The following is a 144,179-nucleotide window of genomic DNA, read 5'->3' on the forward strand; positions in this document are numbered from 1 at the left end:
GAATAGTGCATTTAAACGCTTTGGCACCGAATTTTTTATGGTAAAAACAAATATTTTTGGTCTCTTTATTATCTTTACTATCATTTTTATTTCTAGAAGATGATCTAAATCTTTTTCCTTTGTATCTGAATTTAGATTTGCTACGAGGACGCCGAACTTCTAGAGCAGCAATTCGTTTTTCAAGAACCGCAAGACTAGAGACTTTGGCAGCTTCTTTATCTTCGGAAGAAGCAATTGTCGCAACTTGAAGGCAATTATCGCGTTCCAAAATTTTATCAGCTAATTCTGCAAGTTTAATCAAAGGACTTTCTTCGACAACAGCCAGAGTGGCTTGAACTTGATAAGGTAATCTTTGCAACCAAATTGAATGTAAAATGTTGTCAGAAATAGCACCGCCAGCTAATTGCTTAATCTCTCTTAGTAAATCTGATGGCTTTTTACCATTTAATTCAACTCCAGCTAATAATTGGCGTAATCGTTTTTCCTCCGAATCAGTAAATCGATTAATCAATAAGTTTTTAACATGAAAATATTTATCTTTTTCAGGAGGGCTTTCTATAATCTCAGAAACTGCAATTAAGGCTTGTTCATCAAGATGTCTAATCACGGAGTTGTATTTAATATCATCGGAACGAATCCTATATAGAGAAAATTCACTCTCTAATTGAGCGAACCATAACTTAGGTTGCTTATGCCAAAAATTCGGCAACTTGAGAAGACGGAATTCGTTGGAATGGATCTCGTGTGACTGACCTTGTAAGTGCTGATTATCACCAGTAAAACAGAGAGATTGAGACGCAGTAGCCTGATGCTGCCGAATATCCATATCCTCTTCATTAATTGGAACTGTTGCCGTTGCAGGAGTCGCAATCGGAGATCGATCCAAGGGCATCTTGAATTTCTCCTGAAGTACACGAAGTCCAGAAACTTGGAATCCTTGAAACTCGACGACTCGAAAATCTAGTCGGTTCGAAGCTCACAAGTAGAAACCGCACAAGGATCACAGCAGAAAAACTAGGAAAACTCGAAGTTCTCGTAGATCACTGATTTTAAATATGCCGTATAATCCAAAATAACGGGGTCACCAGTTGTGGGTATTTTATGTAAAATAACTAGACTTCGGATGTATTTATAAATCTTTTTATATCAAGTTAGATGTGTACAAGTGAATGGTTTTTATAAAGAATGATAATTGAATAAATGTTATAAACAAAATACAATCTGTTGTTAAGCATCATTAATATATAACTAGAAGTTAGTAACAAATTAATTGAATGAGGTTGGTAACAATAAAAGTTCCTAAAATAAGGCAGGAATCGGAACAGGAACGCCACAGACGCGTGTACTAATGCGCCCCCTGAGAAAGTGTATATAAACTACGTCGTTACACTCGGTAAAAAGCGTGGTAAATGGTTCGAATCCGTGATATGGTTCATATCCGAACTACTTGTATAAGAACCGAGTTGAGAACTAAACAGATGAGTCAGACAAGGACCAACAATTCATCGCTCTGGCTTTGTCTCACCAACGATGAGCGTCTCGTGGACTCGTGCGGCGGCAGTCACGAGATTTCGCCTTTCGCGCGTACGTTCCACGTAATTCGAGGACAAAATTTTATGACGTTAAACTTTGGGCAATATATAAAAAATTAAATATATATTAAATATAAGGTGTAAAATCAGATTATAAGTTAAATAAAAATTATATCCAGTTTCCTGAGTACATTAAAAAAATTGTTTTCTGACAGTGCACATTAAAAAAAATTGTTGAATTAATTTTGTTTTACATGAATAAATATTCTAATTTGCATAAATAATAAAAAAAAAGTGCGAGTGACGAGAATCGAACCCTACTCACAATCAGTAACGTGATAACCACGGACTTAAGTGTACGTACTACGAGTCGGGTTCAATTCCCGTCACTCGCACTTTTTTTTTATTATTTATGCAAATTAGAATATTTATTCGTCAAAACAAAAATAATTCAACAATTTTTTTAATTTGCACTATCAATAAAGCGTTTTATTATTTTTTTCATTTTATATTAAATATAACGTGTAAAATCAGGTTATAAGTTGAATAAATATTATATCCAGTTTCCTGAGTAAATTAAAAAAATAGTTTTTTGAATGCGCAAATTAAAATAATTGTTGAATTAAATTTGTTTTACATGAATAAATATTCTAATTTGCATAAATAATAAAAAAGAAAGTGCGAGTGACGGGAATTGAACCCGACTCGTAGTACGTACACTTAAGTCCGTGGTTATCACGTTACTGATTGTGAGTCGGGTTCGATTCCCGTTACTCGCACTTTTTTTTTATTATTTATGCAAATTAGAATATTTATTCATGTAAAACAAATTTAATTCAACAATTATTTTAATTTGCGCTTTCAAAAAACTATTTTTTTAATTTACTCAGGAAACTGGATATAATTTTTATTCAACTTATAACCTGATTTTACACGTTTTATTTAATATAAAATGAAAAAAAATAATAAAACGCTTTATTGATAGTGCAAATTAAAAAAATTGTTGAATTAATTTTGTTTTGACGAATAAATATTCTAATTTGCATAAATAATAAAAAAAAAGTGCGAGTGACGGGAATTGAACCCGACTCGTAGTACGTACACTTAAGTCCGTGGTTATCACGTTACTGATTGTGAGTAGGGTTCGATTCCCGTCACTCGCACTTTTTTTTTATTATTTATGCAAATTAGAATATTTATTCATGTAAAACAAAATTAATTCAACAATTTTTTTTAATATGCACTGTTAAAAAACAATTTTTTTAATGTACTCAGGAAACTGGATATAATTTTTATTTAACTTATAATCTGATTTTACACCTTATATTTAATATATTTAATTTTTTATATATTACCCAAAGTTTAACGTCATAAAATTTTGTCCTTCTCGAATTACGTGGAACGCTACGCGCGAAAGGCGAAATCTCGTGCCTGCCGCCGCACGAGTCCACGAGACGCTCATCGTTGGTGAGACAAAGCCAGAGCGATGGATTGTTGGTCCTTGTCTGACTCATCTGTTTAGTTCTCAACTCGGTTCTTATCCGAATAGTTCGGATATGAACCATATCACGGATTCGAACCATTTACCACGCTTTTTATCGAGTGTAACGACGTAGTTTATATACACGGGGCGCATTAGTACACGCGTCCGCTGAATCGCGGTGGCCGCTCTCATGTTTCTCTCTGATATAGACGAAGCATTCCTATACTTTTAGGGTCATTCTACAATAGGTTGCAAACATGGACATAGGAATAAAGGGACATAGCAATAGCTGCGGGGGGTGAAGCCGTCTGCGGGGAGCGGGGAACTACGGTCACGTGGTACTTTGGTGCCGCATTGGCGATTGGTTGTGATCGCGCAAGCGCAATCTTTCATCGAGAGTCAGAAATGTCATGGAAGTGTCAGAACAGTTTTATTGAGTTATAATTCAAAGAAAAAATATACTGTTTTTACAATGCCATAGTGCATTGTAAAAAATTGTAAAAACCGTACAAGAAGTCGTCTCGTTTTGGGACAAATAAAAGAAAAAAATATAAATAATGTCTCATATCACCGGTAAGAAAAATCATATTTTATTAGCATATATGAAAATTATATTGTATTATCAAAATAAGAGAAATGATATAATATAAAGTAACACATTTATTTTTTAATAGATTTCCAAAGAATGAAAAAGCAAAATTGCTTTGGTTGAATATACTAGAGCTAAATGCGGAATTAGTTCCTATTGGAGCAAGAATTTGTTCCGCACATTTTGCAGAAGATGCCTTTAATTTTTTATATGGTACAAATAGACTTCGACCAAATGCACTACCGTATATAGGTATCAAATAGTATTATTATTATCAGGATTGAGAAATAATACGTTATTTGTAATGCCATTATTATTATAATTTTTTTCTGTTTACAAGTTAGTAGTGGCATTATTTTTATCAAATAACTTTCCCAACTGTCTGATTTATTGTATGGCACAAGATTATGCAGTTTTATTTATATATTGCTTTGTATCTTATGTTTACTTGCTAGAACGTGTGATTGAGAATGTTCCAAATGATGGTATTATTGCATCAAGTTCTGTATGTAATACTTTAAAAATTGATAGAGCCACATCTCCTATCCCTGGATGCAGTCATTGTAAGAAATATTTCATCTTATTTAATATAATATGTGTAACAATTTTCTAAAAAATTAAAATTTGTTATACATTATATTTTTTAAATTTTTTAGTTGCGGATCAGTCAACAAATACATCACCAAAGAGAGACCATAACGCTCTTGAAAAGGAATACCTCCACAAAAAATTGCAAGACACAAAAACCTCTTTTTCAAAAAAGTTTAAACTTTTGCAACAGAAGGTTCGACGAAAGGAATCACGAATAATCTCTTTGGAGGCAATTCTTAATTCACTCAAGAAAAACAATATGTTAGGGACTGAAGAATTGCAGATATTACAAGACATAGGTGGGTCAAATTCTAAAATATTAGAAAGACAATTGCTTAAAAATAGAGGAAAACCTGTAAACAAACAATTTGATAGTCGACTTAGATCATTTGCTCTAACTTTACATTATTATTCGCCAATGAGTATGCGACATGTATTTAATAAGCTAATTTTATTTAAAGGTCAATAAATGTAATAAAATTGATAAAAAATAATTTTGTTATTAATAATACCATCCTAATCCCTTTATGCAATAAATATTGACAATTGTACAATTTATTAAAGAATGAATTATTTATCAATATTTAGGTATTTACATTAACATTTTATAATAAAATTTTTAATATTTTATTATAAAACTGTAACCAATACTTACTTCCATGGGCAAGTTATATGCTGTTGCAAAATCCGTTAAATCACATTGTTAAATGCAGAAAAGTGAAAAATAATTTTCTAATCTTAAAAATCTTAATAATCATAAATATTCTTCTAGTTATTTCTATTTATAAATAGTTTTATTTTACTGAATTCATTGCAATTAATTGCAAAATTAAATACTAAAACAAAAACAATAAAGATTTTTCATATCTATAGATTCTAACTTTTTTTATCATTTAATTCTGACATCTCGATGACATGCATTAACACCATTAACATTTCAATATGCTGATTTATAAATAAAACACTTTGTTTCTCTATTTTACTCAAAATATTCTATCAAACATTTATAATTGTAAACAAACTAAATGTCTCATTTTCAAATTTCGCGCATTTATGCTAGAACCAATTACCAATGCGGCACCAAAGTACCACGTGACCGTGTTCCCCGCTCCCCGGAAGCGGCTTCACTCCCCTCGCCTAAAGTAGAGGTTTATACTCCGTCCCTTTATTCCTATGTCCATGGTTGCAAATCTTCTCGTTGCCAGTTGACAATTGCGGATTGACCAATCAGAGCAAAGCAACTTATCAGCTGATTGATCAATCCACAATTGTCAACTGGCAACGAGAACATTTGCAACCTATTGTGGAATGACCCTAACTGTAGCAGCGAGTGAAGCCGGAAATTGGCAGAATACGACAGAGTGAGATAGTTGTTTTGACACTCTTCTTCTCACTCAATTTTCTTTCTCTTTCTCACTCTATCTTTTGGCTGACAGTATACTTGACAGCTTTGACAGCTAGAAGGCGGCCATATTCTCTTCTGTACGATAGAGTGAGAAAGAAGAGTGTCGAAACAACTATCTCACTCTGTCGTATTCTGCTAATTTCCGGCTTCACTCCACAGATGGAATATATATGGGGCATTCCACGCCAAATCAACGACTTTTTTCCCCGACCATTTTTGATTTGCTTCATTTTTTAAAATGTTTTTGTATCCATTGAAAGTAGCTTCCATGAATTTTTTTAGATTTTTATCTTTATTGATTTCCGAGTTACACATTTTTAAAAAAATTGATTTTAACACAATTTTCGAAAATTTCAAATATTTATAACTTGAAGAAAAATAAAAATATTGTCATTGATAAGGTGGTCATTTTTTTGGTCTTTAAATGTATTTTTCGAAAAAAAATATTGAAAAAATTAAAAAAAAATTTAATAGTATTTTAATCAATTTTAACCGAAATTATTTTTCTTTTCTCAACCCCTTCGATATTTTTCAAAAAAATGTATATCATTTTAGGCTTAAAAACAAAATTTTTGAGCTACTGACGAAAAGGGGATTCAAATATTTTCGACTTTTTAAGACTACTTTTCGATTTTTTTTTCAAAAATCGCACTTTTTGATGTTTTGCACAACTCTGATTTAAAAAATAAGTCTTTACAAAATTAACAGGAACTTATTTTAAAATTTTAAGGGTTTTAAGGGTAAAAAAAAATTTTTTTTTAAACATTGGAATTTTCGTTTTTCTTGACCCTTTAATACTTCGAAATAAATGCCTATTAATTTTGTATATATACCCCCATATGGATATATTTTCTAAATATATTATTCTAAATAAAATAAATATTTATTTAGATTATAAATAAGAATCTGTTATCGATATTATATCATTATTTGAATATTACTTAATTATTATTACCATGTTCTTAAAACATATTCTTTATGTTAAATTATTAAGTAATTAAAACGTTGGAAAATTGCTTTGTATTACTGTGAATTGTTCCAAACATCTCATTTAGCGTGAACAATTTTGCTCGAAATTATCAAGGAATAAATGATCAATTGAACATTGCATTCGAAGTCAGCTCTATGACCTTCATATCGCTTTTATTTGATCGATTATTCTTACTTAACTTTAATGAAGATAATGAAATAATGTAATTTGTAAAATTAACATAGAAAAAAAATGTATATGCATTAATATTATTAATATGTATATATTAATATGTTGATATAAAAGTTTGATAGAAATTTTTAAAAGATTGACTTACAGAATGTTAAGTATAAGATGAGTATATGTGTATGGTAAATCGGATCATTAAAAAAACTTACCTTTTTAAAAAAAGGTAAAAAAAGGGCGCCCCGACCCGGGCACGCCAAAGTTTTTGTTCGTCATTTTAATTGTTTCAATACCGGGTCTAAATCGTTTTGACTAGAGATCCTATAGTATAACAGAGATGCGCCAATGATCACGTGATCGTAAAATTTCGCTGATTGGTCAGAGTAAATTGTGTCAAAATAGCGGCTGCCATGTTGAATTTCACATGTGTAATGTTGTCATTGCAGTTCTTTTAAAGATTAGTACATTTTTATTTTGACGTCTTTTTATTATTTCTTTTCACATCTATTTATTATATTGGTTTATTTAATAAATTATTTTTATTTTTTCATTAAATGCTTTGCATTAATTGTCGCATTTTTGTGCACAGAATTTACACTCATCATGCCAACGAATTGTGTTGCAAATTGGTGCACCAACAACCAACAATAGCAACAAGGGTTACGCGGTATTTAATTTCCCAGTAAATGCAGACTGCCGGCAAAAATGGATAGCCGCTCTTGGGAGGAGCTCCGATTGGCGACCCACAGCTTCACAAAGAATTTGTGAGATGAATGATAGAATTAATATCTATTAGTTTATTTTTAGCTGTAAAGGGAATAGAGTCTTTATCAATAGCTAGTGTTTGTAATCTATATTTGTCCTATTTCTCAATCTTTAAATATTTTTTTTATATTTCAGGTTAATTTCAATTCAATTGATGTACAAGTTGTTGCTGGACGGAAGCAACTACGCAAAAATGCTATACGACACCATACTATTTTTGTACGTGTCCATATAATAAGGAAGCAGACAGAGAGAGAGAGAGAGAGAGAGAGAGAGAGAGAGAGAGAGAGAGAGAGAGAGAGAGAGAGAGAGAGAGAGAGAGAGAGAGAGAGAGAGAGAGAGAGAGAGAGAGAGAGAGAGAGAGAGAGAGAGAGAGAGAGGAGAAGCAGTGGTATCAACGCAGAGTACTGAGAGAGAGGGAGAGAGAGGGAGAGAGAGGGAGGAGAGAGAGAGGGAGGGAGAGGGAGAGGGAGAGGGAGAGGGAGAGGGAGAGGGAGAGGGAGAGGGAGAGGGAGAGGGAGAGGAGAGGGAGAGGGAGAGGGAGAGGGAGAGGGAGAGGAGAGGGAGAGGGAGAGGGAGAGGGAGAGGGAGAGGGAGAGGGAGAGGGAGAGAGAGAGGGAGAGGGAGAGGTAGAGGGAGAGGGAGAGGGAGAGGGAGAGGGAGAGGGAGAGGGAGAGGGAGAGGGAGAGGGAGAGGGAGAGGGAGAGGGAGAGGGAGAGAGAGGAGAGAGAGAGAGAGAGAGAGAGAGAGAGAGAGAGATATTTTGATTGATTGATTGATATTTATTAGCTTTCTCAGCTATTTGTAAAATACAAGTCTAATTTACATTAATTACAATATACTCCTTTAACTCTCGCTTAAACGCATCCAGTTCTTCGATTCGTCTTATTTCAGCTGGTAAGGCATTGTACATTTTCACTCCCTCATAAAACATATTCTTCTGTGCACTCGTTGTCCTACGAAATTGTACCACAATGTCCCCAGCTTCCCGTGTCTGTCTTTCATTCTCTTTTCCCACTATTGTTAACTTATTTCTTAATTGATCCGGTAACATATTCTTTAAAATCTTAAAGATAAATATACACACATTATAATTCAGCCTCTGTCTTATGGACATAAACTGCAGCGCTTGAAGCATACTCTCCACTTTGGTATATCTATCACATTGCAATATGACCCTCATGGCCCGGTTTTGCGCTTTTTGCAATTCATTCAGTTGTGTTTCTCCCATATCAATTAACAGCGTCGCACAATACTCAAAGTGAGGCGCTATGATTGACTTATATATAATACATCTAGTGTATGCCGATATGTAGTTACCTATTCTATTTAAAAAACTCACTTTTTTCCCTATTTTCTTTAGCATATAATCACAGTGGTCCTTAAATCTTAACCTATCGTCAATAATTATGCCTAGATATTTCATTCTTTCCACACGCTCTATCTCCGTTCCATCCAAACATTTCAGTGTAATGTTACCTCTCAGTTCTTTTCGTACACTTCGAACTATCATATATTTCGTTTTCCCTGCGTTCATTTTTAACTTATTTGTATTCATCCATCTTTCCACTGTAACAAATGCCATATTCATTTTTCTTTCTAATTCCGCACTACTCCCTCCAGTCACATACACTAGCGTATCGTCTGCAAACATTTTTATACTACATCCCTCCGGACAGACTTTAATTATATCGTTTATATATATTATAAATAACAAAGGTCCTAATACAGATCCCTGTGGTACTCCATATTCTGTGGCCAATAATGTAGACCATTCATTGTTAAATCGTACCTGCTGTGTTCTATTCTTTAAATATGATCTTAACCATTCTAAAGCTGTTCCTCTAATTCCGTATTGATATAATTTCTCTAACAGTCTTTCTCTATCTATCGTTTCAAATGCTCGCTTGAGATCCATGAAAATTACCCCCACCATTTTTGCCTCACTAACTACCAGTTTCCATTCGTCAATGACTGTTTGAATCGCTGTTTCACACGAATACTGTTTTCTAAAACCTGACTGATGTTCTGTTATAATACAGTTATCTTCTAAATACGCCTCAATTTGTTTTTTAACTACTAATTCTAATACTTTCTTGAATATTGGTAACATATTAATAGGCCTAAATTCACTTGCTTTTCTGGCTTTTTCTATTTTTGGAATCGGTATTATCGTAGACGTTTTCCAACCTTCTGGACAGCAACCTTCCCTCAAAGAGTTATTTATTATATCAATAAATTCCTCTTTTATTACATAAAATACTGCTTTAAGTATATCACTAGTTAATCCCTCCTCCGTGCCTTTCTTTTTTGGTAGTTCCATAACAATTTTTTGTAAATGCTCTATTCTAATCATCTCAAAATTTTCCATTATTCCCTCGCTTTCAATAACAAAAATAATTCTTTTACCTGGACTTCCTAACTTATCTCTACTTATAGATTTTACTATGTTCTCAATACTCTGTATATAATATAAATTAAATTTATTAGCTATATTGCACCCTTCAGTATTATCTAATATTTCAAAATCTATATTCTCTATTTTTTTTGTACCCGTTGGTTCGCCCCTTATTATTTCTTTTAAGGTTTTCCACATAGATGTCGGATTTCCCTTGTTATGATCTATCATATTTTCATAGTATTCTTTTTTCTTTAGTTTAACCACTGCATTTCTTTCGATTTTAAACTGTGACCAATTTTCATCCGTGTCATCATACAACGCTTTACTGTACGCCTCATCCCTTTTAGCCGCTGCTTCCCTTATTTCATCCGAAAACCACTTTTTCCCTTCCCATATTTTCGGAATTCTAAATTTTTTTCTAGGTGCTATAACATCCAACGCATCTACTATATTATCGACAAGTTTCTTCGCTCTCACACTGACATTCATATCTTGGCTTTTTCCTAATTTATTTTCCACTAATTTAATAAATTCATCTACATTAAACTCTTTAAAATTCCTAGCATTAAATTCTCTGTATTTATTATCAATTTTATTCGCATTAAGATCAACTTTTAACCACGCATGGTCCGTTATTTTAGGTTCATGAATTACTTGCACTTCTATTTTATTATTAGCGTAAATTAAATCTATAATTGTCTTACTATCTTTCGTAATTCTCGTCGGTTTATTTACATATTGTTTCATGCCTAAGCTCAACATTGTCGTTTGTAACTTCTTTGTATAAAACGAGTCCAACATAATATCTATATTAAAGTCTCCTATTACTATACATTCTCCCCGTATTATTAATTCTTCTATTATATCCTCCAGAAATCTCACGAACTCACCATGCGATGAACTCGGTGAATGATATATTACTGTTATCACTCCTTTATACAATTTATCTTTCACCTCAATCGCAGCACACCAACAATTCGCTTCTAACTTTTTTACTAATACTATCTCATATTTAATATCGTCCCTTACATATAAAAGAACCCCTCCTGTATTTCTGTTTTCAGCATCACATCTAATCATACTATACCCCGGTACGTTCACTTCACAGTCTTCATTTTCTTCATAATCTGATGCTGTATCTCGTCTTTATGCGCCATCAAACTTTGCGCATTTGTATATAATATTAATTCCGTTTCCTTCTGTAGTTGCTATTTATCTTTCTCCCATCCGGCCCTCCTCTTCTCCTCCTGTATCGCCCTCTTGAAAGTCGGACATTCCGGATCAAGTGCGCCATGCTCATCATTTATTTTCAAATTGTATGTTTGAATCTTAAACATACAATTTATACATCTTTTCTTTCAACATTACTTCATGAGTCTCTTCATCTGCTTCAATTATTACGATATCATATTTTCCTCTTCTTCCGGACTGATCTTTCTCATTTATTTTCTCTTTAACTATTCTCTTCACTATTCGCATATGAATTCCTTCATTTTTCACGTCAATTTTGTTCTGCTTCTTAATTGTACCTATTAAATCATCATCATTCAACTCCATTTCTTCCTCGCCAATATTGACAATTTTTATCTTAGGTTTCATCCGCGGTGACTCAGTAACGTTAAAATTCTCGCCCAGCTTGGCTTGTACTGTCGCCTTTAGCTTTTCCATTTCTTCTCCAGTCTCACTCCCTTACTTCCTTTTTTTAACTTCGTTATTCCCATAGTCATATTCTTGATATCTACCTTTTCTTTTATCAGTTTTTTAGTTGCTTCACTCTCCTGTTGCACCTTGGGTTTGACAATTATAATATTTTCTTTTTTCTTCTCTTTAACTGCTTCACTATAACATCTTTGAGCTCCTCCTGCCAGTCCACCCGCTCCTCCTTGTATAATTCTTCTCAAGTCTTCCAGTTCTTGTTTAATACTCCCAAATTCTTCTCGAACTATTTCCTTAACTATCATTTTAATTTCCTTCTTACATGCTGTTTCGTCTTTTATTTCTTTCACAGTTTTTACAAGCCAATCTATTTTTACGTCAATACTCGATGATCCACTCGCTCCTGATATTCTATTTCCACTGCTTGATGTCGTAAACGAACCCGTAGATCCTGTAGATCCTTGTCTTTCCCTGCTGCTCCCCGCTGCTGTCGGTGCCTTCTTCATATCTGCTTCACTTTCAATTGTAAATTTCTCAAATGGGCCAGGACACGACACCAGTTCGCGATTTCTATCATAAATTTTATGTTTACTTGCACATCCTGGATGGTAAAACAGTTTAATACAAGATTTGCATGCAACAACCTGATTTTTTATTGCCTTCTTACATGCCGAGCATCGATACTCGTCATATTCATCGTTCATATCGATAATTACCGGCCGAAGCTGTTAATACCAGCATAGGCGGTCAATTATCTTTGTCCAAATTCACACGTCAGCGCTTTGTGTCCACCTTTAATGTCTACCTGTCGCGTGAAATCTCGATGCCTCATACAAGAAATATAACTCTCACGCTCACAAATCAGCATATTCCTGTTAGATAACACTCATGTCTATTCCCGGTCTATGCAACTATTACTTCAATACTTTTTCGCCACTCTCCCTCACTAGATTAGAAACGTTTATTGCTGCCCCACTTGAGGATTACAAGGCGCTTTTTCACTTAAGGAGCGGTCCCAAACCTTTACACAATCTTTACTTCCACTTATACTCTATTCTTAACCTATGACTTAGCCTATACAATATACAAAAAACAAAACGCCACGCAACTCCGCCATTACTCTCGCCCTATCTCTTCGCACCATTTACCTCTCTTTCATCTCTCTCTTTACGCTCTAACTACCCCTCCACACCCACTCTCACCCTCCCCCTCCTATCTTACGCAATCTTATTACTAGCTTACTCTAATGTTGGACCTCCGCTTCCGGCTACTTCCGCCTTCCCTCCTCCACTTTCTCTCTCTCTCTCTCTCTCTCTCCCCCCCTCTCTCTCTCTCTCTCACTCTCTCCCTCTCCCCCTCTCTCCTCACCGCCTTCCCCGCCCCCTCTCGCTTCCTCCAACAGTTTCACCCACCCTTCCCCTTCCCCTTCCTCCCCCAGTACCTCCCTCACCATTTCCTGCCAGCTTTCCCCCCTTCCCCATTCCATACATTCCTCCCATACATGTTCCCATGTCTCCACCCCTCCCCCACATATCCTACACCTCCTTTCCTCCTCCTTCTCCCAATATCTGTTTCCCCTCATCCCATTCCCCAATCTGTACTTCGCCATCTTCTGCCACCTTCCTTCCGTCCATCCTTTCCTCAGATACTTCGGTACTCCCTCCCCCTTTACCTGCTTGTACCATTTATTATATACCGAATTCTCTATCTTTTCCCCTCTCTCCTCCCTCTGTCCTTTCTTTTCCCATTCCTCAACCTCCTCCCATCTAAATTCCCCTCTTTCCCTTCTTTCCTCCACCTCCCTTAAATTCATCCCTTTACCCTCAAAAAACTCTTTTCTTTCTTTCTCCCACTCTGACATTTCCCCTCCCTTTTTAGCCCTCTCCTTAATTTCCTCTAAACATACTCTCGCCAACCCCCCTCCCTTACCCTCCTCCAACCTCTTCTCATATCCCCACGCTCTTCTTCCCATCCTTGATCTTAACTTTTCCCTTTGGAGCTCCTCCCTTATCATATACCCTGGCGTTCCCCAATCCGCTCCTAACAACCATCTCATATATCTTTCCTGCACCCTTTCCAATCCCTCTCTCTCCTTCCACCCCCATATCTCAACCCCATACCCTAAAACCGTCCACACTAACGCATCGAAAAGCCATACTCTCCTCCCCCAATTACCCCCAAATCTCCTCTTTCCTATCCCCCATACTTGCCCCAATACTGCTACCCCCCTCCTCATCCTCTCCCTCACCTGCCCATCCTGCCCCCCATTCCTTTGTACTACATAGCCTAAATACTTGTACTCCTTTACCTCCTCCAACTTCTTTCTCTTCCAATACCAACTAGCTTTCTTCAGCCTCCCTCCACCCTTCCTGCACCTCATCACCTTCGACTTGCTCTCATTCAACTCCAATCCCTTCCCCTCCAAATATCTACCTAATCTTTCCATCATACACCTCATTCCCCCCTCATCCTCTGCCATCATCACCACATCATCCGCGTACGCTAGCGTGTATATCCTATCCTCTCCCAACCTCACTCCTCCCCATCTCCCTTTCCTCATCTCCTCCTCCAAGTCCGCCATCATCATATTAAACAGCAGCGGACTCAGAGGACACCCCTGTCTCACTCCCCTCCCTGTCCAGAACTTTTCTCCCCTCTCTTCCCCTATTCTAACCCTGAATCCTATCTCCCCTACTAACTCCTCACATCTCCTTACCATCCCTTCCTTCACCCCCCTCCCTCTCAACGCCGCTATTAATTTCACCCTGTCCACCGAATCAAACGCCGCCCTCAGGTCCACAAAAAATAGTACCATTTGTCTTCCTTTCCTGTTTATCTGTCTATTTATCAAATAGTTTAAAACGTAAATATTATCTACTGTCCCCATCCCTCTCCTGAACCCCGTTTGATTCGGTGGCACCATCCCTCCTTCCTCCACTTCGCCCCTTAGCCTCTCTGCTAACACCGTCGCATACACTTTGTATAACGACGGCGCCAGCGTTACTCCCCTGTAATCTGCGACCTCCCTTCCCTCTCCTCTTTTCAAAATTGGTATCACCAACCCCTCACACCATTCTCTAATCCACCCTTCCCCCTTCCATATCCTATTACATAATTCCCACACCCACTCTTCTAGCCCCTCTCCGCCATACTTCCACACTTCTCCTGGTATTCCATCCACCCCCACCGCCTTCCCATCTTTTATCCTTCCTATCGCCCTCCTAATTTCTCCCCTCTCTATCTGATCTTCCTGATCCTCCACCTTCTCCCTTATCCTCCTGCTTCCTCCCAACACCACTCTTGACTCCACCCCCCCTAATAAATCCCTAAAATAACTGTTCCATTCTTCCATCTCAATCCCTTCTCCCCCCTCCTTTCCCCCTTCTCCTCTCTTTCCTAATTACCTCCCATACCTGCCCCTCCGTCCTCGCTTCCACTGCCCTCCTAGTCCATTCTTCATTCTCCTCCTCTTTCTTCTTCCTACATAATCCCTTGTACTCCTTCTTTCTTCTCTTATATTCCTTTCCCTCCCCCCCTTTTCTCTTCCATCTTTTCAACTCCTTTGCCACCTCCCCCTTATCTTTTCTGCACTCCTCATCAAACCACCCTCCCCTTTTTCTTCTCTCCTCCCTACTTTCCCCCCCATTTCCCTTACTTAGCACTTCCTGTATTTTTCTTTCCATCCTCCCCCACTCCACCTCTACCCCTCTCTCTTCTTGTTCATCTCCCTGCCTCTCCCCTATCACTCCTAACCTCTCCCTGAATTCCTTCTTCCCCTCTCCCGACCAGTTCCACCTCTTTTCCCTCTTTTTTACCTTCTTCTCCAATCCTCCTCTTTCCCCTCTGATCCTTATCACTACCGGCATGTGGTCCGAGTCAATCCTATCTCCTATCTCTACCCTCATAATTTCCTCCCTCACCTCCTCCTTCACAATCACATAATCAATGACTGATCTCCCATTCGGCCCCATGTACGTCCAGCTCCCCTCCTCATCTCCTGCTACCCCTCCATTCACAATTGCCCACCCTATCTCCTCTAATCTTCTCACTAACAATTTCCCTTCCCCATTCACCTTTGCATCCTTCGACCTTCTTTCCTTTCCCTCCTCTTCTCCCTCCTCCCCTAACCTTACCCTTCCCCCCAATTCTCCTGTTCTAGCATTAAAATCCCCCCCTATTATCGTTCTAATCCCACCTCCCTCCTCCTCCGTCCACTCCCTCATCTCTCCTAATTTCTCTTCTAAATCCCCATTTACGTACACACCCACCAATCTCCATCTCTCCCCCTTTTTCCTTATCATCACCTCCATCATTCCTTCCTTATCCGTCCCACCCTTTTCTTCTATTCCTAACCCTTTTCTTACCCCTACTACTATTCCCCCCATTGCCCTTCCTTTCCTATTTTTCTTCCTCGCATATTGCACCTCCCACTTAAATCCCACAGGTAACCTCCCTCTTATCTTCTCCCATCCTTTTTCATCTACCCATGTTTCTAACAGGAACATTACGTCCCATTCCCTTATCGCTTCCCAGAATTCCGCATCCTTATTCTTTAGCCCCGCTACATTCCAGAATGCCACTTTCCATCCTTCCTCCCTTCCCTCTTCTTCGCTCTTACTTTCTTCCCCTACTCTCCCCCCTCTCCATCTCTCCCTACCCCTCTCTCTCTACCTTTTCCCCTTTCCACCTTCCTTCTCCTACTCATTCTTTCCCTTCCTTTTTTGCCTCCTGCACTATTTCAACCTCCCTTTCCCCCTCGTACCCTCCCCTCCTTTCTACCCCCTTCCCTTCTTCTCCCCCTTCCTCCTTCAGCTCCTCTCTCACCTCATCCCACCTCCACCACTTACCCCTCATCCATATTCTTCCATATCGTACCCACGCCCTCCCTCCCTCTCTTTCTTCCCCCCTAGCGATCTCTCCTAATCTCCACATCATCCTTCCTATATAATCACTTAAAAGTTATCACTTTTGCAGAGCGATGTTTGACACGTCTTCTCTCAGAAAAAAAAGAGAGAGAGAGAGAGAGAGAGAGAGAGAGAGAGAGAGAGAGAGAGAGAGAGAGAGAGAGAGAGAGAGAGAGAGAGAGAGGAGAGAGAGAGAGAGAGAGAGAGAGAGAGAGAGAGAGAGAGAGAGAGAGAGAGAGAGAGAGAGAGAGAGAGAGGAGAGAGAGAGAGAGAGAGAGAGAGAGAGAGAGAGAGGAGAGAGAGAGAGAGAGAGAGAGAGAGAGAGAGAGAGAGAGAGAGAGAGAGAGAGAGAGAGAGAGAGAGAGAGAGAGAGAGAGAGAGAGAGAGAGAGAGAGAGAGAGAGAGAGAGAGAGAGGAGAGAGAGAGAGAGAGAGAGAGAGAGAGAGGAGAGAGAGAGAGAGAGAGAGAGAGAGAGAGAGAGAGAGAGAGAGAGAGAGAGAGAGAGAGAGAGAGAGAGAGAAGCAGTGGTATCAACGCAGAGTACTGTTTAAAAATCTGCAAACCAACTTAAAGACCATGTATATTGCTAAAAAAATTTAGCCTTAAAGAAGTCTTTACCTCTACAACCTCTGCAGCTGCAATCGAATAATACTTTGCCACATATTTACGTGTGACTTCTTTAAGGCTGGATTTTTTTAGCAATATACATGGTCTTCAAGTTGGTTTGCAGATTTTTTTAACTTATTTTTTCTGTTTGCCTCCTTATTATATGGACACGTACAAAAATGGTATGGAATAGCATTTTTGCGTAGTTGCTTCCGTCTAGCAACAACTTGTACATCAATTGAATTGAAATGAACCTGAAATATAAAAAAAATATTTAAAGATTGAGAAATAGGACAAATATAGATCACAAACACTAGCTATTGATAAAAACTCTATTCCCTTTACAGCTAAAAATAAACCAATAGATATTAATTCTATCATTCACCTCACAAATTCTTTGTGAAGCTGTGGGTCGCCAATCGGAGCTCCTCCCAAGAGCGGCTATCCATTTTTGCCGGCAATCTGCATTTACTGGGAAATTAAATACCGCGTAACCCTTGTTGCTATTGTTGGTGCACCAATTTGCAGCACAACTCGTTGGCATGATGAGTGTAAATTCTGTGCATAAAAATGCGACAATTAATGCAAAGCATTTAATGAAAAAATAAAAATAATTTATTAAATAAACCAATATAATAAATAGATGTGAAAAGAAATAATAAAAAGACGTCAAAATAAAAATGTACTAACCTTTAAAAGAACTGCAATGACAACATTACACATGTGAAATTCAACATGGCAGCCGCTATTTTGACACAATTTACTCTGACTAATCAGCGAAATTTTACGATCACGTGATCATTGGCGCATCTCTGTTATACCATAGGGTTTCTAGTTTTGACTGTGTAGATGCATCATTCTTAAAAATACAAAGATGATTCTGTGATAAATTTTATATCAGATCAGATAATAATCTGCAAAATACACATTTATATTTGGCTGAGTAACTTTTTTTAAATATTTAAAATAATAAAACAAATTAATTTTTTATAAAACATAAATTTTTATTTATTTGGCGCAATTTTTTGATATCATTATTTTTTTTAGAAATATTAAGTTTTTTTACAATAATTTAAAAACACTGTTTTTTGTATAACACTTTTTCACATGGCGTGTGGACTTGGCGCCCTTTTTTACCTTTTTTTAAAAAGGTAAGTTTTTTTAATGATATCATTCATTTTGTAGTATATATTTATTTATACATTTTAAAACAAAGAAGCAAAAATATTTTTTAAAAAAAGGTAAAAAAAGCGCCAAGTTTACACGCCATGTGAAAAAGCGCGCGCCAATCTTCGATTTTACATTCAAAAGAATTATATTTTCAAAAAAATAATATAAAGTTTGTTGATAGAAATCAGTTGATAACTGTCAACAAAATTAACCGAGTTTAAAGTATTATAACATGTATATTATTTAAAATATATTATTTTAATTTTTATAACACATTATTTCAAAACTTTAGGAATTAACGTTTTAATCAACTGATTTCTGTCAAAAATATTAATAAAACGTTAATTTGCTAATTAAATTATAAAATAATAATACGTTAAAAATATAAAAAATGTTATATGTTGTATATAATATATGTTATAACATCTTATCTTCGATTATAATAATTTTTAACAGACATTAAGAAGGCAAATATTTTAAGACTTATAGTTTTTTACATTTTAGAATATCAATTTTGAAAGTTATTCGCGAAAATTAATCAAACTATAATCGTAAAGCAATGGGCGGGTTTTAAAGATTTTTTCAAGGTTACAAAACGAGCCCACAAAAAATGTTCTAGGCTTTATAAAGGCCTAAATTTTCGCGAAAAACGTTTAAACTTTAATTGCAAAAATTAAAACGCGCCTACAGAAAATGTTGTACGACTTACACAGGCCTTAATTTTTGAATTTAAAGTTTATACTTTTATAACAAAATAAATCAACATCTTGAAATAAGCACAATATGTTAAAAAGTAAATACTAATTTTTATTTTCACCGCGAATTCTCCAACGCCATCTAAAACTCTGGAATTGATCTATCGATCAGTTTTCTATATACCTAGATCGATACTCCTTTTTTTTGTATGAAGTAAACGAGAGAATAAAGAAGACGTATAAAAGTATTAAGAGTCGAAATCTATTCTCTGTGTACAAATTACATTTACTCAAAACCCAAATCCTGTCTCAAAATAACAGGTTATGGGCCCAGAGCGTTTACACATATCAACGAAAGTGCAGGTAGACTAAATAAGCACTGAAATAAGCAGGACCGTGTATCGTAACCTAAAAGTCGACACGTGTCCGTAAAGTGCCCTGTTAAAAGACGACAATTAATAAGGAAAACCATGTCGACGGGACTGAGCGTTCATATAGAAAAATTAAACAAGGACAATTATGACACCTGGAAGCTACAAATGGAAGCGATTTTGGTAAAAAATGACCATTGGAATTATGTGAACGGATCAAAGTCAAAACCAATCGCGACAGCGTCAAATATAACAGAAGTCGAATCCTGGGAGAAGCACGATGGAAAAGCAAAAGCCGACATAATATTAGCAATGAGTTCCAGTGAACTTTGCCACATAAGAAACTGCAAGACGTCTCATGAGGCCTGGATGAAACTAAGCGAAGTCTACGAATCGAAAGGACCGGCAAGGAAGGCAACTCTTCTCAAACAGCTATTATTTACAAAGATGGAAAATGGTGAGAGTATGACAGACCATTTAAATTCATTTTTTGTTACAGTAGATAAGCTCAATGAAATGGATATAGAAGTTGCTAACGATCTGCTAAGTATCTTACTTCTGTACAGCATACCAAACAACTATGAAAATTTTCGTTGCGCTATAGAATCCAGAGATACTCTCCCCTCACCCGAAGCGCTAAAAATAAAATTATTAGAAGAAGCAAACGCACGAAAGGATGCAAACCAAAAAGTGGAAAATCAAGAAGCCTTGTACGCCAAGCCTGCAAACTACAAAGGCAAAACTAACAACAATCGAGGACAAAAATCTCGATGGAATAAAAATAATTCTAAGGAATCCGAAAAACAAGGAAATAATGGAAGTACATCACGGGAGAGAAAACCATATCGATGTAATTTTTGCCGTAAGCTTGGACACAAAGAATCGGAATGTTAGTCAAAGCAAGGAAGGAAGAATTCATCCGCAGCCCAAGTTGAAGAGGCGATGACAGCAGTCCTAGTTAACAAAACATTCGACGAAGAAAAATGTACCGATTCTGAACTGGCCTCCATCGCCATCGCTTTACACGTAGAAGGTGTAGCTGCGCATGACTGGTGCGTTGATAGCGGAGCAACCTCCCACATGTGTAATGAAAAAGAAAAATTGACGGAATTCCAATCCGTCACCGATCAAAAGGTAAAATTAGCTGCAAATGAAGATACTCCAGTCAAAGGAAAAGGTACTGTCCATTTAAGTGTTTCTACTAGTCAAGGCGATAAAAATATTCGTTTGGAAAACACGCTTTACGTTCCTGGTTTAAAGAATAATCTGCTGTCTGTTTCTAAAGCAACTACAAACGATAGAAAAGTTATCTTTTCAAAACAAAGTGCAATAATTAAGAATAGAGATAATAACTTAATTGCAGAAGCTCCGCGCAAGGGCGATCTATACATAATTAGTCCGAAATCATCAATCGAATTTGCTTTTGCAACTACTCAAGACGACAGAGATTTCTGGAAATGGCACTGCAGATATGGCCACTTAAACGAAACGGATTTACGAAAACTTATGTCTAAAAATATGGTTCACGGTTTGACTCTAAAATTGAATGCAAAGATGCCTAATTGTGAAATTTGCATTCTAGGAAAACACACTGCTAACCCCTTCCCAACGACAGCCGACAAAAGGGATAACGATATACTCGAGTTAATTCACTCCGATATATATGGCCCAATGAGAGAAAAATCAATTGGAGGAGGAATCTATTTCGCGACATTTATCGACGATAAATCTAGATACACTCAAATATACGTATTGAAATCAAAGGATGAAGTAAAGGAAGCATTCATGAAATACAAAGCTCTAGTGGAAAATCATAAAGGACGAAAAATTAAAATACTGAGGACCGATAATGGCCTCGAATATTGCGGCAAGGACTTCACCGAAGAATTGGAGAGAAGTAGAATAAAGCGCGAGCGAACAGTCGCTTACACCTCAGCAGAACGGTGTAGCCGAACGCATGAATCGGACCTTAACTGAAATGGCCCGTTGCATGCTCATACAAGCAAATTTGCCAAAGAAACTGTGGGCGGAAGCTGTGAGCACTGCCACTTATATCCGAAACAGGTGCCCGACAAATCCGTTAAATGACCGTACGCCATATGAAATTTGGAATGGAGCAAAACCAAGCGTTCGTCATTTGAGACCTTTTGGATGTAAGGCTTACATGCTAGACAAGAAACCGACTCGAGGTAAATTTGATCCGAAATCTATTGAATGCATCTTCGTCGGGTACTCCAGTGAATCAAAAGCTTATAGAGTTTGGGACATATCGTCCAATCAGATCACTCGAAGTAGAGATGTAAAATTTATAAATAACTTTGTAAACATAGCTGGATCTCAAAGGGAATATAACCTTCTCGATTTTGATATTAACGGCTCTAAAGTACATGAAGAAGATGATGCAAAATTAATAAAAGAAGAAGAAGCACTAGAGCAAGAACCTGAAGAAATTTCTGACGAATCTGGGCGTGAATACGAGACACCAAAAGCAGATAATCTCAAAAGAGGACCAGGAAGGCCATCATTGATTCGAACGGGTGAAAGAGGTCGTCCCAAGAAACGATACAATCTGAAACCAGAAAAACTCGATTTTGCGCAACTTGCTGTATGCGATCCAATGGAACAAACCGTTGACGAAGCTTTAGAAGGTCCGGACTCAAATGAATGGAGAAAAGCAATGAAACTAGAATTTGATTCTCTTGTCGATGCTGGTGTATGGAAACTAACAAAACGTCCGCTTAACAAAACACCGATCGGTTGTCGCTGGGTTTTACGAACAAAGTATAACTCCGATGGAATCATAGAACGTCGAAAAGTCAGGTTAGTGGCAAAAGGATACGCGCAACAGTTTGGGATTGATTTTAAGGAAACGTACGCTCCGGTAGCACGTCTTCAATCCATAAGATTATTAATTGCTCTCGCAGTTAAATTAAAACTGACATTGTTTCAATTGGATATAATAATGGCATACACCTATGGAGATCTCGAAGAAGAAATTTTCATGGAACAAGCTAAAGGATTTGAAGAACCTGTCATGAAGATTATGTATACAAGTTTCAAAAATCACTATACGGTCTAAAGCAATCAGGCAGACAATGGCATTTCAAATTAGATCAAGAATTAAAGAAACAAAATTTCTTCCCAATCGATTCGGATCAATGCTTCTATTTACATGAGGGAGAAAAACTGTCAATCATCAGTGTATATGTCGACAATTTAATTATTGCAACAAACGAAATGGAATCATTTATCAAGATAAAATCAGAATTGAACAAAGTATTCAAGATAAAGGATTTGGGAAAACTCAGATACTGCTTAGGTATCGAATTTAACCAAGAAAAACAATCAAATACTATAACAATGAAGCAACACAAATACATAGAAGATATGGTACAAAAATTCGGTTTAAAAGATGCGAAGACAATGCCTACGCTGTTGGAACCCAAAATAAAACTAAGCAAAACAGACGACTCACCTGAGGTCGATAAAACCCTATATCGACAAGTAATAGGATCACTCATGTACGCTGCTGTCGGTACTAGGCCAGATATCGCGTACGCCGTGAGTTTACTTAGCTCGTTTTGTCAAAATCCAAGGCATACACACTTACAAACAGCGAGGAGAACTCTGAGATACTTGAAGGGCACAAGTAACGTTGGATTAAAATTTAACTCGAACGACGAATCACTCACTGGATTTGTGGACTCTGACTGGGCAGGTGACCCTGATGACCGTATATCTCGAACAGGATACGTATTTCTATTATCCGGAGCAGCCATTTCGTGGGAATCGAGAAAACAGAAGAGTGTGGCATTATCCAGTACTGAAGCCGAGTACATGGCTCTCGCTGAAGCCGCCAAGGAGACTGTATACCTTCGAAATTTTTTGGATGAAACCTGCTTATTACGCAATCAAGACCAAGCGACTATACTTTATTGTGATAACCAAGGAGCCGGAAAATTAGCCAAAAACCCCATATTTCACTCAAAGACTAAGCATATATCAATTAAGTATCATTTTGTTAGAAGCATTCAAGAACAAGGAATAATAAATGTAAAATATTTGCCGACATGTGAAATGTTAGCAGATATTTTGACCAAGAGCGTTAGCAAAACTAGTTATGATAAGCTGACAAAAGATCTAGGACTCATTCTTACTGGCAAGATGACTTAATATAACTCAAACGATTGTGAAGTCATTTATTAGCATAAACATTTTTTCTTTTCATTTTTTGAATTTCGCGTTGAGAGGAGGTGTTAAAAAGTAAATACTAATTTTTATTTTCACCGCGAATTCTCCAACGCCATCTAAAACTCTGGAATCGATCCATCGATCAGTTTTCTATATACCTAGATCGATACTCCTTTTTTTTGTATGAAGTAAACGAGAGAATAAAGAAGACGTATAAAAGTATTAAGAGTTGAAATCTATTCTCTGTGTACAAATTACATTTACTCAAAACCCAAATCCTGTCTCAAAATAACACAATAATTAGACAATTTCAAGGATATTAAGCAAAATTTACGGTGGACATCTTAGATTTGTGACAGCTGTCAAATAGTGCGATCGTGTTTGAGACAGCTTCGTTTTTTATAACGCGGAATAACTCGGAAATAATAAAAGTTAGTGTTTGTCAAGAGGTTTCCTCGCGCGATTATTCGACATCGGGACAATCAGTCAACATCACGGATAAAGCGGTGACACGATCTTCGATATATGCGAGTATCGACTTTACATCTTCTTTTTAATAATGGATTATTAATTTTTAATAACGTTTTCATTTTATATTATAAACAATTATTTTTTTCATATTATACACATTTACAAGAAATTTCTACTCTCTTTTAATCAATTAATTAATGAATCAATCAAACTTAATCTACATCAAAACTGAACCTATAATATGTGTCAAAATATGTCAAAATATGTCAAAACTGATAACCTAATGACATTCATGGAGCGACATCAACGCTGTCTTGCAATGAATGCTCGAACTGGACATTTTCTGGTACATGCGCATTGAGAAGGTCGATGACGACGACCAAAACTTGAGTCAATTTTTTAGAAAATCAAACTTTACATTATAATATCTGCGTTTACAAAGCACATAGAGAAAAAGTAAAGACACTTTTATTATATAATTTGAACTCAATCTATCGATTGAGCGCAATAAGAACTCGATCGCTTCAGCCGTTATTTTGCGTATCAGAAATATATGATATTCTCAACTGTCCGACTCGCGTATAATACACACGGCATGCCTTGCAGTCGCTACGCAAAGCTACGCTCAGTAGACTTGGCGCGAGACACTACCGTGTCTCTTGATAAAGAAGTATATTATTTCACTTGTTCGCTATAGCATTTTAAAAAAGTATTTGTTGAAAAGATGCGTTACACGCGAAATATGCCATAGTGTGCAAATTATCGAATTAAGAAACAAGATTCTAACGATATTCAAAGAAAGGACAAAACCTTATGTTCCAATATGTCCTGTAAGAAATTATCTCTTCGTTTTCAGAAAGAAAATGTAAACGCAGATCAAAGGAAAGTCATCGTAGAATATTTGATTTGTCTCAGAATAAATATAATTTAACTCAATTACGAATATAAATTATCTGACGTTTATACAAGTCAAGAATTAAAAGTATAATTTCGATGAATTCATATTTTGCTAAGGTTTGTTTACCTTTAAAAAGATTTGTTATAATCTATAAATAATGGGCATGTTCCGATATACACTGCCAGTACTGAAAAGCTATAGTTTACGTTACGTATATTATATATTTTCAGTACTGGCAGTAATATCGGAACATAGGGAATAAAACATAACATGATAATTAATATGCGACATTTTTTTATCACATCAACGCGGTAAAATAAAAAATTTGATTCAAATTATAATAAACTCTATTCATATAACTCTTCTTTACATATAATTATATTATAATTTTTAAGTACACTGTGCCAATAGTCGACAAATATTATTTGTCATATTGTCAAATTATTTTACATCACTATGGATAAAATTTTGACAGAAATAATATACAGTTAATAGGGCTTTAACATGTCTCTGAAACTCTCAAGTGAGCAGAAACTACTTAAAATATAATAAAATCGATAATAAAATTCTTTATTTGGAAAGACAAATTCAAAGAGAATACTATTATAATATTAAATAATTAGAATAATTGTAATTTTTTAATAATTTTTTAAATTTGTTACATATTTTATGTCTCTCTTAGGTGACTACAATAAACAATGACATTTAACATTTCTATAAGCAAGGAGAAAGATTTGTTAATGTATAAAAAAAGCAAAATAATTTTAGAAGAAAATAGAAATCAGCATGATTGTTTCAAATACATATATAAAAGTTAAATATATGTCAAAATATAATCTCTCTAATAAAATCTTTTGAGAACAATTTTTCGATAATTCTCTCTACTTTAATTTTTGTATATGTATCGAATGTAATTGGAAGAATGAATATAAAGAAAAATCTATATTTTATTTTGTTTGAATCAAATAAAAGTGATCTTTAAAATTTCAAAAACGTTTTTACCTAAAAAAATCTAACTTTTAACAATTATGAGACGTTTTAATTAACGCATGCTCTTTAGAAGTTACATGAGATTACAGATTAGAAGTTACATGAGAGAGAGAGAACATTAAGTGTGATATGATAATTTTTGTATATTAGAAAAAATAAATAATGAAATATATCATCATTTGTGTGTGTGTGTGTGTGCGTGTGTGTGTGTGTGTGTGTGTGTGCATATGCGTACTTGTAAAAAAAGTTTTTCTTATATTTTGTCTCATTTATTTTTAATTTCATATTTTTTATGTGTCTTTTTAAATTATAACTCTTATCTGTGCAATAATTATAATAATTGCAAATAAATTAAAAAAAAAAGAAAAAATATATTGTTGAAAATTTCTTTTAAACTATTAGGAATTTTTAACTATTAGGAAAATTATATATATATATATATATATATGTATATATATGTATATATATATTATTTTTATATTTATTATCTTAAATGCGCTCTATATTTTATATTATCTTTCTTTATAATCTGATTTTTATTTAAATTAATTTTTGTTAACTTTTTGCTTATATTTTATAAATCCCTCAAATTTTTTGCCATAATTTCATTTTTTTCTGCTTTTCAAACAACAAAAAATCTAGATAACAAACAATTGGTTTTGCAATTGCAATTTGCAATACACAACTACATTCTTTTTCTTAAAAACAACTATACGTTTTCTTTACCAACTAATTTGTTTAATTATTCTATGCATAAAAGTATTAAGATAAGATTATCGACAAACTAAATATTTTCTATTTTATATCAAAATATGTGTGTGTGTGCGCGCGCGCGCGCGCGCGTGTGTGTGTGTGTGTGCGTTAGACTAACAATAAGATATAAAATATTTCGTAAACTATTCAATTTTGGCTATTTTATCCTTCATAATTATATAATTATATAATTTTTCATGTAGAATGTTATAAGGAATCTATATATTAACATTACTTTTTATGATAATTAAACTTTTTAATGATAACTCTTTTAATCATTTTAATAAATATTTTTAAAGGAAATTTTTGCTTTAAATTAATAACATTTATAATTTTATTTGAAATTTATTAATTAGGAAAGTTACTTTTTCAATAAATAAGTTAAAAGAATTTTAATCATATAATGTATCAATACTCATGTATACATGTATGTATAATCCTGTCATGTTTTGACGCGCGCGATATAAATCCTGGACAAGCAAAGTGCTTCGCACGTTGCGAATATCAACAAACCAGGACATTCGTAGAGAACAAATACTTACATACCAGATTAGCTTTAAATATCGAATATATACACTTTACGATCTACTTATCGCATGTTTAATGCTTCCTTTATCACCACGTGTCTAATTCTCGCCCTTTTCCGTTTGGAATCTCGAACAGAACAGACGTGTGGGACGTGTGCGAGTATTCCAATTGTAAGTAAATTTAATTAAGACAATTTAATTATAAGACAATTATAATTTTAGTTAGGAAGAGGATTATTAGATAAATGTATCTTACGTATAAAAAATGTATTTTATTCAAATTCATCGCATTCACAATGATAATCTTATTTTTATGGTTGTTCCTGCCTTCGGAAGATTTTTACTTATTTCGTACGTGTCTAGATATATATTTTTTTATTCTCGATTACGTGATAATTTGCTAATATATTGCAACTGACAAACAGAAGTGAATTTAATTCTTGTCAGTAAATTTCTGATAATCCCGTCTCGCGAAAAGCACTAATTTCCGTTAGACAAATTGCGTGTCACCCCAAATATTTATTTGGTATTGAAGATTGATATTTAGGTAGAGCTAAGCTATCGCACACAGCTATACATTATTATTACTACTACACATTTTTAGATACATTTTCATTGTTTAATTTATAATGCAACAAACAGCAGCATGTTTGCAAGTAGAAGGTGGGCATTGTGAACAATTAATATGATTAAGAGAATCATATTTACATAAAAATTGTTAATGTCTGGTATTTTTTGTTACAATATTAATAAAAATATCTATATTTCGATAATTGATAATAAGCTGAATTGACCTATAGTATAAACTTTTTTGCTTAGAATGAACTCTTAGATTATATTAGAACTTTGTCCCTACTCGAGAAACACCTTGTATATATTGATGATATGTGTATATATACAGGGTGATTCAGAACAACCTGATGTCCTTGAAATATGATATTCTTGAGCGAATTCTGAGATTTTTCCTTTTACAAAATTTTGTCCGAAGCTTAGTTTTTGAGTTATAATTGAAAATAGTTGGCAAATTACGAGTCCGATACAACGGGCAGACAGGGACGGCGCAACGCGTCACGAGACTAATGCCTTCTCTCTCTCTCTTTCTCTAAATAGTCAATATTATTGCACAATATTTGATACTGATCTTTTAAAGTTTATTGAATCATTATTTGCCAGTTATGCAAAACTTACATTTGAATATTTTATTCTCAAGTGTTATGTTATAACCTTCCTAGACAATAAATAATATTGTATAATATTGTACAGAAAAACTTGCAATAATAATTCAATAAACTTCAAATATCAATATCAAATATTGTGCAATAATAGTGATTGACTAGAGGAGGGAGAGAGCATTAGTGTCGTGACGCCGTCCCTGCCTGCCTGTTGTACCGGACTCGTAATTCGCTAACTATTTTTAATTATAACTCAAAAACTAAGCTTCGGACAAAATTATGTAAAAGGAAAAATAGTCTCAGAATTCGCTCAAGAATATCATATTTCAAGGACATCAGGTTGTTCTGAATCACCCTGTATATGTATATATATATCATTTACATATCATATATATATACAGGGTGTCCGGTAATAGTCGCATCAACCGTCGTGTGCAGGTAGAGCTAGTTAAACCGAGTAGAAAAGTCCTCTACCATTTTGCGATATTCTCAATAATAAGAGAGATATTAATTAATAAAGATCGGCCAATTCGCGTAACGACGACGAGAAGAGACAGCCCAGTTTTATGTCGTTACTAAGCATGCGGCGAAAAGAAACAGTATAATGTTACACGGTTGCTAAGCGCGCGATGAAGCGGGGAGGAGCGCTTTACAAAAGACAGTAACTCCATACGAGTAGCGCTAACTCTGGACCCCCGAGTGGGCTGTCTCTTCTCGCCGCACGCTTATCATCGCGCGAATTGGCTGATTTTCTTTAATTTATTTCTCTCTTATTATTGAGAATATCGCAAAATGGTAGAGGACTTTTCTACTCGGTTTAACTAGCTCTACTTGCACACGACGGTTGATGCGACTATTACCGGACACCCTGTATATATATATATCATATACATATACATACATATATATATATATATATATATATATATATATATATATATATATATATCCACAATCAATATCAAACAAATTTATTAGATATCAAACTCAATATACAAATACCGAGTCCTGAAAAACAGGAATTCTCTTTTCCCTTTTATATCAAATTTACATTTAAACTGGTTCGTCTGCAGGACAATCTCGCCTAGAATGCTGGACAAGGGAACATAGAGGATTTCCTGTAACACAGAGGAACACAGAGGAGAATCCTGTAAATGTAAAACACTGATGAAAATACGTCGAAGTAATTCTTAATTGCAACTTTAATCCTCTTAATTAAACATCAAGTAAGTCATAAAAAGGCGTGCGACTAATCGATTTGTAGGCAGTTGAATCGTAAATTTATGTATAGGTAATATATATTATATATATATTTTTAAACAATACATTTATAAAAAAAATTTATATAGATAAAATTTATTTACATTGCAATAAAAGTATATATATATATACATTGCATTTTAATTTTAACTTCGATTTGAATTTTGTCTTACATACATATTTTGAAGCAATATATAGATTTTCAAGAAGACATAACTTTGTAAAAAAAAAAGAAAGAAAACAACACTTACAAAACACATAAATCAAGATATATAATAACGTTACTTATTTAATATTATATTTATTGCAAACAAATCAATTAAAAAAAACCGACAATTTATTTATATGTGTGCTTGTGTAAAAGAAAAACAAGCTTATACATTTTTACAAATATCATGCTACAATTAGCTATTTTAAAAGAAAAAATATATATAGTTATTATTTAAAACAATATAATCTTGAAACTTTATACACGTTATTATGTTATGTTCTAGTTATACTCGAAAATCAAAACATCAATTTAAAATTAACAGAAGTTATTTTAAAATATTATATTATTTTAAAATAAATCGCGAATTGTATCTTCACTGGTTTTATGATACAAATCGCTGTGTTTTTATTAAAATATAGTAAATAGTAATTAATGAATATTTAATAATTTAATAATATTAATCAATAGATTATTTCACTGTTTTACTTCATTATATTTTTGTCAGAAATACAAAAGCCTCTTGATAGTTTGCCAAAGAGTTAATAATTTTATTGAAAGATTGTTCTAGAAGTAATTGGAAATAGCCGAATTAATTTTTATATTTGCTTTTAGTGATCTAAAGCATCTATTTCTCTTTTAATCTCTTGCTGATTTGTTCTTAATATGACTATCTCAAATTTAACTTCTTTGATCATTGTAAAAATTTTAGTCAGTATTCCTGTAGAAAAAAAAGATTTGAAAAGTGTAACACTTATAATGATAAAAACACAACTTCATAAAAAAGTAGAATTTTTTTTACAAAAAAAATTTTAAATATTTTGAAATAAAAATTCTTATATAGAACTCAAAATGTAAGTAGCAGAATCTCCTTTTTCAATACGTTTGAAAGTTCTATAGCCCTGTAACTGTAGTTTCTTTATTTCTTACTACAGTGATTTTTGCTCTTTCATTTTTATAGGCTACGGTTATCTCCTATACTTTTAACAGAAGTATATGAGTATGGAAGAAGTGGTAGTACGATACAAGATGACAATAGACACCATTAATTATAACATTTGCTAGTAACATTAGGATTGTTTACAATTTGACAATCTATTTGTAAATTTTCCTAATATGTAACTTGTGTTATAACATTTTTAATGAAATTGTATTAGATTTTTGAAAAAGAACTTTTTGAAAAATAATCTTGAATAATATGTTGAATAATTTCTTAGGACGTAAAAATTAGAAAGAGAAATTGAAAAATAGCTGGAACTCATATATAAATATTAGTTTACTTAATAAATCTACTTACAAGTTTACTTAATAAATTATTGCAATAAAAATATAATGTTATATAATTATTGTTATATCTTTTCATTTAAACTTAATTAAAATATATTTTCTTTGATAACACTAATATGTCTCTTTATTTATAATAATACTATTCTTAATACAATACATATCTGTTTATCAATTGTCACGCAATACACAATCGTTCTTACTTATACATTTATATAGAAAGAGGTTTGTATTGACGACCAAAAACTGGACTAATTTGAATTCATTTATTAGATAAAATTCATACATTTATATATCTATATTAAGGCTGCTTTCTACATATTTATAGGTTTAAGGTTAACTTATACTGTTACTTAAATATGTATCATTTTTTTCTTTCCCTTTATTTAAATCTAACTTTCTAGACGGTTTTATAATCCTACTGCAACGCGTAGTATTAAAAGTTGTCGTACTAGATTTTGATATAAGACAGATGTTCTTAAACTATCTTCTGCTTGGGCTGTCATTTCCACAGATTCTTTCTCTTTATTAGATATATTTTTTCCTTTAGGTCTGAGGGTGAAAACCCATGCAGCGGAATAGCAGAACGCGGAACAAGAGCGGAACCAATCAGGAGCCATTCCGCGTTTCCTTTACGCGGAATTGAATGTTCTGATTGGTTCCGCTTTCGTTCCGCGTTCTGCTATTCCGCTGCATGAGTTCGCACCCTAACATATCTATTATTATTATTATTATTATTATTATCATTATCATTATTATTATTATTATTATTATTATTATTATTATTATTATTATTATTATCAGTAATGTTATAATTTGGTGGTGTCTTGTCATCTTATATCGTACTACCACTTCTTCCATACTGATACACTTCTGTTGAGAGTATAGGAGATAACCGTATATCATTTGCATGGACATGTTTCAATAATTCATCACTAACGTGTACTATATAAGTTACAGTACTGAAGACTTTAACAAGTTTTCCTTTTTGCCATAATGTCTGAAAATTCTTAACATAAACAAGATCTTGCTTGAATATATATTTTTACCTTTTTTGGACTGGTAAAGTCGGTACTTTTACTTATTTTTGACGGTTTAATTGAATCAAATCTTGTTCTAAGCCTAACTTTTAAAAATACATTCTGTAGGTGATATGCCAATACGCTTGAAGGTGTAGTTCTATACGTAAACAAAAAATTTGATGAAAGATTATTTATTAATTCTTTTGTTATTTCTCTTCCTCGCTCAAAAAATAAATTTCTGTCTAGTTTTTTTTTATAGTTTGTACTCCTCTTTCTGCAATCCTATTTGACTGTGAATGATATGGTGGGGATTTGATAACTTTAATACCACAGCTAACAATAAGCAAAATTTGTTAATATCTGTAAAATTAAATGGCGAACCATTATCTGATACTAGTTCTGCTGGTAAACCAATAACAGAAAAAAGTTTCTTTTAATTTTAATATTGTTTCTTTTGTATTATAACTTTTATTTATAAATTTTACATCTATCCATTTTAATTTACAGTCAACTAAAATAAAAAATGTACGTGAATATTTATAAAAGAAATCTATGTGTACTCTATAAAAATTAACTGTTGTTTTTGATCATGACATTAAAGTATTATTATTAAAAAAGTTTTGAATGTATTGGCACGCATCGCATAAACTAATAAATTGTTTATTTGTCATACCAGGCCACCAACAATAATAATTTTTCATTAACATTTTTGTGCGCATAATTCCGAAATGTTGTTCATGAAAAAGATTTAGGACCTTCTTTTCGCAAACTATTTGAAATTATAAAACTTTTGTCCCATAAGCAATTTGTTCTGTCGATATGTAATTCCGCCTTTGAAAGTATGGTTTCAGGCTAACTTCATTTATATGATTTGGCCATCCTGATAACGTAAAATCTAAAATTTTTAATAATAATAAATCCTGTTTTGTTTCTCTTTCAATGTCATTAGCGTCTAGTAATATGTCTCTAACTGCATTAAAAGAATAAACAAAATTTGTAATGCCAGTCTTGCATTGATAAACGGGAAAGATCATCTGCATTAGCTACCAATTTGCCTGTTTTTTATTCAATTTCATAATCATGTGCAGATAAAGTTAAGGCCCAGCGTGTGATTCGCGCAGCTGCCATAGCTGGAATTGCTTTATTTTTACCAAAAATGAACTGTGGTTGGTGATCTGTCACCACTAATGGTTGGTGATCTGTTACCTGTCACCAATATAAATTTGCAGCCAAAGATAAATTTATAAAATCTTTTTATTCCAAAAATTAAAACTGAAACTTCTCTTTCTAGATTTGAATACTTTTTCTCGGCCGGTGATAAAGTGCTAGATGCAAACATTATAGGTTTATCTTCTCCATTGACTTTATAGCTTAATACTGCGCCTACTCCATAACTACTCGAATCGCATGTTACAAATATAGGTAATTTGGGATTATAATGCGTTAAAACATTATTAGATATGAGAAATTTTTTACTTAAACTGAAAGACTTTTGTCCAGTGGAAATTATAATAATACCGACTATACTTTACATAAATCATATAGTGGTTTTAACATAAATGACAACATTGGGTACATATATTTACCGTAATAGTTAGGTAAACCCAAATATGATTTCAATTGCGTTATATTTTGCGGTGAAGGAGCTTTTTCAATACATTCAATTTTTTCTTTTTAGGATGGACGCTTTTTACATTAATATTATGACCTAAAAATTCTACTTTTTCCTTATAGAATTTATATTTTTTGTTATTATGACCTTTACATTATAGTCTTCTAAGCGAGATAATACTTTTTGCACATTTGGATGACATTCTTCCAAAATTGCACCATACACTAATCACTAAGATATCATCTATTATAAATAATATTTCGTGTTAGGCAAGTTTGATAAAATAGCTTCGATGATAGATTAGAAAATGTCTGGTACTCAACTAATTCCATATATTAACTTATTATAACAAAACAGATCTATATGAGTATTTATTGTAAAAAGTTCTTTGGAACATTCATTTATTTCCAATTGTCGATAAGCTTCTTGCAGATCAATAACTGTGAAAAATTTACCACTTAGTCATGCAAAAATATCATATGATAAAGGCAACACTTAGTGATCATTTTCAATGACTTTATTAAATGTTTTTTTTTAATGCACACAAATACGAATATCATTTGAATTTTTTTTTGGTTCTACAATGGAACTTGCCCATTTACTATGATTTACTTGATTTAAAATTCCTGCTTTGACTAATTTCGACAATTCTTCTTCATTAGATTTAAAGATTGAATGGTATTTCACAAGCATCATAAAATATATATATATATATATGAGCCGTTCGCTCGAAGAACGACTTAAGTCGACTTAAGTCGTTTTTTAAAATTCGCTTGCCACTGTGTTACTATTCATCTAAACAATAAATCTGTTCAGTTTCGCTAATTTCCTAACTATTTTAAGGTTTTAAAATAATATTTTGTATTGCGCGGTTTCAACGGCGTACCGCCACCAACGCGCCAATAGTGCGCTGTCGATGTCATTGCGCGTTAAATTCACAGTTAATCGCTCAGATTTCTGTATATAATGTATATGAGCCATTTGCTCAAAAAACGACTTAAGTTGACTTAAGATTTTGCACAAAAAATTGAATTAAAGATTCAACTGTGTGATTCGAATTATTAAACATTATGTTTTTCAGCTTTTATATTTTTTTAATATATAGAGGTATACTATTTAGTAATAATTTATTACCATAAAAACAAATTGTAAAGTAATATAATTGTTTTCACCATTGATTACATTAAAATCATATATAAAATTTTAAGTCGTTTTTCTGATGATCGACTACAACAACATGTAAAACATCAACTTTGTGTGTGTGATGTCCGAAAAAACTATTATTAATATACAAAAGCTGATTTTTAGCATCAATTTCAATTACACATAAAATAAAACATTAATTAATTTAAAAGAAAACTTAGTATCTCGGTGGACGAAAATTTATTTTATTCTATATTATATTAATCTACAACTGTAGTTTTCTTTTAAATTAATTAATGTTTTATTTTATGTGTAATTGAAATTGATGACAAAAAACAACTTTTATATATTAATAATAGTTTTTTCGGACGTCAAAGATGTTTTACATGTTGTTGTAGTCGATCATCAGAAAAACGGTTTAAGTCATATTTTATGTAATCCATGGTAAAAAGAATTATATTGTCTTAAAATTTGTTTTTATGGTAATAAATCATTACTATATAGTATACTTCTATGTTCAAAAATATAAAAATTGAGGTACATAATATTTAATAACTCGAACCACACAGTTGAATCTTTAATTCAATTTTTTGTGCAAAAACTTAAGTCGACTTAAGTCGTTCTTCGAGCGAACGGCTCATATATATATATATATATATATATATATATATATATATAAAAGTTTTTATGAAAATTATATTTAAATAATAAAGTCAATAATAATGAAAATTATATTTTAAATAATAATGAATTACATTGTATTTTGCATTATTTGAATGCTATAGTAAAAAAGTTCTTTTCAAAATTAAAAAAGGAAATAAAATTAGAATAGTGTACTTACAAAATAAACTACAATAAAACGCAAATATGTTTAAATAAACTTTTCCTCGCAGCGAGAGAAATGGATGTAGCGGATCTTATTTTATGTCTTTACTTGTGTACAAACAATATCTGATATCGACTAAACTCAAGGTTTCCAATATTATATTCGAAAAATAAATAAGTTTAACTAAAAGAGTAAATGTCGCGCTAAATGACACAGATATATATCTTTTCTATTATTATAAATAAATGTATTCTTTCTTCCGCTTATTTGGCATTGCATCGCTCGGTTCCTATTCAATAATAATGCGTTAACTTTTTGATCTAATAATTCATTTAAATGTAGGTTTAAATATAAAAATATTTTATTGTGTGTTGATATTTACGCGTAAAATTGTTACACCGTAATTTTATTTCTTTCTAAAAAGGCATGTTAAGTCGTTTTTAGAAAATGATTTTTTAAAAAACGTACCGATAAAGTGAGGAGAGCGTGAAGAAAATTTAAAAAATGATAGGAGAAGAAAGACAATAGTCGAAACTACATATTATAATCGCGTATGTGAGGAAATGAATATAATGCATTTGTGTGAGTAAGTAAATAGAGTTATATATAGCGATAAGAAAGTCGGCATTTCAAACATGTAATATGACTACTCAATCGAGTCGAGCTGTGTTCGCTCGATCATGCCTTTTAAATATAAAACGAGAAGGATGCGAAAAGAGAAATAGAGAGAAGAATATATAGAAAAGGCTTTCTTCTTATATCTTTATCTTATTCTCTTCGCGTCCTTCTCACTTTATCTCTACTGTCTTTTAAAAGGCACGCTAGAATAAGCATTGTTCGGCTTTACATACGCACACATTTATTTCATTCGTTTAGTAACGCACGCGATTATAATGTCATATGTATTCCGAACATTTTCTACGAGTGTGTGAATTTAGAAAATAAATGTGCATTCATCATTTATGTCCTTTTTGAATTTTCGACAATAAAATAGCATTATGATTGACATATATTAATATTAATCCGCGCGCTGATAATTTTAATTAATTTTTCATTATTTATTGCAAAGATCGCAAAACAATAGAAGGTTTCTTTCTTACTCGGTTTATCCCATTCTACTTCTGTACGATGGGTGAGCGATTATTACCGCATATCCTGTATATATGTATACAGTTTCTGTATAAATTAATTATTTTTATTATACACTAAGAACAACACAAGAGCGCACTGCGCTCGATTTTACATAAAAAAGAATAATTTTATATAAATTTTGTTTAAATGTGATTAATATTTTTTACAAAAATATTAATGAAGCGTTAATTTGCTAATTAAATTTTAAAATAATAATAGATTATAAAAATTTAAGTATTGCAATATATTGTAAATAATATGTTATAATGCCTTATCTGCGATTAATATTTTTTGACAGAAAGCAGCTGAAAACTGACAAAAATATTAACCGATTTTAAAGTAGCTAATTTTGATCAAAAAGTATTAATAAATCTTTTCGTCAAAAAAAATCGTAATTAGTCTCGATGTTGTGATTATCTCGATTATCAAAAGATTCTTGTAGAAAATTCTATTTTTTTGTTCACATTTTCTGTTTTAGATTGAAATACTAAATTTTTATGCTTTGCATAATTAATTAATATATATATTTTATTATGCATTGATTGCAATGCATGCATAAAAATACGTGAATTAATTATGCAATGCATAAAAATTCATTGTTTAAATCTTTGACAGCGAACAAAAAAATAGAATTTTCTACAAAAGTCTTCCAATTAAAATATCTGCGTTTCTATTATATTCGCGCATCTGTACATACACATCAACCACGCTGCACGTCTCGCGCGAGACTGACGATCAGTCTCGCAATCTCGCAATCGCAATGTCTCGAGAATCAGTCTCGCGCGAGACGCGCAGCGTGACAGATGTATGGGCTGCGCTTGGCGATTCCGCTGCTCAGAGTTTTGCGGTCAGTCTTGCGCGAAACGTGCAGCGTGGTGGATGTGTACAGGCGCGCGAATTTAATGGAAGCGCAGATATTTTGATCCTACGATTCTTGTAGAAAATTCTATTTTTTTTTCTCTGTTGAAGATTTAAATAAAGATTTTTTATGCATTGCATAATTAATTCACATATTATTATGTATGCATTGCAATTTATGCATAAAAAAGAATATATATTATCTAATTATACAATGCATAAAAATTCAGTATTTACGAAATACTATATATTTACGATATTAAGTAGCTAGTTTTACGATCTACATATTGCTTTTCAACATATTCGCAAGCTTTTCAACTATTTCAGAAAATATTGGAAATATCCGTTTTTTATTTTATTAATAATTAATTTAATATATAATAACTCAGTAACTGTCCATTATTTAGCTTTGAGCTATTACATCTTTTGTTCAGTAGGTCACAAGATACGACATATGAAAAAAACTCAACCAATTTCATTGAAATCCAGTTTTCATAGGGATTAGTAAACTTGTAATAGAATGAATAAATATCTGCTACAAAATTATATATACATATATAGTAAATATGAAAATTTTGCAAATAGATACGTGCTATATTCGAATTGCAGAAACAGTCAGTTGAGATATGAATTTAAATAAATATATAAATTAAATTTTGCCAAATATTATTAATAATTTTTTAATTGGAGTACATAATTACATGCAAATTTAAAGAATAAAGATTTCGATTCTCATTTAATACATATGAAATAGTAAAATAATAGTTTGTATTTCAATTATTGCAACGCCTAATTAAAATATCAGTCATTCTTTATATTATATAATTTTTACAGAGCATACTTTTTTTACAACTATAAAAAAAAGTTTAAATGAAATTGCAAGAAAATCTAAATATCTCTCATTTGTATAAAATATTAATTTATGTTTGATCTGTATTTAAGATAAATTACTTTCATAAATATAAATGTCACATTCTTAGGAAAACAATTTAATGCATTACTTTATTGCAGGTTAGTAAGTTATATAGTAAAGTTATATATAATTCCGTCGAAACTTAATTACCTTAAAACAAGCTTGTTCTATAATTTGTATATTAGAAGAATCAATCGAAAGAAAGCACATGTTTTCTTCATGTATGTTTCAGTTATCTTTGCATAAACATTGAGAACTTTGTACAAATGATGTTAATATAGTATATTTATTGTTGTCAAATGTTTGATTGTTACATAATCAAACTAATTAAACGTATCGGATTTCATAAAATCAAAGGAACATTCTTATATAACTAAATTAAAACAGAATATCATATAGTCTAAACCAAACGGTCATTTCTTTCGATTGACGTTATTGAAGAATAAAATTATCTTCAAAATCACAAAAAATTTCTATCTCTATACAAAAATGTATACATATTATAACTGTAAATAATAAAAAGAAATTATATGTAATAATCAGTTTGCGACATTACTTTTAAAATTTATTGTATATGTGTGGTTTTCAAAATTTCAGCGATATAATATATTTTTAGATTGTGTTTAGAAATTAAATTTCTACATTATAAAATGTCAAAGTTACAGTAATTTTTAAAAGAGATTATTTGTGTTATTTAGAGTCAATCAGATAATTTCAAATTTATACGTATTTGACCATAATCGCGAAATGTTCCATAATAACAAAAGTATTTTCTAATAATAATTTAATTCTCGATATGCTTTAATTTTGCATCTACATTAAGAAACTAATTGAAACAATTAATTTGTTAATATACATTTGATAGTTAATCTGTGGTAATAATAAATATGGTAATAATAAATTAACACATATTTTATTAAAAGAAATTAACATTAGGACAGCATATATGAATCTAAGCATTATAAACATCTAACTGTCAAAAATATCATATATGTGTTATCAATAAAACGATTTCTTTTAAAAAATTTACCAGAGATTTTCATCAAAATAGCCTTAAAACTTTTGCCATGTTATAATCATTTCGATTTTATAGACATGAGAACTTTACAATATTAATAATGTAGAAATCCTTTATAAATAAATATATATATATATATATATATATATATATATATACACATTGTCTGTCAAGTTTCAATTATTGATTCAGAATTATCTTTTAATAAAAATGTTTCTAAATTCATAGAATTAAAGATATCTGTCACATTCTGAGATTTTATATGGTCATATATTTAACCATACAAACAAATTAATTTATGTTCGTTGCAAAATTTCAGAACTACAAATCCATCTAATCCCAACAACAAGGCTCGAACCAGATATAAATATCATCGGTATATCGCATTTCAAATTCTTTCAACCAATTATTATCCGCACGTTTATAATCATTCCAGGACGCTGGAAATCGTCTTCTTTTACTTTGAACATACTCGTAAGCAAATTTTGATAGTTTTTCTAATGCGCAAATTTGGCAAGTACAAATTTTCCCTAATTCATCTTTACACCATTTTATCAAATCATTCAAAAGTGATTTCTCATCCTCATATGTCAATCCGCCAGATAAATGTCTTAAATAATTTATATTTCTGTCATATTTGTACTTCTCAAGCCCTACAGCACGGGCTTTCTGCATTTCATTAGTTAGCTTTTTATGTGTAATTCTATAAATGTTTGCAGCCCTGCTCTGAACCAAACGTCCTCCTAAAACTTCTCTTACCGCTGCCTCGATTTTTGATTGTTCTTTATAAAACTCGTTTTTAAATTTCATATTTATTACTTTCTTATGTAAATATGAGCAATTGACTCTATGTTTTTTTGCTGCTTCCTCTTCAGATAACTCATTTTTTAAAACTTCTTTTGCAGCTGATTCGAGTGCATCACTTAAGTCCAGATGTGCCGCAATGTCTGCTCTCATTATACATTTGTCGTATCTATCCATTTCTATAACTTTCGTTATTTCTATTATTTTTGTATACGCAGTTTAACCTACAAAAGAAAATAAAAAAACAGAAAAATAAATACTTGAATGTGTGTACTCAAATATTGGATCAACGCAAGATTGCGAAATTATATTTGCGATTTTTATCTTCTAAGTTTTAAGCTACTGTGTTTCTATTACACGTGTATACATACATACATATATACAATATATAAAAGTTTTTATAAAAATTATATTTAAATATTAAAGTCAATAATAATGAAAATTATCTCTTAAATAATAATGAATTACACTGTATTTTGCATTATTTGAACGCTATAGTAAAAGGTTCTTTTCTAAATTAAAAAAATTAATAGAATTAGAATAGTGTACTTACAAAATAAACTGCAATAAAACGCAAATATGTTTAAATTAACTTCTCTTCGCAGCGAGAGAAATAGATGTAACGGATGTCTTATTTTACGTCCTCATTTGTGTATAAACGATGAAGCACAAGATCAGATATCGACTAAATTCAAGGTTCCCAGTATTATATTCGAAAAATAAATAAGTTTAACCAAAAGAGTAAATGTCGCGCTAAATGACACAGATATATATCTCTTCTATTATTATAAAAAAATGTATTCTTTCTTCCGTTTATTTGGCATTGCATCGGCGCTCGGTGTCTATTCAATAATAATGCGTTGAACTATTGATCAAATAATTCATTTAAATGTAGATTTTATATATAAATATATTTTATTGTGATATTCACGCGGAAAATTGTCACCCTATAACTTTATAAATATCTAATATGCATAAAATTATATAACTGATGTTCTTTTCATTAATTTATATATGTGCGATAGTACCTAACGTTAAGCTTTCGAGCACAAATGGATCGACAAATATATATAGTATATATATTTATACACACACACACACACACACACAATAGTAATAAATAATTCTATATAATTTTCTTTTTAATATTTTGATAATGTTATATGATAATTAAATTTTGTATTTATATCTCATTTATTAACTTATGTTTTAGTGATGCGTAGTTTTATTAATGTGAGCAGAAACAACTTTCGGAACATCCAAAACGACGCAAAGATTCTTGAAAAAGTGTAAAATACTGTTCTAAGTTATTATCTTTTAACATTGATTTGTATTTTATCAATATATCAAGAAAGCATAAGACACACACGACATACAGTTTTCAAATTCATATTTCAAATGCCTGTAGATGGACGTATATACATATGTAAAATTATTAGAAAATAATTATAATAGTAATTATTATAGCAAAATATAGAGATACTTAATACTATAGAACTATGCTCTTACGATTAAGAATGGCTGTTTTATTGCAAGCTCGCTGTTATTCGACGCATTTTTCGACTACACTATAGTAACTCGATTGTAAAAAAAAGAATTTTTATTTTTTAAAATTAAATAATTATAATAAATTATAAAATATCATTTATATTTTACTCTGATATATAATAAAACTATTCAAATTTTGTATCACACACGTTTAACCAATTGTGTATCTCTAGAAAAAAGTTAAAGTATTAAAGAGATCTTATTAATAGTATTATAAAATAATACGTGAAAAATACGGGAAAGAGGAGGGGTCACAAAAAATTTTACGGTTATTTATGGAGGGGGAGTGGTCAAAAATTGTTACAAACAAAAGCTTTACGTAATTTAGAAATGGCTCTAAAAATGTGAGAAGACATAGAGAAAAATGGTATAAAAACTGTAACCCAATTAAATGCGAGAGTGTTTACCGTCATTAATTAATTTTAAAGATTATTGCATATATTAAATCAATAATTTTGAATGAAGACTTCTCTTTCAAAATTCGAATAGCATCTCGAAAAAAAAGTTAAGATCCTGACATTATACCTTCGACAAAGCGGAAATAAAATAAATTAGGAAGAAATTAATAAACCCTCGAATTGATTAAAACGTGAAAGAAAATGGTTAAACTATAGGAAAATTCTAATAGAATAGACTTTCATTTACTTTCAAAAATTGTGATATTCTGATAATATATATATAAATCTTGAAGTTATAACTTTATACCGGCGAAGTTAAAATTAAATAAAAATTAATTAACGTTGCTAATCATTAGAACTTTTTAACAAACGAAAGAATACAGTTTTTTCTATAGAAAAACTAATGGTATGTACTTCGGATACGAAAGGTATGATATGTTATTTTTTTATTCCGTTTTAATTATTAGAATATTTTATAGTATTCACAAAATACTGTATGTACGATATTAAGTAGTTGGTTTTCCGATCAACATGTTGCTTCTCAACATATTCTCAAGCTTTTAAATTATTTTAAAAAATATTGAAAATATCCATTTTTTTATTTTAATATAATAATTAATTTAATATATAATAATCCAGTAACTGTCCATTATTTAGCTTTGAAGCTACTACATCTTTTGTTCAGCAGGTCACAATCTACGACATATGAAAAAAACCAACCAATTTTACCGAAATCTAGTTTTGATAAGGATTAAATAGTAAACTTGTAATAGAATGAATAAATTTCTGCTTCAAAATGATATATATAGTAAATATGAAAAATCTGCAAGTAGATACGTGCTATATTCGGATTGCAGAAATCATATCAGTAGAGATATAAATTTAAATAAATATAAAATTAAATTTTGCCAAGTTTTATTAATATAACTTTTTGAATTGGAGTAGATAGTTACATGCAAATTTAAAGAATAAAGATTTCGATTCTTATTAGTACATATAAAAAAGTAAAATAATAGTTTGTATTTAAATAATTGCAACGCGTAATTAAAATATCAGTCATTCTTTATATTACATAATTTTTACAAAGCATATTTTTCTTTTACAACTATAAAAAAAAGTTTAAATAAAATTGCAAAGAATATAAACATCATTTGTATGAAATATTAATTTATGTTCGATCTCTATTTAAGATAAATTACTTCCATTATAAATATAAATGTCATTCTTAGGAGAACAATTTAATGCATTACTTTATTGCAGTTTAATAAACTAATAATTTCGTCGAACTTAATTGCCTTAATAAAACAAGCTCTCGTCGTCTTATATAATTAGTATATTAGAAATATCAATCGAAAGAAAGCACATGTTTTCGTCATGTATATTTCAGTTATCTATGCATAACCATTGAAAGTTTTGTACAAATTATGTTAATAGTATATTTATTGTTGTCAAATGTTTGATTGTTACATAATCAAACTAATTAAACATCACATTTCATCAAATCAAAGAAACGTTCTTATTTAACTTAATTAAAACAGAATATCATATAGTATATATCAAACTATCATTTCTTTTGATTGACACGTTATTGAAGAATAAAATTATCGTCAGAATCACAAAAAATTTTTATCTCAACACAAAAATATGTAGTTATTATGACTGTAAATAGTAAAAAAAATTTATATGTAATAATCAGTTTGTGACGTTACTTTTAAAACTTATTATATGTGTGTGGTTTTGTAATTTTAGCGATATTATATAATATATATTTTTAGATGTTTTGTGTGTGATATTTTTAGATATTTTTAGAAATTGAATTCCTATATTATAAAATGTCAAAATCACAGTAATTTTTAAAGAAGATTATTGGAGTAAATGAGTCAATCAGATTATCTTACGTATTCGAACATAACAGCGAAACGTCCCATAATAGCAAAAATATTTTCTAACAATAATTTAATTCTCGATATATTCTAATTTTGCATCTACATTAAAAAATTAATTGTGACAATTAATTTATTAATATACATTCGATAATTAATCTGTGGTAATAATAATGTTAACACATATTTTGTTAAAAGAAATTAACATTAGAACTGCATATAAGAATCTAAGTATTATAAGCATCTGTCAAAATATCATATATATTTCATAAATAAAACCATTTCTAAAAATGTACAAATCAGTATTATTAAATTTAATTATTGTTATAATAAAAAATTTTTTAAAAATCTTTATTAATAATTAATTAATATAATTAAACAAATAAATTAATTTATTATAAACATTTTTATATCTTGATCTTATTTTTTTTCTATGACAAATTTTATACATATAATTATTTTGACAGTTCCAGTTGTAGCGTTCGGAAAATTCTTATGTATCTTAATATCTGGTAGAATATATTGTAATGTTAAAATAAAATAATAATAATATAATAATATAATATGTAATTAAATATAAAATATATAATATATAATTATTATTATTATTATTGTTATGTTATTATTATTAATATATTTTTCTTTACAAATTAACATATACATATATGTATATACATAAATTAATTAATATTAAAAATAAATATTTTTGTTTAAAAATTTTTTTTGATATGACGTGTTAGAATGCTTAAAAAATATAATAGCAACGAAAATTTAGTATCATATTTTTGATCTGTAAATGAAATAAGTCTGACATTAAGTGATGTATAAATAATTACAATCTCTAACATTTTCTATATAAAGAGTGTTTGTGTATGTGTATGTTTGCAAATAAAAAACGTCCATAAAGTTACTTCATTTTACGTGTATTATTTTTGCTATGTTCGCTTAATCTACGATTAATTTCACGGAATAAAAATTCATCGTTAAAATTATACATTTAATAATAAAGAATAGTTTTAAAAAAGTTTCTTTTAAAAAATTAACCAAATATTTTCGTCAAAATAGTCTTAAATCTATTGTCGTATTATAATCATTTTGATCGTTCAGACATGAGAATTTTTTTATATTTATATGTAGGAGTTCTTTATAAACAAATATATATGTATATATACATTGTTTGTTAAATTTTAATTATTGATTAAGAATTATCTTCTATTCCAAAAAATGATTTCTAAACCCTTAGAATTAAAAATATTTGTTACATTCTGAGATTTTATATGGTCATTTATTTAACGATACAAGATTGAAGCAAATTAATATTTGTTCGCCGCGCAAAATCTCAGAACTACTAATTTATCTCATCCATCCAACAACAAGGTTCGAACCAGATATACATATCATCGGTGTATCTCATTTCGAAGTCTTTCAACCAATTATTATCCGCACGTTTATATTTATTCCAGGACGGTGGACGTAATATTCCTCTACTTTCAACATATTCAAAAACAAGTGTTGATAGTTTTTCTAATGCGCAAATTTGGCAAGTACAAATTTTCCCTAATTCATCTTTACACCATTTTATCAAATCATTCAAAAGTGATTTCTCATCCTCATATGTCAATCCGTTAAATGATAGACTTGAATAATTTATTTTTCTGTCATATTTGTAATCTTTAAGCCCTATAGCACGGGCTTTCTCTGTTTCCTTCGATAACCTTGGTCGTGAAATTCCATAATCATTAGCAGCGACGGTGATGTTTGAGAGAGGTTCTTCTAAAACTTCTCTTACTGCTGCCTCGATTTTTGGTTTTTCTTTATAAAATTCGTTTTTATATTTCATATTAATTACTTTTTTACGTAATTTTAAGTGATTTACTCTATGTTTTATTGCTGCTTCCTCTTCAGATAACTCATTTTCTAAAACTTCTTTTGCAGCTGTTTCGAGTGTATCACTTAAGTCGAGATGTGCCGCAATTTTTGCTCTCATTGTATGTCTTTCCATTTCTATAATTTTCGTTATTTTCGTTATTATTGTATACGTAATATAATCTACAAAGGAAAGCAAAAGACAAAGAAGTAAATACTTATGAATATGTACTGAATGAAAGTTATTGCATCATTGCAAGATTGCAAAATTACTTTTGCGATTTTCATCCTGTTAAGTTTTAAGCTACTGTGTTTCTATTATATGTAATTTATATATAAAAGTACTTATAAAAGTTATTATATGTATTTAAATATAAAAGTTTAATAATAATAAAAATTATCTATTAAATAATAATGAATTACACTGCATTTTGCATTATTTAAATGCTATGGTAAAAGGTTTTTACAAAATTTAAATAAAGGAAGAGAATTAGAATAGTGTACTTACAAAATAAACGATAATAAAAAGCAAATATGTTTAGATAAACTTTTCCTCGCAGCGAGAGAAATGGATGTAACGGATGTCTTATCTTATGTCTTTTCTTGTATACAAACGATGACTGAAGCACAATATCAGATATCGACTAAATTCAAGGTTCTCAGTATTATATTCGAAAAATAAATAAATTTAACTAAAAGAGTAAATGTCGCGCTATCTGACACATATTTTTTTTCTATTATTATAAAGAAATGTATCCCTTCTTCTGCTTATTTGGCATTGCATCGGCGCTCGGTTCCTATTCAATAATAATGCGATAAATTTTTGATCAAATATTTCATTTAAATGTAGATTTTAAAAATAAAATAATTTTATTGTTGACATTTACCCATAAACTTGTTTCACTTAACTTTATCATATGTTAAATGCGTGTAGATATAAGTATTAATAAATAGTAAAGTATATAAGTACTAATATGAACAAGTTTTTATATTTTTTATACAAATATATCAATATACTTTAACGAAATTCAATTGTTAGTTATCGAGATATATTTATATTCTTCTAGACGGATATTTTACTGCTTATTATCATGTCACTCTCAATAAAGAGCGCTATATTTAATTATGTTTATTTCTGATGCAATTGCAATATCGTATTTTTCATTCAATTAATTAAATTGGGGCGATTGACGTTGGGCAGCGACATTTATTATATTTGGCAATGATTTTCATATTAAGCACTTGTGTGCATACAGTACTTCAGAGAAACATATGGCAAGTTTTATATTCAGATGTTGTTCAAACATCACTTACGGATTACTTAAATAGATATAAATATTAAAAAATTTCAAATTAATATTCTTTTAGAAGATATAATACACAGTATTATACGTAGTAGTTACACAATATTTTATATTATTCCAATGCTAGTAAGAAGCTCTTTATAAAATGAAGAAAAGAGAATTAAAATGAATAAATAGTATACTTACAAAATAAAATATAAGAAAACGCAGATATATTTAAATTAATTTTTTCTCTCTCTTTTTTAAGTTTTTAGTATTATATTGGGAAAATAAATAAATTTAACTAGAAGAGTCGCTAAGTGACACATTAATTTTATTATTTTTATGAAAATGTATCTTTTTTTTCACTTATTTGACATTGAATCAGCGCTTACAATTAGTATATATACAATAATAATGCGTCAAAATTTCGATGAAATAATTAGTTTAAAAGTTGAATTTAAAAATAAAAAATTATATAGTTAACATTCACGCTTAGAGAATTGTTACACGTAATTTTATAAATATCTAATCAAGTTAGCTAATAATTGTATCGATAATTTATATTTAACGTGTGCTAAAATTTCATTTCAAAATATTCTAGATAATACACACACACATATATTGTATGTATACATGCGTACATATGTATGTTTAATATATTTTGAGATTTGTTGTTAATTATTTGATCAATAATATGTTATTGTCATGTATAAATATATTAACGATTTAAAATATTTTATGAGATATATTCTTGATTTACATATACATATATATATAGTATATATATTTATATATATTATATTATATATTATATATTATATTTATATGTATATTATTTCCGTATGTATAAAGTAGTATTTCAAAAGATATTATTAGCATCGACAATCGACATTTCAGATATGTGTTTAATTCGTTTTTTATATATTATACTACGTTGCATCACAATATATAAATAGGAAATAGTTGCTTTACTTTAATCGAAACTAAAAAAAGCGATTAAAATCATTGACACTCGTAAATACGACAATTTTACAAAGATAGTAAACGTTATGTTTGTTAAAAATTTCTGTTATATGTATATCGTGCATATAAAATATTTTACTTGCACTAACAAGTAAAGGTACCCAACTGTCACTCACGGATTTTAATGAAACTTTGCACACTTGTAAAACTATGCAAAATAATAGACACGTATTTTTTTTTATGTGCGGAGAAGCGATTTTAAGGGCAGAAACAACCCCTTGTATATATGGGATGGTTTTCACGTTATAAATACATTCTTGACAATTTTTTTGAAAACTGAGGTATTATGGGGTTTGCGGGGTCGCAGAATTCGAATCTGTCATTATAATTTAAAAATACAAAATGGCTGATTAAATATAACGCCCATACTTTGTGAGTACTTTGTGAGTACTTTGTACGAAAATCATATTTTTTCTTATTTGTAGTATTATTGGTCGACAATTTTTAAAGGTACATGAAGTACCTTGTTAAACAAGTTATTTAGAATTAATTTTTATTAAATTTAACAGTGCATACAATAATAGTTTCTTCAATAATAATTAGTATATTGAATTTAATTCATTAATTGTTTCTTTTGTTTTATCCCTACTACTTGTGGTATAGTCTGCCCTTAAAATCGCTTCTCCGCACATAAAAAAAAATACGTGTCTATTATTTTGCATAGTTTTACAAATGTGCAAAGTTTCATTAAAATCCGTGAGTGACAGTTGGGTACCTTTCCTTGTAAGTGTCAATGATTCAAAGAAAAACTGATCTAATCCCATTACATATCATGTTACATGTTGATCCTGTGCATATCTGTGAATAGTTAAAAAAAATTATATATAATATTCAATTTTACTTTCAATATTACTTTTGAATCTTATTATATATGTGTGGTGTTCCAAAACTTCATCGACATTATATACTTCATAGATATTTTTAAAATAAAAATTCTCATAAGTTATTAAAGTCACAGTAAATTAAAAAAAAATTATTAAAATCATATAGAATCAATCAGATTCCAAGTACAATACATCGCATAGTAGCGACAATATTTTCTCAACATCAAGTCCATTCTCGATATGCTTTAATTGTCGATTTATGGACATTAACAAATTAATTATGAAAATTATTTTACTTATATACAAATCTAATACTTAATTTATGTTAATAATAAAATAGTAATAAAAGTCTTGTTAAAGAAATTAAAACATTAGAATACTACATAAGCATCTAACTGTCAAAGTATCACATATAAATGTCACTAAGAACATCACATCTTTAAAAATGTATAAATTAGTATGTTTAAATTTGATTATTCTTATTATTAAAAAATTATTTAATATAATTTTTTAATATAATTATTTAATATAATTTTTTAATAAATTAATTACTTCATTATGAGCATTTTTATAGTTTGACTATATAATTCCTCTATGACATACTTTATACGTGTAATTATTTTGACAGTTTGATTTGTGACGTTTTAAAAATTCGAATGTTAATATCTTGCACAATATATTATTATGTTATAATAATAATAAATATAATATGTAAAATGCAAAATATGAAAAATTTTTAAACTACTTACGGGGAGTCAGACGTGCCCAACACCGATTCAAACGGCGATTTTTTTATGAGTAGTACTCAGTAAGAAACAAATTCTGTTAAAGCGAGAGAACGCGCTTCTCAAGTATTCGTCTGAAAAAAAATATTAAAGATTTCGAGCAGGTCTTAAGACGTTGCAGTGGATGATAATCGAAGCGACCGTGTGGCTCACAATCAGCAGCTAGCTGTTGTTCCATATATTTTCAAGAAAATTCGTGCAACGTGAAATTGCTTTCTGTAAAAAATATAAGGGAATGATTAATGTTTAATTCGAGAAATATATTACTATTAATAAAATAAATAAATAACAATAACCAATAATAACGCGGATATTTTACTAATATTTTTAATTTTAATGTCTTATCTCATTGTCAATAAGGATATTTCAAATTTTCTCTAGCCCTAGAAATAAGAATATTTCCTAAAAGTAAATCTTTAATATTTTTTCTCAGACGAATGCTTGAGAAGCGCGTTCTCTCGCTTTAACAGAATTTATTTCTTACTGAGTACTACTCATAAAAAAATCGCCGTTTGAATCGGCGATGGGCACGTCTGACACTCCCCTTGTTAGCAATTCAGAAGTGTCTTTTTAACATTGAACAATAGATGTAATTTACTAAATGATATTTCGATACCAACATGGCCCGAACGAGTTGGAAAATTTAATGTGTGACTATCAACCAGTTATTATCCGCTTGATTATGTTCAATCCATGCGAATGGACATGTCATATCTTCGTTAATGGTGACAACTTTGTAAACAAATGTTGATAGGTATTCCAAGGCGCAAAGTTGGCAAGTACAAAATTGTGACGATACACGTCTTTTCCAATCTTTCATAGACTGCAAAAGTAATTCCTCATCCAAGTATGTAAACGGCTCAAATAAACGATAATTTATTTTTCTGTCAAATGTGTAATTTTCAAGCCCTAAATCACGAGCTTTCGTAACTTCATATGTGAATTTAGTTCGTTTTATTTTATAATAGCGTGCAATACTGCGGCTTGAAGAGCATCTTTTAAAAACCTCTGTTACAGCCGCGTCAAATTTTGGTTTCTCTTTATAAAACTGTTTCTTATATTTTAGGTTCTTTATTTTTATACGTAAATCAAAGTAACAGATATTATTATCTGTTGCTGCTTTTTCTAAAGATGAATCACATTCAAAAAATTCTTTCGCTGCTATCTCGAGCCTGTTACTTGATGCGAGTGTTTTCTTAATTACTGCTCTTATTCCATTTCTATCGTGATCCATTTGTATAATTTCAGTTATTTCCGTTATTTTATTAGTATAACCTGTGAAAAAGACAAAAATGTAGAAAAACCTTTATATTATTTTTTTGTTGCTGTATTTAAAAGTTGCATTTACGCAAGATTGCAAAATCATTCCCGCGATATTCATTTCGCCGTGTTAATCTCTTGTGTTCGAAATTGTATGTATAATTATAAATATATATTCAATACTGTATTAAAAAGTTCTCGTAAATATTAAATAAATTACACAGTATTTTACATTATTCAAATGTTTTAATAAGAAGCTCTTTATAAAATAAAGAAAAAAGAATTACAATAATAGTGTACTTACAAAATAAATTATAATAAAACCATAGATATGTTTTATATTTAATTTATATTTAAATAAACTTTTTTTCGCAGCGAGAGAAATGAATGTAACGGATGTCTTACTCTATTTGTATACAAATGATGATTAAAGAACAATGTCAGATGTCGATTGACTTCAAAGTTCCTGATATTATATTCGGAATGTAAATAAATTTAATTCGAAAAATAAATGTCGTTAAGTGACATAATTTTTTTTCTATTTTTAAAGTAAATGTAACCCCCCTCCCCCCTCTTGTAAATTAAAAGAAACAGTTTTGCTGAATTCGTTTAAAAATTATAAATAAAGAAAAACAAACGTTAAAGAGCTTTTACTTTTTAAAAAGATTAATAAAATATCCAAAAGATTTCAAATAAATCCATTGAACTGTTTTCTCAAGAAACTGTTTTCCCCCAAAAATATCACCTTATTCTTAGCAAGTTACATGAAGATCCATCCATAAGTGTTTGTGTGGTTTAGAAAAATTAATACAATATATATTATAATCCCATTATATATCATGTTACATGCATCGATCTTGCACATATCGATTTTATAGTAATTACATATGTATATGACAAAAGTGAACATTTTTATTCGAAAAACATTCAATCAGTTGTGATATGAATTTTAAAAAATATTAATTAAATTTCGTCAAGTTTTATTAATTTCCTCAATTTAAAATACATGCAAGAATAGAGATTTAGATTTATATATATTACGAATAAGAAAGTAAGAAAAAATATTGTTTGAGAATTGCAACGCCTTATTATATATAAAATCCGTCGTTTTTTTATATTACATAATTTATACTTAAGGCGTACTTTCCTTACATTTATAAAAAAAAAGATATGTTCAATTCTCTATTTAAGATAAAAAATCACGTCCTTCACAAATATAATCGTTATTACTAAAAGAACAATTTAATGGCCATAATTTGTCGCAAGTTATTACTAATCATTTCATGGAATTGTTAGTTATCTTAGTGAAATGATATCGTTCGCTCATATAATCTGTGTACAATAAAATCAATCGAAAGAAAGTACGTGTTGTTTTCAAATATGTTTCACTTATCTCTGCATATACATTGAAAGCTTTGTATACAAATGATGTTAACAATTTGTTTATTGTTGTCAAGTTTTTAAGTGTTAAATAATAAAGCTAATTAAGCATATCGCATTTTATAAAATATAAGACATATTCTTATTTAGCGAAAAGTCATATAGTTATTTAGCGAAACTAAAATAGAAAATATTAAAAAATATATATATATATATATATATATAAAACAGCCATTTCTTTCGATTGACGTTATTGAAGAATAAGTTTTCGCCAAGTTTGCGAATATTCGAGCACAATACACATCGCATAATAGCAAAAATATTTTTGAACATCAATTTAATTCTCGATATTTTTTAATTTTGCATTTGTCTATATTAACATATTATTAATTTTGTATTTATTAATAATGACATGTTAATTGTGAAAATTAATTTACTTATATGCAGATCCGATAATTAATCTAAGTTAATAATATAATTATAATAAAAAGTCTTTTAAATGAAATTAACATTAAAACGCTATACGCATGTAACTGTCAAAATTATCACATATGTATATGGCGTAAATAGCACCTTTCCTAAAAATATTTTTAATAAAGTAATTAATTCATTATAAGCATTTTTATATTTTGATTACATAATTCCTCTATGATATACTATATATATAATTATTTTGACAGTTCAATTTGTGACGCTTTAAAAATTCTAATGTTAATATCTTGTAGAATATATTATAATGTTATAATAATAATAATAATAATAATAATAATAATAATAATAATAATAATAATAATAATAATACTATAATATTAAATTTAATACGTAACATATTATTATTATTTCAATGTTAATGTTCTGTTATTATTATTATTCGCACAATGTTCTCCACGATTTATTAGCCATGGATAAGAACAAACAATTTTAATAATAATATACATATAAACATCAATCAATATTGAAAATAAATGTTGTTATTTAAAAATATTCTTTTGCCGTGCGATGTAACGTGTTAGAGCATTCAAAAAGTATAAAAGCAACATGTTAGTTAAAAATTTGTATCTACAAATAAAATAAATATGGCATAAGGTACCGTAAAAGTAATAACAATTCCGACACTTTATATATCGCTAAAGTGTATGTGTGTGTGTGCATGTGCAAAAAAATGTTTACAAAATTTATTATTTATTTTACGTATATAATTCCTACTATGGTTAACTTAACCTACAATTAATATCATGAAATAAAAATCTGTCGTTAAAATGATACATATATAATAATAAACTAATAATTTTATTTATTTTAATAGTTTAAAAAATATATTATTTAAAAAATTAACCACAGATTTTCGTCAAACTTTGCTAGCTTTAAAACTTTTATCGTGTAATAATCATCTCGATAGACATAAGAATTTTACAATATGTATATGTTCTATAGGTATACATATATATATATATATATATATATATATATATATATAGAGAGAGAGAGAGAGAGAGAGAAAGATTTTACATTTGGTTTCAATTGAAAATTAACTTTAAAATCTTTGATACATGAATTTGTATCTGAAAAATACTTTCAAAAACTTTTTATTTCTACGATATTTTTCAATTTGCTTGAACAGCTCAGACTTACTTTCTGATATATTACCAACATTTGTGACTCAGCTTGACAAAAAACTTTTTTCGATGAGGATTTATAACAATTTAACCAATTACGATCTAACAACGGTATGAATTTTACTGTACTATCTAAAACAATTAATGGTGAAACATACTCTTTATGTTTATATCTAATATTAACTGAAATCTGACCTATAATTTTAACATTTTCACCTGTGTAACAACTTTTAATTTAAAATTTATCGGCTCTAAACTAATATTACTAATTTTTTCTCTGTAATCGTTAACATAAATTACTGACTTATATGCTCCTGAATCTACTTCCATATAAACTATTTGGTTTTCAATATACATTTCGACTTTCAAACTGCTGTTTTCTGACTCACTAATTTTATTGATATCTATTAATCCCAATTCAAGGACATCGTTATCCTTTTCTTGAGTTTTAATTTTTTCATTTCCAATATTATAAATTTTGTTTTTACACATAGAAGATTTGGCCGTATGACCCATTTGAATGCATGTATAACATCCAACTTATGGCCGGGCATCTATTATAATAATTCTTATGGACTTTTGTACATCGTTTATATACTTGTTTTGTTGGAAACACTTTACTACTTGACTGTTGATTTGCTTAAGTGTAGTTTGACTGTTTATTTAGCTTATTCTGACTGCTTTTAGTTTCCCATAACTCCTGTTTTTATGATCCAACTGATTAACTCGTACAATATTCCTTTCAGGCATCATGACTTTTGTTTGATACTCCGCTAACTCCATTCCTATACCTATTTCACATGCCCTTTCAAATGTTAAATCATCCTCCGTCAACAATCTCTGCTTAATCCGCTCTAAATTTAAACCACAGAGAAATTTGTCTCTCAAAGACTTTCTCCAAAATTCTACCAAACTCACAATATTTTGATAAGTTTTTCAGTTTAGTTTGGTATGATTTAATATCTTCACTACTATCTTGATTTGTATTATAGAATTTGTAACGTTCTGCTATTACAAGCCTATTTGGGCTATAATAATTTATTAACACTTCTTTTAATTCAGCATACGTCTTTTGACTGGAGTAATTCTGATGACAAAAAATCCTTTAAAAATCTATATGCTTCTCGCCCCCTAACAAGGTTAAGAAAAGTGACACTTGCTTTTCTCCACACCATGACAAATGAATAACTGTTCTAGTCTTTCAATATACGTTGTGATAGATTATTGTTGTGGGCTAAACGGTTCGAAATTTCCAATTAAAGCCATTGTTTTTATTTTGTATTACGTGACTTTAGTATATACATTTTATCTTAAGATTCAGGAAAAGGTGAAACAATAGGACATGTAGAAAAATTTTTTGAGTCTATAGTTTCATTTTTCTGAGAGAACTTTTGCTTTTTTGGCTGCGTGAGTAGTTCTTTTAGTGTGCTTTCTTTATCAGAAGAAAAGTGCAAAATTGAGAAGATTTGTTTGTTGTTTTAATAAAAGAAATGTCTCCGGATCTGAGTTATTGCTTAAGTGAAATGTATTTTCCTTGCTAAAAAGTTACAAATCCATGTGGAATTTTTCAAATATAGAACTCGTTTCGCACTAAAAGCACGGGGTGATGAGGGTAGACCTCGCTTTGTGTGAAAAGTTGCAAACGCGTGTGAATTTTTCCATACATATATAAACCTTTTGCGCCCATGCCTTCGACTTAGTCGCATAAATGAGTGAATTCATTACAAAACATACATAGTGTATAAAAATTGTATACAGTTTATGAAAATTCTTTTATTAATAACTTTTTAATAAACAAGAAGCGGCGGCTAAAACCTTTTGAAGGTCACTCAGGATATTGACTTTGACAACATATGTCGAGGTTGACCTCGCCTTGAGGCGATTCGAGCGGTGCAATATGTAATGGGAAGTATCAAAATTTGTTGTAAGAAATTAGATAAAGCAAATGATTTTTGTATAACTAACTTTACAGATATATACTGACCGGTCACATTGATAGGTACAATTACGTAATTTGAATCAATTTTTTTCCCGATAATCTGTTGTTCAATTACATTTACATATGATTCTGGTTCTATTAAAGTACCTTGTTCTTTAAAGTATTTAAACCGTTTAAATTCTGAATCAAGTGATTTGAATGGATTTTTAAATAAGTTGAAGACTTGCTCAATTTTATACTGGTTTGCACCATCGATGCTCTTAGCAAAATTTAAAATGTTTGGTTTAAGCTGCAAAAATATTATTTTGTTGACAAATATACGTGTAATTGTTTGCACATGCGTTCTATTCATTGACACTTCATTATAAAAACTAGACGCTTTTACATTTTTATGTAATAACTGTTTTTTTTAATTCAACAAGATTCTGTTCAGTATTGTCAAAATGATAAATAAATTGATCTTCACTTAGACCTGAGTCGGAAGTAAGAACATCGAAATCTTTGTTGTTATTATAACTTGTGGCTGATAAATCGGTAGCAAGAATGCTTTTATTTAAATATTTTTTATTATCTTCTGAATGATTAGTAATTAAATGATTTTTAAAATATTTATATTTTGAAAAATGCGGTGACAGTCATTTTACTTACATATGTAATGACTGCACGCTTCAAATATATGAAATAAAGAAAAATGACGGATAAACACATCAATACTTTTGAATTTTGTCTCACATAAATGATAATGGAACATCTTGAATGATAGAACCACAATTATAAGACTTATTTTCATCTAATCCTTAGTCTAAATTAACATTGTACTTTATATTTTGTTTTTAAATTCTCTTTAAATGATCGATTAGATTTATCACAACTCATCATATCCCACTTTGTTGTTCGCCTATAAATATATTTTTGTATAAACAGCCAAACCTGTTCACAGGCAGGTGGATACTAAACATTGAGAACTTGAAAAATCTTATATAAGATGTTAACGGCTTTTAACACATTTTCTATTTTATACATAATATCATCAATGATGATATAAAACGCCTCAATTGCAGTTAATTGTAAACCTATTGCAATTATATATGGCTGTACAGTTTCTTTTAATTTAGTAGCTCTCTCTTGTCTTCAACGTTTTATTCTTTCCAACTCTCCTAAGACCTATCTCTCCTGAAGAAATTAGAAATTAATTAGTGCGCTTATACGATATATTATTTCAAGTTAGATTAATGATAAAATTTATCACAAAATATCAATTAATTATAAACAAATATCTTATTTTAATATAGCAAATAAAAGCATCCACTGACTCCGCTAAAGTAGATTACCATATCTTATTTCCTCCTGGTACACTAATCGTACATTAGAATACAGGTATTAAAGACAGCAATTCTACGTTTTGTACAATATTAGTTAAATAATAATCTTTTCATTTATTAATTTTTTATTTTTAATTTCATACAAAGTAATATTTTTTATTACCACCTTCTTTTTCGTATAATTGGATCTCTTCTAGTTGCTTAGCAAAAGTTAATTTCTTAGACAGTTGGGGTCGTTGTAAATACATATTTGATTTTTCATCAATTGAAGCATTGTAATCAGCATTCAACTAAAACAATATAACACATTTTTAAAAAATAATAAATTTTTTATTACGTATGTAAGAAACAATATAATAAATTTTTTAAAAATAATTGATGTTTTATTACGTACAAGCACGTAACCAAATTCTTGTTTGAACACTGGATATATTCATTAAAAATATTATAAACGTTTCTTTTTTATTGTTTCATAAAACTTTGTCTCAGTTCACGAGATCCCAATGTTCCTTTACAGATGCCCAAGGTGTTGTATTACAATTTACAATATATCGTAACCACTGCAAGTGTGTTTTGTAAACACGCTTAGCTATATATATATATATATATATATAATTTATATTAAAATTAAAAAGAATTTTTTAATTTATATAAAAATTTTTCACAAGATATATTATTATAACATTGAATTTATAATTAAATTTGTAACTAAAATCTTTTGTATCTACAAAAATAATTTAAAGAACTATATTTTATTGTTACTTTCAGCATTAATGCTTGATTCAATATCTAATTCATCAATGTTCTCGCTGGTTCTCTTTCGTTTATTCTGTGTAAGTCCAATTTGTTGACATTCATCGAGTTTTCGATAAAAGTCTGGTAATTTTCTTTTTGATATTTTTTGGGAAGGTCCTTCAGTTTTTGATGGTACATAATAAAATCCCTGTTGCTCATTTGGAAACAAGTTCCTGATTTTTTGCAATAAAATGTCAAAATCAGCATTTAACAGGCGAACTCTACAAGCATTAGAACGCGTGTTTGAAATACGCACTATTGATATAAATATAAAATAAAAATATAATCTGAACATTTAGTAATTACATTTCTGTCCTATAGTTGTCATGTCTATAGTTTTTTTTTGAAACATTGATTGAGTAATAATAAGTTCAATCAATTTTTTACGTTTGGCTTCATCAAATATGTTATGCTTCTCATAAAATTTAATAATAATTTGTCCATCTATAAAAAAAGTTTAGTAACAGTTTTTTCAAATTCTATTAATATTATATAATTTGATAAAGCAAATATTAACAAAATGTTAATAAAATATTTATAAAATTTTGCATGAAAACGTATTTTGGATTGATATGATGTAAATTGACTTAAAGTGCATGAATTGTTATTAAACTCGTTCTGCTTGTTGCTACTGTCTTTTGATTTTCTTTTTTTTAATATTATCACATTCCTTTGCAGAATTTGTATTATTTTTTTCGGTACTCGATACATCTGATGAGTCGTTTATATTTCTAATGTTAAACCAAGTTTTATTATGAAAATCATCAATAGGTATTATGTTTAATATTTCATTGTGTTTAGAATATTTCTTTGTGTATATACGATGTTCATCAAAACAAAACAAAAGTATTAATAAATATATTTCTTTTGATTAATTATTTTATATTTATTGAATAACTCGATTTATACATTTTATTTATTGTTTTATTTATTGTTTTATTTATTGTTTTATTTATTGTTTCAAATTTATTTATTTATATTTTTAAGAAAACGTGTATTTAATTATACCGAAGCACCTACGAGGTACTATTACTATCTCGTCGGTGACCGAAACTTGTGCATCACTGCAAAATGATTTAGAAAACTCCTCTTCTTTTTTCTTAAAATTTAATCTTTATAGATAAGAGTTTTCATTCGTTTTCACTATAAGAGGTTCTGATAATTATTGATTTTGACATTCTAACTATATTTCAATTGATTATCATTATTGGATATATCATTCTTTGATACTTCATGCAATTTCTCCTATAAAGATGATAGCAAGATATTAATTTTTGCAAACAGATTTAAAAATACGTTCTTTTTACTGTTTATTAAAATTCTAAAAAGCATAGGAATTTTTGTCTTACCAATTTAATACTATCTATCAATAATCTTCTTTTCTCAAGAAAACAGAATCCCTCCAATCGTAGATATTATTTATGACACCTTACTTATATTCAAAAAAGCTTCCTTATCAATGTTCTCTTTTAAAATATAAGTTGAAAAATGAAGAAAGTTAATATTATTTGACGATTCAACTTTAACGTAATTTAACTTAACTTTGATTAATTTAATTTATTATTTCAATATAATAAATACGTTTAAAATCAATAAAATTACTATACTGAAATCGCACTTTTTTCTTTGTCACCGGTCGAAAATATGATAATGGAATTCCTTGTCAACAATGTTGCAGTCCGTATTATTGATAGATATATATATATCTTTATTAGTTGGATAAGGACAGTTTGACCGAATTCAATTATTTTATTCTACAGTTTTAGTTCTAGCAACAGACAAAGGCATCCTAATTTAATATTGTTCGGTATATGAAAGGCTGAAATCACGTACGGTTTCGGCGAAATTCTATGTTCGGTATAGTAAAGCTGTTAACACGTACGGCAACGGCAAAATCCTTCTAATCTTCATTAATAATTTAATCGTTATTCGTTGAGATAATGATATATCCTTTTCTTTGCTGTAAATGAATTAGAATATTGAAATAATATTTACAACTAAAAGAAACTTGAAGGAAATGTCATAGATTCGTATTTATGACTCTGTCATCATGTTATAAACATATTTAAAAATTATGAAAGATTTGGTCACCTTGCGGCATATAACAATTTGTCACCTTGCGGCATATAACATTTTAAAAATATGAAAGATTATGTTACCTTGCGGCACGTATTAATGATTAGAAAAAGAGCCACTATAGACTCTATCACCATAAGGCAAAAAGAAATAAAAATAATGTAAAAATGTCACCTTGCGGCTGTAAGAATATCACTTTGCGGCTGTAAGAATATCACTTTGCGGCTGTAAGAATATCACCTTGCGGCTAGCCTCTGTGAATTGGCTTGATGTCCCCAATTGGACTTAAGTCGACCTTTTATCCAAAGATATGTATGAATGATTTAATTATAATTAGCCTCAGTAAAGACACCAATCTGAGCGTATATATGATGCGCACCATAACCCAGATAAAGATGGAAAGACGAACAAACAAAACTCGGCAGCCAGGCAACGAGACTTTCTTCTTTTTTACGAACACTCTGAATGTTCAAGTTTATTCGAATGAATGTTTTTCTAAACAAATATACATACATAGTATATAGTTTAATGTCAAAATGTTAACAATGTACTGAATATATGACAGTCTAGAGCAAGATATCATTAATATAATCATTATTGCTACAATACATCGATAAAACCAAATACATTTATATATTTTGTATTTAATAAAAATATATATACTTATCAATCAATTATACCATTCAAATCGATCATACCATTTCAATAATTTCCATGCATTGAATGTTGTTCTGATGAATTCTCCATCGTTACTCATTATTATTTACTTCACAATTTAACAAAAATAAATGAGACGAAGCACTAATTTTCAAAAGTAAAACACTCACTAGGCTAATATTATTGACGCTGCGTATTGACTTGCACAGACAAGAGCAGAGCTATTAGGACCATCACACACAAATTGACATAGCTGCACATGCATAACATAAGACTGTCTGGACCAATGAGCATCGAAAATAAAGTCGCATAAAGTCGCCATATAGATTTACATAATATGTTCATTGGTTATTCAGACAGACTTATGTTATGCATATGCAGCTATGTATGTTAATTTGTGTGTGGTGGCCCTTGTCGGTAGCCAATATAACATAATTCGTTTGTTATGCACAATTCGATGTGCGCATGCTTTAAAGCATGATTCAATATGTCTTTAAGACATGCGTGTTGCTGGATAAAGAAATCAAACAAATCATTTGGTTGTGCTAATGTAAATAAATAAGTAAATTTTGCTTTCTCTATAATACATTTGTAAAACATAAGTATAACATTTTATACCGTCAACTAAAACGTGTGTACTAAATAGTTTGGTTGCAGTTACATAAATAATTTTTTCAGTGTAACACACATGCTATTTATTTATTCTATTTTATATTCTAACTTATTGTTAGCCTAAATGGACCTTCGCTTCCGGCTGTATTTTTAATCATTAACCCTTTCTCTTTTATCCTCACAATCTCTTTCTCACTCGCTCTCCCTTTTCTTTCTACCCTCTTCCCCATAAACTACCTCTCATTCCTTCCGCTCTCTCGCCTCTCCGCCCTCACCATTTCCTTTTCTTCTAATAACACCCCCTCTACCCTCTCTTACTTTTTCTAATTCTCTCATCCAACTCTTCCCGTCCCCATCTTTCTCTAGCACTTTCACTACCATCTTTTTCTTTTTAATACTTTCGATTGAAAGTATGTGCTTCTAGGCTATACAGTCTATCTCACACATGAAATACGGAACACAAAAAATAAGGAACTAAAAATTAAAGCTTAAAACACATTAAGTTAAATTAAATTAAATTTTTCATTGTTTGTCGTGGAATACATTTCTCTTCTCTGTATTCTTTGCAGAAATCTGTAAAAGATACATCAAGCAAATCCACGTGAACTTGGTCTCTCTCTCTCTCTCTCTCTCTCTCTCTAGCTCAGCAATTTTATTCTCATATATACCTTTATGCGCTGGAATCCAGATAAACACTACTTTCTTGCCCTCCCGTGAATATAGATAGTATTTGTACTTTTTATCATTTTATTTGATATGAATTTGTATTTTTTATCAGTTGATATGCATATGTACTTTTTATCGTTCCTTTTTTTGCTTTTAATTTTGTTCAAAGATCTTGTGTTATAAGTTCTGAACTTGCTTTGAACTCCTCTATCATATGTATGTATGAGTATTATGGGTAAAAATATACAATGAAGATGTACATATGTAGGTAATTTGCAACTCGCAGCTACATACATATTTTTTCTTAAAGACAACAATGTATTTTCTTGACACCAATTGATTTTTTTCTTATTTTGTGTATAAAAGAATTGAGATAAGATCGATGAAAAATGAATATTTCACAAGATATTTGATAGTTTATGTAAAATTATGTAACATTAAAGCAGACATGTCAAACTCGTTTTGCATTACGGACCACATGATCTATTTTATGTTAAACTGAGGGCCACATGTTTTCAATGTTCAAAAATAAATAAAATACGATTTTTAAAATTATTATATTCAATGTTTCAATATTATACCTACATAGTCTTTTTTACATCTTATGTTACTTTATAAGTTAAAAATATTTTATGACTTTTTTAATAAAAAATAAAAATAGAAACTGTAATGAAAAATAAAAAAATTACAATTTAATATATTATTTACTTAAAAATAATTAATTAATATTTTTTTCGAAAGATTTTCAAAAAGTCTCGGTGGATCGCAGTCTTTTTGTTGGCGAACTGCATGCGGCCCGCGTGTTGCGTGTTTGATATGCTTGCATTAATTTATAAAATATCTCGTAAGCTATTTCTTTTTTTGGCCATGTTGCCCTTATAACTTTTTATAGTGAATATTGCGGGGAATCGATTTATATATAAAAATTTAGATAATTTCCTTTTAAAAAAACATAAATAACCTTGAAAAACGCCACTCAAGGGCAATTCTTGATTACGATATTATGTCCCCTTCGAAACCCTACAACTTTTGTTTGAAACATTTTTGTCTAAAATCAATATTTATAAAGATATTTAAGGTGCTAATAATTATTGCCTCACCCGGTATATAAGATCCATAATCAATTATGGATCTAATAAAAAAATATAAAATAACAATGAAGTATTAACCTCCATTTTTTGCCTCTCGAGATCTTATTAATATGTTTTAGCATACTGTTAGGCCTAATAACTTGTCCCTCACCATAGAACATTTGTTTATCAAAGTTAAGTTGAAAATCAATAATAATTAGCCTAAAAATTTAGCCTGCTGTTGCAGAAAACAGTATGAGTCTCCAAAATGTAAAACATCGTTCCTATTCATATAACCAGACTTAATGAAGTCTATCGCTATGGACTTACTAGATTGAAATTCAAGTCCCAGAGAAGATAGTTGGTCAATTTATTTTACAGATTCTTGTAAAAGACTAAATCTATCAGTTTTGTTGGCAACATCACCGTAAAAAAAGCATATCAAGCAAATTGAAGATGATATACTTCGTTAAATAGATATTAGCAGAGAGAAGCCTGAGAGAGGCCATGCCGGCGATTTTCATGGGACGCTTTTACTAGGCCGTACAGTAGCGCCGTGCATCCACTTTTAGGAATTGGAACTACGTATCCACATCCACTTTTCGATACCATCGATTATTTGGTTCATGTCCGTGCTAAGTACATCCACTTTCATTTTTAGAAGTAAAATCTAAAATCATTTTTTACGCATGTGTGTCCACACATCTTATATCCATAAATTATAGATAAGAAATACATTTCGCGTATATAAATAAATTTAAAAAAAGATATATATATATATTTTATATGCGATATTTTACATTTTAACATATGCATATATGTATACACTCCGTACGCGCACGGATGAATATATATTATATATATGTGCGCATATATACAATTAAAATAGTAAAAGTAAAATTATATAATTATATAATTAAAATTAAAATTATATAATTAAAATAGTAAAAGTAAAATTATAATTTTATAATATATTTATTTACTGAATTTTTGCAATTAAAAACATCAAACACGACTTAAATCGGATAATTTTTGATTATTCATATATATTTATTAATTAAAAATTATCCGATTCATGCGTCATCGTGTGTTTGATGTCGTTCTAATAACTGTAAAAATTTTATTAATCTATTATACATTTACTTTCAAAAAGGTAAAACAAAAAATAAAGGTTTAAGTCCTTATTTCATAAGACATTTAAATTCGTAATTATATATTTGTTATTATATATATATATATATATATATATATATATAGATTAATTATATTAAAGGTCTCCGGATGTCGAAGCGAGGACGAGAACGAGATCATGTCGTCAGTTTCGCAGTCTTTTACGCGAGGCTTTCTTCATTTATAGTATTTCACGAATACATATGTATATGTATATGTCATCTTACTATAGAAAATAACATTTTTATAATTCGCATTTTGTCTGCTGAAAATAATTTTAATGGATTAAAGATTAAATCATCCGATTTATGTCGTGTTTGGTGTCATTTTAATCGCTAAAATTTCATTAATCCATTAAAATTATTTCCAAATCGATAAAATACAAATTAAAAGTTTTAATTTTTATGTATAAAATGTTTATATTCGCGTGAATTATCGTAGATAAGGGAAGGTTCCCGATGTCGTCGAAGCGAGAACGAGAACGAATAAAGAGCGAACGAGATGACGTATCATCAAAGAGTTCCGAAGTCTCCTCCCGAGGCTTTCTTTATCTAATCTTTCATATATCATATGTCATGTTACTATAGAAAATAAAATTTTGAAATTAAAATTATTTTCAGCAGACAAAATGCGAATTATAAAAATGTTATTTTCTATAGTAAGATGACATATACATATACATATGTATTCGTGAAATACTATAAACTATAAATGAAGAAAGCCTCGCGTAAAAGACTGCGAAACTGACGACATGATCTCGTTCTCGTCCTCGCTTCGACATCCGGAGACCTTTAATATAATTAAAATCTATATATACATATATATATATATATAATAACAAATATATAATTACGAATTTAAATGTCTTATGAAATATATAAGGATTTAAATCTTTATTTTTTATTTTACCTTTTTGAAAGTAAATGTATAATAGATTAATGAAATTTTTACAGTTATTAGAACGACATCAAACACACGATGACACATGAATCGGATAATTTTTAATTAATAAATATATATGAATAATCAAAAATTATCCGATTTAAGTCGTGTTGATGTCTTTTAATTGCAAAAATTCAGTAAATAAATATATTATAAAATGTATATAATTTTACTTTTACTATTTTAATTATATAATTTTAATTTTAATTATATAATTATATAATTTTACTTTTACTATTTTAATTGTATATATGCGCACATATATATAATATATATTCATCCGTGCGCGTACGTAGTGTATATATGTATATGTAAAATATCGCATATAAAATATATATATATATATATATATCTTTTTTTAAATTTATTTATATACGCGAAATGTATTTCTTATCTATAATTTATGGATATAAGATGTGTGGACACACATGCGTAAAAAATGATTGTAGATTTTACTTCTAGAAATGAAAGTGGATGTATTTAGCACGGACATGAACCAAATAATCGATGGTATCGAAAAGTGGATGTGGATACGTAGTTCCAATTCCTAAAAGTGGATGCCCGGCGCTGCTGTACGGCCTAGTAAAAGCGTCCCACGAAAATCGCCGGCATGGCCTCTCTCAGGCTTCTCTCTGATATTAGATACTTACCAGATCATTAGTATAAATGTCGTAAAGCAATGTGTTGAGAACTGCACCTTGCGGAGACCCTTGTAAGTAAGTCTCTTAATGTCTAAATTAATGATTAATTTTGTCGATCTGCAATACATCCATTTCTCAATATATTGCGTAATTCTATATTAGTATTCTTCCATGATCAATTTCTTTAACATTTCAGAATACAAAACGTTATCATAAGCAGAGGAAACGTCTAAAACAAAATCGCCGTGATGTGGATATCCTTAAGAAAATTGATTATAATCGTAGAGGTTAACTTTATTAAATTCTCATCACAAGAGCGATCCCGTCTAAAACCATTTTAATTTGGATCCAAAATCTTCCTATTTTCGGCCCACTAGTTCAGTCTTTCCACTCCGCTCCATAAGTTTTCCGAAGCATGAGGATAAAGCTATAGATCTAACCTTATCCTTATTCTTTTTGTCAATGAACAATACATGATATTCTAGTCATTCCTGTGGAATCAGACCATCAAAGAATATTCCATTAAAAATGATTGCGATAACTGATAAATATGGTGATGGTTAGGTAAATAATTTCAGCATTTTATATTCTATGCCATTTAGACCTGGTGCTGAGTTCATTCTTATTTTTTTTAGGGTTTTATAAATTTCTTTTATAGTAATTCGTTTGTGTGTGTGTGTGTTCGTTTAGATGATTGTATTTGCTGTTATAAAACGGGGTGACCGTGATCTTGTTCTCCTCAACTCAGGGTGGAAAAATCTTATCAACAGTTTTCTTTAGATCTACCTCATTTTGTCATTTGCTCCAATCGACTTTGGAAAAAGGACTTGAACTTTTTTAATGACTTTAATTTTTTTCCAGATGTATAATTAATATTGGTGAATCTATTAATTGAGGCAATAAACTGTATAAAGTGTTCTTTTTTTCTTTCTTTGATAATTTTAGTGGCTTCGGCTCTTGATTTTTTATAACTAATAAAATCATTAATTGATCCCATATGTAGAAGACCTTCAAGCTACGTGCCCTGTTTCTTGCTTGACTGCACGAAAGATTTCACCACTCTACCGGGAACTTATTACTCTTTCTATTGGTTTTCCTATAACAATTATCCAGGATGTTATAATCATTCAAGTTATGATTCAAAATTATAACGCATCTTTCCTCAAACACAACAAACCGCTGATCTCATATCCTTCCTTTATGCTTTATGGGGATCGTTCATCACGTAATACAAATGCGTCCATTTTTTTAAAGATAAGAATATTTAATCAAATTACGATTACTACTTCGTTTTTCATTCGTCTATTTCTAATTTATTTGTCACCATTTAATGTAAAAATCGCGTTTGAATATTTTAGTCTCAAGCGTTACGTTATAGCTCTCCTAGATGATGAATAATATTGTAAAATATTGTTTAGAAACTGCAATAATAATTCAATAAACTTCAAAAAATCAATATCAAATATTGTGTCAATAATATTGACTGTCTAGGGAAGTGTGGGGCCATATTAATCTCGCGACGCGTTGCGCCGTGCCTGCCTGCCTGTTGTATCGGACTCGTAATTCGCTAACTTTATTTCAATTATAACTCAAAAATTAAGCTTCGGACAAAATTTTGCAAAAGAAAAAATCGTCTCATAATTCGTTCAAGAATATGACATTTCAGGTTGTTTTGAATCATCCTGTATATGATATATGCAATCCTGATGAAGAATTGTTGTTCGGAGTATTTTTTTTCCAAACATCTCTCATAACTTAAATATATTCTTCCCAATCTGTACTTTTCGCAGACAACTTATTGAGAGTTCTTATATGGGAAAACAGTACAATTGCAAAGAATAAATTGTACTGGAAAATGATCCGAGTCTTAAAGATCCAATAATTGTTCATAATAAAGTTTGATTCGTAAGGTATCGTAGGATATCATAGGCGGTCCAAATAAGATCCAAATTCGATGAAGATTGTCTGAGAGGGGTTAATCTAGTTTAGCATGTCATTATTAGCGGCGATATAGTAATCCATATCCAAACAGATCTCTGCAAGATTATTTCTGTTGACATCAGTATTCCTACAATTCCATTGCGTATTATGAGCGTTAAAATTACCAACAATGATAGTTTTATAGTTAGAAAATTGTTGAACAAATTTCTGCCAAAGTACTCTTCTTTTAATGATACTTTATCTTCTATATAATACTATCAGTGAATAAGACCCATTAATACAATTAATATATTGACTCCAACACATTCCGAATTGATAAGTCGAACTATAGAATTGATAGGTGCATGAGAGATCGTTCTTCTGATTAGCACAGTTAGCAATTCCACCAGATCCATTCCTCCCCTCAGACAACCCATCTTGTCTATATGTTGTGAAACCGGGGAATTTGAGGTTATTATAGTGTTTCAATTTAATTTCTGTAATGCAGATGACATTGTACTCAAATATATACTTAATTTGCTCCCATTTTTTATTTCTAATTCCTCTAGCATTCCATATCAGACCTTTCATTTAAATTATTATTAACATCTCCTGTGCCAACTCCCCTCTGTCTCCCACCCAACATATTTTTTCCACACATGTTCCCATGTCTTCACTCCCGTTGATATACTCTACATAACCTTTTCTACTATTTTTTCCATTACCTGCTCCCCTTTATCCCGTTTCTCAAACTAAACCTTGCGATACTCTGCCATCTACCCTCTCCCAAGGGAGCAGTGCATTTGCACATAGTACAATTGGACACGTTGCAAATAGACACGATATTTTAAACACGGTTTAATTAGACACTGTTCACTTGCGTACCGCTCTTTTGCGCACCGTTTTTTTGCGCATCATTCTTTTGTACACCGTTCATTTGGAAACGTATTAGGGTGCATAAGTGAACGGTGTCCAATTAAACTGTAGGCAAAGTATCGTGTCCATTTGCAACGTGTGCAATTGTACTATGTCCAAATAAAGGCCACTCTCCCCCAAACTTTTTTAAGTAATCTGGCATTCCCTCTCCCTTAATTAATTATTTATATCAGTTATTATACTCCGAAATCCCTATTTTGCTCTATTTTTCCTCTCTCTATCTTATCTTGTACACACTTCCTCCATGGCTTCCTAGCGGAATGCTCCCCTCTCTCTGTTCTTTTCTACATCCTTTAAAATCATCCCTCTCTTTCTGAAAAAGTCTCTACTTTCCTCCTTCAATTCCAATAACCCTTTTCTTTTTTACAATTAGCCCTCATTCTAATTTCTTTCCAGCACTTCCTCGCTATTAATTCTTCTTTCCTCTTCTCTAGCCTTTTCTTATACCCCTATAAGCTCTTCTCTCCATTCTCTATCTCTTATCTCTCTACAGTTCTTCCCTTACTATATATCCTGGCGTCCCTCATTCTACTCCTACACCCACCTCTTTTCTGCAACCCTTCCAGTCTCTTTCTCTCCTTCTATCACCACTACCTTTCACTTTCTTTACCCTATATCCAACTGCAGTCCATATTAATGCATCAAACAACCATATGTCCTCCTAATGTCCTCCAAACTTTCTCTTTGCTATTCTTTACATCTATTCTACTAATATAGCTGTTCCCTCAACACTATCTCTCACCTGACTATCCTGCCTGAACAATGCTATTATAAAAGTATAAAAATGTTGCAAAAATATATATTATATTAAAAAAAAATATGTATAGTACATGTATCAAACGAGTGATTTCTATATGATCATATTTCATATTAATGAAAAAAATTATACATTTAAAAAACATATATATGTATACACATATTATTAGCTTATTCAGGCTATTTAGTGATTGTGCGTAAAGGAGAGTATGCAATACATATATGATTGTCCTGAAATACAATGCATTTGGCTTTTATTTGTGACAAATAAATTATTTTTACTTGTGACAAATAGATTAACTATTTTGAATGAATTGCAATTTATTAATTCTAAATATTTGTAATTTTTTAGATTTACAAAAGTAATTGAAATAATTATAATTTTTCTTGAACTGCTGATAAATTAAATTAGTATGATCTGTTATGAATTTTTGATGATGATATTAAAAATCTATACAATAGTTCCTATCTTTTAATATTACATAAAATCAATATTAGATTAATAACTTATGAATTATAAAGTGACAGATGAATTATATAAAGTGATATTTATCAAAAATTATTTCTTTATATTGATTTACACAGTTTTCTATATTAACAAAAAGCAGTCCACGTTCATGCTTACGTTTTAATTTCAACTTAAAGCTATATTTGAAAGAATTAAAATTGCTTTTCCAAAGTTGTCCTGACAATTGTTAATAATGGTTTATTTCTAGAACGAAGAGATCTTTTTCTCCAAGTAAATTTTCAAAATTAAAAGCATTATATTAGTTTGCTAAAATTTCTTACATCATTTAAAAAATGAATAAGACTGTAAATGTTGTAGGTAAATTTTAGAGCCTGGCCCAAAAAAGTCATCAAAAGTCTTAACAAATTAATTAAATGCATTAATAAAGACTGTGCATAATTACATAACTGAATTGCTCTATATATAACTTTGGATGAGAAAGAATAAATATGCCTGTATAAAGAATTTTAAAATAATCAATATAATTTGTGACCTTTATTATTTTATTGATATAAGTACATGACTTTTTGAGTCGATCGGTAACGGACTTGCGCTAGCTTTTAACACATGGTACTACTAATGTATTTAACATACGGTATTACTAATGTAATTAGGCGTAATGATCCTCCGTCTCACTCGTTAAACTGAGAGCGCAATTATAGAGTCAAACGCGATGCGCAACAGTGGTACCTCTCCGTTTGTAAGGAGTTACAGTATATGCGTATAATATCGCAACAACTATCATAAATTCCTTCGGAACACGTATGCGAACAAATTCGAATTAAAATTTTAATGTTATATTTAATACTTTTAAAGATAGAATAACACAAGCGTACGCTACGCGCGCGCCATTCTTCGATTTTAAAAAGAATGATATTTTAAAAGAAATAATATAAAGTTTATTTAAACTCAATTTTAATATTTTTTGACAGAAATCAGCTGATTAAAGCGTTAATTTCCTAGTTAAATTTTAAAATAAAATTATATTATAGAAATTAAAATAATAATGTTGTAAATAATATGTTATAATACTTTATCCGCCATTAATATTTTTTGACAGAAATCAACTGATACACAGAGAGAAAAGTTTCTTTGGATTTAATAAATTTTATTGAAACCAAAGAAATATAATGCTTGAAATAGTCCAACCATACTAATATTTGAAGTAACAAATGCGATTGTTTGATTTCCAAATAATATATATATTTGCTTTAAATAAAAATGTTTTTTAAAAAAAATGTAATTTTTTCTTGAATTAAAAAAATTGTTTTATTTACTTCAAACAATTTAATTTTTTTTTAAAATAATATTCATATTTTATTTATAAAATTTATTATGTTACTTCAAATGTTTAGTTATTTTATACAAACAATTTTATCATTAATTTGATAATAATTTTTTATTTTAATATTTTATAATTCCCAAGCGGTCACCACCACCCATCCAAGTACTAACCATGCCTAACGCTGCTTAACTTTAGTGATCGGACGCGAACTGGTGCTACTGGTGCTGTTGTTGAAGATATATATATACATATATACAACTTTTTAATTTTACAAATGGTATATTATGTATATATATATTGTATATAAATTATAATATAATTAAACACTTTTTTTCAAGATAATAATTTATCTGTAAAAAAACTAAAGAAATTAAGCAAATAATTTGGTTGCGCTAATTTAAATGAATTTTTGAATTTTGTTTTCTCTATGATAAATATGGTTAGTATAAGTAAAATATTTTATACGGCCAACCAAAATGTGTGTACTAAATATTTTGGTTGCAGTCAAAAAAATAATTTTTTCAGTGGCACACTGAAAAAAATTATTAACTTGATTAAATCGCTCAACTAAATAATATTTTGTTAATTGAACATATAAAAATATTTAAATTAAATATAACATATTAAATCTAACAAAATGTATTTGACTTAAATATACTAATATATGTTCAATTAACAAAAGAATAATTTAGTTGAACGGTTTAGTCAAGTTAACAATCTTTTCTTTTAGTGCACAAGATGCATGTCTGTTCTTTTCCATTACTCAAAGCTGACCGAGTAATCGAAAAGGACAATTTGTTTCACTTACATTTGTTTCAATACAAAAACATAATGTTATACATTAAACAATGTTTTTATTTAAATGCAGCATATTTCAGCATCTTTAATGCAAATAAATGTTTTGTTTCATCAAACAAATATTATTTGGTTGAAAAGCATTATTCCAAGTAAGAGTTGTTTTTCTATCAAACAATATGGTTTAATACAATGAAATTATTAAATTTTTATTTAACAAAATAATGTTTCGTATAACATTATGTTTTTGTATTGAAACAAATCTAAGTGAAACAAACACGTATATTAAATCTAAAGAAACCTTTTTCTCTGTGTAACTGTCAAAAATATTAGTCGAGTTTAAAGGTCGAGTTTAATTGGTTCCACAAAAAAACTTTCTCGGGCAGATTACTATCTTTCTATTCAAGCCATCCCATGTGCCACAAAATAGGAACCATTTACAATTTATTAGACAGGGCTATACTTTTATCTCATCCTCGTTTTCATAGAAAAAATGTTGAATTTTGTATCGACATCTTGATGAGCAACGGTTACCCTCTACACTTAATTTTTAACAGAATCAATCACAGAATTAAAACTCTCAATAATAAGAAACCAGAAAGATTAAGCAATGATACAGATGAAAATGAAAATAAAAATAATTATTTCGTTATTCCGTATATTAATAACATCTCAGAGATAATTGCATCTGCATTAAAAAAATCAGAGTTAACTGTGGGATACCGTTGTCTCAGCAAGCTGGATAGATTTGTGAAAGTTCAAAAAGACAAAAACAAACAACAAACTAATTCTAATGTCGTCTACAAAATTAACTGCAAAGATTGCGAGACATCATATGTGGGCCAAACAAAAAGGCAACTGCATACTAGAATAAAAGAACATACAAATAATATCAGACTTGATTCAGCAAGGCATTCGGTTGTCTCAGAATATAGGCTAAATTTAAATCCTTCATTTGATTGGGAAGGTGCCAAAATTTTAGACACAGAGATTAACTACCACAAAAGACTTATCTCTGAAATGATCTGTATCAAAGAACAAAAACATGGAATCAATTTAAAGAAGGACACCGAATTACTTGATGATATTTATTTTGATATTTTAGACGAACTATCGAACGTTTAAAGGAATTTTTGTACATTGTTTTTATCAAGCTTTACCTTGTTTCAACATTAAAATAAGACTAGTCACGATTTAGACACTGTAACAATAAGAAGTCCATGACAACTTTAAGTATATTATTTTTTTAAAAAATTTCTGTTTAGACTCTTTATCATGTAAGTATATGAGATTATTTTAACATTAACGTGGATTAAATGTAACAATTTCTTGACTTTTTATTAATAATTGATAGTTGAACGGCATGTCGCCACAAATTGACGTTGCTCAGCTAAAAACTACAACTTCGCGCTTTCCAACGACGAAATTGTTGGCTGGATCATACCGTTAATTGACTATGCCGGACAGTTTCACTACTAACTTTAACATATGACCATCATGATTAAAGATTTAATGGCTTCTTATTGACTCATCATGCAATTGTAAAATCATTCATAACTTCATATTTAATATTTAATTTTACACTGAAGAAGACTAAGTAAAGTCGAAACGTATGTTAATATTCTAATTGAAAACTAAATAAAGCATGCTTAATTGTATATTTTAATTGCTTTGTTTATTTGTTTTCATCTAATTATTGCTCGATTAGTTGGCCATAATCACTAATATCGAGTTTAAAGTATTATATAGCATATTATTATTTAAAACATATTATTATTTTATTTAATTTTATTTTGAACAAACTGTTAAACTGCTAACCCTTGCGATGACAACCTCTTGATGCTACGAATATAATGCACAACGCGAATAGAGACAGCCAATCAGCATCGCAGAAAATAGGCAACAATACTTGCAAGAATCGATTTAAAATGTCTTTTTTAGAAAGGGATTAAATCAAAATTTATAAAAATATTTAATTGTATTTCTTATTATTGCACGCAAAATAAAATTTAATATAATAATTGTTTGAAAAATTTATTATCTTGGATGCTACTATAATTTTTATTCTATTTATATGTTATATCAACGTAATTGACGACACCGACAAATTGAGAAAGGAGGAAGTCTAGGAAAGGCATCGGTCGCCGGCAAAGCAATTCTAAAGAGAATTAATTATTTATTTATTAGTTGCAGTAAATCATAATTTTTAACACTAAGAATATAAAGGCTCGATATATATTAAATATAAATCGGTAATAGATAGGCTATTCGAGCCGTACGCGGATGTCGGTGCGTCGATTCCAACGAAAATTAATTTTTCGTTGGAATTAACTAATTGTGCACGGGGCACACATTTTGCTTGGTACACCGCCAAGACTTTATTACGGAATTAAAAATCTCGAATTGAGATTGTTCCGTGCACAATTAGTTAATTCCAACGAAAAATTAATTTTCGTTGGAATCGACGCACCGACATCCGCGTACGGCTCGAATAGCCTATCTATTACCGATTCATAATTTTTAGTTATATATTAAATCAAAACTTATAAAATTATTTAATTATATTTCTTATTATTGTACGCATGGAAAATAAAATTTAATATAATAATAATTAAAAATTAAGAATATTTTTAAGAAATATTTTTATTTTTAACGGCTCTCAGTATTTAATAAATAGATAAATGTGATTTTTACAAATCCGGCCAATAGAGCCAAGCACGAAAATTAATTCTAATTTTTAGGAACTGTATCTCTTGGTTTGAGATTACAAAGTACCTTCAATTAACAATCCTCGAACTTACAACGGGAAAATAGGCGAGAAAAATATTGGTCCGAAAAGTCGCTGAAGCGGGAATTGAACCCGCGTCTTTCGCTTGCCGGGCGACTGCTCTTACCTCTAAGCTATTTAGACCCTTTCGATCCTATATTTTTCATTTTGCCTTATAATGTATGTTGGTAAATAGCGCCATGATTAGACCCAGACGCGAATATATAAATTAAGAATATTTTTAAGAAATATTTTTATTTTTAACGGCTCTCAGTATTTAATAAATAGATAAATGTGATTTTTACAAATCCGGCCAATAGAACCAAGCACGAAAATTAATTCTAATTTTTAGGAACTGAACCGACTTTTCGGACCAATATTTTTCTCGCCTATATTCCCGTTGTAAGTTCGAGGATTGTTAATTGAAGTTACTTTGTAATCTCAAACCAAGAGATACAGGCATAAGTGATCAGAGAACTTTTCCTGATCTATCCCATCGTCTGGTTCATCCAACATCATTGATATTGCTGCGCCCAACGCTGAGATTGCTGTTCCAACACACTTTTGAGTGTCTGCAAAATGTTGATCTCTTTTCTTAGCAATATCTGTTAAAACTGGCATAAGATCTGTATTTATCTTTGGGGCCTCTGTATAAAAATCTTCTTTGCGTGGATACTTTTCTAGAATACCGTTTTTCTTCTCTACTGGAAGGCCACTTCTCATCCATTTTGTCCATGTAATTTTTAACTCCCCGTTAAAATTTATCTTTAATTGTTTGGATTCGTTAGGATCTATTCCCAGCAGTTTTTGGATCTCATTTCTGTTGGTGTCATTTTGATCTTCATCAACTGCGGATTCGACTATGTCGACTGCAGGATCAGCTATATCGGGATAAGCAGGTGCCTCTTCAGGAGGTACAACAACTTTTTTAGTATTCGTCTCTACTATCATGTCTGAAAAACAATAAACATGGGAGTGTATAACAACCAGGAATAGCATTTGCGTAAAACTAAGCACTATTTGTGCTTATTCTGAGCCATGCAGTATACTATACACTATTTGTGCATATTCTTTTTCTCTTGATGACCAAATCTCATGAATTTTTGTCATCTTACGTATGTATATGTGGAAAAGAAAAAGAAAAAGAAAAACACTGAGTAACACTTGTTGTGTATTTTTGTGAATTCTTGTTCTTATTGAACTTATTCACAAAGTACTCAATATAAAAAAACGTGTGGTTTTTGATCACTCAGCGTTCGTATGGAACAGAAGAGTTTATTTCATTTTTACCTACCCTCAGGCTTGTCTTTTCTAGTCTCAGATTGTGATTCCACCAACTGTTTCACCGTATTAGTTAGGTTAGCAATCTGTTCTTGCATTTCTTGCCATTGTCTTTCCGTTCTTCGCTGTCTTTTATATCTATCTCGAGAATGGGATCTTGAACGCTTTCTCTTCTTCGAATTTGCCATAATTGTCCTTGTTTTTTGTTGATTTTTTTTCTTTTTTAACTGTTGCACTGGACAATACGTCGTGAAATCGTCGCACAACAAAACAATATGAAGATGTAGATGGCGGGACGGTACCTAGTGGCCATAGACTAGACAGGCGGGATAGCACCAAATTTAAATATGTTATACTCTAAATATGTTGTGAAAGTTGAGCACTGCGGAGCAGTACTACATTATTATTATATATATATCATCGAGAACGAGACGGTAAATATAATAATAATTGTTTGAGAAATTAATTATCTTGAGCGTTACTACAATTTTTATTTTATTTGTATGTTACAGATCAACGTAGCTTACAGTCAACTTTGCTGTTGTGCATCGATTGGTGAGTGATAAAGTATTATTTTATTACGAGATAACGGTTTTAGAGTGTGAAAATGTAGATTTAGATTGTATAGATTGTAGACTGTAGATTGTAGACAGTTCCGTTACCTCAAAATGAATGAATTGCAAATTACAACGGATTAAGACAAATATTTCAATTTAAAAAAAGGACAAAAACATTTTATAATACATAGTAAATTTAACGCAATTTATTTTATAAAGAATACATTAATAATTGTGATTATAAATTGTGATTATAAATTGTTTTGTAAATGAATATATAATTATAATTATTTATTATGTGTTATAATATAACTATATTCTAATATTTTAATGTAATTTTATATTAATATTTTGTAATCCATTCATTTGATATTATTATTGAATTTTATTATTATTATTAAATATTATTATTATTGATATTATTATTGAATGGATTTGAATTCCGATGCAAACACCTAAGCCATATTTGAATGCCGTGCAAAATGTCACGCGCTTAAGTGCGAAAGTGTCGTATAAAATGTCGCGCGTTTAAAAACGGGAGTGTCGTGCAAAATGTCGCGCGTTTTGTTGCGGGAGTATCGTCTAAAGTGTCGGGCGTTTTAGCGCGAGAGTTTGAAGCATCATGCATGTAAACCAAAGGACTTTGAGAATGGACAATCCTGACCAACCTGAGAGAAGGAGTAGTCCTAGGAGGCATCGGGCGCCGGCGGAGCGACCTTGAGGTAAATATTTATTATTTATATAATATTTGTTATAAATTGCGTATACTTTAATTTTATTCATATATTTGAATGGTTTAAAAGAGAATTAGAAAAAAATATACTTTTGACATATAAAAGTTTATATGAAAGTTTCTATAAAAGTTTATATTAAAAAAAAGTTTTCACAAAATTTTAAAGTTATTTAATTATATATTTGTTGAAGTAATTTTTAGAAATATTAATTATTTTGAACGCTGTTATAATTTGAATTCTATTTGTATGTTACAGATTAACGTAGCTCCGATACACTGACTCAACTCCGCTGTTGTGCGTCAATTGGTGAGTAAATTTTATTACGAGGTAACGGTTTTGTAGAAATTAAATTATAGAAATTAGTGCTCAATTAATTTAAATTCCAGCGAACAACCAGTGCACAATTAATTTAAATTCCAGCGAAAAATTAAATTTCGCTGGAATACGCATCAACACCCGCGTTTGGCTCTTAATAAAAATGCCTACCTCTTATATATTTGTATTTACATACAGAAGAGCCTAAATAATAATTCTTAATGTTTATTTACGCCGGCTAAATAAGGCGTCTTAAAGTATTTATTTAAAAAGCAGAGAAAAGTATAGAATCGAAATGATCTGAATAGCTCAGATGGAAGAGCAGTCGCCCGGCAAGCGAAAGGTCTCGGGTTCGATTCCCGATTCAGCGACTTTCGGATCTATATTTTTTTCTCGCATTTAATTCTTTAGGGGGGTTAGAGGGGATATATGGAATAAAAATCTCAAGTAAGAGATAATTCCATACAAAAGACTTGACAGTATACCAAGTATTAAAATTAGTGCCCAGTGCACAATTAATTTAAATTCCAGCGAAAAATTAAATTTCGCTGGAATACGCATCAACACCCGCGTTTGGCTCTTAATAAAAATGCCTACCTCTTATATATTTGTATTTACATACAGAAGAGCCTAAATAATAATTCTTAATGTTTATAGAAATTAGATTGTAGAATTGTAGACTGTAGATTGTAGATATAGTTCCGTTACCTCAAAATGAATGAATGGATTACAACAGATTGGGATAAAAATTTCTATTTAAAAAATAACAGAAAACATTTTATAATACATAATATATTTGATCTAATTCATTTTATAAAGAACACATTAATGATTATTAAGTGTATATGTAATTATCCCTTTCTAAAAAAGACATGTTAAGTCGATTCTCGAATGTATCGAAGTCATCTCGAAAGTCTCGAAATGAATTGTTGCCTCTTTTCCGCGTTGCCGATTGGTTCTATCGTTGCGCTTATTTCGTGAGCGGCTGTCATTGCATATTTTGACAGTTGTGTGCATCAAGGGGTTAATAGTGTATTGAAAATTATGTGTATCAAGAAATTTGGTGTATATAATTGCAATTAGCGAGTAAATTGTTAAAATCTGAAGAATACGTGCGTTTATTAATTTTGCGATTGAGTAGTTTCGATTACAGTTTCTCAGTTAGAAAGGAAAAAACATGTAATAACTATACTTTGTAAAATGGAATAAAATTGAAAAAGATTATTTAGTATCGTAATGCAATTATCTAGAAATTTTATTAGAGAAAATAGATTGCTTTGAAACTGAAGAAATATATTGGAACTTTGAGTAATTTATTTATAATTGTTGCAATAGAGAGCCATTATCTATCACTAAACTAATGTAAGCAAGAAGATGTTATAAAGTATTTTACAGTATTTTATATATCTTTAAATATATGAGATCTATATATATAAATATCAAATTATTTTCAGTAGAAAATTGAAAGTGTCATGGGAATAAATCTGGCAGTAATGGCAATAAATTTAAATAAAGGCAATAAAGTAAGAAAGAATGAAAACTGCGATAAAGTTTTGGAATTATTTAGTATGTGTTATTATTTTATATAATTTCTTTGAATTTTCATATAATATATATGAAATATTATGTATATATATATATATATATATATATATATATATATATACACATATACATATATGGTATATATATTAATGTACATATTATATGAGAATTCAAAGAAATTATATAAAATAATAACACATACTAAATAATTTCAAAACTTTATTGCAATTTTCATTCTGTTTTGCTAAATTTATTACCAATACAGCTAGATTTATTCCTATGACACCTTTCAATTTTCTACTGAAAATGATTTAATATTTATATGTATACATCTTATATATTTAAATATATATGAAATACTGTAAAATACATGTTAACAACTTCTTGCTTACATTGGTTCAGTGATAGATAATTGCTATTGCAACAATATAAATAAATCACTCTATATATAAATCACTCAAAGTTCCAATATATTTCTTCAAGTACAAACCAATATATTTTCTCTAATAAAATTCTCAGATAATTGCATTGCGATATTAAACAATTATTTTCAATTTTAAACCATTTTACAAAGTATATAGTTATTGCATGTTTTTTTCTTTTCTAACAGAGAAACTGTAATCAAAACTACTCAGTCGCTAAATTAATAAACACGTATTCTTCAGATTTTAATAATTTAGTCGCTAATTGCAATTATATACACAAAATCACTTGATTCACATAACTTTCAATACACTATTAACCTTTCATTGCACAAGTTCTCGTACAGTGGCAAACATATACAATGCACTTCCATAAAGTTTATGTGATAAAAATAAATAGAAAGTTATTTTAACAATTATTTTGTACGAAAAACTCGTATTTTTGTATTATAAAGATGATCTGCTGGCTGAATTTCAAGAGTTCTGCTATCTCTAAAACAGTACTCGTACAGTGACAGACATGTACAATGCCCTTCCATAAAGTTTATTTGATAAAAATAAATAGAAAATTTTTTTAACAATTATTTTAACGAAAAAATCGTATTCTCGAATAAAAAGATGAGATCAGGCTAAATTTTAAGAGTTCTGTTATCTCAAAAACAGTTCTCGCACAGTGGCAATAATGTACAATGCTCTTCCATATAGTTTATGTGATAAAAATAAATGGAAAATTTTTTTAAAAATTAATTTTTTCGAAAAACTTGTATTTTCGAATAAAAAAATGAGATCGGGATAAATTTCAAGAATTCTGTCATCTCTAAAATAGTTCTCGTATAATTGCACACATGTACAATGCCCTTCCATAAAGTTTATTTGATAAAAGAAAATTTTTTTAACAATTATTTTAACGAAAAAATCGTATTCTCGAATAGAAAGATGAGATCAGGCTAAATTTCAAAAGTTCTGTTATCTTTAAAACAGTTTTCGTACAGTGGCAATCATGTACAATGCTCTTCCATTAAGTCTATGTGATAAAAATAAATAGAAAATATTTTTAACAATTATTCTTTACAAAAAATTCGTATTTTCGAATAAAAAGCTGAGATCAGGCTAAATTTCAACAATTCTGTTATCTCTAAAACAGTTCTCGTACAGTGGCAATCATGTACAATGCTCTTCCATAAAGTTCATGTGGTAAAAATAAATAAAAATTATTTTTAACAATTAATATTTACGAAAAACTCGTATTTTCGAATAAAAAAATGAGATCGTACTAAATCTCAAGAGTTCTGTTATCTCTAGAACAGTTCTCGTATAGTTGCACACATGTACAATGTTCTTCCATAAAGTCTATTTGTAGAAAATAAATAGAAAATTTTTTTAGCAATTATTCTTTACGAAATAATCGTATTTTCGAATAAAAAGATGAGATAAGGCTAAATTTTACAAGTTCTGTTATCTCTAAAACAGTTCTCGTATAGTTGCACACATGAGCAATGCCCTTCCATAAAGTTTATGTGATAAGAATAAATAGAAAATTATTTTAACAATTATTTTTTACGAAAAACTCGTATTTTTGTATATAAAGATGATCTGCTAGCTGAATTTCAAAAGTTCTGCTATCTCTAAAACAGTTCTCGTACAGTGGCAATCATTTACAATGCTCTTCCATAAAGTTTATGTGATGAAAATAAATGGAAAATTTTTTTAAAAATTAATTTTTACGAAAAACTCGTATTTTTGAATAAAAAATGAGATTGGGATAAATTTCAATAGTTCTGTTATTTCTAAAACAGTTCTCGTATAGTTGCACACATGTACAATGCCCTTCCATTGTTTATTTGATAAAAATAAATAGAAAATTTTTTTAACAATTATTCTTAACAAAAAACTTGTATTTTCGATTAAAAAGATAAGATCAGGCTAAATTTCAAGAGTTCTGTTATCTCTAAAACAGAGAGAGATACAAATTATTAGCAAAGTTTTAACAGTTATTTAAAATAAAATAAAATTAAATAAAATTAAATCTTTAAATAAAATGGCGCGCGCGCAACGCGCGCTTGTGTTTTCTAGTCCTTTTCTAAGAAAGGCGTGTTATATCGATAGTCGAAAGTCTCGATGTGATTATTGCCTCTTTTCCGTGATGTTGATTGACTGTCTCGAATGCTATTGTGCGTCATGTTTGTACCATGTACCATCAAGCGGCTGTCATCGAGAAAGTTAAAAGTTTTGACAGTTGTTTAAAATAAAATTAAATAAAATTAAATAAAATCTTTGAATAAAATGGCGCGCGCCAAAGAATAGGAAAACTTACTTTGGAATTTTTCTTATATTGTGGTCCTTTAAATTTTTTTCTTCACATTTTTTATCTTGATAGAACATTAATTATATTTTTTAATATAAAACTTAATAAATACATACTGAGTTTTCCTTTTTATAAGAACGTAATTTAGATTTATAGGTTCCTCTTCTTCTTCATCCGATACATCGATTACTTCTTCATGTTCTTGTGTGTTTTCATGAAAGTTAAGTAAGTTAAAAGTAAGTTTTCCTATTTTTACTTACTATTTTATTATTACCGTCAAGATGTATGTTGTGAGACTCTAAATGTCTTTTTAGGTATACGTGAGTTTGATAACTTTCTCGACATGCAGCGCATTGTAATGCACCATCGCCCAGTATTTTAATATAAGGATATATAAATTTGTAATTTGCTTGTTCATTTATTGGATTGATATCATGTTTTTCTTTCAAATGATTAATTGAATTATTATTAAATTTAAATGTTATTGAAACAATTTTCTTACACAACACACATTGTAACTTTGCAATGTCGTCTAATTCGTTAAAATTTTTCATCCATATTCTTTTCTCCTTTAGGGGTATACTTTTGTGATAATTTCTTATATATATGTATGTTCCCGAATATGGGTGTAATCTCTTTTTAATTTGAAAACGTGAGGACATAGTCTACATTTAATATTGTTAGTAGTTCGGTCAATTAAATTAAAAAACATCCATTTCCAGGTATGTGTGTGTTTTTCCATTTTTTCTGTGAACAATAACAATACAACAAAAATCAGCTGATTTCTGTTATAAAATATTATTCGAGTTTAAAATACCTAAAAACTTACCTTCTAAAAAAATAGGTAAAAAAGGCGCCAAAAGTACACGCGCGCCAGTGAAAAATTAAAGCTACAAATTCCATCGTACTAAAGAAAATAATGATATTAAAAAATTGCCAAATAAAAGTAGAAACTTGTACTAATGAAAAATTAGCTAAATTAAACAATATTCAAAAGTTAGTATTAAAATTTAGCAGCGCCAAGTTTTGTTTTAATTAAAAATTTTTAATTTTTTTTATTTGTATTAATTTTTAATTTTTGTACGATTCTATACAAATTTGCAACTTCAAGCGCATCGAAGTTCAGTTCATATCACCAGGTGCTTCAGAAGCAAGGTCTATAATTATACGACTCTATATGGGTTTGCAACTTTAATTTTTCATTAGTACAAGTTGTGCCTATTTGAATTTCTAATCGGCATCACATAAAGTACACTTATCCATATTTTTGGTCGATTTTAACGACGGCCACTTTTTTCATATAATTAGTGCGTGGTCCTTTTCGTTATCTGAGATAAGCAATAGACAACAATTTTAATTTTATACCTATGTTTTGCTCCTACTTTTCTTTCTTTCTAAATTTGTTTCTACAATTTCTTTTTTTATCTTCATATAAAATACATTTATATGTCGCAATATTTTACTTGTATAGATTACTTCTATACATATGTATAGATTACTTCTATATATATTTACTTCTTTAAATATTGCATTTTAACTATAATCTCTTTAAATATTTTGCAAAATAGTGCATTTTTAAAGCGCAAATTTCGATTACTTGCTTATTAGTTTTATTATACTATATTTTAATATATTCTTAATTTTAAGCTGAAAGAGTTGAATGTGTGCATATACCTGAGTGTAGCTAGGATATCATTAGAGGGGTGGAGGCAAAAATAATTATTCATTTTCATAAAACATTACAAATAGTTTATACGAGGGTAAGTCAAAAAGTAAAGAGACAAATAAAGAAAAACACATTTATTTTAACCTATGTGGAACATTTACATATCATTTTTCGACATAATCCCCACCAACATTGATACATTTAATCCACTGCTTAACAAGCTTCTGTATTCCATCCTGGAAGAAAGATTTGGGTTGGGTGCGTAGTCAATTATGCACCACTGCAATGACCTTCTCATCCAAAGAAAATTTTTTTCCTCGTAGTATTTCTTTTCTTTTTTTTTCTCGTAGTAGTTCTTTTCTTTTGGTTTTCTTTTTTCTTTTCATCTTTTCGGTTTATTAAAAGAAGCACTACGAGGAAAAAATTTTTCTTTGGATGAGAAGGTCATTGCAGTGGTGCATATATCTGGCTACACACTCAACCCAAATCTTTCTTCCAGGATGGAATACAGAAGCTTGTTAAGCAGTAGATCAAATGTATCGATGTTGGTGAGGATTATGTCGAAAAATGATATGTAGATTTTCCACATAGGTTAAAATAAATGTGTTTTTCTTTATTTGTCCCTTTACTTTTTGACTTACTCTCGTAAATTAGTTTTTGATTCTACAGAACAATATTCATTGTCAAACTCTGACTTTATTTATTTTTCGTAAATTACTTTACATATTTACATCAGATACATTCTTTTAAATTATTTCTTTGTGCTGAGGAGGGGGTGGGAAGCAAGTCTTTCACTCTACCCCACCCTGGCTACTCCCATGTATGTATATGTCTGTATAACAATCTTTATTTATGAGAAAAAAATTGCCAAATTTTTTCCATTTACAAAATATCAAAATTATTTAATTTACAATAATTTTTTCAAAATTTTACATTATAATTATTCAATTTTTAACTGCATTGTTGTTGAATGTAGGAATGACTGACGCTTCCTTGTTGCTTGAAAATGTTTACTTTATTTGCTTCTTACATTAATGAAAAAATGCGTGCTTTTGTCACTAAACTGTGTATTCTAAACTAAAAAAAAACAACGAACGGGGCGCCTTCTGCGCTTGCGCCTTCTTCTCGATCTAAGGTAAGGTAAGTAATTAAACGATAGTATAAGCGCTAAACTCAAACGTAATTCTTTACATTCCACCCCCCCTTGAAAGAACATCTTTCAATTATTTGATTAACTAACTTAAACATTGTAAATAAAATATTGTAATTTATGACCAGGGTTGGGAAAGTTACTTTATAAAAGTATCTAGTTATAGTTAAGTTTTTTTTCCTGAAAAAGTAAATAGTTACAGTTATAAGTTACTGAGTTTGAAAAATAACATTATAGTTATAGTTACTCAAAAAGTAACGAGTCGTTACGTTTCAGTTACTTTCTTGCTATGATCGTATACTACTATTTTAAAAAGAAAATAAGAATCTTACTAAATTTTAATAAAGGTTTTTATTAATTACTTTGCTTTTTAATAAAAGTTTTTATTGATTTTTAAAAGAATTTGATATTCGATTATATCATCTTTAAGATGTCCTCTTTGTGATGTTATGACGGAGTCACCAATGCTAAACATCCGTTCGACAGATGCACTACTTGGTAGTGCCGTGTTGTATTTAATAAAAAGCTTTTTAATTGCTGGGTAATCATTCAATGTAGTTATATTGCAGTTGTTAGATTTTTAAAATCGGTACAACTCTTCTTGTGCGGACTCGACTTCTTTTGTTTGGTGAAAAGCAATAAAGTCCTCGTAATCGTCAAGTTTTTCACTATTTGGAGAACTCTCAGTAGAACGGATTCCTAATAAATTTTCTAAATAATTTTTAGCAATTTTTTTTTCTTCTCCGTTTGTCCAATTCAGTTTGAATTTTGGATGCAAGCAATTTGCAATGATTAACTCTTTTTTGTCAAATAATGTAGAAAATCTAAAATTATAATTCAAAGTTAATGAAAAATATTGTATAAATATTGTTTTTTATTTAAATAATAAAATTTAAATAATAAAAATAACAAACATATGTTAAGTAAATTAATAAATTACCTTTTATTTAAACCTTGTTGAATAGCTGTGATTAATGACTGGCAATGTGTCAATCCACTTTTGTTGAGTTTTTCTAATTTTTCGTTTAAGGTTTTCAAAACCGGTAATAAATATCCCATATACATTCCTGACTCACTTTGTAATATGTCTAAGGCTTGCGCCAAAGGTTCATTACCTATTAATCCAAACAAAGAAAATAAGAACGATATTTCACTAAATGAGTATACATATTACAAATTACAATCTATCTAAAGGCATACCTGACAATATTCTTCTATTATTTTAATTTCATTTTCTGTTAACCTTTGTAGATTGCAATAATCTAGACACTGATTAATTTTTTCAGAATCATTCTTAAAAAATGTTAACAATTGCAACATGGAATCAAAAGTGGAATTCCATCTATTAAAATAAAAATAAAGATATAATATATATTATATCTACGGTATTTATATACAAGCAAATCAAGTGGCTCGTATATAAACACCGTAAAAATTATTATCTTTTTAACACTGATAAAAAATGACTATCACCAACTCTGAGCTCGAATAAGGTCCTACGCACAATAAAGAAATTAGGAATAAATATTAAATATTAAGAATAAGAATTATTTTAAAATAATACAATCAAAACTAATATAATAATACAAATTCGGGTATAAAGAACTAGTAAGGACTAATAAACTAGTAAGAGTCCTTTATACTCGAATTTGTATTTGTATATCAGAGTTTTTTCGATTTTATTATGTTAAAATAACTCCTATTCTTAATATTTAATATTTATGATTAATATTTTCTCTATTGTGCGCAGAGCCATTGTGCATAAGTCATATTTATTATCTTCTGCAATAAAAAATATTTTTACATGGTAATAACGGGAGTTTTTAAGTGTTACGTCCTGTGGACTCCACGATTCTTTTCTTTCGGAGAATGCAAGGCGATATTCGAAATATTGCAGCTGCACTAATAAACTGCGATCTGATAAGCGAGGAAAATATACGCTGAGATAGTTTAATAATAATAGTAAAGAATCGTTACGTCCTGTGGACTCCACGATTCTTTTCTTTCGGAGAACACAAAGCGATATTCGAAATATCGCAGACGAATAAATAAACTATGAACTGATAAGCGAGGAAAACATATGCTGAGATAGTTGAATAATAATAGTAAAGAATCGTTACGTCCTGTGGACCCCACGATTCTTTTCTTTCAGAGAACGCAAGGCGATATTTTAAATATCACAGTCGCGCAGATAAACCGACGATCTGACAGGCGATGCAAACATATCTCGAGACAGCTTCATCGTAAAAATAAAAGAATACATACAGATCAACTCACAAAATTCAAGCTGTAACTTATCATATTCTAAGAAGTTAAACTAGTCGACAGTTCTCTAAACAAAACCAACAGTTGGGAAGACTAATAAAATTTTAGAAGAAAGACTAACAACGATAAGCGATTCTAAACAATTCTCGGCTGACGGATCGTCGTTACGCGATATCTGCATAAGATAAGACCGAGAGGGTAATAAACATATCAACTACACTTGATAGCAACAAATTCTCCATTGGTCGAAACATAAGGGCCTAAACAAAGCCCTGACCAGTCACGACAATTGTAAAATTAAAAGAGACGCCTCCGGGACCTAAAGGGCGTCATTGAAAAATTTCCTATTCGTCAGGAAATGTTAATAAACTAATGGAGAGGAGGAGCAAGAAGGTTTATATACCCGCGACATCCCTCGGGAGAGCAGATTTTACTCCGGACTCTTGAGCATAATTTTTCGCACACGACTTATCCAGTCTCATACTTAGACCTTTTCGGCCTTTTCGAATACTATCATTTCAAATTCGGCCTCACTCGAACTCAAGTTTCGACGCTCATTTTGTGTGTGAGTGAGAACAGAGTTAAGTGCGACAGCGAGAGGCAGTGAACAATAGCGAGTTCACAAAATCGGAAATACAACTACCGGATACACTGCAAGTGAGACCTCCACCTTGAAGCGCTTGACTCGACGCAACTCTGTTCTGGATATTTTTATCAGCGCACTCTATAAGTAGTAAGTTTATCAAGCGTGCTACATCTCCACCCTTATATTTAAAAATAATTCTGGGACTTCAATTAAATTATAATTGTTTTCCTTTTTGATTTATTAATTTATTATCCTTGTTTAATTCTAACTCTGAAAAACTGTCTTTTCTCCCTCCATCCTTACCCCCCTCTCTCTCTCTCTCTCTTGAAATCACTTCGGATTTCCCGCGATAGCGGAGCAATCCGTGATTTCTTCCATTCTCTCTCTCTCTCTCTTGAAATCACTCAGGATTTCTCGCGTTAGCGAAGCAATCCGTGATTTCTTCTCCCTCTCTCTTGAAATCATTTCGGATTTCCCGCGATAGCGGAACAATCCGTGATTTCTTCCATTCTCTCTCTCTCTCTCTTGAAATCACTCTGGATTTCCCGCGATAGCGGAGCAATCCGTGATTTCTACCATCTCCTCTCTATCTCTCGAAATCACTCTGGATTTCCCGCGATAGCGGAGCAATCCGTGATTTCTTCCATCTTCTTATCTCTCGAAATCACTCTGGATTTCCCGCGATAGCGGAGCAATCCGTGATTTATTCTCTCTCTCTCTCTCTTAAACGAACAAATAAGTAATAAAATAACTAATTAAATTATTAAATAATTAAAATATCAAAATTATATAAAAATAAATATATATATATATCCCTTTTTTTCTCTTACAAGAACTCCCAGAGTTATTTTTCAGTAAGTACTCTTCTTGTCCGGTTATTTTATTGTTCGCTCTCGCAGTGGAAAATCCAAGGAGACGACCCTCGCGAACCGCGGCTAAATTGGCGCGAAACCGGCGTAATAGGCGGTTAAGGAAAGCGTTGGCACGGAGTCTGGCTGCGAGCGAAACCTTCGGCTCCTTAAATAAAATTAACACACCGATTCACACAGAGACAACCAATACATATCACCCTACGGTCTCTCCTATTTTCTCACCCGAACGTACAGAAACCCTGCTGATACCGTCCCCCGCTACCTCTGCTTCTGCAGAACTTTTCGACTCCCCGCGAACTCCTTCTCCTCTTTCTCCCGAACCCGCTATACCTCAGCGGGCCCCTTCCCCTCACTCCTCTGTTTCCTCTGAGGACGCCGATTCTCCGCGGAGCCCTTCTCCCTTTCTTCCCCCTGCTTCTCCTGAACGCCCTGATCCACCTAGATCTCCGTCTCCGGCTTCCTCAACAATCATCCTCGAGGATTCTCCTCCCTCATCCCCAACGTCCTCTGTAAATAGGGAACATCCGGAGGAGTTCGAAGTAATAGATATCGGTGACGACGATTCCGAAGAATCAGAATCGCCTGCCAAGCTCTCATACGAGCAATTTAGAGCTTGGTTGATAAATCAGCTCCCAGGGATACGAGAAGTCCCTGAGGGAGCTTTCACAATTGGTCCAGGCCCCGTAGACCACGAGGCCTTACGAGAATTTTTAGAGACCACTGATAGGAATAACATCATCCCCTGGTATGTTCCCGGGCGCAGATATCCTTTAGCCGTCCCTGCACACCTTCTCCTACGAACTTATCCCCCCTCCACCGCCAAAATTACCGAACTCTCATAAACTAGCATTCTTACTCACACGCACACACATGGACACAATTTTTATATATCTATTATCGTTTAAATTATTGTAACCACCAATCGGGACCCTAAAATCTAAACAATAACTCTTTCCCCTTTCTGCCCCGATTGAAGACCTCCGTATCTATGTATCACCCGCGACCCATACACATACACTCACACTTTCATTAGCGAACATCTCTAATTATTATTTATATTATCATTATGTATAGAATTTCGTTTGCTGCATTATTAGAAATAAATTTATAATTGTAACGTAAATGGTTTCTGTTTTAATATAACCCGTTCCCACTCATTCCCGTAAACCGAAATCGCACAAGGTCCCATCCTGCGCAAAAGAGATTAAATTCTCTTGCCGAAAAGGGACATCCGAGCGAACGGCCCTTTAAATAGAGTAAGAGCGACCCTTGCGGTCGTTGACCTATTTGGGCCCAGACGTTCGGGTCGAACTGACGGATAGTCTGCCGTCGTTCGAAGATAAATTTAGTTACGTCCTTCCTTTCGACTTTTCCTTTCTTGAGTCTGAACGTAACATAAGTAAACACCACAAATTTCCTTTATTTTGTCCGCTACTTGTGTAGATTGATTCTGTTTGTTCCACAATTTTACTAGTTTAGCAAATGTCAATCTATATAGTTTTTTGTATAAAATGTCACTATCTAAAGCTTTCTCAGAATCTTTCATCGCGACAAGATTCAAAGTGTGACTCACACATCTATGATGTGGCGGAAGAGTAAACGAACCTTCTTCCATATCTTCTACATCATCCATAATTAAAAGATTATTTAAATCGTGAAATTCTACATCAGTTATAGGTATCTTATCCTCTTTTTCGAAACTCCTAAAAGAAATATAAATTTAATATATAAATTATATTAAAATATTTTAATTAAATTTTGTTAATTATATGTTTATTTAATTATTTTAGTTAATTATTTATATTATGTAGGAAAAGAAATGCATGTGAACGAGGTAAAGGATGCCACTTTTGTTTGCGCTATCGTTGATAACTTAATAATTTTATTCAATTGCCGAGATCCGGTTGCATTAGTAATTTTCTGAAATCCTAAAATCTCTTGACGCGAATCTACTATGTATATCAATTATTCTTTATTTTATATATAAATTATATTATATTAATGTAAAACTTAATTAACAGTGGAAAAAATGTTAAAAAAGTATGCAAAGTATATTTTTAAAATATAAACTCTTACCGAAAGGCTTTAACAAAGTTGGATCCATTGTCGGTTGTTGTACAACATATTTTATTCTGGATATGATATTCGAGAAAGACTGAGTTCATTGCTTGAACTAAAACATCGTATATATGTTTGTCTTTCATTCTGCGACACGCTAGAGCAGTCGATTCCCTTTCTAATGTATCGGAACTCATCCAATGTACAGTTATTCCTAAGTAACTCCTATAAATTTAAATTTTAATTTATAAAACATGAAAAACATATAATTCAAAGAAAAAATAAAAAATAAAAATATAAAAATAAAAATATAAAATATAAAATAAAAATATATTCGGATCTATATTTTTCTCTCGCATCTAATTCTTTAGGGGGGTTAGAGGGGATGTATAGAATAAAAATCTCAAGTAAGAGATTATTCCATACAAGACTTGGCAGTATACCAAGTAGTAAAATTCGTGCCCTGTGCACAATTAATTTAATTCCAGCGAAAAGTTAAATTTCGTTGGAATACGCATCAACATCCGCGTTCGGCTCTTAAAAAAAAAAAAAAAAAAAAGGCCTATCACTTATATATTTGTATTAAATAAAATTATTACTAATTAATAACTTTATCAAATTATTTTATTTATTTAATTGATATAATAATAAATAATTTATATGATATACATATATTACGCACATGCGGATCTGCCAAATAATATTTTTTGATATTTTTAAAGATTTTCTTGTAGACATCTACTCATCATCTTTGTTAATAAGTTATTCAAATTTATTTATAAAAAATTTGATTTATAAAATTTCTTCTAATTTTAACTTTAGTATATTGTGAGTAGGGTTTCATATGAATCAAGAGTGCTATACATAACGATCGATTACATAGCATAATATTATGGTTACAAGTAAATATATATATGATTCATAATAAAAGTTAAAAAATAGGAACATAAAAATAAAGACGTTGCTCTGTTTTTTTTCTATTATTCGAGTAAAGGTGTAATATGTGGTAAATACTGTGTGTAATATAGGAAATAATTAATATCTAAATAATCTAAAATGTAAATAATCATACATTGATATATTATATTTATTATTATATATTATTATATATAATATATATAATAATATATAATAATAAATATAAATAATTAATATAAATGTATAGATAATTATATTTATAGATAATTTATAGATATTTTTATATATAATTATTTATATATTATAAATTAATATATAATTATCTATACATTTATTATCCATAAATAGTTCTATGTATTATATTAATTATTTATATAGTAATTATTGTATATTTATTATTTATATAGTAATTATATATTATAACCGATAAATTTAATTATAATTATCGTTATTTTCGCGGAGATTCCTTCGACACGATCTCTCGGAGTATTCGGGCCATCGAGCGTGCGGATTTAATAATCAAAACTCTATCTAACTGGAATGGGCGCCAGGTACGGGAAACCGTACCGCTACTCACCGGAACTCCGCGGCGCGGACACCGGATGTCGTCCGCCGCGAGTCCTTAATCGATCGTGGATCGCATCCGGGTCCGGGCGCCGGGCATGCCATCGGGTCCCTTGCCGTAACTCCGTGGCGGGGCTCCTGCGCACTTCTCGCGCGGAGTGGCCTTCCCCTTTTCCTCAGCTCTCGATCCCTAGGGAAGAGGAGATGGATATCAATTTTACGCGGCAACTACTGTCCCGAAAAGTATTTAAGGTCATGATAGTTTAATAGCGATCTCACCTAGCGTGTTCCGTAAGGCGTGGCCTCCCCTCGTCCTGTTTCTTCCCCTTACGCCGCTTTTCCTCCGGATGAGATGTCGTCGCTTCTCCCTCGACCTTCGCTAATTTCGCTAATAGCTGCCGCAGCAATCGCCAGAAATCTTAACAGCTACGGCAGCACGCAATCGAAACGCGCAGCGGCGGAATCGCGTCCGATTCCGCGCTCGAATCGCTCTCTCTCTTTCTTATTTTAGAGAGAGCAGAGGTCCCAAAATCACCCCCGGTCGGGTCTGGCGACCCTTGTGACGGACAAGTTACCCGAATGAAACTGTCACGTCACAATATTTACCATTATACATATATACTTTTACTCGAATAATAGAAGAAAAAAAATAAGATATAAAAACGTCCTTTTTTAAAAATTGTTCTTATTTTTTAACTTTCTCTTTGCAAAATCATATCTTTACTTCTATCCATAATATAACGCTATGAATTATATGCTATATGCTATATGCATATAGCACTCATGATTTTCATGCGTTTATAAATCAAATTTTATAAATAAATTTGAATAACTTTTACATTAGCTGACTTATTACTACAAGACGATGAGCAGATGTCTAAGAGGAAATCTTTATCTAAAAATATCATTTTTTATATCCGTGTGTGTAGTATTGGTTTTTGTATCTATAGTTGCTTTCCTTTTACACTCAAGTGATACTGAGTCACTCAGTTATGTGAGTATTTTATACTCAGATATGACGTCATTGGTTCAGTGAGTAAAAGGAACGCGCAAGTGAGAAAATATTCTCAATAACCTTAAATTCATTTGTAAATTGTATCGTGAGCAATCGTGAGTTTTAGTTTTTAACTAAAGACGCTAAAAATATGACTTTTTTTACTGTTTCAAATATTATTATGAAGGTAAGTTGATATATGTATGCTAATTGTTTATCACTTATATAATTAAATATATATTAAAATTATATACCATTAGATTTCAGAAGACGATTCGGAATCAGATTGGACTAGTTCAGATTCAAAAGAATTCAAAATTTTTTCCTCTTCTGAATCGTCATCCTCGGACTGCTCCGACTTATCTAATCCTCCCAGAAGGAAGTTACACCGAATAACTACTTTTATGGACACTGTGAGAGAATACGATGAGCAAGAATTTAAAGAACATTTTCGATTAAATCGTTCAACTGTTGACCTAATAATAAGTATGATCATTCACTGATAAATAAACTGAACTACAATATGTTTAATTTGCATAAATTTCAGATAAGATTGAAATTGAACATGTTTTACCTCAACATAAATTTGGAAGGCGAAAGATATGTGTACGAAAAGCAGTTTTAATGACTATATGGTATCTTAGTAATACAGAGACATTTCGACAATGCTCTGATAGGTTCAATGTTACCAAAAGCTCCTGTCATCGTATCATCACAAAAATAATAACATTTCTAGTAAGAAAGAGTGGACAGTATATCGTATGGCCCACTGGTCAACAACTGCACAAAGTACAATCTGAATTTTTTAAATTGCATGGGATTAATGGGGTAGTTGGAGCTGTAGATGGGAGCCATGTAAAAATTAAAAGGCCAGCCTCGAAACACCATTATGTGTATTATAATAGAAAAGGAGATTATAGTCTTCTCATACAAGGAGTTTGCGATTGTAACAAAAAATTTATTAGTTTTTTCTGTGGAGAACCAGGATCCATCCATGACAGTCGTCTTTTAAAAAAGTCGTCTCTGTACAGGAAAGGTATGGATGGATTCTTGGGTCAAAATTTCTTATTAGGAGACTCAGCATACCCCTGTTTGAATTGGCTGATCTGTCCATTTAAAGACAATGGCAGCTTAACTCTAAATAAAAAAATATTTAATTACCGCCATTCCGCAACTAGAATTGTAATTGAAAACGCTTTTGGACTTTTGAAAGGGAGATTTAGGAGACTAAAATATTTTGAAAATGATGATTTAAAGTTTATAGTAAAATGCATAGTAGCTGCTGCTGTGGTACATAATATTTGTTTGGATAATCAGGACGAATTAGATGTCGATAATAATAATGAGGGTAATGCGAATATGATAGATGCAACAGAAGTTAGTGGTATAAATGAAAACTATTCCAGAAGAGACGAAATTTTTGCGAAAATGTTTATTTAGATATGTATATTTACGAAAAATAGACAAATAAAAATTGTATTTTAACTTAACTTATTCAGTCTTTCTTATTTATTAATATAACGATTTTGTTAATAAGAAACAAACATAAATCTCCTTTAATCTTTCTTTTCAGAAAAATAACATTCTTGTCAAATTAATAGAAAATAAACATTTTAAATAAATTATAACAAAATTTCTTTAACTTTAGTATTTTGTTTATGTTAAGATAATTCTTTAAATAACATTCTTTTTAAAATAATAAACAAAAAATCAACATTCTAAGCTGCTTTCGAGACAGAATCCAAATGATCCAGATTAAAATGATCCGTGCGGTGTGATTGGTCAAATCTGAAATTTCATTATTGCAATTATAATGAAATTTCAGATTTGACCAATTACAGCACACTGATCATTTTAATCTAAATCATTTGGATTCTGTCGCGAAAGCAGCCCTAAATAAATTCGAACTTAATATTTCTTTAATTTTACTATTTAAATGTTATTTAAATATCAAGTATAATAGCACTCTGCGTGTGCTATTATTGAAATAAAATAAAAAAACTAAAAAAACTTGAAATAAACTGGACTGAGCATCAAACTTCGATTGAAGTTTTATAATACTAACAATTATAATTTTTTTCTTTTAAAATCTTCTGTAAGTCTTCTAATGCCTTTATTTTTTTCTTTTCCATTTCCAGTTTTTCTTTATATAGATCTAGCTTTTCTTTTTTGTATTTCAAGTTTTCTCCAACATAAAATTTTCTGCTGATTTCTTTTTCTTTAATTTTCTCCATTTTTTCTTCAAAAAATTTCTTTTTTACTTTTACTAGTTCCATTGATGGATTTTTTCTTTTTTGCGTACAAGATGAATCACTGGAACAAGAAGGTCTTGCTGAGCTGGTGTCGGAATCAAAATCCAGTGTTGGTTCGACTTGAGTGTCTTGCGATTGCAATTCGTCAACATCTAATGAATGTGGGCTTGCATTCGATGGTGAATCACCCAATAATTCATCCAATCTATCATAAAAAGTGAATTTCACAGGACCTCTTCCCGTTCTAGATTTTACATCTTTAGTATTTTTATAGGTACGCACTAAATTTTGCCACTTTTTTTTGCATGCCAATTCGGAAACCTAAAAATTAAAGCAAATATTTTAGCCATTATAATCAATATGATATATAAATATAATTCAGACATTCACAAAGCAATCATTTGAAAGAGCAACAACAATAAAACAAAGTTTAATTACTTTTTATTATTAACATTAATTGTATAAGTAATTTCACTTACTTCAATATTTTGACTAGTAAGTTCTTCACTAATAATTGACCAAAACGTTTTTCTTTTATGTACGTGATGCATATCATCATAACGTGCTTCTACAGCTGCTATTAAAGCACGAGTTTTATTTACAGACCAGGTATTTCTTTTTTCTTTTGTAGTGTCTTTCGTGGTGTCTAAATTTTCAATTTCGATCACACTACTTCCTTCACATTGAAATGATTTTTCAACATCGTTTACACTTGCTTCTTCAAACTCATGGCTTATGTCAACAATTTTTATAGTTTTTTTAATGTTATCACTTCCTTGATTTTTAAAATATGGTTCATTATTTTTTTCATGAAATCCTATTAAATTATTTGGAACCCACATTCTGCATTTTTGCTCTAAAATACATTAACAGAATAAATATTAACAGAATATATTGTACACGGATTATTTATTCCTTAATACTTACCGGTGTCTTCCACATAAAAATCACCATCATCGTTAGTAATCCATCCATTTGCTATTCGCAGTAAAAGATACGACATAACTAAAATTATTTACAAGATTATTTACTTATCACACAATAATTATTTATAACTTTAACAATTGCTTTCCATTTTCACTCAAGTAATACTGAATTATTCAGTTATGTATTTTATAGATTTTGTACTTACCTGCTTATTTTGATGACCAAGCACAACAATGTTGCTTTCCTTTTACATGAAAACTTTGGATGTCTTAACTCTAATAATACAGGTGCATAACCTTACTTTTAATGTGAGTCTATTAAACTCAATAAAGCACACGGTCTCGATCGTGTGCAGAAACTCAGTTGAATCTCACTTTCTCAGCATCAAAAGGAACGTGCATTCAACTGAGTTATGACGTCACAAGTGAGAATTATCTGAGTTTTCATGTAAAAGGAAAGCAACTTATATTGACGTTACAATCAAATACAAGAAAGACGAAGACAGAATGATACTCTCTCTTTGTCAAGCTGTCAGTATGTTACCATAGAAATTTCCCCATGACTTTTGCTCCTTATAGATCTAGTGAGATTCGTTTATTCCAGATTTTACATCGAAGAAGTTACATAGCTTCGTGAAATTTTTTAAAATATATTCTTTATATAATGAAGCAAGTCGGTAAAGAGCCGGAGTTTGCATTTTCGCTCTTAAAAATTTATAATAAATTAAATATGGACTCGCAGCTAACCCAACCTTACCCGCTGCTAGCTGCGCATTTCCCCAAGTTTTATGTAAATTTTATTTTCATCTTTTTTTCAAAAAAATAGCTCTTTACCGACTTGCGGACAAGTCTACTGATTATAAATATCATGATTTTAATGAGATGCATTCAGTATTTTGGCTAAAATATGGAATAAACGAATCCGTAGTTCCCGGCCGGCCGCTGGAGGTCTCCACCATGTCGCCTGCCGACCCTAAAGGCCATTGCACGTACAAAAAATTTAATCGTAATCGCAAGGCCGTAAGCAAATCGTCCAATCACAGTCAAGCATTCTTATTACGTTATGATAATTCTTCTCTATGATTGGACGATTTGCTTACGGCCTTACGATTACGACTAAAATTTTTGTACGGCAGGTGGGTCGGCAGGCGGACCGGATAGACTCCGAATTGACGTTGGAGACCTCGCGCGGTGACAACGCGAAACTCCGGTTTCAGTGTTGCCAACGCTGAGAAACAAATTCTCAGGTTTTATGTAGTGGTGTATGTCCGTATACGTACAAACACCATTGCATCGCTCACGTGGACGCACCGTAGAGAGACAAGGATCGATAATCACGTTATCCTTGTTCCTCTACCGTGTCGATGCTACACGCGAGATACGGCCTGAAAATGCTTTCTGGCCTTCCGTAGTAGAAGGCAGGAATGTAGCAAGGCTAATAAGCATCCACTTTTTGTAAATTTTATATATGCTTTTATGCACATATGTGCGTATATATATACAAATAGTATGAAAAATTTAAATATATGTCTCCAAATTGTACAATGATAAATAATAATGATAAAATAATAATTTGCAGAGTGAACTAATATACAGCATGTAAGCACGGGCGCTTATTAGACTTGGCAATTTATTGCTTTTTTACTTGTACTTTTTCATCGATATTTTATATGTATCTTCAGCACGATAGAGAGACAAGGAGAGAACGAGTATTAATTCTTGTCTAACATGTTGTGGCAATTGTAGATTTATAGGCTAACAAATATGTATTACTTAATTACTTTTTGATTATATTGATGTTACTGTATAAGAATACTTGCTCCATATAAATCATGATGTAAAGAACATACGAATAACATATTATAAATAGCTCAATGCAAGGTGTTCGGTCTGTCACCCTGAAGACTCAAGTTCAAGTCTATCGATATGATTTTTTTTTATATTATATTAGAATATATAAAAATTATTTTAAAAAATATATTTTTAAAGGCGATTAACTTTAAGAATTTTTAAATATTGAAAATATCAATTATTTTACAACTACACATATACATAAAAATGCTAAATAATTCCGTGAATAAATTAATAATATATTCTGTAATAAATCAATAACTCCCATACAGCACCGAATGATTGCAGAAACATTGCATAGATGTAACATTGAAACATTGTAATATTGCATGGAAGTTGCGAAATGTTTCTGCAATGTTACAAGATTGCAGCAACAGTAAAATGTCCGCCTTTGGAAATATTACAATATAATACTATGGTAACATTACAATGTAATACTATGGTAACATTACGGTGCAATATATTTTAAATAATATTAAATAATATTTTTTATTTTAATATACTACTACGCGCTTTCATTATTATGTTCACTTATAGTAATTTAATTTAATAATATCTGTATATATTTATATACCTATAATTACTAATTTTAAATGTCGTCAAGTAAATGTTAGTTTATTATGCTGATGTTATGAAACAAATTGATGATATTATAATAACATCAGTAAAATGTAGCATTTACATTCGACATTTAAAGTTAGTAATTAGAAATATAGATATTACTAAACTAGATTACTATATGTAAACATATAATAAAAAAAAGTACTAAAATCTATGCATGTGTATATATATATATATATATATATATATATATATATATAAGGAAACATTTTAAATAAAAATTTGATTAGATATCAAGAAATTTACAATTTATTATAAATCTTTATTTTTATATAATTTGAATTATATATTTTTATTTCCTAACATATAATTTTTTGTTATATATTATTTTCTTTTATATTATCTTTATATTATTAAGTAAATATAATTTTTATATATTATTGCACACATTGCGTACATTATTGCATTACAATGTATACCTATAATGTATATCTATATATAATAAAAATATTTGTGTCTTAACAAACTTTCAAGTATAGAATTTAAATTTTTTATGATAAAGAAAACAAACTTACTATTATAATAAACAAAACATACAGGGTGTTGAAAAAAAGAGTAAAATATGTCGACTTGTTTTTTGGGATACTAAATTCCCTTAAAATATTTTACCCTTTTTTTAACATCCTGTGAAAATTATTTTAATTAAACTTATGTACCATTATGTATACTATCAACTAATAATGCTAGTCAAAAATGCTCTATAAAAAATTAATAACAAAAAAGGAAAAAAAAATTTTTCATGAATAAAAACACAATAAGAAATCTAAATAGATGCAGTAGAGCAAAACGAATATTTCTCGGTTATACTTAAGAATTTTTTAGAACAATCAAAAGTTAAATGAATATTTCCATAATATATTAAACAAGAAAAGTGAGCATAAATTATTTAATATTAATCACGAGATCAATTTTCGAATCGCATCGCAGAAGCCGCAATTTTTCCGGATTGACTTTTCCCACGATGTTGCGCTCGCGCGTTCTCGTTTCCTCGATGATGTCGCTTTCGCACAGAACCGACGAGGATTCAGCGTTCCTCAATGTCGAAGATTCATATTGCATCTCATTTTATCAACCGCGCTGTTTGATGGAGCATTTAATTTTGCACCGTTTAATTCGCCCTTTGTCTCAGGATTTGCATTCTTATCCATCATGCTAGATGCGAGGTCAGAGAATCATCGGACTTGTCGTCATTTTTTTGAATTTTTTTAGTTTTGCTGAAATAAATTGAAAGACAAGAATTTTAAAAAATAGCTAAATAACTTTACACACATATATAAACACAAAATTGTTATGATATTTTTCATAAAATGCAATAAAAAATATACATATATATTGCATCTATGTAAAAAAATTAGAAAGTAATTTTTATTTATAGAATAATATTAAATTAAATTATAAATATGATAAAAAATTCAGTATTATTTAAAAAAATAACATTTTTGTACATTTTTTCACAAATGCAATTAAAAATATCTTTTAATAAATAATTAAAGATGTTTTTGTCGTATTAAACAAATATACCATTCTCTTTGATTCCTTAAAGAAGCTTGAGCCAGTCATTTTGATGTATACTCTGCAATATCGCTGTCAGTCATGTGGCTAAATGTTGTACGAACAGCTTCTATAAAAGTGTTTCACAAATATAAATGCAATAAAATTAATTATATACATATAGTGTCTTAAACAAAACTTTTATTTTATTTGAAAATTTGATTTAATTTAAAATAAATTAATTTTAATAATTTACTTTAAAATATGAACTCACGTATAACCACTCCTGCAAGGCCCAAGTCTTTGAAACTGCGTTTATTTTTTTTCCCAGCCCAACTAAAATTTTGGGCAAACACATTAGTTGTCGCCTTTTTTAATATGTTACGAATCATGATATGAGCTGTATTTCCATCAACGAGTTTAAACACATTAATCTAGAAAAGATTGAATTTGAATTGAATGTTGAATTGAATTGATATTCTCTTTAATTTCATTTATATTTTCAACGATAGGATTATGAAAATCACTTGTATCTATTTGAATATTATTGCATTCATGATTCTCGAAAGATGAAATTTCAATATTTACGTTATTTATCTCATTAGTACTTATATTTAACATATGATTTTTTTCACTGTTAATTGTATGCAAATCTTCTAAATTGTAAGAACAATTATTGTTATTAGTATTGACAGTATTAAACTCTAAAAGATGATCCAAACATCCTGCAATATCTATATCGGTTTCATTGGCAATAATCCGCCTACTATGTCGTTTTGATACAATTTTTCGTGCACTACACATATTTGTAATAATAATTACCAGAACAAGTGCTGCAATATACAATATTAAAATTAAAAAAAATAATTCTTATGTCGGTCAAACGCGCCGTTTCCTAAAAACGAGAATAAGCGAACACCGCAACCACATCAATAGAAACACGACGCAGCGCTCCGTCATAACAGACCATAGACTTCTAAACCATGAGTTTGATTGGAACAGCGTGGAGATCCTGGATGAGGAGCCGATTCTAGGGAAAAGACTCGTGTCCGAAATGATTCACATTAAATTACAAAAAAATAGCATCAATTTACAAAATGACACGGAGTGTTTAGACCATATATATTTCCCGATGATAGAACATATGTATAATATCTAAAGCCAAGCGTGCGCTCATTTATCATCTGTTTTCGGTTGACCTCAGTTCTGTGTTTATATTATTGTCTCGATCTCATCTTTCCATTTAAAGACCAGTCGCGATGTATCGTTTAACAAGTGCGAGTATATGTCACGTTCCCGTATGCCTCTGTGTTTTCTAGCATCGGTAAGTTGCCTCTTTCTTTCGTGTTTCTTTGTTAGCTCGATCAATTTTTCTTTAATCAACACAGGTTTGCAATAATATGCATTCACAAACGTACTCTTTCCGTTTGGTAACGATGAGAGGTGACGCTGTTGCGATTATACATTGGCTGCGGGGCTCTTCGCCGTTTTTTGCCGCACGATTCTTATGAATCATTCTTTCTTTCTTTTATGTACGTATTGTTTCTATCTTTAATTTTAATTATTCTTTATCTCATGTTGATCCTCCTTTTTATTATAATTATACTAAATTTCTGTTTACCATCGCCTCACCGTTTTTTGTTAAATAATTTTTGCCATTTTTTCAATTTTGTATTTTTTACCTTTTATTTTTATTTTATGTTTGTACAGCTTACTGAGGATGGCCCGAATCAGGGACCGAAACGTTTGAATAAATTAACTTTGTAACTATAAGTTCGTTTCTTTTTTTTTTGTCGCGCTTCTATCCGCGCTCGGCTCTTATTAGCCCGTTTATTTATTAATTTAAAAAAAAATAATTATTATAATAATAAAAATGCGGTTATAATATTATACAATGCCAAATTTACAATTCTATTATAAAATCAATACCAGTACATACCACAGCCGTAAAGATAATGCTACAAAGACCCAGGTAGCAAGCATACGTCATTTTGACGTCATATTCTGGTCATTCTGGACCAAAAATCACGTGTTAAATGACGTATTTATGACCGAAAAGTGACGGACTAATGTCACAGACTATTGACGTCATTACATATACGTCATAAAGCCGTTATTTGATGACGTCTTTTATGACGTCTTTTTTATCCCGAAATGTAATTTTTAAATATATTAAATATTAATTAATAAAAAACTATTTAGTTATACAATAAATGCTATTTATTGCACAAAGTATTTTATTGCAAAGTGTTTACAAAGTAAATATTGCATTGAAGCACATAATAAACACATATATAATCCCAGCTAACAAGGTGACGTCAAAATGATGTGCTTTTTTCGACCCGCAAACGTTTTTAGTAACATGAATTGGACGTCATTTCGACGTACCTATAATGTTATTATGTCACAGTCTATTGACGTCATTTTTGCAACGTCATAATGACGTCGACAAGTTACGTAAAAATGACGTCTTTTAGACGTCTTAGGAACGTTTTTTGAAGGTTTTATTAACGTCAGTTGGATGAAATAAATGAAAACGCAATATATTGTCTTTAAATATATTTTATATTATTCATACAAAAGAAACACATAATATTTAATATATTATTTGTTTTACAAAATTAAAATATATAGTTTTTTAACTTTCTAAATTATAAATTTCTAATAATGATTTGTATGTAATAAAGGAAAAGAAATATATTTTTCTTTATAAGGAAAAACTAAACACTTAGCGTCTATATCATTTAATTGCCACATTTTTAAATCAGATAGTTGTTCAACAACAAAAATATCTAATTCCTGTGAATGAAATGGATAGTTATATAATGAACCATATTTACCAAACATTTTTCCTACTACGATAGTTGCTCCATGTTTTAATTTAATAAAATTATGTATTTGAACAACATTTGATTTAATGAGGCAATAACAATTAGCCTTAGAATGTGAATAAATTTTTAATATAAAATCTTTAAAATAAACTTTTTTGTATTGGGCAGAAAACGAAGTTAATGTATTTGGTATTGGTCCAACGCAATGTTCCTTTTCTAATTTAGGATATATCTGTGTATTATTTTCTTTGTTCTTCAATAAATCATATTCTGCAATCCTATTACAAAGTTGTACTAATGGTTGTTTAGGAGATTTTACAAGTCGCGATAACTGTCCTAGAAAATTTTCGAAGGGAAAAGCAGAAAAGTTATCAAGTTGTCCGTATTTTTCTACATCAGTTGGTAAATGTATGAGAGAATGAACATTGTATACCATAAATTCAGGGCTGTATAAATGTTCACAATGTTTTACAAAAGTCTTCAGCATTTTAGAAACTAATTCACAACCGTGATTTGATATGTGTTTGTCAGAACACAAGATAACTATAGAGAAATGAAAAAGTAGAAAATGTTCATAAAATGAAACATTTAAAGTTTCTGCAAGCACAACTGGCCCTAAATATAGTAAAAAAGAACGAAATTCAGTGGCCTTAAAACGCGCAATTTCACTTAGTGGCCTAGGTTTTCTATTTATTTCTTGCGGAAAATGCTTTTTTAATGCAACCATTTTTTCAGAAATGGTATTTATTTCGCGACTTGATAATCGTACATTTAAATCTCCTTTCATCCAACAAGTTAAAAGTTTGCGAGTTACCCCTAAGCATACGTTGTGCATGTAATCTATTGGAAAGCAAGTAACAAGTCCAATATTTAATTTTAATAAAGGTGTATCGCTTAAATGATGCTCTTCATCTCGTTTACATCGAAATGATTCGTCTGTTCTTAGCTTTTCGTCTACATTTTTTAGTATTACCTTTCCTTTCATACCTGTCTTGTTCGAGAATTTTCGTTTTACTTTCTTTACATAATAATCACCATGCACAATACATTTTTCACAAGAAGAGTAACCGCCGTGTGATTTCACACATTTTAAATACGATCGCGCAGGGGCATCGCAAACAAATGAATGAATCTGTACTTTATAATGTCTTTTTGCAAATTGAAAGCCATTAGCAAACAAATGCGATAATTCAATTACAAAATCATTCAAGAAATCAGATAGTGGTTGTGATTTTGATATTCCACAAAAAATTCCAATCACAAATGGTTTCCGAACAGAATTTTGCACCATTCCTAAAATTGGCCACAAATTTATACTAGAACTTTTAAATAAGCATAATCCATTTATATTAATAATAAGTTTAATAATATCTTCTGAAAAATTAGAGTTCTTAAAAAGATGTGTCTTTAACGCATTTTCAATGCCAAGATAAATGAATTGTCCATTTTTCAATTCTTTGATATTAAATTTGAATGACGAAGTCTTTAAAAGCGTCCTAACATCGAGAGGCAGTTCTGGGTGAAATGGATGTAAGATACTAAGTAATGAACTAATTGATGCATGAGAAACATTCGAATTTGTCAATGCCTACATCCTTATAGCATCTACAATTGAACTACAGTTGTGAGATTCCTGTACTGTACGTGTATTTTGTACAGATTCTGCAGTATCATTACTTATTTCTTCAATAAAATCAGAAGATGTATTAAAAAAGTCAATGTTGCTGACATCACTTGTTGATAAATATGCGTCAGTATAGTCTACCATGATTGGAGATTTACATGTACGGAGATTATCAAGTTGCGAAAATGATTCTTTCAATGTTTCTGCTACTATTTCTTTCCGCATTTTACTTTTACTGTTTGAATTTAAATATGAAACAATTTCATTAACTTCCTTTTCTGTCCTTCGGTATAAATGTCTGTTAGTAACGAATATTTTGCTTTTACGATTGCACTTATATGTAGACATAATTATAGAAATAAAATAATTATATAATAAAATAATAACAAATAAAAAGAAAAATTATAATTAGCGTAATTGCACAAATAGAGAATTTTTCTTCACTGATTATTTTGTCTTTTTAACTGCAATGACAGACGTTGAGGCGAATGTTTCAACCAGTTTTTAATGCAAACAGTTACATCATTTTCTGATGTTTGTGGTATTGCAATTTGAACTGCTCCTTAAATTAAAATTTTAAATAATAAAACACTAATAAAAAAAAATTAAAAAGCAAAATAAGAATTAAAGTAAAAAAAACTTACTGATTACTGCTCGATTTAAATTTATTGTTGAAAATGCTTTCTTATTGTTTTTGCTACCAAGAAAACTGTAGTGAGATGCCACTTCATTAGTAAGAATCTTCCTCAAAATAGCGTTTGTTTTTGAAGTAACATCATGGCCTCCTAATGTTGACAAATATGATACCTACAAATATAATTGTTTATATATAATCTTTATAAAGACTTATATTTTTAAAAAACACTTGAATAGCATACCAATTCAGAAAAATTCTCGTTGTCACTTATATGCTCATGAAGACTAATCACTTCCTCACAATTTTTCAAAGGGAGTTCTACGGGTAAATTTGGTTCTTGAAAATTTGGGCCCTGAGGACGTTCCTTATTTATTAATATTTTAAGAATTTCTTCGTTTTGTTGTATTATTTGTCGATTCTGTTGCTTAATAAAAACAAGTGCTTTCAAAAGAACTGTGGTATTATTTATAACGTTTGAAACACTTCCTGTAAATAAATTATGAAATATAATTATGTGTGTGTAAATAAATTTTATGTAGAAAGTGATGTATTACCATTTTGAAGCTCTTCTTCCGTATTTGTTGTTACTTCCTGAATGATATTGACGGGAGTAGATGTTTCTTTTAAATGTGTCTGAGATAATGGTGATGAATGTGCACTCACTGCTTTAACTATATTGGATTTATTATATAAAGTATTCTTCACAATTTTAGGAGGCCTCGGAGGTATCTTTTTATTGATAGTTGCTGTTGTCGATTCTTCATCAGAAGATTCAGACGATGTTGTTTTATACTTTTTTGGTTTTGTTATATTCCTTTTTCCAATAATATTTTCATTGTCATCGGTTGCGATATCCGATGTCCATTCATATTTTTCCAGCTTTTCTTTTGCTTTTTCAAAATGATCTAAAAATATATATAAAATCAATAATTATATGTATAACTAATTTTTAAACAGAATGTTATATTGTTCTTACCAGTTGTAAAAAGAACTTTTTTTATTTTATATATTTGCCATTTTTCTGTCGGTATTTTCCCTTTTTTTTTAGTAATTTATTAAAATTGTCCTGTGTTTTAACAGGTGGCCAAAGTACTTCTTGTTTTCGTGGTGTGAACCACTGTGAGTGAATAATAGCCAAACTTTCATCATTATTTGCTTCTGTACAAAATTCCACTCCTACGAATGCCATATCTATGTGTATCAACAATTATAAAGGCTGCATTTATATTAATTAAATTTTTTAAAATGAATAATAAATATAGAATATAACCTCACATTTTTAATTCATGCGTATATATCTAAAGTTATGCAAAATAATACAAAAATATATTTATAGCTTACCTTACATTGGTGTTGAAATACACTTTTATAATGTACAAACTTAAACTTAAGCACAATTTAAATTTCTTACTTAAATAATTTACTTATAAAAAATAACTTCAAGCACATGATACATGTGGCTTCTGCCTGCACGGTGCACGGGATGTGGAAACGCTTGCCGCGCGGTAAGAAGCGACGACGCGGTAACCAATAAACTTTTAGCTCTCATTAAAAGCTCTTATTAAAGAACGGTACGTTGATTGGCTACCGCGTCGCTTCTTACCGCGCGACAATAACTCAAGTAGTAAAATTAGTCATTTTGACGTCATTTTAACATTAAATTACGTCAAAATGACTATAATTTATAGTTTTTTGTTAATTGTTTTTTATAATAGTTTATAATAGCTTATAATAACTAAGAAATTAAAAATCTCATAAAAATATATAGCGCGCGAACAATGCCATGTCATTATTTCTACATACAAAACACATTCATATATTCGACGTTAATGGTACGTCTTTTTGATGTAATAATAATGACGTACCATTTTAGTATCTAAAATCACGTCAAAATTACGTACCATTTAAGTCACATGACGTTATCGTCATCAAAATTACGTATTTTTCACGTCATTTCGACGTTGTATTGTTAGCTGGGATGAATGTTGTTATGGAAATTATGGGTAATAAAATTTTGATTGTACAATATTGCAGTCGATTGAACAAAATGTTTTAAAAGAGCTTTGGCAAATTGACAAAGTTCTTGTTTTTTACAAAGATTTGGATTTAATAAAATTCTCATTGCAAAATGAAATTCCAAAAAATGAATATATTTTTCATCGCTTAGAACATTTTTCAGAACAATATGCCCTATATACAGAAAAAAATAATCTAAATTCCGTTGCTTTCCACCGTAAAACAATGTATAGCTCTCTAGGTTTTCTTGCAAACTCTCTAGGAATATAGCATTGAAATTGAACAAGAAGATTTGATACCAATTCAATTTGAGCAGCCGAAAATCTATGAGGAATTGCTTCTTTGCACCACATATTCATCATTGAACGCATAATGCCAAGACATTCCAGATGCATATAATCAAGAACAAAATGATATACAAAATCTAACCCTGTAATATTAGTAAGAGGAGTATCTCTACGACATCGGATCTCTCCATTGTAGAAAATCCTCACAAGTGCGAGCAGGACTCTCTAAATCAATAAAGATTCGTCGATTGTCTGATGTAACACCGCGAACAGTGCACCTAGTGCAGGAATAAAAACCAGTATGCGATACTATTCCCATTACCAAACTTTTTGCTGGGACATCGCAAACAAAATATACACCATCTAACTGTGCAATGTGATTCTCAAAATGAAGGCCATTCTCATGCAGACTGATAATTTCTGAAATAAAATCTTTAAAGTAATCTTCTAAATTTGTAGGTTTTTCTTGACCGTAATATATTCCTATAGGAAACACTTTGTTACGTAATTCTGGAATGGATACTACAGTGCATAATATAGGATACACTTGATCAGACGAGCTTTTGAACAGAGGTAATCCATCAATATTTATTAATAACTTAAAAGAATCAATGGTTTTCAAATTCTTAGGAATAATTTTTAATAATTGTTTTTGTAATCCAATGTGAATATAAAGCCAGAATCAACAACTTTTTAAATTAATTTTACTTCTGTTTTCAATAATGTTCGTGCATCGACAGAGAATGTGGATTCTGATTCATCGGCAAAACATTCGTGATTCTCTTTTAAACCGTGAAGTAAATCTGAAATAGCTTTGTGAGTTATATTATGCTTTAAAGCCCAACCGTGAAGAAATTTTAGTATTTTTGAATTGTTGTTAGACTAAGAACTGCTCGAATTAGATGATGAATGTGGAAGATTTTCAGAGTCGTCATCTAAAGTATTATCTTGTCTACAATTTTCATTATCCCAATATTCAAAATCAGAGTATTCAGAGCATTGAGAGTGTTCAAAGCATTCAGAGTCTTCAGAGTCTTCAGAGTATTCAGAGTGTTCAGAGCATTCACAATTATCAAAATATTCAGAATGATGAATAAGTTCGGAAGACTGAGAAAGTTCAGAATGATGAGAATGATGAGAAGATTCAAAATCATTAGAAAGTCTGAATTCTTCTTGAAGAGAAAGAAAATCTGGTATTTCGGAACTATTACTTGTAAGCAATGAAATATGTGATTGCGGAATATGCTCATCAAATTCCATTGAAGAATCAGTTGAATTTGGTTCTACATTCTCAGCATTCTTCAGATTCCGTATTTTGGCTCTCTTGGAAAGCTTATAAAAAGGTATATCTTTTGGCATATTCTTGAAAAAACTAGAAATATATTTAATAAATATAAGGTTTGTTATTTTAATCTCCTTAAGCAAATATACTCCTAAATATCATAAAAATTAAACCATAAAATTAAATCATAAAATTAAACCATAAAATTAAACATCTATTTGAATATACAAGATATTTACGAAATACTTGAACAAATAGCACACTGCATTTATAATTTATAATTATATATTTATAATTTATGCATTTATAATTTAATACTTTGTATACAAAGTAGCATCAAAAATTGCATCATATACCGTTACAGTAATTTATTGTATACTCTAATAAACAGACTCTGTCGTAAATACTCTATAAATAAATAGAAAATATATGTAAAAAATTGTTAAAAGAAAAAATTTGTAGATAAATAAAAAATTAATAAGCTATACGTATAATTTAAATAGGTTACAAAAAAATCACATAATCTGCTGTTAACTTACTTTTAACCGAATACCGATGTCTTACCTTTTACTTAAGCAGTGGTGTCTTGATATTGAGAGATATTTTAAATGTAAATATATACACGTGTGTATATCTGTGATTTCCCGTATATGTATATATTCCGTTCTCTTATTCTTTCTTTGCCCAACACACGTGGTGAACGAGATTCTGATGAGTGGCCACACACAACCGACAAACGACAAACTATAAAATTAAACATCGATTTAAAAATACATATTTACGAAATACTTGAACAAATAGCACGCTGCATTTATAATTTATAATTATATATTTATAATTTATTAATTTGCATACAAGGTAGCACGAAAAATTGTATCATATGCCGTTACAGTAATTTATTGTATACTCTAATAAATAGACTCTATGTCGTAAATGCTCTATAAATAAATAGAAAATATATGTAAAAATTGTTGAAAAAAAAAATTTGTAGATAAATCAAAAATACATAACCTATACGCGTATAATCTAAATAGGTTACAAAAAATCACATAATCTGCTATTAATTTACTTTTAACAGAATACCGATGACTTACCTTTTACTTAAGCAGTGGTGTCTTATTGATATTGATATTTTGTAAATATATAAACGTGTGTATCTGTGATTTTCCGCATATATTCCGTTCTCTTCTTTCTATGCCCGACACACGTGGCCAACAAGGTTCTGATGAGTGACCAACCGACAAACGACAAACGATAAAAGACAAAAGACTTCATCGTAGTAGTTATAGCTTTGTCACTAAAGTTAGGTTTCTGTGTACGCGGCGAACGCGCAACGGCGGACGAATTATATAAAAGGCGGGAAATGAAAACTGATTTTATTTTTAATATGGAAATAAATTTTATAATTAGTTGTTAATAAACGTTGTTAATAAGTGTTTCCTATATACAAAAAATTGTATTAATTATATACTTACTTTTTAGCTTTTTATATAATTACTTTTTAGTTTTTTTTATATATTTTTGAATTTTTAAAAATCAATTATTATCAATACACTTTGCATATATTCACTTATATTACACTTTATCATATTCACTCATATTACACTTTATCAAAAATATAAAATATTTATATGTATGTTCTAATTCTAATATTCCATATGAATTATACTCTAATAATCGGTTGATTTATCAGACATATATATAGTTTATATAGGCATATATACGTCACATATATAAATATTTTAATAAATCTTATATTTTATGCAATTAATATAAAATAGAGATTTAATAAATATTACATAAATGTTTTTCAAATTATTATTGCCAATAAATAATTAATGTAAAAATGAATATTAAATAAATGTTAAATAAACATTATATTAATATTTTTTTAATTGCTATTTCAAACAAATATTTAATATAAAATAAATATTTAATAAATATTAAATGAATATTATTTTTGCAATCTGTTGTACAATGTACAATTAATGAAAAATAAGCATTAAAAATACATTTAAAAAATATTGTCTGCTTATTAGGTATAATGTTTTTCAAATTATTATTGCCAATAAATAATTAATGTAAAAATGAATATTAAATAAATGTTAAATAAACATTATGTTAATATTTTCTTTAATTGCTATTTCAAACAAATATTTAATATAAAATAAATATTTAATAAATATTAAATGAATATTATTTTTACAATCTGTTGTACAATGTACAATTAATGAAAAATAAACATTAAAAAAACATTTAAAAAATATTGTCTGCTACTTGGGGATATATGATCTAAAATAAAAAAAGATTTAATTTACAATTGTACAGATAAGAAATTATAAAACATATGTGATTTAAGATAAAAATGCCACCAAAATTTATGCCTTGTTGCACATAACAAATTTATGAGTTCAACTACCCAGATAGCAAAATGTTAACAGCATGTCGACAGTATGACAGCAGATCTAATCATGACTTTACAGCAGATTCCTATCCACTGTGTCCGCAATTGATGATATTCTGCTAGCATAGTTAGTAAGCAAAATCTGACAGCAGATTGGCGGCAGAAACCGAGCAGATCTGCACATATAGTTTGATGGCAGATTGGCGGCAGAAACCGAACAGATCTGTCAAACGCAATCTAATAGCAGATTGGCGGCGGAAATCGAGCAGGATCTGCACAGTTCCTTGCCATTTGAATATATAAGTATAATAAAATTCAATATTTTTCGATGAATATAACAGATGCATAAGACGTGTTATCCGCTACTTATAATTTTTTTTTCATAAATATGATATTTAATGTATAACATATTATATTGTATGTAGTTATATCTCACATAGCAATTTTAAATGTTCAATTTAATCTATTAATTAAATTAATAAAATAAATTGTAAAAATAATTAAATTTATATAATTTATCAAATTTAAGATATAATTTATATGAGAATTAAATTCTGCTTTATGCTTTAAATAGAAAGTAAATGGATAATTTTTCATGTATATCCTATTGATTCTAATAAGTTTAATATTCTCATGTTAGACTTGTCAGATAGCAAAAATTAAACTGATAGAAAAATATACTTTTGACCTTTTATTAATAGCCACGACTTGCAGACTTTATATCTATTTTTAACAGAAATTTGATTGCGAGAAAATCACATAGCGGTAGGTGAAGGAACTATTAAATAACTGCAAAATGTAGATCCTGTTGTCAATTTGCCATCAGATTGTGCGCGCGCAAATCTTGCTCGATTTCTGCCGTCAATCTGACACCAAACTGCGTTGCGCAAATCCTGCTCGGTTTCCACTACCAATCTGCTATGATAATTCTATACAAATCCTGCTTGATTTCTGTTACTGACTTGCTGCCAAATTATGTCAGCAGATTTTATAACATTTCTGCCAACGTTCTGCTATCATTATCTGATATAACAAGTTTTGTATAAAATCTGCAGTTTTTTTGCTGGCAAAAATATATAGCACACAGTTTTAATACATGACAGATTTGGCTATCTGGGTACCTATATTTTGATTGATCACAGATTGATAAATTCTTTTCCACGATTAAAGTATTAATCAAGAGACACGGTAGTGTCTCGCGCCTAGTTAGGGCGAAGCCGACTCTCAGAAGCGAGGCACCGTGTATCTTTACGCGAATCGGACAGTTCGAGATAGTCATAGATTCGGATGCTTAATAACGACTGAAGCGATCGAGTTTTTACTATGCTTAATCGATAGATTGAGTTCGATTTATATAATGAAAATGTATTTAATTTTGCTCTACGTGCTTTGTAAGCGGAAATATCATAATGCAAAGTCTAAATATGAAAAATTTCTTTTAAGAAACGTCCACGTCATCATCATCATCGTTCACGCATACATAGTAGTATCTATCGTGCTACACGTATTATTAATCACACGTATACAACACATGCATACACGTATATCACACGTAAACAACACATGCAATAGATGCATGTAGTAGTAATCTTGTCCAGTTCTCACGTTTGACAACAGACGGCGTTAGTGGCGCTCTGCGATATTAGCAGCGTGCGGGGTTATGTATAATATATATATATATATATATATATATATATATATATATATAATATATATAACGTGTATGTGATATGTGACATGTGACATAGGTTAAGTGTGCGGTTAGCTCGTTTTTATTTGTTATAAGAAAATCCAGCCAGAGGGTCATAATCGATAGAAGAAGAAGATGAGATTTATAAGAATCAAGTAATTATTTTATTTTATATTTCTTATAGCAATATTAACAATTATATTCTTATGAAAAAATAATAGGATGGTTACAAGAAAATAGTTATTATTATATTATTATGAAAAAAATATAGTATATCACATATAAGTAGTATTGCATATCACATGTATGTAGTATATTGCATATCACATGTATCGTTACCATTTTATTTTACTATTTCTTTCATAATAATAACTACTTTCATGCTACGCTACCATCCTACTATTTCTTTTATAAGTACATAATTATTGATGTAAAATAAGGAAGCGAATAAAAGCTAATAATAATAAATAATGTAAAGATAATAGTGCTATAAATGATATGAGCTATAATAAAGAATTTATATACATTTTTATAGCTCATAGCATTCATAACATTATTATCTTTACATTATTTATTATTATTAGCTTTTATTTGCTTCCTTATTTTACATCAATAATTATATACTTATGAAATAAATAATAAGATGGTAGCGTAGCATAAAAGTAGTTATTATTATGAAAGAAATAGTAAAATGGTAACGATATATGTGATATGCAATATACTACATACATGTGATATGCAATACTACTTATATGTGAGATGTACTATATTTCTTTCATAATAATTACTTTCTTGTTACGCTGCCATCCTACTATTTCTTTCATAAGTATATAATTGTTAATATAAAATAAAGAAACAGTATATTTTGTATATATGTACGTACTCTAATGATTTAAATGTGTTTTACATTACAGGTACAGAATGAGGACATTGTAATCTTTTGAAATAGTACTAGAGTTGCTCAAAAAGTAATGCCCCTACATTATTTTTTCAGAATATTTATTCAACAATTTATACACAATATACATGGTAATCTCAATCAACTTCTATTTCTTTATGCCAGTACGATACATTATATGTATTTACTTGCCTTTACTGTACCAACTTTTGTCCTTTCTATGTTTTCACATTTGAATCACACCTCTTCATCTTCCAAACCGTATTTCGCGAAGTGCATTTAATTAAGTGGTTCAAAAAGTTAAATATTGGAAGCTATCGCTAAACTGTGTTAAACATATAATTTAAAGATCTCTGTGAAACAAGATTGGGAAGATGATGAGGGGATGATTGAAGCTGTGATGACATGGTTACGTAGAAAAAACAAGAGTTGATACAGTAAAGGCATACATATACTTGTATCGTGCTGGTATAAGGTTATAGAAGTTGATTGAGATTATATTAAAAAAAAATATATATTTAAAAAGAAGAAATATCCATGTATGTTTAAAACATTTCAAACCTGTTTAATAAATAGTTTCTGAAAAAAATGGCATTATTTGAGCAACCCTAGTAAATCTAAATCATATACAAAAATGAATGATATCCCTATAAAAACTTACCTTTAAAAAAAAGGTAAAAAAAGGCGCCTAGTATGGGCACGCCAGTAGTGAAAAATTACCCATTGCAAACCCATGTAGAATTGTAGTATAAAAAATTACCTATTGCAAACCCATGTAGAATCATATGAAAAATTATCCATTGCAAACCCATGTAGAATCGTACTACAAAAGTAATGATATAAAAAAAAATTGCGCGCCAAGTAAAAGTAGAAACTTTTGTACCAGTGGAAAATTTAAGTTGCAAACCTATAGAGTCGTATAATGAACCAGTGAAAAATTTAAGTTGCAAACCCATATAGAATAATTAAAAAGTAAAAATTAAAAAATTATTAAAATTAATACTAATAAAAAAAATAAAAAAATTTTAATTAAAAAAACTAGGCACTGCTAAATTAAACAATATGCTAAAGTTAATTTTGAAATTTAGCAGTGCCTAGTTTTTTTAATTAAAATTTTTTTATTTTTTTTATTTGTATTAATTTTAATAATTTTTTAATTTTTAATTTTTAATTATTTTACATGGGTTTGCAACTTAAATTAGTCACTGGTTCATTATACGACTCTATAGGTTTGCAACTTAAATTTTCCACTGGTACAAAAGTTTCTATTTTTACTTGGCGCGCAATTTTTTTTTTATATCATTACTTTTGTAGTACGATTCTACATGGGTTTGCAATGGATAATTTTTCATATGATTCTACATGGGTTTGCAATGGGTAATTTTTCACTACTGGCGTGCCCATACTAGGCGCCTTTTTTTACCTTTTTTTAAAGGTAAGTTTTTATAGAGATATTAACAAACAGGGGAACGCTATAATTTCAGGCAAAAGAAAACAAAAAAGTTAAAAAATTACATTTTGTTATCTGCCTTGTTTTAACTTTTTTATACAAAGTTATAGTGTTCACAGTTCGTTATTATTAGTACTTTAATTGTGAAAAAGGATATTTCAATCTGTATAGCCAATAAATAGATTTATGGTCGAATCCAACTTCGCGTTCTATCGGTAAGACAAACGGCGTCAGCATCTCCTTATAAGTCCAACTGTAACTTATTAAAGTTCTCTGTACGTATGCTTATAAAGAATCTTATTGGTGAATTATTTTGCTTCTTAGATTCATTCGGCAGCCAATGAGAAATCGTATAGACGAAATAATACTGATTTTTCACTTTTTATTAACAGAATAAATAACGAAAATAATACGCTTTATTAAACCTTCCTTGGTTAATATCATAACAAACTTATGTTCTAACTATGCTGTAATTATTGAGAATAAGCATGACGACCGATCCGAGCTCAGTGAAACACATACTCCCTCGTTTTCGCCAACTTACGGTTGGCAGCAGTCGGGAATAAAAAAACATAATATTTTTATTCGGATGAAACCTATCGCCGTTCACTCATCTATTATCTATTGCACGATACGGAGAATGCTAATCAAGCGACGTGGTAACGTTGCGTGCCAAATACTTAAAAAATTTCTTTCCGGCTGTCAACAGTTTTGCCTATGTACAGAAGCCGTGGCGCTATTAAGTAGTTCATTCCGAAATTCTACGTCAAGTAAAATTTCGATTAAATTTCAGAAACTATAACATAATTAAAAATCTAACAGCACTTTTCTAATATAATGTAAATACAATCTTTCGATTGCAACCAGTTTGAGTAAGATTGGTGCAATCAACTTATCTTGAGAAATGATAATCACATGTGTCAAAATTGTGACATTCTTCATTTTTTAAGTTCAGATTCAGACTTACGTACGCACATATACGCGCAAAACGATTGTCCTTCAAGGTGCGTTTGCAGTGCTCATGTATGATTATTTGTTTGATTACAAATATCTTGAAACAAAATTATATTTATGGGAATATTTGAACGATATCGGATAAAATAAAATTAAAATTTTCATCTTAATTAAAAGTTTAAGTATAATTGAGAGAAACACAGAGTTCAATTGCGAGAAGTCGACTGTACGAAGGGCGAATGAGAACTCTTTTCACGCACGGTTTGCCGAATTTATTTACTTTTTCGCTCAAGTCGAGTTCGTCTCGAATTTTTGATCCTTTATTTATCTGACCTCATTTAATTAATCATAAATATCAATCATAAATTGATTATAAATTTTTGTTTCGACCTAACACACTTGTTAAACAATAAATGCTCGATAATATTTTGCTTCCTTTTTCTTATACTTAATACGAGCCAATTAATAATTGTATTAATTATACGCAGGCCATAATGCGTTGTTATAGTAATAATTATTAAATAACAGAGAGAGATATAGAATCGAAAGGATCTGAATAGCTCAGTTGGAAGAGCAGTCGCCCGGCAAGCGAAAGGTCTCGGGTTCGTTTCCCGATTCAGCGACTTTCGGATCTATATTTTTCTCTCGCATCCAATTCTTTAGGGTTAGAGGGGATGTATGGAATAAAAATCTCAAGTATGAGATTATTCCATACAAGAAAAGACTTGGCAGTATACCAAGTAGTAAAAATTCGTGCCCTGTGCACAATTACTAGATATTAACATCGTCACTTTATTTATTTATTTCCTGCTCGAGAAAAGGCCTAATATTTATTACCTTTTAATTCTTAATACATGTGTTTGATGATAATCTAAGATAAATAATCGATAATAAACACATTTAAAATTAATCCGTTCCTACATTCGGCTGTCCTAACACTGAAATCTGTCCTCAGATTTCGTATCGACTTTCGGATTCCTCGACAGAATCAGCTGTTTTGCTTTCTTTCGACGCTTGTAATTTCGCTTATTTATTTTCTGTGGATGCATTATAACATAATCAAACTTTTCAAATAGTACAGTCCATCTAACAACGTAAACATATAATTTTTTTTATTTATTGTCAAGTTTATCGAGATCGCTTGGCAGTCACTGACAAATTTAATAATAATAATTAATATGTACATTCTAAATTTTCGCAGCGTTTTGTATTCAAATAAAGGGCAATACTGAAGGAAAGCTCCGTCCTCTCCGATTTTGCCGAAATTTCACAATATTATGTATTTTTGTGCGAAAACACTAATCAGTAAATTAAAACTGTCGCTCTCAAGTAGAAAAAAGTTGTTCCGCCCCCTCCGTAGGAGGACCGGATTTTTAATTTACAGATTCGTGTTTTACGCACAAAAATTCACACAATACTGTAAACGTGCTATATTGAGTTTATCTTGATACGATATCCGGTCAATACTTAGGCGTATATTTTTTTATATATTTATTTATTTAATAAATAATGAATAAATAATGAAATAAATAATTTGACTCACATTTCGACTATTCTTTTTTTTCTGGTTTCGGCGTATTCTGGATTCCCCGCCGGTATCATTTTTCCTGTAGGAAACCAACTTCTGCATCAGGAACTATCCTCGTAGAAGAAGCTTCGAAACACGCACTCGCATTACATTTTTCGTTCGCAACGCGCAGCGACGCCCGAGTTTTAGCTATCAGATTTTCGACGCGTTTCGGCAAAAACGAGAATCGCGAGAGTTTATTCGCGCGCAAATGAAACCGATGCTCCGTTTTCGCCGCTTTTTTCAAAGTTCAGTTATTGGAGGGCCTTATATCGAACGATGGTGATTTTCCCCGCGACGCATTCAGGAGTTGCCGAAATTCTAGAATTGGCCACTACACTATAATTTATATTTTACTGAATATTTGACGACGAAGAAATCGCGGAAATTGCACAAGAGCTTCGCCGATTATTTATTGTCGAGCGCGTATTTCGGAGACGCTGCGATGAAAGTATTGTCACTTGTTCGGAGAAAAAATTTTCCAGCGGCGCTCGAGTTCCAAGAATCCGACGCTTCGCGAAATAAGGATCGTTTTCCGAACACCACACGATCGTTGCGTATTTCGATAATGATACGATTAATATATGTACTTCTCGCTCTTTGCTAAATATTTCCATCTGGACTCCAGTTTGCGAGAAAATTTCAGAGATCAAACGTATTGAAATACCATTGGCCATATGGCGGCGCGACCGTTGTCGTAGTCGACTTGTAATTTTTACGAAAATTACGAACATATGGAGAAGGGGTTAATGTTTAATATATGTAATAGAGGTTAATGTTTAATGATTAATATATTATTTATTTCGAAATTAACATTTATTCGAAAAACCAAACGAAAGTAATGATATTTGATTAAGCTGATTAGAGTTGAAATTTACATTATTTTTTAACGATAAACATTTAATTACATTACGTATAAAATAGGTATAATGATAAACACATAAGATTTTGATAAAAAAGTACATATATTATAAAACCATGAGAGAAAACGAGCGACTGAGCGTGCGAACGATGATGCTGGATCAGTGCGGTGAGCCCCTTGGAATTTTCGTCTTGATTGGATATCTCACCTTGCGGTCGTAGGTTAGAGGTGCTTTTTTTGGCAGGGTGTCTCCGCTCTCAGAAATACTAACAGATTTACTTAACTCAAGGTCCGTAGATGAACGACGGGAGGGGAAGGAAGGTCTTCGCACTCATATTTCAGCATTTGGCTCCAAAATGGCGGCTGCTATCTTCCAGGTGTTCAAACTATCAGAGCTGTCAATTTAGAAAGAGGTTAAGGGTAGATAAGAGTTCTTTAAAATGTTTATATATGATTAAAATTATATAAAAAAGTGATAAAATAAAAGGAAATTAAGTGTATTGAAAATAAAAAGAACGTAATAAATTGTAAAATATTTGAATATTTATTATAATTCAACAATTATTTAAAGAAACGCAATTTTTGAACATAATATAATTTTTAAGTATAATGTATGTATTTTTAAACATAACGTGATTTAAAATATATATATATAATAGTTATAAATATATATATATAGTTTTAAGTATAACATATGTATTATTACATGTTGTAATAATAATTAATTATAAAATAAACGTTATTATATTAGATTTCAAAATAAAAAAACTTATTATTAATAAAAATTAGTAAAAATTAATTTATCACTTGTCTAAATGCACTTTTTGATCCAAAAGATTTACGTTTTGATTGTTTAATTAATTGCTTTTTGTTATTAACATGGATAATTTGGCGAATGTGAATATAGCGATAGACAATATTATTAAATGTATTGCAAGATTTACAAAGTGGTATGGTAGAAGGTATCCAAGTGTTAATCATACATAATAAATGGTTAAATAATTGAGGATGCAACTCGCACCGATGCAAGTGCTCTTGAAGATGTGCTTCAACTGTAGTTATATATTTAAAAAGTAGAGTAGAAGGATTTTCTAAAAATCCAAAGGAGAAATTATTAGTATAAGTCGAAAATCGATTATTATCATTCGCCGTAAGTGTCATTGCACATGATCGACAAACATATTGTTTGCGGAGAACATAAGATATAGCATTTCCAATAACATTATTGATGACATTACATTGAATTGTATTTTCTATAGGTTCAACGAAACTATAATCTTGTTCATTTTCGTATGTTTGTGAATACATACATTCTTCAGGTGGAATACTTTCATCTTTTTTCTCTTTGTTTAAAGGTTTTTTTAAAGTGTTAAAAAAATCAATGTAATGTTCATCATCATCACACTCATAGTTTCTTTTTGTTTTATGAGTATCAATAAATTGACACAGAGTAATGAGACGAAGACATCTTTTTACTTGTAAAGGTGTTGGGTTAACATTTCCATGTCTTCGCAATGTAGAAAATAAGTTTTCCAAAGCATCTTGGTTTAAGCGAGAAGTAAAAAAATAATAATAATCATCTTTAAAAAGTTTATCTATAAGGCATATTGAATTTAAAACTGATATTTTGATACCAGTTTGAACTGGCTTCCATGCCCCTCCAATTACAATGTGCTCAATGAAATATAAAAAATCATCAATAATTGATAATTTTTTCTGTTTATTTCCTACTGTAATTGCATTATTTTGATATCTACCATTCATAACATTAAACCAGGATCTGACTGTTCTTAAAAACCAAGCTGTAGTTAACGCATCTTGTTCCATAATTTGTAATTGCACTAAAGTTTCTAAAGCAGCTGCTGTTCTCTCACTAAATATATGAGCTGCAGCTGCAACATTCATTTTATTGAAATTCGAAGGTTTCAAGATATCTACAGTGATATTTGGCGCAAGTTTTAATTGATAACGTCTTTGATTTTCTTCTAATTACTCAAGATATCGAAACCGAACTTCATTACAAGGTAATCCTTTAGATTGCACAATCGTTAAAGCTACTTTTATAATAAGATTATTCATTAGAGCTGACCGTAAATTTTTCAATAAGTGAGGAACATCTGGAAATATATATAAAGATTCATGCGATCGTATAGGATGAATTACGAAGGGTGTATTGTTATCTTTGCCCACTTTCATACCTAATGTTCGCCATACAGCTTGATTTTTTGGTCCCATATCTGAGACAAGACCATGTACTTTGTAACCTATTTTTTCTAAATCATCAATTATTTCTAAAATTACATCACACATAACCTTTTCATCTGAAGATTTTGTTGTGAGATGCCATGCAATAACTTGTTTCCAATTTTCATTTAATCCTCTTAGCATAAAAACAATAACATTTGAACTTAACGTCTGTATATCTTCTTTGTATGTTGTTTGACCAATGAAAGATCCTAAAGCCACAGAGAAAACAAAAATATTTAATAAATTTAAGAAATTAATAAATGAAGGAGAGTAAATATATGTATATATGATTTTATGATTATAAATATTAGTAAATGATTAATGATATATAATAATTATACATAAAATTATTCATTATTAATATAGGTATATAGAAATATAAAAGGTGTGTGTCTGAGTATAATTGTATTAGTTATTTAAAATATTTAATTATATATAAAATAAATTTTAAAAAGTGATATATTAGTATTAAATATAAATAAAGTAATAAGGCAAAAGGTCTTTTAGTTATATATTAATCAATAAATCGAATTAAATGCAAATTATTATTTTAAAAGATAAGATTGGTTAGAATATAATTTTATAACTAGATGTTTTTAATTTATATCAAAATTAGGATAGAATGTAAATTAAATAGAAAAAGTTTAAATATCGGTTTATAGTTGAAAAATGAGTGCTTAATTTATATATAAAATGAAATAAATATTAATTTCAACAAGTTAATAACGGAATGCATGCACTTATTTACTTTAACATGTTAGTTTAGTTAATTGACGTTACAAATATTACAAAATCACTTTAGAGTGATTTTAATATTAGTTTCAATTTTATACATTACTTGTTATACTTATTTTATAATTACATTTTTGTTTTTAGAAATTGTAAGTCCTTTATCATGTTCATCATGTGTTGGTTGTTTCCCAATTTACCCAAAATTTTTCATATTAAACTGACTGTATAAAAACAGTCAAACCGTCATGTTGTCACATGACCAGTGAGTGCTATGGCAATAAGCTTTAATTATTTAATAAAAAAAATCTATTTTTATTTAATGCTCTATATTACCTGTGCTGACATCATATTCCAATGTTTTGCAAATATCCATTTCATCCATCAAAAGTACACAATCTGATTGATGTGAAGATGTGTGAGTTTCTTTTTTCTTTTTCATTAAAGAAATCACATCTTTTAGTACGCCAGGGCTGAAATCTAATCGAGTTATGTATCTACATAAAGTGGAGTAGGATGGCAATGGTAATTTTAAATCCTTCTTCAAATATAAATATGCTTTCCATCCAACTGAAAACAAAAAAATAATAAGCCATAAGAAAATCTTTTAATGTCATTATTATTAATAAATAAACAACTACTAAAGAAACTAATTACCATTAGATCTTATTTGCATAGCCAATTTCAAACACTGTGGAGACCAATTTGCTCGTCGATTGATTAACCCTGATCCAAATTCCTTCAGAATTGGTATTTCTTCTATTTTTTTTAACAGTGTTGCATATCTTCTTTTTAAAATTTTATGTGCTTTCACGCGTTTTTCTAACTTTAATTTTAACAGTTTTTCTCTTTTAAGTTTCAATGTAAGGTTATTATTTTGTTTTTTTGTTTCAGCTAATTCCTTTCTTAAATACTTTATTTCGTTGGCTTGCCTGATTGATCCATTATCATCAGAAAATTGTACAGTATTAAATGCAACATTGTTATATATTTCAGTTTGAGTTTCTGAATCTACAGAAACGTTCACAAGTTCATTATTATGCTGAATATTTATGTCTATAAAAGAAAAAAAAATTATGATTAAAATAATAAATAAATAAATGTGATCTGATGTTATAGATGTCGGCCAATAGAGCCAAGCGCGAAAATTAATTTCTAATTTTTCGGAACAGTATCTCTTGGTTTGAGATCATTGTAAGTACGAGGTTAATTGATAATTAATCAAATGGAACTCAGTGATCTCAAACCAAGAGATACTGTTCCGAAAAATTAGAAATTAATTTTCGCGCTTGGCTCTATTGGCCGACATCTATAACATCAGATCACATTTATTTATTTATTATTTATTAATATTGAGAGCCGATTAAATAAAAAATATTTTCTTATGATTAAAATGTTTAAAATGACAAAATGAAATGATATGATAATATTTGCCACTTACGATTAATTTCATTTTCTTCAGGTAAAATACCTGCAGAAGATTCAGTTTCTTGTAAAACTTCACTAATACTTTCATTTATAAAAATTGTAGGAATAGCATTTGGTTTTAATTTACGTCGACCATCCTCTCGTTTATTTTCAAACTGAGAATCATCAAAATGAAACTACGACAACAAATATTTATTGTTTATTTATTGTATTTGCCAAGGATACTCCAAATATTCGACTATACAATTTTAAAACTTAATAGGTACTTTCCATTTACATCAAAACTAAGATAAATTTCACTTCTGTCTTACTTTAACATGAATGTTGAAGAAAGACAGAAGTGAGATTTATCTGAGTTTTGATGTAAATGGAAAGTACCTATTATATCAATAACAAAAAAAAATAAAATTGATATTAAATAAATATTTTTTAATATTTTTTACAGTTCTGTACTCTTACAATTGAACAATCGTATAGCAAAATTATTTACTCAGATTCAATACCTGACATAACCTCGAATTTCTTTTTGGCTGTTTATCACATTGTTCACTCCAAATTTCCTTCCGTTTTTGGTCAGCAGGAAATCTGAAGAGACGAAATCCGTGTTCTGCACGATTGCGACAATTTGTCGCATAACAGCTTGGCATTATTAAATATTTTGCGATGCTATTAATATTAATTCAACCTTTCTTTCATTACTATACACTACACTCATTCTTCTCGTACGACACACACTCACACATACTTCGTGGTCCCAAAATGGCGGCTCATGCGAAGACCTTCCTTCCCCTCCCGTCGTTCATCTACGGACCTTGACTTAACTCTTAATTGTTAACTGCTAATTGCGCTTCTCTTGGGAGATTCTCTGTTTTTATACTGGTCGTTTGCCTCATCTGTAGTCCAAAGGGCAGTTGTTGGGCAAGGGAGCATCTTGTGACTCATAGTCATAGGTTAGCTTTTTACTCCTTTGTATAACGTGTATTTCTCACTTATATGAGTAAGTTTCTTAATTTTGGCTGATAACATGTGTGGAGCGAGAGATTTCGACATTATTAATTTTCCTTCTATGATAATTAGAAAATTGTCGATCGATTATTTGTTCAAGTCTCTTAATTTCACATGTTTTTGTCGCTCTGGCCTCGGGCTCTTTCACAATCGCTGTCTCACGTTTTCCATTTTGAGTCTTATAGTTAATCTTTCCGTAAAACGCGGATTTGCGTAAATCGGGAAAGAGAAAACAATTGTGAAGTCTACAGGACATAACAAAAGTAATAATGTAATTAACGGTTATAAAAAATATCGCGGAATAGTGCAATAAGGAAGAGAAATAATAAAGTGAAAAGACATTATTAACGATTAAAAGTATCGCGGAATATTGGAATGATGATGTTTATTTATATTTTAAAATATATTCTTTTCTGTATCTTTTTTTCGATTTATTACAGCCTTGGGTAAGCTTTGCCTTCCTCTACAATTTGCATTTAATCTTTTCTCTCGTTCACTTCTTCTACAGCTTCTTATTCTTATACGGTTTATACGGTTCTCTCTCTACGTCTTATAATCATCGCCTTTTGGGTTTTTCTCTTTTTCTCGCATTATGTCCTGACCATGGAGTATATAATTTATTTTAATATTATTTTTTATTTTCCAATTCTCATTTGTTCTTACGGAGCCATGGATTTTATAAATAACTTTTTCTCAAAGATTTTTTTTTAAGATCTTTAGTGCGCTTGTATCTGATGCGATTAAAATCCACGCTTTACAATCATATGTAACTGCTGGGCCAATTAAACTTTTGTATAATTTCGTTTTTGATGTTATAGAATAGAATAGAATAGAATACGTTTATTCGTCCCCCAAAGGGGTTTGAAGGCGCTTTTAAGGAGCGGTCCCGAACCTTTACAATTTAGCTTCATTCCCCTTCGCGACCTGGCCATATGCGACCCTTACATCCTCTTACCCCCCTCCCTCACGTTTCCCAACCCTTTCCCCTTTTCCCTGCCTCTTTCCTCAAATCTTCCCGCCTCTCGTCTCTCCTTCCTCTCTCTTTCTTTTCCGTATTCCTCTATCCTTGGCCTCCTTATTCCTTGCGGTTTCCTCCTCCCCTTGTCTTCCTACCGTCTCCCCCTTCTCTCAATCCAAAAGCATCTCGTCTCCGCACATCCTTCCTCTGTAAATCAAGACATATAACAAGACCATGATACCCATTACTATCTAATTACCACCCTCCATCTCTCCCCCCTTCTGACCTCCCTTCCACCCCTCCCTTCCCCTCCTACCTTATACTTCCTCAACCTCTCTCTACATCTCCATCTCCTCGTCCCACTTCCATTCCCTTCCTTCCACCCATAACTCCCTGCTATCAAACTCTACCCTTTTACCCTTTCCCCTCTCCATCCTTGCTCTCTCCTTGATCCTCCATTTCATTTTCCTCTCTTCCCTCGTTAGATCCTCGTCCACTTCCATTCTCCACCTTCTCCCTATCTCCCATCTTTTCTCTAAAATCTCATCCCTATCTTCCTTCTCCTCCATTATAACCAGTAGCCATCTCTTTCCCCCTTCCCCTATCCTCTCCTCCACCCCCCTTAACATCACCTTTCTCCCCAAGATCCTTTCTATCATCATTTTTAGCAGCCTACTCCTTTCTTCAAAGCTATCCCCCTCTATCCCCCTCCACACCAGGTTCCTCCTTCTTCTTGCCCTCCTTACCTTCTCCTCCAATTTCTCTCTCGCCTCCCTTTCTCTCTCCCTCTCCTCTTCTTTTTTCCTTTCTCTTTCTATCCTACCCTCTAACTTCTTCCATAACTCCCTTCCCCCCTCCTCCTCCTCTTCTTCCTCCACACTCTTCCACCAACTAACCCCCTCTTGATCCCCTTTTGCTATCCTATCCTCCTCCTTATCTTCTTCTACCTCATTCTTCCCTGCTTCTCCCCCTGTCATTTTCCCTATCCCCTTATCGCTCGCCCCCTCACTACCCCTGTTCACTCTATGTCCTTTTTTCTCTTCTCTCTCTTCGTCCTTCTTCCTCCTCTCAGCATCTTCCTTCTTCCTCCCCTTTTCCTCGCTCCCTACGTCTGCACCTACAGCCTCTTCCTCTGTCGCTGCCTCCTCTCCCCTGCCTTCTAACCTGTCATCTTCTTTCTCCTCCTCTTCCCGTGCTTTCTCTCCTCTCTCTCTCAACAGTCTCAGCTCCCTCTCAATCCCTCTCATTCCTTCCACAATTCCACTCAAGCCTTTCCTTATCTCCTTCATCTCACTTAACCAGTCCTCTTCCCAACCCATAATCATACCACTTTCTCTCCGTCTGTCTTTCGCATGTAACCTTCACGCACTACTGCGTATCACTAATAGCCCTTCGCAACACGTGCTCGCACACGTGTCCCGCCGGCTTTCCTGTGTCGCCATCATCTGTAGTCCCAGCATCTCGTTCTACCTCCGGCCGATAACACTCTCCTCCGTCAGTTCCTTCCCTACCGACCAAACCGTTCCCTAGTTCTTCTTCACCGCCGTTCCTTCATCTCTCTCCTTCCTTGCCGACTCCTACCTTCTCTCATATCCACTCTCATTTACTCTCCCTTCCCGTCTCCAGCGCCCTCTTCTTCCTTTCCACACTCTTTCCTTTCGCTCCATACACCTTGCGCCCTCTCTGCTGCTTTCTTCTGCCTCCATTCCACTTAGTCATTTCCTTCTTCCTCCCCTCCTACCTCTCTCTCCTGCCGTCATTCTTCTATTTGCTCCGACTTTTCCTTCCTCTAGATCTTTTCTTCTACTCCATCTCCATCTCTATCTTCATTTGCCTACCTTCCTCTTCCTTATATCCCTTCGTCCAACACTCCTCCAGCCTCCACCCTCATTCTCACCTCCAACAATCCCGTCAGAGCTCCGAGCTCCTAAATCCGCCTGTCCACTAACCGACCGCCATGTTCTCTCCCGTTTTTGATGTTATAAGTCAGCAGTTTAAATTGATCTTTGCATAATATTAGTTCCCTTGACTATTTGTGTGATGATTTTCTGTAACATCTTCTCTATGTTCAGCTCTGTGCTAAGATAATTGAAGCTTTTTACATTTTTAAATGAGTATTCTTTCATTTAAATCTTCCTATTCCTTGCTTGTGATGTAGTCATCTTCATATATTTTGTTTTGTTCTCATTCACTTTCAGCCCTAGTCAATTTCCTTCTTTTTCTACTATCTGAAAAATTTTTCTTAGTATTGTTATATTTTGAACAACTACTATCACAATGTCATCGACATATAAGCGTAAAACTATTTCGATTTATATATTACATTATTTTTAGATCCATTTTATGCATTAGTTTATTTAAAGCTAACAATAAGTTGAAGAGAGCACGGTCAATGATGCATCTCCCTTGTTACGTCCAGACTCAAGGAAGGAAGAGTCGAAAGGAAGGACGTAACTACTTAAATCGAACAACGCCAGGTAGTGCGTTTTGTTCGAGCCGAACGAACGTGTTTAGGCCCTAAATAGGTCAACGACCGCGAGGGTCGCTCTTACGCTATTTAAAGGGCGTTCGCTCGGTGGTCCCTTTTCGGCAAGAGAATTTAATCTCTTTTGCGCGGGATGGGACCTTAGTGCGATCTCTGGACGGAGGAAATGAGAGCGGGTTAATCAATTAATTAAACGCGAGTTCATAATAAAATTAAGTTTTATTTATATAAATAAACACGGTGAAGAGACGGATACATAAGTAACAATTAACTCACGCGCGGGATTTAATCTATAAAAAGGTGTGTGTGTGTGTGTGTGTGTGTGTGTGTGTGTGTGTGTGTGTGTTTCGCGGGTGTTACATAAGTACGGAGGTCGTCAATCGGGACATAAAGGGGGAGAGTTTATTGTCTAAATATATTATGGTCCCGATTGGTTATTACAATAATTTTTCATTTTAATAGTTAGGTAACAAATAATAATAATGTATACATGTGTGCGTATGTGTCATGGGAGTTCCCGAATCTGGATGGTGGAGGGAGGATAGGATCTTAATAAGACTTGCGCTGGGACGGCCAATGGATATCTACGCTCAGGAACATACCAAGGGATAATCTCTTCAGGATTTACGTCGATTAGATGTTGACGCAGGGCCTCATGTTCTACTGGCCCCGGACCGATTGTAAAGGTTCCTTCCGGGACTTCCCTTATCCCCGGGAATTGATTAATTAACCAAGCTCTGAATTGGTCGTAGGTGAGCTCGGCGTGCGATTCTAGTTCTTCCGAACCGTCATCGCTGAGATTTATCGTCTCAAAATCTTCCGGTAGTTCCCGGTTTTCGGAGGGCGTTGGGGAAGAGGGAGGTGAGTCCCCAAGGGTAATAATGGAGGGAACCGGGGACGGAGATCGAGGTGAATCTGGGCGTGCGGGAGAGAGGGGAGGTGGAGGAGAAAGGTTCCGCTGAGATTCGGCAGGTGATTCAGGTGAATCAGCGAGAAGGAAGGGAGGAGTTCGCTCCTGTTCGGTGGGTTCGAAGGGAGAGGGAGAGGAAATTCGCGGGGTTCCTGCGTATTCGGGGGATGAAATCGGAGAGTAATGAGGTGGGTCGCGGTTAGGTGTATTACAATTTTTTTCTTTGGCGTAACTATTAATAGTGTTAATGTGTTCTCTAGTTAATATTTCGAGTTTTTCGCGGAGTGATTTATGGTCGTCGGTTGTAGAAAATAAGTCCGCCGTAGCCCGAGCCAACTCTCGCCTTAGACGACGATTGCGACGATTTCGGGACCGCTTTATGACCCGTTGGGAATGGCGCGTAGTCTCCACTAACAACAGCGATATAAGAGAGGTGTTCTTCGAGAAAGAGTCCTTGAATTCAATATTTATTTAAGAAGTGAAATTTTAATATTTATTCCGAAGAAATTTGCATCTTTGCAATTTTGTTTAAGGTGAGGGAACTTTGCGAGGGCTCTCACTGCAGTTATGCAGGAAACCCGACGGATACAAGGGAAGGTCGCGGCTTGCGCTGCAGCTATACAGGAAACCGTGAAACCAGGGCTTGCACTGTAATCATGCAGGAAACCGTGAAACCAGGGCTCGCACTGCAATTATGCAGGAAACCGTGACACCAGGGCTCGCACTGCAATTATGCAGGAAACCGTGAAACCAGGGCTCGCATTGCAATTATGCAGGAAACCGTGAAACCAGGGCTCGCGCTGCAATTATGCAGGAAGCCTTCAGCGGGGGAAGGAAGGGTTTAGGAATAATTAATACGAATTTCTTCGAATATTAGGTAACAGCTTTGAATAAATGAAGTTAATTTATTCAAGAACTCTTTCTAGTAGAGTGAGATTGTATATACATATAAAGGGACTTACTACTTATGGCGTGCGTCGATAAAATGTTTGGTTCAAGATCGGCTCGTTGTAGGATCAGTGGGCCGTTAGGTCTGGCTGGTATATCCAATTGTTGCTATGCCGGAAGTTCACAGAGTTTCTCACTGAGTGTTCACGCTGATTTCACACTGAGAATTCGCACTGAGAATTCTTTCGCGCACTAAGTGTTGCGATGAAAACGCAAGGAAACTGTGGATGTTCGACGAAGAACGATAAGTGACGCTCCGCAGAGAAGTTCGCGTTTATATCCCGGTTTTTGATTCACGCCCTCCGTTCCGCCTTTTGACAAAATCCTGCGAATAGAAGTTCATAATCGCGTTTTTAATATTTTTACTTTTCCTTTCTATGGGGAGCGTTGCAAGGATCGACGAATCAAAAGTTTAGTGCAGGCGTCTGCGAATCGGAGCTTGCTTTCCCAAAAACGGGGATGTCTCGAGATTTCGATATCGGCGGCGGTGTTTGTTGTTAGTTTTTCCTATATCGCGATATTTGTCATTTGTTAGTGCCGCTTTTATCGGCGGGTTCTCGCTTTATTGCCCTCACGTGCGGCTTAGAGCTTGTTTGCTGAGAGGCGATGCGTGTGGCATCTTTTTAATCTTTATATTTTTCGCCGCTTTCTCGCGAGAATACCCGCAGGTGTGCTATGTTATTTTGCACACTTTCGTTTTCATTATTTGTTTTCCCCTAATTTTACTAGGGAAGGATTTGCTTTCGGCGCGTTCTCGCCGTCGTTGTGTTTTCCCGATTTACAATGTTTGTCGGTTTCTCGCGAGAGTTTCCGCTGCGGTGCCGCTTCGCTTGGCACGTTTAATTTTATCAATTCGTTGTTCTAGTTTTCCCCTCAAAGGTGGGCTCGCTTTCGGCCCGCTCTCGCCGTCTTTATGTTTTGCCGATATGTGATTTTAACTTATTATTCGCGAGGATGTCGGCAAGAATCCGCTTTCGGCATCTTTCCACCTGGTCTCTTTTATTTACCGATTTTGTAATATTTATCGGTCGCTCACGATATCTGCAGCTGTCCGTTTCGCTGGGCACGTTTTCGTTTTATTATATACGTGCCGCTTAGATTATAATTATCTTTTTTCTTCCTTTTTTATTTACCTAACAACAAACTTCGCCTTGGTCGTGGGAAAGAAAAGAATCGTGAAGTCCGCCGGACGTAACACCCTCATGCCTCTAATTATCTGGACTTTCTGCTCATCTTTCCTCTACTAACAACTTTGTTAGAAATGGCTAAGCAATGAACTGCATATTTATATTAATATAGCAAAACAAATCTTGTGGAAATTCTATCAAAAATATGATATGTATATACAGTGGAATTGTGAAAGAAAGCGTTCCGTTTGACTACGTTAATATTGACTACAGTTACGATTGATCACGTTAAGATTGACCACGTTGCAATTGACCACGTTGCGATTAACCACAGTCCCGATTGATCACGGTCCCGATTAACCACCGTCCTGTTGACGACATTGATATTGAGCATGTTGCAATTACCATGTTGATATTGATCACAATTCCGATTGACCACGTTGATATTGGCTACGAACATTATTGCAAAGCTATGTATAAGTGTATAATTATTGATCTCATTAATAACTGAAAGCACCAGTCGATATGTGTAAATTTCAAAAACTTATATGGAATTGTGTCCGATCGGGACTGTAGTCAATCAGGACCGTGATCAATATCAACAGTCGTCAATCGGGACAATGGTTAATTCGGACGATGGTCAATCGGAATCGTAGCCAATCGCAACGTGATCAATCTTAACGTGGTCAATCGCAACGTGGTCAATATCAACGTATCAGAGTTGAAGCCGGAAATGTTAAGCAGTCAGAAGAGAAATAAGATAATAATTTTCATTGTTTATATACTAAATATATAGGATAAGACCTAAGGCCATCACATAAGCTTTTCCGTAACATATTACGTTTAGATTGAGTATATGTTAAGTATTGACTATTGTGCCCTGAACACACTATCGAGTTTATAAATTTAATTTCATCGAAATTAACGCACAACATTCGCGTATGGCTCTTGCGTCTAATATTTAATATGTATATCATATAGGAGTTATTATAATCATTAGTTATTTTACTCCGGCTAAAGATGGCGTTATTTACTTAAAAATGTTTGTAGGCAAATGAGAAATATCAGGGTGAAAAGTCTGAATAATTTAGTGGTAAGAGCAGTCGTTCGGCAAGCGAAAGACTCGGGTTCTATTCCCAATTCAACGACTTTGATCTGATATTTTTCTTGCCTACATTTCCATAGAGGGGAAATATAAGAGATTATTTTGATATATTTCTCAAAAGAAGAATTATCAAAAATTAAATATTCCCGATATAAGAATTATTTTCGTGATACCGTACCAACGAAAATTTGTACCTGAGCATACTATTGAGTTTCGATAAATTTAATTTTATCAAAACTGACGCACCAATATTTGTGTTTGGTTTTTGCGTCTATCTAATGTTTAATAGGTATTGACTCTTAAGTTTTAAGTTTTCGTGCGCATATTATCGAAGATCTACGAATAGATCCTTCTTCCAAATAGATTCTACGCAAGTGCAAATAAGCACACTCTCGTTTGTGTCTCATTGTTTTTTATACGTTAATCCGAATAAAAGCATTTAAAAGAAGACATGTGTTAAAATGCTTTCTCAAACTCTCATTTTGTTTAGATATTCCAAATAGATTCGCTCAATTACGTCAAAGGATTATGGATCCAGTCATCCAACCTGCGTAGAATCTCTTTGAAAGGAGAGTTATTTGAGAAAAGTAATGAAAGAAATTTTTTCGATTTGTCCATTGGTCGCCACACGGACACCATCTTTGTTCTCCGGTACGCTGGTGTCGCGAAATTTTTTGAAACGAAAATATCAAAAGAGATATCCTCACAAAATTAAAAGAAATCGATAACTCGAATTTCCAAGAAAATTCCAAATCAATGCGAGTTTTATTGCGTATATTCACAAGATTTCATGTCTGAAATGAGAGTGATGCCTACGGACGCTACGTCAAGGAAAAAGTTGGAAGAACGCAAAATTGATGTTTCTCGTTTTGCGATAGAATACACTCAACTCAAATACCTGCTCACCTGCACTAGCTAAAGAGATGCGAGATAAACTGGGAAATACACACGAGCAAAAATCAGCTTGAATAAACTGCTACTCCTGCAAAAATTTCATGAATATTGCCTGAATCTAAATGAATCGGTTGTTCGACACGTGTCGCATATACAAAGCAACTGAAGGATATGGGAGAGAATATTTCCAAAAATTCTCGGAAATTTTTCTCCGCGATACAACGCTCTTCAACAGCATGATACAGTGTCGCTGAAAATGGTCAAACGCTAGGAAATCTATTGATACTGCTATTAAAGGAAAAAATCGACTAATAGAAAACGATGACGTCACGAGTGCTTTGGACGTGGAAATCAGAAACAAGCGATTGTGCAAAGCAAAGATGGAGAAAAATTTCAAGGCAATAAGAAAGATGACGTGGAATGTTTTTACTGCAGAAGGAAAAGATACTATGCTCGCAAGTACCACAAGAAAAAACGAGCAAAGAAAGACAAGAAAAATAAAAATAAGTCGCATAACTGTGCTTTCGTTGCAACTTCCTGTCCACGCAGTGATAAATGCAATAAGACGGTGCGCACATTGCCATTGAGTGAAGATGACAAGTGATTCTTGGCAGTATATGTGAGGTCTGGATCACCAACAGCGGAACATCGCAATATTACTTATCGACAGAACTGGTATAGCAAATTTCATTCGAGTAATGGTGAGTCGATATCGCTTGGCAATAATAGTGCTAGATCCTCGGGTATGGTCATGGTCGATAAATTGGTAAACGAAAAATAGCTCGCAGCGTGAATTGAAAATGTTGTATGTTCTTAAATTGTAAAAGAATCTGTTCTCAGTGGGCATATGCACTTCTAAAGAAGTAGTATTTAAGAACAGAAATGTGATTTTTAAGCGAGATGGTGAAACTGTTGCCACCAATATCAAACAAAATAACGAGATCGAATGTTCTTCAAAATCAAACGTTCTCAACTCAATAATGAAGTCAATGTAACCACAACGAGTTTGCATATGTAGCATGGACATGTAGGACACATAAATACAAATGCTAAAGGAGAGGATAAAAATAAATCTGATCCATGGTATAAAATTGTCCGATGTTGACTTCTTCTGTGAGTCATGTTCTCTAGAGAATTCTCATCGTTCAACCTTCAAGAAAAATGAAGTGAGGGAGGATGTTCAACCCGAGGAGATCATACATTCAGATATCTGCGGACTAATGTCGGTCAAATTGCCCGATGTTTCCCGATATTTTGTAACTTTCAAGAACAAAGAGATTTTGTATCTTTATCAGAAACAAATCTGATGTTACTCAGTTTAAGGAATATGAGAGGCTAATATTACAAACAAATTCAGTCAATGAGAGTACTACGCTCAGATAATGAACGAGATATACATATATTAATTAGAAGATGAAACAATTCAACAAGTCTTCGACTCGAGGACTCGTTCTCGACATCTCAGCGCATACATCTTAACAGAATAGGAAGTCAAAACGTGATAACAGGATCATCATTGAGAGCGCTCATACAATGATTCAGGGGTTTACTTCTCTCGCTATGGATTGAAGCACGGCGGTTTATGTATTCAATCAAACATTATCGAGCACAAAACGCCGTACAAAATATGAAAGGATAAGGTATCACATGTATTTCATTTGAGTTTTCGGTTTCGATGCGCATTCATGCATATTGATAAGCAGTTCCAAAAAAAATTCAAGGCGAAAAGATGATCCTGGTAGGGTATCAGGACGATCTACAAACTACTGTCTGTACAATCCGAGCACTAAACAAGTCGTATCACGAGATATTGTTTTCAAGGAAGAATCGCTTGGACAGTCAACGGTGAGGAACGAAGAGACTTGCAACGACTACATGTTCTCTAATCACGAAGAAGACAAACGTAATACTCTCGAGGAAGCAGAAGACATCAAGCTGGGATCTCAAGAAGAACAATGAGGACAAGAGCATGCAGAACCAACCGAGGACAGAATCGAGCAAGAAGAGCCTATTCAGAATTAACAACTTTAAGGTCGGATCTCGATTTGGAGGCCTTCCAGGTATGAAGTCGAGATAGTCGAGTATAATACACCTTCCTCGTTCCAGAAAGCAATGAACAGCTTAGAGGCTGAGAAATAAATCGAAACTATAAGGAACGAGTTCAACGCTTATAAGAACAATAAAACGATCAAATGCAACTTAGACGATCGTATCGAAAAAAACATGATCGAAAGCCTATCGATACAAAGTGGGTGTTCAAAATGTTGCGAGATACATTGCAACAAGACATATCGCTACAAGGCACGACTCTGTGCTCGAGGATTCTTGAAACAGTGTCTCGATTATACAGAAACCTTTTCTCCAGTCATGAGATACGATTTTCTGCGAGTTCTACTTACCTTGGTAGTTGAAAAGGATTTGAAGTTCGTGCAGTTTAAGAGCTGTGAGAAGAAATTTACATGGAAATCTCTGAGGATCTTAATATCAAGGAAGCAAAAAACAGGACATTGTATGCAAATTAAATAAATCGTTGTATGGTTTAAAATAAGTACCTCGATATTGGAACGAGAAGTTTTATGATTTTCTAAAACAGTTTAATTTTCGAGAAACTTAGGCCGATAAGTACTTATTTTATGGTTATGTCGACGCATCAATGTGTATTTAGTATTAGTCGTGGATGACAGGCTAATTGTAGCCAAATTACGTCGAATTCTCGATTAAATTGTCAAATCTCTGCGAAATGCATTCAAAATTATGTGTCCTTGGTGACGGGTACATATTTGTCGGAATTTAAATAGAAAGAAATCGCGAGAATAAAATACTTTTCTGTCATCAAGCATCTTATAGAAAGCAAATAATTGATAAATTTCAAATGAGTAAGACAAAAGCTATAAGTTGCTTGCCAATCTGTATTATGAATCTCAAACTATTCTGATGAAGAGAGTTAGGTAAAAATATACATATCGTCGGTCACTAATATTCCTTGTTGTATCACGATCAGATATTGCGTATTCTGTAAGTAGATATTTAATTAATTACAACCACTGTTTGAAATCATAAAAAGGATCTTTAAATATCTAATTGAATGGTCAATATGTTGAAATAGAGTACAACAACGGCAGAAACATTTTCAAATTTATCAGGTTTTCAGACTCCAATTTTATAAGCGATGCAATGTGGAGATTCGAAAGTCAATCATTGAGTTACGTGTTATATGCAATTAATGATCTTGTATCGTGGTCGTCTCAATGACAGAAAACTTGTGACGTTGAACACAGACATAAGATAATCCTAGCATGCCATATATTTTCTTAGAATACAAGTTAGATTTGGCAGAACGAAGAGAGAGGCAAAACATCGGTGAATCTATGTCCTTTTCTTGCACACGTATTAGTGACAGCAATGATCGGTAGCTGACAATAATCTAACCTCACCCTCACCTGAAAGTATAAAGTATTGTGATGAAAAGAGAAAATTCCCCTATGTTTTATCTCTTTGTCTGTTCTGCCAAGGATATGCATGCTGGGTCTATCTTATATGTCTATGGTTGAGCACGACGGAAGCCGAATACGTAGTGGTAGCAACGATTGCGAAAGAAGTCATATGGCTTCGGAAACTATTAAAGATCTCAGCTGCGTACTCAGCTGCGTATTCAAGCGTGCGACGGTTTTATTTATCGATAATAAGAGCGCAATTTGAATAGTCAAAAATCTCGAAATTCATAAATGAATTTCATAAACGCATCAAACATATATGTAGACATAAAGTATCATTACATAAGAGAAACTGGCGAAAACGATGAAATAGATGTGCAATATGTATTGACGAATCTGCAGCGAACGGATATTTTTATCAAAGCTCTATCAAAGAATCAATTTAATTTTTTATGTAATAGTTTAAGATTAGTTAAGATATCTACGTACTCGGCGGGAATTATGAGTTTTAAGTTTTCGTGTGCATTTATCGAGAATCTCCGACAGTCCTTCTTCCAAACAGATTCTATAGATTGTGCAAGCGCAAGTAAGCACACTGTCGTTCAATCTCATTATTCTTTGTACATTAGTCCGACTAAAAGCATTCAAAAGAAGGTACATGAAACTCTCGCAAACTCTCATTTTGTTTAGATATCTCAAATAGGTACGCTCTATTACGTTAACATTGATCATAAATTTAGATACTCGTATATAGCAAAAGTATTACTATATGTTATTACTGTGTTTTCTTTCTGCATTAACTGAAGTTTAAGATCACGAATTTAAGTTTAGTACTTAATGTAATGTAACATATTATGAAAAAGCTTGTGGCCTTTAGTCTATGTGACTTTTTTAATACAATAGTTAAATTAATTTTTTTAAAGCAATGAGACATGTAAACGTGGAAATGCTGTAAATGTGGACTGCTTATAAAAATTTGACTTGCTTAAAAAACATACAAGTCGCTGTCTCTTTCTCTCCCGAACTGTAGCTGTAGCTATGACACGCGTCGCGCGTCGCCAGCCTCAAGATTTCGATAATCTCGAAAATCTTATGGCGTGGTTCGTCTTCTAGATTTCGCGTGTTTCTATTAATGTTTCTATTAATTTATTAATTTAACAATTGTAACGTAAAAATTAATACTAAGAATTTAAAGGCTCTTTTATATTAAATATAAATTAAGAATTAAATTGGCTATAAGAGCCGTATGCGGATTTTGATGCGTTGATTTCAACGAAATTTAATTTTTTCGTTGGAATTAAACACGGGGCACAAATTTTTCTTGGTACGCTGCCAAGACTTTTTCGAAATAATCTCAATTCGAGATTTTAATTCCGATGATCCCCTCTGACCCCCCTAAAGAGATGTAGGCGAGAAAAATATCGGTCCGAAAGTCGTTGAATCGAACCCGAGTCTTTCGTCGCTTGCCGGGTGACTGCTCTTACCTCTAAGCTATTCAGACCCTTCGAAACGAAAAATTAATATTCAAATAAATATTATAATTGAATTAAAATTTAAATTAAATAATATAACTAAAGGCTCCCGATAATTAAAATTAAAATTAAATAGAGGAAAGGGCTTAGAGCCAATGCTGGATGTACGTGCAGAAAATCTTTATTACTTCAAATTCTTTGAAATTCAAACGTTTCGGCCTGCATCAGGCCATCTTCAGTGACAAATCAAACATGATATCTCCATGGCAATATCCAAGAAGACCGCAAGTCAAATTGCCAAAGTTAAATCTGATAAAATCGAAGAATCTATAAAGCCGCATATTGACGCCCGCGGATAATTAAAATTAAATAATATAACTAAAGGCTCCCGATAATTAAAATTAAAATTAAATAGAGGAAAGGGCTTAGAGCCAATGCTGGATGTACGTGCAGAAAATCTTTATTACTTCAAATTCTTTGAAATTCAAACGTTTCGGCCTGCATCAGGTCATCTTCAGTGACAAATCAAACATGATATCTCCATGGCAATATCCAAGAAGACCGCAAGTCAAATTGCCAAAGTTATTGTGAATTAAAATTTATTTTGCATACAAAAAAAATACAAATAAATTAAAGAAATAAAAAGTAGAAAGAGCGTAATAATAAAAATCCATTTTTAGCCAACATGTATGTTTTTCTCTCAACAAAATTGTTATTAATTTAGAAAGATGACATTGTTTTGGTACAAGAAAAATTAAATAAAAATTAAATTATATTGTTGCATCCACGCGACGACTTCGCGATATCTCGAAGACGCGCAACGCAACGTATCACTCACACACACACTCGCGCTGGGAAATGAACAAGATGTATTAAATAAAGGAACTTTAATAACTTTAACAATAACAGAATAACGCGTTTAATAAATATATCGAAAGACCGCACGACCGTACAATATGACAGCTGTCAATCTAGTCTGTAAATATGGCGCTGTAAAACAACAACGCATCGGTTGTTAACAAACAACCCCCCTTGACGACGATATCCCGGAAACGCTTAAAAGGGTGATACCCAGGGTTGCAACAATATATTATTTCTTTTGGGCAAATTATTCTGATAATATATTTTTTACTTTGATAATTCATGCCATCTCCGGCATCCTCTCTCGAATTTATCTCAGATAGATGGTAGTTAGGCGAGGATGTTTGGGATTAAGTTTTCATTGTCAGTTGTTCTTCTCATTTATTAGTTTCTATAGAGTTTTATTACGAAAAACTGTCATCTATAGAAGAGTTTAAACTCTTAAAATTTAATGAGTTTCAGGGTCGAAATTTATGGGTTCGTCTGTTTACTTGTCGAGTTACGCACATGTTTCTTCCTTCAACGATCAGACTGTTTCCAGGCATATTTGCTTCGACTGTCAAATCGTATGCCCATTTGTGGAATCTGTAGAATATTAGATTTTGCCTTAAATTCTGTAAAAGAAAAGAACGCGTGGCGTCCGTAGGACATAACATAAATATGTAAGGAAAAGCGGGTAAGATGATAAATTGATAATTTTTCCAAGACAGTAACGAATAACGAGACGATGTTAATTTCATTAAAGTCTTTCAATAATAATAAATAACATTTTGTATAACTATAAAGTTGCATAACCGATAAATAAAATATAATGTGAATTGCATCGTTAACGCGGAAAATCCTGGATGTTTTACGGAAATAAAAGAAAAAGACAGAGTCGCGGAATATATAATAATACATTAGTATTATATTGGCAATAAGAGTCAAACACAGATATCAGTGCGCAAACAAATTAATTTTATTCAATCAATTTACGAACGTTTCGACCATTTTTTGTGGTCATCTTCAGCGTATCGCTATGAAAATCAATAATTAAAACGCGTTACATTAAATCTATACATTAATAGTCAAAACAAAACAAACAACAACTGTCTAAGAACTAAATTTCAACATTAAAAATCGCAAGTCACATCGTCGTTACATTTTTAAGATGTCTTGTTAACAATTATATTTCGACTAATGACGTCATCTCGTCTAACAGTCTTCCTGCTGGTCTTTAAGGTTGACAGACCATCAAGCCATAAGAAACCCTCAGATCTAGCAAGAATTCTCCAATGCAAAGACGAAAATAAAATATTTTAACAGCAAATTACTTACAGTATGACGTCCATAATCAACTATATAATTTTACACTTTGATTGATACAGAATCGAACATGAAACGGTAGATATAATTATAACAGTTTCTGTCATTATAAATAGATATGATATCTCACACAGCCGTTATCAAAATGAGCTGTGAGAATGTCTGTAAGGTAATCGAACTATTGTTTATATAATGTATTTATTAGTTTTTTCTCTCAAGAACGTTAAACATTTATTAGTCTTTCAATCGACGAAAAATAAATATCCGGTAAACCTTCCGTGTCCGTCTGCAAATTCAAACCATTTACTTGTCTTTTAATAAATATCATTTCAGAAATCAGTCTTCTGTAATAATAAGGGTCCCTGTCTAAAATCTTTACATTGTCCCAACGAAAATCATGATCGAAACTCAGTCTATGCTCCGTGATTACTGAACGATTCGTGGTATTTCTGTTAATGTGATTTCTATGTTCCTTTATTCTGGTGTTTAATTGTCTTCCCGTTTGTCCCACATACGACGCGTTACAATCCCTGCAATCTATCTTATATACAACATTCCTACTACATGATCCAGATATCGGATCTTTTTGGGCTCTAATGATGCTCTTCAATTTATTCAGACTCGAATATGCAACTCTAACTTCTAAGTCTTTAACAATGTGTTTAAATTGTTCTGAAATCGAGGGAACATATGGAACTGTAAAAAACGTATGACTTTTTTCTTGTGAATTATGATTTAAATTCCTATTCTTTGATTTAAATAATGTTTTTAATCTGTCCAAAATAGTGTGAAAAATGAAATCCAAATGATAGTAATTGTTGAGTAAAACATTGACTACAAATCGCAAATTTTTCTCATGAAATTCTGGATGAGAGAGAAAGAACACTTTGTCTGTTAAGCCTATTACCGTGCCCCTCTTTTGACAAAGTGGATGTTGAGAAAATAAGTTCAAGTACCTCCCCGAGAACGTTTGTTTATGGTACCAATCAAAAATCAGTCTATTGTTCTTTTTTATCAAAGTGACGTCTAGGAAGTTCAACCTGTTATCTGAGCTATTTTCCATTGTAAATTGCAACCTTGGATGTAAAGTGTTAAATGTATTCAATATGTGTTCATAGGAATCTCCCGGGGCAGCCATTATAACGTCGTCCACATACCTCAAATAAAACGAGGGCACATATTTAAGATTGCTAATAGCTTTATTCTCTAAATCTTGCATTACTATATCCGATATAATTAATTTGTTTGCGCACTGATATCTGTGTTTGACTCTTATTGCCAATATAATACTAATGTTTTAATTTGAGAGAGTCATTTGTTATTTCTCATAATAATACAGTATTCGAGAAAAAAAGCATCGACGTTTTATTTATAAATCCAAGAATTATTTTGGGATATAAGAGTAAAAATGTAGAAACGTTTAATTGTGACTTACTACTTTTATGTTGAAAGCGTGGGTGATCGAAATGCTCAGAGAAGACGCTGGATTGTTTTGGATTATAATTTATTCCCAGGCATGGGTCTGCTTTTTTGGTATTACGCGAGAGTCTCACTGTGTTCATTCTGTAAGATAGTTTATTTAATATAAATGTTATTGATAAAAGACCTTCACAAATGTACAGTGTCAGGGAAAAAGTATTTGGTCTTGGAATCACAAGTCTCTGATTAGTATAAATGATATTTAATTAGATATAGCTTGATTAATAGAGATTACAATTAAAGTAATGTTTTCGCGGGACCGCACACAAGTAAGACGTTATTCGTAGGAGAATACGCGCTTTAAACAGAGTTCAAGATTGCCCTAGCGATAGCCAAACGATAGACGAAGCCGTAGGCTTAAGTAGTTAAACTACAAACAAAGGCACGAAGCCTAAACAAAATCTGAGACGCTAGATCCGATTGTACTCGGCGAAACTTCCGGAGAGCGAATACTCCAAATTTGGTTATCGTGTCGCAAGAGACCGGCGAGCGTGTAGACTGATGGTGGGGTTGAATTAGGTGGGAAAATCCCCCGTCAGTCCGGGCGCTGCTATCTCAAGAAGCGCGAACTCCAAAAAATTCTTACAATTCTGTTATTGTTAATGCCTGTGTTAGAATTATTCATCTTGCGAAAATCTCACACATCAAAAACTAATGAACTACTCACGCACCGCATGAATAACTAAGTCACAATCTGAATGCTTCTTTTCTTTTTAATGTGCGCAAGTCTGGTAAAACCTCTGGAAAGTTTGCGAAAATCTCTGTGTTCTCTCGAGGGATGTTGCGCGTGTGTCAATTCGCTTTTTTGATATTACGCGAGAGTCTCACTGTGTTCATTCTGTTATTGTTAATGACTGTGTTAAAATTATTCATCTTGCGAAAATCTCACACTTCGAGAACTAGTGAAATACTCACGCACCGCATAAATAACTAAGTAACAATCTGAGTCTTTTTTTTTAATGTGCGCAGGTCTGATAAAACCTCTGGAAAGTTCGCGAAAATCTGTCTGTTCTTTGAGGATGTTGCGTGTATATTAATCCCTTAGTTCCTCCTCTCCATTGGTTTGTTAACATTTTTTTTAGCAAAAATAGAGAATTGTTAATGACGCCCTTCTGATCCAGGAAATGTCTCCTTTTACTTTAAAAATTAGCAGTATTGATTAAAGTTTTTGTTTGAAGGTCTACATTTCGACCTATAGATAATTTGTGACAATTGAATGAGGTTCATATTTTTAATACCTTCTCAAATTTATCTCAAATAGATGGTGGTAAGACGATAATGTTTTGGATTAATTTTTCATTGTCAATCGCTTTTCTCTTTTATTAGTTTCTATAGGGTTTCATGTGCGCTGCAAACGTGCCTTGAAGGACAAAATCGCTTTGCATGTGTGCGTACAATATACGTGAGTCTGGAAGTTGAAAGTAAGGTAACAGAAATTGTTATATTTCTGGTTTACTTGAGGTACGATTATCATCTCAGAATTGACTATACCAATCTTATTCAAACTGTTCGCAATTGAAAACTCGCATGTGCATATAAGAAAAGGGTCGTAAGATTCTTGATTACGGCTCTGGTTTCTGAGGCCCTATTCTTGAAATAGTTGCGTATGCGTAAGTTGCACATTGCGAATGATCGCACCTGAAAATCCCTAGAACGTTATTCTTGACGGTCGCAACTGAAACGTATACGCAATTTTTCATTCGCAATGCAACGAATGGGTCATACCATACTTTTCAAGAGAAACGTATACGTTTTTAAAGTTTGTTGTCGCTCATGGCGTGATATATGATTTATCAAAAAAAAAAAAAAATATATATATATTTAGTATACAGGGTGTCCGGTAATAGTCGCATCAACCGTCGTGTGCAGGTAGAGCTAGTTAAACCGAGTAGAAAAGTCCTCTACCATTTTGCGATATTCTCAATAATAAGAGAGATATTAATTAATAAAGATCGGCCAATTCGCGTAACGACGGCGAGAAGAGACAGCCCAGTTTTATGTCGTTACTAAGCATGCGGCGAAAAGAAACAGTATAATGTTACACGGTTGCTAAGCGCGCGATGAAGCGGGGAGGAGCGCTTTACAAAAGACAGTAACTCCATACGAGTAGCGCTAACTCTGGACCCCCGAGTGGGCTGTCTCTTCTCGCCGCACGCTTATCATCGCGCGAATTGGCTGATTTTCTTTAATTTATTTCTCTCTTATTATTGAGAATATCGCAAAATGGTAGAGGACTTTTCTACTCGGTTTAACTAGCTCTACCTGCACACGACGGTTGATGCGACTATTACCGGACACCCTGTATAAACATAAAAAATAAAAGAAATATAAGAAATTTAACGAATTTATAAGATAAAGATATAATAAAAGGCTCTGCCCACAATAAAGAAAATATTAAGAATAAAAATAAATATTAAATATACTAAAGAATAAAAATTAGGAATAGAGATATTAAATGTAACGCACAATGAAAAATAACAAAACATAAATATAAATATTAGAAATTATGTCATCATAACATAACAACCAAAAATATTTATATTTTTATAAATTTGTAAATTTAAACAATATATAGATTTAGACATTACTAACCAAATATAATCTTAACCAAGTAAAAGAATCTGTAATTTTTATTATCATGTTTAGTTTTTTAATTAATGGGAAGTTTATTTATATTAAAGAGAAAAATATATAAACTTTGGAGAAATAGATGCTAGTGGATCTCATTAATTTATAAAGAGATAGTTCTAGATAATTTTTAAATTTTTGTGAAAGAGCTTAAAAAT

The 144,179-nt window shown here is 31.1% G+C and overlaps 4 protein-coding genes, 3 long non-coding RNA genes and 2 pseudogenes across 14 annotated transcripts in view; 3 read left to right on the forward strand and 6 right to left on the reverse strand.

The window, feature by feature from the left end:
* Nucleotides 1-1,164, forward strand: part of LOC145937113 (uncharacterized) — a 4,413-nt gene extending 3,249 nt beyond the window's left edge. For all 7 annotated transcript variants that reach the window (XR_014425495.1, XR_014425501.1, XR_014425497.1 and 4 more), the window contains 4 exons: nucleotides 1-40; nucleotides 136-345; nucleotides 547-756; nucleotides 862-1,164. The exon at nucleotides 1-40 is cut by the window's left edge and continues 234 nt beyond it. This is a non-coding gene — a long non-coding RNA (uncharacterized LOC145937113). The remainder of the gene's footprint in view (nucleotides 41-135; nucleotides 346-546; nucleotides 757-861) is intronic.
* Nucleotides 1,165-1,409: 245 nt separating this feature from the next.
* On the forward strand, nucleotides 1,410-4,694 carry LOC145937447 (uncharacterized). The gene is made up of 6 exons (XM_083040463.1): nucleotides 1,410-1,595; nucleotides 2,894-3,136; nucleotides 3,497-3,588; nucleotides 3,690-3,856; nucleotides 4,060-4,167; nucleotides 4,261-4,694. Exons 1-6 carry the CDS (start codon nucleotides 1,410-1,412, stop codon nucleotides 4,662-4,664), a joined length of 1,200 nt encoding a protein of 399 aa, XP_082896589.1. The 3' UTR covers nucleotides 4,665-4,694.
* Nucleotides 4,695-27,246: 22,552 nt separating this feature from the next.
* Nucleotides 27,247-77,129, forward strand: LOC145936970 (uncharacterized). The gene is made up of 3 exons (XR_014425457.1): nucleotides 27,247-27,325; nucleotides 29,400-29,552; nucleotides 76,925-77,129. It is a non-coding gene; the product is annotated as an uncharacterized LOC145936970 (long non-coding RNA).
* On the reverse strand, nucleotides 30,406-55,540 carry LOC145937389 (uncharacterized; annotated as a pseudogene).
* Nucleotides 74,562-76,668, reverse strand: LOC145937127 (uncharacterized). Its single transcript, XM_083039996.1, has 3 exons — nucleotides 76,426-76,668; nucleotides 75,821-76,084; nucleotides 74,562-75,736 (listed from the first exon to the last, which is right to left on the reverse strand). Exons 1-3 carry the CDS (start codon nucleotides 76,598-76,600, stop codon nucleotides 75,573-75,575), a joined length of 603 nt encoding a protein of 200 aa, XP_082896122.1. The 5' UTR covers nucleotides 76,601-76,668; the 3' UTR covers nucleotides 74,562-75,572.
* An 8,347-nt stretch (nucleotides 77,130-85,476) lies between the features above and the next one.
* Nucleotides 85,477-91,105, reverse strand: LOC145937456 (uncharacterized; annotated as a pseudogene).
* A 3,831-nt stretch (nucleotides 91,106-94,936) lies between these two features.
* Nucleotides 94,937-97,054, reverse strand: LOC145937298 (uncharacterized). Of its 2 annotated transcripts, none has more exons than XM_083040271.1 (4): nucleotides 96,748-97,054; nucleotides 96,543-96,593; nucleotides 96,095-96,471; nucleotides 94,937-95,936 (listed from the first exon to the last, which is right to left on the reverse strand). In XM_083040271.1, exons 3-4 carry the CDS (start codon nucleotides 96,455-96,457, stop codon nucleotides 95,424-95,426), a joined length of 876 nt encoding a protein of 291 aa, XP_082896397.1. In that variant the 5' UTR covers nucleotides 96,458-96,471; nucleotides 96,543-96,593; nucleotides 96,748-97,054; the 3' UTR covers nucleotides 94,937-95,423. The 2 variants fall into 2 exon arrangements, with proteins under 2 accessions (XP_082896397.1, XP_082896395.1); XM_083040269.1 differs by having other exon boundaries at nucleotides 96,543-96,620.
* Nucleotides 97,055-104,972: 7,918 nt separating this feature from the next.
* Nucleotides 104,973-106,496, reverse strand: LOC145937457 (uncharacterized; the record flags this gene model as incomplete). The annotated part of the gene is made up of 4 exons (XM_083040476.1): nucleotides 104,973-105,521; nucleotides 105,604-105,766; nucleotides 105,838-106,082; nucleotides 106,151-106,496. Coding segments are annotated over 4 exons (876 nt in total), but the record flags the coding sequence as incomplete, so codon positions are not given.
* Nucleotides 106,497-108,553: 2,057 nt separating this feature from the next.
* On the reverse strand, nucleotides 108,554-110,417 carry LOC145937502 (uncharacterized). Its single transcript, XR_014425569.1, has 3 exons — nucleotides 110,276-110,417; nucleotides 109,746-109,925; nucleotides 108,554-109,271 (listed from the first exon to the last, which is right to left on the reverse strand). It is a non-coding gene; the product is annotated as an uncharacterized LOC145937502 (long non-coding RNA).
* Nucleotides 110,418-144,179: the final 33,762 nt, after the last annotated feature.

Source organism: Prenolepis imparis, unplaced genomic scaffold (genome assembly GCF_030444845.1).
Source record: "Prenolepis imparis isolate NDT839.2.m4 unplaced genomic scaffold, iyPreImpa1.0 SCAF_6, whole genome shotgun sequence".
Classification (NCBI taxonomy): Eukaryota; Metazoa; Arthropoda; class Insecta; order Hymenoptera; family Formicidae; genus Prenolepis; species Prenolepis imparis.

Excerpts from the sequence above, each read along its gene's own strand:
- LOC145937298 (XM_083040269.1), bottom strand. The coding sequence starts at position 96,618 with ATGTCGTATCTTTTACTGCGAATAGCAAATGGATGGATTACTAACGAT. Across the intron at positions 96,472-96,542 it reads TTTTTATGTGGAAGACACCG|AGCAAAAATGCAGAATGTGG; the intron begins GTAAGTATTAAG and ends AATGTATTTTAG. Across the intron at positions 95,937-96,094 it reads TTACTAGTCAAAATATTGAA|GTTTCCGAATTGGCATGCAA; the intron begins GTAAGTGAAATT and ends TTTAATTTTTAG.
- LOC145937127 (XM_083039996.1), bottom strand. The coding sequence starts at position 76,600 with ATGGCAAATTCGAAGAAGAGAAAGCGTTCAAGATCCCATTCTCGAGAT. Across the intron at positions 76,085-76,425 it reads TAGAAAAGACAAGCCTGAGG|ACATGATAGTAGAGACGAAT; the intron begins GTAGGTAAAAAT and ends ATTGTTTTTCAG. Across the intron at positions 75,737-75,820 it reads TCCAGTAGAGAAGAAAAACG|ATATTGCTAAGAAAAGAGAT; the intron begins GTATTCTAGAAA and ends CAGTTTTAACAG.
- LOC145937447 (XM_083040463.1), top strand. The coding sequence starts at position 1,410 with ATGGTTCGAATCCGTGATATGGTTCATATCCGAACTACTTGTATAAGA. Across the intron at positions 1,596-2,893 it reads CTTTCGCGCGTACGTTCCAC|TTTAACGTCATAAAATTTTG; the intron begins GTAATTCGAGGA and ends TATTACCCAAAG. Across the intron at positions 3,857-4,059 it reads AAATGCACTACCGTATATAG|AACGTGTGATTGAGAATGTT; the intron begins GTATCAAATAGT and ends TTTACTTGCTAG.